General features: G+C 46.4%; 6 protein-coding genes across 9 annotated transcripts; all 6 read left to right on the forward strand.

The window, feature by feature from the left end:
* Positions 1–11,040: 11,040 nt before the first annotated feature.
* Positions 11,041–31,260, forward strand: LOC119199192 (collagen and calcium-binding EGF domain-containing protein 1-like). Of its 2 annotated transcripts, none has more exons than XM_037456779.2 (11): positions 11,041–11,466; positions 12,719–12,799; positions 26,938–26,990; positions 27,736–27,870; positions 28,039–28,176; positions 28,392–28,525; positions 28,611–28,725; positions 28,976–29,106; positions 29,465–29,500; positions 30,035–30,070; positions 30,320–31,260. In XM_037456779.2, exons 1-11 carry the CDS (start codon positions 11,354–11,356, stop codon positions 30,506–30,508), a joined length of 1,161 nt encoding a protein of 386 aa, XP_037312676.2. In that variant the 5' UTR covers positions 11,041–11,353; the 3' UTR covers positions 30,509–31,260. The 2 variants fall into 2 exon arrangements, with proteins under 2 accessions (XP_037312676.2, XP_062418053.1); XM_062562069.1 differs by having other exon boundaries at positions 30,392–31,260.
* A 23,188-nt stretch (positions 31,261–54,448) lies between these two features.
* Positions 54,449–57,433, forward strand: LOC119197131 (cytochrome P450 1A1). The gene is made up of 7 exons (XM_037453173.2): positions 54,449–54,545; positions 54,892–55,778; positions 55,874–56,000; positions 56,123–56,212; positions 56,328–56,451; positions 56,615–56,701; positions 56,803–57,433. The coding sequence occupies exons 2-7, from the start codon at positions 54,939–54,941 to the stop codon at positions 57,098–57,100; spliced, it is 1,566 nt and encodes a 521-aa protein (XP_037309070.1). The 5' UTR covers positions 54,449–54,545; positions 54,892–54,938; the 3' UTR covers positions 57,101–57,433.
* Positions 57,434–58,143: 710 nt separating this feature from the next.
* On the forward strand, positions 58,144–74,906 carry LOC119227811 (enhancer of mRNA-decapping protein 3-like). The gene is made up of 7 exons (XM_037486916.2): positions 58,144–58,231; positions 59,023–59,202; positions 59,522–59,715; positions 64,671–65,024; positions 70,138–70,291; positions 71,630–71,847; positions 72,110–74,906. The coding sequence occupies exons 2-7, from the start codon at positions 59,039–59,041 to the stop codon at positions 72,442–72,444; spliced, it is 1,419 nt and encodes a 472-aa protein (XP_037342813.2). The 5' UTR covers positions 58,144–58,231; positions 59,023–59,038; the 3' UTR covers positions 72,445–74,906.
* Positions 74,907–75,021: 115 nt separating this feature from the next.
* LOC119227818 (tyrosine-protein kinase CSK) lies at positions 75,022–101,111 on the forward strand. 3 transcript variants are annotated; one of them, XM_037486937.2, is made up of 13 exons: positions 75,022–75,269; positions 89,345–89,428; positions 91,707–91,820; positions 92,143–92,255; positions 94,975–95,194; positions 97,171–97,264; positions 97,598–97,663; positions 97,775–97,874; positions 97,959–98,049; positions 98,304–98,377; positions 99,015–99,210; positions 99,401–99,487; positions 99,728–101,111. In XM_037486937.2, the coding sequence occupies exons 2-13, from the start codon at positions 89,414–89,416 to the stop codon at positions 99,908–99,910; spliced, it is 1,353 nt and encodes a 450-aa protein (XP_037342834.1). In that variant the 5' UTR covers positions 75,022–75,269; positions 89,345–89,413; the 3' UTR covers positions 99,911–101,111. The 3 variants fall into 3 exon arrangements, with proteins under 3 accessions (XP_037342834.1, XP_037342850.1, XP_037342841.1); XM_037486953.2 differs by lacking the exon at positions 75,022–75,269 and adding an exon at positions 77,308–77,370; XM_037486944.2 differs by lacking the exon at positions 75,022–75,269 and adding an exon at positions 85,586–85,696.
* A 20,572-nt stretch (positions 101,112–121,683) lies between these two features.
* Positions 121,684–127,435, forward strand: cplx3b (complexin 3b). Its single transcript, XM_037455219.2, has 3 exons — positions 121,684–122,278; positions 124,986–125,073; positions 125,185–127,435. The coding sequence occupies exons 1-3, from the start codon at positions 122,121–122,123 to the stop codon at positions 125,407–125,409; spliced, it is 471 nt and encodes a 156-aa protein (XP_037311116.1). The 5' UTR covers positions 121,684–122,120; the 3' UTR covers positions 125,410–127,435.
* A 4,290-nt stretch (positions 127,436–131,725) lies between these two features.
* On the forward strand, positions 131,726–133,145 carry si:ch1073-459b3.2 (growth arrest-specific protein 1). The gene has a single exon (XM_037455206.2). The coding sequence runs from the start codon at positions 132,399–132,401 to the stop codon at positions 133,143–133,145; it is 747 nt and encodes a 248-aa protein (XP_037311103.1). The 5' UTR covers positions 131,726–132,398.
* Positions 133,146–135,798: the final 2,653 nt, after the last annotated feature.

Genomic DNA, 135,798 nt, shown 5'->3' on the forward strand with positions numbered 1-135,798 from the left:
GTGTTTTTGTAACGTCCCGCTCCCCATGCATCCATTTGTGGAGCAAATTAACTTCATAAATTACATTTTTTACTGTACAAAAAATAAAGTAATACTCTCCCAGCATTTTTATGGTTTTCTTTACACCCTACCTCTAAAAATCGTTAACACTCCCAGGGCTTGTATCTAAATAAATCGGACAGTAATGAATGGGTCCAATTTGTTCAACCATGGTAAGGAAGAGGCTGTATTTCCCCAAGATGTCTGGATTTAAACTATTTACAAACCTAACAACATGTTCAATCAGCTGGTGAAGTGAACGTTGCACCATCCTTTTTCAAAAAGTAGAAACACATGTGCGTTGGAATGGCAATTGCTTGTTTCCTCTTCTGCATCCTTTCACTTCATTTAATGTTCCTTAATGAAAATATAAAGTTTTAGAATCTTAAAAAACGATCAGGGTTTTAGTTCATCTGCCATTATTTTTCCCACACCGTTTACTTTAGACCAAATCTAATGAAAAGGAAAAAGCCCAAATGTGCTTGCAAGGCAGCAGGTGTTGAACTCCACACGGTAAACCCGTACACGCACATCTCCGCCACAACAAAGCGCCCCCGCTGTGCGTTCGGCGGGGCGCCGCGGTGCGAGACTGCAGCTGCAGGGGGAGAGCTACAATGGAGACGTGTTGACGACCGTGAGGCCCAAATACTCCAGAGCAGCTGGACTCAGTGTGCCTCTGGTTCTCCATGTCAACAACGGGAGACGCTAAGCCGAAACACACGCAAACTCTCCCCATTGTTGCCTTTGCCGACAGGCTCTTCTCCCCCGAACACGTTTGAACTCATGGCGGGTTTGAGGATGCTGTGATGGGACGCCATTTGTTTCATTCAACCATCATGTCTCATGGGCTGCAGTCTGGAGGGTTGGATTCTTTCTCTAACAGCAGTTTAATAACCAAATCCTGTTCCTCAAAGAATCCCACTTTTCCCAATGTCAGTGTTGAGTGAAGAAAAGCATGATGATTACACCGCCTTTCACAATATTTCTCCACCTTTTTTATCCCAACTGTTAGTTTTGCAACTAAAACATGTGCAGGTTAAAACGTTTAAAAGTGTATTATGACATTGGGTGATTACTTTTTATACATCTGAGGATACAAGACAAACACATGTTCAATAGACCAAAATTGGGGTTAAATGTCTTGTAATAGCAGTCTGTAAACTGTTGGCCTTCAGGCTGGCAAGCTCTATCTTATTGAGATGAGATGAGAAGTTACTGAATGCAATGTGCTAATCTTATACGTATATGTTTTATTTAAAATGACACATTTTTACCGATCATAGAACATAGAATCCCCAGGAAGCAACAGATCTAAGGAAGCAACGTTTGAACTGTGAAAGAAGAGACAAAGCAGAGCGAAAATGTCAAACACGGTCTCCATCAGCTGCTCTCAGAATGACACGCATTGACAGGGTTTAATCAGAGCAGCATGAGCCGATCACGCCACACCCAGGACTCTGTTAGCCTGCCAGGGGAAGTGTACGCCGGATGATTATGGTGTGACAACGATGTTGCGCCATCCATTTCAGGCTCAACATGTGACGGACAGACGTTGAAATGCTTTGAAAAAAGAATGAGAAGAAAAGCCTTTTGCGGTGTTTGATAGCTGGATTCAGGTCTGATTTAAATGATACGCTTCATGTTCAAATCAAAGTGATCACAATACGCTGTGAATTTGGGAGTCTTACGTTTATTGATGGTTGGTCCGGGACACACTGCCATGTCAGACACATGCAGGCTTAGGTTGGCATAGGTACAGTCAGAGTATAGCATGACGTAGGGTACCAGTGTACAGAAAGTAGCATTTAGGGCAGCCTATACGGTATCATTATGGTATTAATTGCATTGACCCCAAACAAGGGAGCTGAAATGAGTAATAAGCAAACTGGAGAGCTTCCATGTAAGAGGACGTTTGTGGTGACTTTGGAAGCAGCTGAGCCTGGGTCTTTGCTTAGATTTACTTCCCAAACACAACAGACCCACCGGGGAGTAACGGTTCTGTGACAGAACCAGGTGAACTGAGCCTGCCGGTGTGAGAACGGTGTTGGACATCGCAGTCAACACAGAATATCCTGAGATACAAACCAACTCAAAGCACTGCTTCCATTTCCAACATCCTGACTTTGGGTGTCATTGTCTCCCATTACCTCTAGATGGGACTGTCTCATTTTTATCAACTTTATATTTGTTTTTACGCTGGTCTTTTTTTCCACACACCTTGAAGATCAGTCCGGTTCGTGGTGTGACAAGGCCTGGAGGCCACTGATCGACAGGCCATGCCGTGGAAGGACACCCTGCGGGGCCCTTCATCACTGTGTAGCTACCACAGAGGCATCCAAGAGGGCACCTTTCCTGCGTTTTGTTCAAACACAGGGGAACCGAAGCTGCCCGCTGTCAGAATGAAACCTTCACCAATACACAAAGGTTTGGCCCCACTTGTCGCGTGTGTTTTCATTTCTCCTCTACATTAAGTGATATTTTAAAATGACTTTGGTTTCCTTCTTCAATACAGAGGAGGAGGTTTAAAAAGACAGTGGTATAGTGGGAGAGGAATCCACTGTACCCACTGTTCATTCAGTAAGCGATAGTCACCTCCTCCCCGACACTCCCTCCTCTGTTGTTGCTCATGATCGGCTGGTTTCCATTACTGTGATCAATGACTTTTAATTCATCCCTGCTTGCGCAGATCCTTGTTTGCTAATGACACAACTTCCTTGGTACTTGCATTTTTCCGGGTCTGACTACCTTCACAAACAGCAAATTTACAGGACACACTAAAGACCGCCGAATAATAAAACCAAACATTTACATGCAGCAATTAGAGGGCTAAACCTCATGAAGTTTGTCCCCATCTGCTCCTGTTTACTGGAACCTTTACAGTGGTAAAAATCACAACTTCCTACCCATTTCCAAACTGCCTGTTTTGTAGAATAAAGCCAACCTTGTTACGGACTGCAGAATTTATTTGTTGCCTGAAGTCCAATTTGTTCTTCATTTGTTTATATTGCATCTCACAAATGTAAGATGGGCCCTCGGTGCCTGTGAGGTTTGACCTGTAAGTCTGCGTGCAGGGACAAGAGCCCACTCCTCCTCGTAAAGGAAATTATGGAACAGGTTTTTTATTAAGGTCAGTGACCATGGGAACACTGCTGTTTTGTCTCATATTGTCAGCATGTGTATTCTGTTAGCAAAGAGAGTCCACGGAAATTGTAAAAAAACATAGTTTCCACCAAACATGGCTAAAGACATGTTCCAGTAATACTTATAACTGCTCATAAACAGAGGTAGTGTTTCTTTATAAACAAGCCAGGGAACCCATGTTGAATTTAATGTATGCGCCCTCAACTCGTGCCGCTACGTTAAGAGATTAAATAAAAGGTTTTATAATAGCTATTGCCAACTGTGATATTCCAAATCGTACCACACGGTTAACACAAACATCAAAAAAGATATTTTGTGCACACAAAATATGGTTTATACAAATCTTCAGGCACTTTTTAAAGATGACAACAAAGACCTAAAAGAACAGGATGAGGCAGAAGTGATCTACTGCTGATACGCTTCCATCTAAACACCAGGGCCTGACCGTGCAGGGCTGTATGGGGGAAAACTAAAAGCGTGAAGTGAATCCTGCCTTTGAGCCACTGGGAAGAAAATAAGAAGAAGAGTTCCATGCGAGTCGAAAGCTTCGCAGGGCAGATGAAACAAAAGCGTGAAGGATGCCCCTTACCTCAGGGTCAAAGCCCCACCCTCTTTTGTTTCTTATTGCTCCAAATCTTTAGCCTTCTACAGACTTTGTGGTTCCAAGTCTCACCTTGTCTTCTCTTATGATTTATTTTTCTATTTCTTGTGTCTTTGATCGAGTCTGACATACTTATTTAACCAGTACAGCAATTCAGATGGCCTTCTCTGTTGAAACGCTGTGCAATGATACTTTATATATATGTATATGTATATACACTACAGGTGTCTACAACCCATATTGTTCTTTCTCTGTTCCCTTCAAAGCCGCACACACACACACACTCACATGACTAACATTGTGTGGGAGCAAGACCTCACATACAGGGAACAAGATTTAGTGCGCAGCTCTAATTAGAAAATCCGTCGCCGGTATTCATCCCTTCGATCTGATTAGCTCGGAGTTCCGCGGAGGTTATCGGTGTCCAATCAATCAAAGTCCATTACCTTGGCTGAGTGGACAGTGAGCAGGACCTTCGCTTTGGCTCCGCGTGACGCAACTACAGAGGAAAACTGGCCCAATCAGGCCCCCTGACAAGGGTCCCCTCTGGAACGACCTCACCTCCAAAGTCAGTTAAGACATCAAGTATTTCTCTGGAGGGTTAATGGAACGATGCCTAATCCCATCCTTTGTTCTACCACCACCTCCGTGCGACTTACAGCGTGCAGGAATGTCGGGTTCGGTGCAGCCTGACTGCGCAGCCTGATTCACTGCGATGGTTTTCACATTATCTTTTACAGAGCTGTTTAATTCGCAGTTTCACAGAGGCGATTTACACATTTTCCCCATTCAGCGACCCCACTTTGCGCTGTCAGGGTGTAAATCCAAAGCCGCCCGGGAGACAAAAAGTTCCAACCACGCACACTATTTCACTGTCTCATATCTGACATCTGTCTGCATGTGGTCCTGTTTAGCTAAAGTGGTAGATCGGTGCCGGGAATAGGGCTCCGATTCACACTGTGACAATACATGCTGGAAATGGAACACGATCACACAGTATGTTACATTTGGTAATGGATTTTTGAAAGTCCTGTAGTGTTGAACCAGTCCCGGAAAGGAGGAAACCATTATGATTCTGATGGAGAAATAATCATTTCTCACCTCTATAGTTAGTGGGGGGAATCTCACAAAACTATTTGCGTAGAAAAGTGGTCAGAGACTCTTTTCCCTTACGGCCCTGTGATGCTGCTGATCCACAGGTCTGATCCACAGGACCGGCCCTGTGTGTGGAAAAAAAGAGAAAGGTCGGTCCTCTCCCACAGCTCGTTATCCCTCTGCTGTCCAAGGAGGTCACGGCCGCGTCGGAAGGCTTTCCAGACACCGCCTCTATTACACCGACCACTGAACACACACAAAGCGGGGCCCTGCTAATCCAGTGTCTTATTGATTATTATTATTATTGCTACTATCATCATTATTTAGAAATTCTTTTGCTTGGATCACCTTAAGAGCAGGAATGAACTGATTTAGCGTATTTCTAGTTTCAAATTGCAAGATTCCTGTTCACTATGCCAGCCCGTTGTGTAATAGCAGCTCACCTGTGATAACACAAAGACTCTGAGTGCTTCTGTAACTTGTCCCCAGAATCCAACTATCAGTTGTTGCTCTTGCTCCTCTTATAGGCTGCGTCATCCCGCCGCCATCTGCAGCGTAGCGCCAGCTTCAGCACATGGCTGCAGGGCGACATGTGCTGTGGTCTGAGTCATGCCAACGCTGGACTTTGATGCGAGCGCTTGTGTTTTCAGCTGCAAAATGAACTCCACCTTTTATAGCCTCAAAGTATAAATCATAGAAACCTGTGCAGGTACAGTACAGGTAGGACAAAATTCAAAGGGGGCAAAACAGCCGTGAAAACGTTTTCATTTTTCATTCCACAGATGAAGATGCTGTAACTGCAGAAACTCTCTTACTGTTGAACATCCTCATCTTTCATGTGCTAAACTATCCACCACCTTACCGTCCTCCAGGGTGGAGCCAACAGAGATAGTGAATCATCCTTGTTCCTTTTCGTGCACTTCTAAATGCACAAGCAGAAGGTCGATTTCTCCATGAGAGCTCATTGTGATTTATTCACTACCCCCTGCGTGCTCAGAGACCCAACTCTGCAGAAGGAGACGGGATTATATGACTCATAGTGCTTGATGCACTGCAAACAACATTGGTTACTTATTGATTTGATTAGTCTGAGAGTTAAAGAATTTGTTTACACGTGATTCCCATGTGTTTCACCTTCATTCAACATAGAAAACCTTCTGCAAAGACAGGTTGTAATAATGTTCATAATGTTTTCTAAAAGAGTTCTGGTTCTCAAACTGAATGTCAGATGTTGAACAGCAGTTTGAAGGAGGTAAGAAAAGAACTAAAAAAAACTACTTTCCATTGTGCTGCACCACATCAGTTTTTATAACAAGTGATGAACTCTTTTTTTTTCATAACAGATCCCTGTGGAGCAAAGAATCCAGGTCTGTGTTAGTGTGAGTATTGAGTGTGTAATAGATGACCTTGACCTCAACTCCTGCAGAAATGTCAGAATGAGACCCGATGAGGTCAGTTGGTTCTCTACTAAATCAGCGGCTTTCAGTTGTAAAACACCAAATTGTCCAAAATGATGTTGGAAAGAAACACACAAAAAAGCAAGCCAAGTATTTGGCCATGTATTAACTTTTGTCTCCGCTCAACATTTCAAACACCTAATAATTTGAGTTAAGCAATGCGCACGTCATACAAAAGAGGTTTTCCCTCCACATGATCACTTCTGACACTGATGGATCGCTTCTGTATCATTTGGCCCGAACAATCAGGTGTCTACTACGATAAGAGAGGTATGTAGAGCTCGTGTTTCCAAAACACGAGCTTCCTTGCAACAGAGCACAGGCACACATCTACATCTACCTCGAAAACATGGAAACTTTGGCCAACTTGGCTTCATACATGTTTTTGTCAGTTTTTATGGACAAACAGCGTAGGGTGCTTGTGCAGCTAATGACAGCAAAAAACCATTAGTTATGAATAAGTCAGGAAGATAGACATAGGTCAACGAGATATATTCGCCCTCTGAGTAAACTTGTAAAAACAAGTTATCTCTGTGACATAACATCATGATAATTGTGTTTATCAGGCAAGGGAGATTTACCATTGATGCAACCCGTATGAACAGAGACTGGGAAATGTTGTCCAATGTGCACATGGTGATGCAATGAAGGACAAAATGCATTGCCAAGAAGTAGAATTAGTCACAGTTTCTAACTCTTTTATTGTTTCTTGGTAAGTAAAATCACAAATATGTCTTTGATGTGCAGGTGTTTTACTGGGAAAATATCAATAAATGCCAGAAATTGGGAAAGTGAGTGCAGTATAGTATCTCATAACCTTGTGCTATATCTGAAGTGTACAAGACTTGCTTACACCAACATTTAAAATGACTGAAAGAAAGGATGTGTTGTTAGTTAGAGTCTACAAAGACCAGTTTTAAAAAGGAGAAAAACATAATACTTGAAGCTTATCAGAGACAAAGATTAAAACTGCAGTGTGTTAAAGGGGACCGCTGGATATGCTGGTGGGGGGAATACTTTGAGAGTTTCGTTGTGGAGGTCATGCAGTGGGGGAGATGGATTCATCACGTCCTTGAGCTGAGAGATTGTTGGATCGGGGCCTTGTTTGATGATCTAAACTTGCACCAAAACCAGCGTGTAGTCATCCGCTGACGTACTTGTGTGGGTCTGTGCTTTCAACTGATAACCAAGCGTTAATGCTTCTCAACCTCCTCCTTGTCTCCAATAAGAAAGAGTGGAGCTTCTTCACCCAGATGCAACAACAACAGCATCAGGAATCAAGAATCAGGAACATTGATGGTCAAAGTAAGTTAGACATGGCAGTTGGTGGACAGTCAGACAAGACAAATAACACAGTGCAGAAAAATATGGCATGCTCAATTTAGAATATAAATATACAGTATAATATAGAAGAATATACCTAAACTAGAGGAATATAAAATAAAAAAGAATAAAAGTAAAGTGCGCTTGAATCAAGTCAGTTATAGTAGACTGTTGGTTAACGAGTTGGTGTTCCACAACTCAAACTGTGTGGTATTATTTTGCCTTGTTTTAGTCCGTTGAATTGTGCTGGACCCGAGCCTTCAGACAGGGGAAGACTGAAGGTAATTTAAGACCGACTGGAATGAGATTTTCTTTTTTTGTTCTGAACTCCAAGTGTAAACCTAAAAAAATCTGATCTGATCTGATTAATGTGCATGAAAACATAAACTGCATATATACTGTATATACAGTATAAATTGGGTAGTTCAGTCAATTCTAAAAAGTAAATGCAATACAGTATACTCGCACTGGTTGAAGGTGATGAGCATTAAAGTGGTGCCCATTTTGGTGTGTGTTCATTTCAGTCTGAAATTCCATCTCCGTTGGGAAGTCCAGGATAAATATCTCAGCTTTTAGGTGTTCCACAATTTTTTTTATTTTATCCATGAATTAAAAATTGGTTGTGATGCAAAATGTGGGCCCAGCCTTGAATGAAAAACACATTTCTTCCTGCCTGCTTATGAGCGGATAGACAAACAGCAAATTAAAACCACGACCAAAGTAAACCAAGACAGGAGACTCTCCTTCGTGGGAACAGGAGAAACCTGTGGCCTGTGTGGTCGTAATAACGAAGCAGAGACGGACATTTCAACAGCTGCCTTTGCTGCGGTTCTTTTATAATGTCGCTTTATATGTTTTATGAATTTATTTGATTCTGGAGGGAATAGAGCCAAAGGAGACTATGCAGTTTAATTTGATGTGCCAGACAGAGTTACCGTGTGTGTGGTTGCATGTACACAGTATGTGTGTAAGTGAGTGCATGTGTATTTCTAACATGATTCATTTGTGGTGAATAAAACCATCTGTTTCCATTGAACGGTGGCCAAGAACCCCATGCACCGGGGGAATAGGCGGCGAGTACAGCGTTACCTAACATCGGCTGACCATCCGCTGACTAGCACGCTTTGCTTTTCAACTGAGGTGACTGTTGGTCAGATCGGATCTCGCAACACCAGAAAGGTCATGTCTTCTTCCGGGAAACCAAGTGTCCCTGAATCAGATGTCATATTCAGGGACACTTGGAAAAGTACTAATGTTACGTGTGATATTCAGATCATTTTTCACACTTTATTCCAAAGGAAAATTCATTGTCAATAAGAATTGTACGTGTCATACGTCACAAAAGTATATTACAGGATTACCGTAGTCTGATTTCTTTCTCATGTTATTATTTAAATTCATGTTTGTAACAAACTTTCTGCACGAGGAGGCCAAGAGGCACAGATTGTGTTGTGTTCCGAGCTTTTACTCAGTGATTCGGGCTGATGCTGGGAGACTGTCCCTGACCTCTCCCGACCCTGCTGATGGGTTCAAACACCGCCAAACACACTCAAAGGAGTTGCTTTCAGCTTAGGCTGATTATGCCTCTTTCCGGCACTGTTCCCTGAACTATTCCCCTCCCATTTACCCTACAGCGTCCCAACCACGCGCCGCCACAGTCATTCTGTGCTAACCATACATCAAGCTGAGGAATGGGAACATTGTTATCGGCAAAAACGCACAGTTACAGACCACATTCATCTGAAAGAAAGCGCAAATAGAAATAAACCCAAAAAACAGAGATAGCATGATTTCATTAATATTCTTAATATGGAGATGTTAATGTGTGTATTACAATTTATCGTAATAATGCAAAAATACTGCGGCTGTCAATAGATTAAAAGAAAACTAACTAATTAATCTAGATCAATCGCAAATAAACGTAAATGTTTTTCTTCTTAATACAAGATCTTATTAATTAACAAGGTATCCCGTTGAGAAAGTGTATTTTTTAGACACTGTTGTTTAATTATACTATCCTTTTCTCCATCAAAAGTGCATGAAAACACAGGAAATCATCTCAAATTTGGTTGGCTCTGAATTTGAAAACATGTGCCTTAACCGTTGGGTGCGTCTGGGATTACCACATCTTTCAGTACTTCCTGACGCTGTCCTGGGTCTTGTGGTTCCACAATAATTACACAAGTAGACCCGGGTCCAAGTCTTGTCTCATCTCACACCAGGTACTTGTTATTGCAACAGCTAGTTGTTTCCTGATTTTTGCAAAGATCTTGTCCGAAAAATATGAGAAGCATTTAGGAGATTAAAAAGACATTCTCACTGTGGCTCTGCGGATACTTGGAACAAGTCCTTTTTTCAGATCATAATTTTGCCGATGACACACACGTTTACACATCTGTATAAAACAATCAAAATTGCCGCAGATGGCCTCATTAAATGCACTGAAGAAATTCAACAGTGGATGGACCAAGTTACTGCTTTTTTAAAACTTGGATCATTGGATCATTTTCTGCCACATTCCCAGAGTTTGGCACTGGTGTGACTTTTGTGACAGTGCTTTTAGCTACTGGGCTGCACGTATATGGAACTTTGACCGTCTAAAGTTTTTCATTGTTAAAGTTTAATTTGCAATTGGATTTTCCTTAGTTTTTTACTGTTTGATTTTGAGTCAATTTTCAAAAGCCTTTTGCATTGAATGTGGTGATGATGTTTATCGTCACAAATTCTCTGTCTTATTACTTTTCTTCCTGCCTGTTTGTTCAATTGACTCTCCTGTCATTCCAGATCAGGTCCTCCACACCAGATCATCTCTGATTCCCTTCACCTGGTCCTCGTGCCTTCTCACCTGCAGCCCATTCCCCCATTAGTCGCTCACTATTTAGGTCCCTTCACTTTCACTTGCCCTCAGCCAGATTGTCTTGTGTGTCATTGCCAAGCGCTCCAGTGCAGCCCGAGTTGGTTCCTGATAAGTTCCCACCATGTCACATTTGTTTTCCGGTTGGTATGATCTCCCGGTTTGGACCCCGCCTGACTACGAGTTAAGAACTTTATTTGCGCTTTTGAGTTGTCCTTTTGAATCCAAGTACCTGTAATCCTTACGGTTGTCTTTTTGGCTATTAATGTTTACTTTTATTGCACGTTCGACATAGTAATCTGATTTATTTACAATCCAATAGTGCCCCGTGGGTCCAACTTCCTTGATGTTGTGAAACACAATTCTCAAACACGTTTCTTTCGTGAAATGTGCACTTTGGATGTTAATGGTTTTATTTGAAGCACTTTGAATTGCCTTGTGGTGGAAATGTGCAACACAAATAAAAATGCCTTGCTAATATTATGCAATGCGTCATCACCCACCCACCATCAGCACTGCGGGTGTTCTTAGTCTCTTCTCCAAAGGTAGGAATGTAAATCCAGAGGGATTAGTGAGGACACTCCAGGCTGTAAAGCCTTCATTTGCTCTCCAAGGGGTCTCTGCCTCAGTGCGTAAAGTCGGGAAGGGGCTCTGCAGCGCGCAGCACTTCTTATCCCACTGGCTCCATGCGCGTCACCTCTGCGGGGTACTGATCGAGGATTACGCATTATTTGATACCGCCACCCGCGCGCGCCACTGACAGATGAAAACATTGAGCGTTTTGCTTGTGTGAAGCCACGTTTTCCCTGGTACAGATCGCCCGTCCCCGAGCGCAGAGGGGACATGGGTCAACTTTATGGTGCGACTCTTTTACCATTTGGCGCTATCTGTGTTGCTTTCCTGTGGGAATCTGGTGCCAGCTCCATCAGGGCGACGCTTGCGGTCGACGCCTCGAGGTAAGCCTCGTGGACCTGATTAGAGGATCTTTGAAATATCTTTCTTTTCTGTGAATGGACGAGTAGGTGGTGATGATGAAGAGCCTCATGCACAATAAAGGTGTTCAGACATGCGATGGTTTATCCACACTGACGCAAAACTCGAACAAACTCCAGGAAAGGCATTTATTTGAACCTTTTCTTTAGCACGAACTACACGATTTGTTTACCGATGTGTTTTACTGAATAATTACGTTTTTGTTTCGACTTTTAATTTAAAATCTCCCCGTATATAATGGCTCCCTTGTCAGGTTAGTGCACAAAGCCAAACGCCACAATAGAGTTTAGTCTTTTTTATTGGGTTTTTTTGTTTACCACACACTGTGGGACCTGGACCTGGATGAGCCGCAGCAGCGCGTCTAATCTGATGTGATTTTCAGGGTAAATGCAACAAACGAAAAAAAAAAAGGTGGCAGAAGCCAACTCCAAATGGTTGGAAGCGGTCGTGGTGCACTGAGCCAAATGTTTCCTCTGCTAAGACAAACGTGACAGATGCGATGAAGGTGCCCCACACGGTGGGTCGGGAGGTGAAGAGAGGATGGGAGCGGAGCACGTGTAACCCCATATTGTGAGGTGGAGAGGAAATCTAGAACAAAGCTCCTTATAACCCGAGATAATAGGACAAAGGTTTTCCTTTTATTTGACATAAATATACATTTTGTCCACTTAGGCTGAAAGTAGAATGGTAAAGTACTGTGCTTGTGACCCTGTAGGTAAAAATGTATAAAATCGGACATCCTTGGTTTAAATGTTTTTCTTTTCATCTTTATACTCAGTGTGTTTTTAATGAACTGTCTAACAAGGATATCCCATAGAGGTTAGGCAAATGAAATAGGAAACGTATTAAAAAAAAGATGAATAAATACAATTTGATTTGTATATTATGATTACTATCAGAGGCAATGATTTATTCATTTGTGCTGTGTATCGGCATTAAATGTGGAATGTTCCAGAAAAGCGTTTGATGCGAATTGTGACCGACAACCTCTTTAGATCGCATTGTTCGATAATTCCTCCATTAATTTTTTATTCATGTATTTTGTTTAACTCTGTATTCATTTTAGAATTGATCCATTTCTTTCAAATGTATTTATACACCTACACGTTTAACGATGGGTGCGCCACAAGGTTCCCTGTTCACGTCCCTGGAGCTTTGTCACACGTCACTACTGGACAACCCTGTTAAAAAGTCAATGCGTCTTTCTTTCCTCAGGACGGAGTGTCCGGTTGATAAAATCGTGACCGTCCAGTATCCCTGTGTCAGAGCTGGAGGGAAGAACAGCACTTGTTTCAGGTAAGACTTGGATGGGTGACTTGGGAGGAGCATTCATTCAGAGACTGAATGATGACTGTAACCAACGGCAACAAGCCTTTAAGAAACCAAGATGACTTTCTGTTAGTTTGGTGAATATTCTGAAACAAAATAGAAACTTTTACTTTACGTGTCAAGTAGTTTTCCTCCACAAGTAAGGCCCTGTGACAGGAAAGCAGGATTTGATCTTGAACCCATCTTGGGTCCAGAGCTGAGCTTTATAGGAAAATATCCTTTGATATCATATGGCATGAGCATAAGTTGAAGGTAAAAAGTCAACTAAAACGACTTTTAGCTCATGATACCTCATACACACCGCAAGAAAGTCAACGTGAATTGCTCCTTTTGACATGTAGATAACTTTCCTCCAAAGCCAAACGGCGTAAGAAGATCCTGTAATCAATGAGCCACCGGTCCTGAGACCATCCCATCTGTGCACTGTCAAGGTTGGCCTGTGATGGGCCCTGAGTCCTGCTTGATTTGTGGCTCTAACGTGTGGTGCTGGAGGAGGAGGATTACATGAGGTTGTATTTTCCTTGCCATGCCTCCCGAGGCGGTTCAGCGCCGGCCCGGACCCAATGGATTGTGCAAACAGATTCATTGTGTGTGTGTGTACACAGATATCACTTTCATTTAATTTCAGCAGGAGTAGCATGTTGTTCAGACAGGACAGATGAAGCAGCCATTATGTATTTAGATTTTTTTTAGACTGGCTGAAAGTTTTTAGTTTGTCTGGATGGATTTTGTAGCTCTTACGGTTCTGTGTAACCCAAAACAAAAGTAACACACAGATTTTCTCAAAGCCCATCAGAGCCTGGAATGCTCTTCAGCACATTTTATACCCAGAAAGCTGTTTTGGATCACAAAAAGTAAATTAAATCAAACTATTGTTTCTTTGTGGGCGGGTTGGCGGATTGTATTTATTGTTTCACGGTCATTTAACAGACTATTTGGTACTTAAACATCATTTCTCCATGTCAAGATTCTTTAGTATTTCAGCGAGTCTGGATTTACTGTCAGGACTCGTGGAGTCACACTGCAGTTATTATCAGAATAGGCTTGAGAAAATGTGGCCGCAGCGTCTCCTTTGTCTGCACTGGTCCCTTGATGCGTGTTAATATACAAAGTAATGAAGGTCCTCCCTGGATTTCATTAAAGATTGTAAACTTGGGGTTTTAGTCTCCATCTCCTTTTTCAAGTCTTCAATACAGCATGAACTATTGGTAACTTATTAGAGTACATTTGAACATATAACTTTAGAGCGTATGCTTCAGATCATTGCTGCCTCGTGATTGTGACAACTACAGAAACTTCTCCGTGGGGGTGGACGTGTGTGCAGCTCCAACCACTCGTCTGAATATGGTCACTTATATCTGTAAAAAGAGAGTAACGGCCATAAAGTGCATCTCAAGACTCGAAGGCGGTAACCTACAAACAAACAGAGGCCTGACAGCGACTGTTCTTATACACTCTGTGTTGATAAAGGACATGCTCTGCTACGCTAATATTAACACACCGTTTACTGAGCTTCTTACACTTTTGGTGCGGTACTTTGGTTTTTTGGAAGAAGCGATACCACGACAGCTCCGCTCACAATGCAAGGCATGTTGAAAAATCCCAAACATGACGGGCCATCCGTGCCTGGTTACGGTTACTATGCTCTGAATGAACAATTGAGGTTTTTAAACTGTATTTGACCCCGACCTGGTCAGGCTAACCGTATAATCTCTTCCCACGGCTCTGACGTGCTGGACACTTTCCAATCATTTCTGGTTTTCTTCTCTTATTTCTCCACTCGCTCATTGTTAAATGATCTGGGAAAGGGAGACGTTTAGACCCTTTTAAATTGAAGATGGCATATTAACCATTTGGAAAAAGTCACACCCACTTAAAGAAAGCGGGCTGAGTTGCTATCAAAACAGTGAGCAAATTATAGCACTTAATGGTATTTATGTTACCACTTGACGTCACTTGGCATTACGATTGAACAAAAAGTGATTAGATAGAATAGATTTTTTTAAACCTGTGTCAGCGTGATGGTTTCTACAACATCCTCTTCTCCTTTGGTTAGTAAGACTGTTTGCTTGTTGCCCAAACTGTGAATGCAGTCTCTGTTTTGTGGGTTTTTGTCAGACGTAAATCGTCACGGCCCTCACCCTCTAAACAAAGACCTCGTGGCTCTCCTGCTCCTCCGCTGCGGCTTTTCTTACAGAAAACCAGCCTGATTTCTACATTTCTATTGTTCTGGCCGATTTGTGTTCTTATTGTGTCTGTCCCGGGGGTCGGAGGTTTCAGACCTTGCAATCCAAATATGCATCGTTCCTCAGATCCTGAGTGATCCGAGCTTGCATGTTTGTGAGTCCACATGAATTATGCCTGTAATGCAGTTACAGCCGGTTTACGGCGATGGGAGTTGATTGGCTGCTGCTTTTGGAGCCTTTTCTTGCTAAACACTCTCAGCTGTGGAGTCCAAATCTGACAGGTCTTCACTAAACTGTAAACCGTTCTTTAAGTTGATTGGCATGTTTTTCTGGTATACATGCCCTGCGGTGCTTGTTACTGCATTATACATGTATATCACCCATGATATCACTGTACTTTCCCTGCTAAAGTAAAGAATGATGATTAAAGTCTCAGAGACATGAGTGATTATTATTGCTTCCATTCTTTAATCTTATTTCGTTGTTACGATGATCCATCTTTCTCTGGGATCATATAGTTTTGTATTGCTTAGTACACTAGTTCATAAGCACAGGTTACGGGCAGCAGCATCTCACAGAGGGACGGGTATCTTATTACGTTCTTGACATTAGATGTGTCTCAAGTGTTCAAGGGCTCTTTTCACTTAATTTCAGAGATTAGTACATCTTCATCAGCATTATCCTCATTAGCGATGAAGAGCGTGAATGAGCCCGTTTCCTCTCGTTAGAGCTCCGCTGGTCCACTTGATAACGCCAGCTTTAAGACCCTTTTAGCCACAGCCAATTTCTGTCTGTGCTGTGCAGGGTTTGCCTCTGAGAACAGGTGATTGCGTGAGTGTTGAATCCAGGAAGGCCTCTCTGGCATCCACAGGCACCTCATATGGAGTGATGTGGCGCATGGAGTAGAGAGGGTGTGCCGGGAAACACAAGGTGGGCGGCTTGAACCCTGGCTGCTCCATGTTGAAGTGTCCTGAGCCAGACATCCAACCCCTAGCTGCTCCCTGGGCAAATGTAAAACCAAGGGTTCAAAATTCAATGTAAGTCGCTTTGGATAAAAGCCTCAGCCTGATGTAATATTTATATTTTGTCCACATGCGGTATGCTGTAGCCGCATTCCTTTTCTTCTACACTTTGTAGTTTCCATCCTTTTAAAACGACATGCGTGCATTCTGATTCCATGTTGTTTAAGTTTTGGACTATGGAATTTAAGACCTAATTCACAGTCGGATTACCCACGTTGGGGACAATATCAACATCTAAAGCTTTTATGGACTAGTCCAAACCCAGACATATGATGCCAAGTGAGCAGTGACTCAGTTCAGATCTTTGCTGGTTTTAGTTGTTGAACCGTCAGGGTTTGCGTGTTTTGCTAAGTGAACCACAGTATTTGTCTTTGTTCTGCTGAGGTTTTGGGTCAGACTTTGCTTTGCGTTTGTGCAATCTGTAGGACTTCCTGAAAGGGGTTACGGAAGGTTAGATATTTGCTGATCTCTACACATCAGTTGTTCTTACTTGAGAGCCAAAGGTCTCATTCTACGGGCCAGGCCAGCTCGTAGTCATTTGATTTGGTCTAGGACACAAAGGCCTGTCACGAGATGCCTTGGGAGTGGATGCCGGTGGTTTTGAAGGTCATGCCACAGTCTATGTTTATGGCATAATTGGAATATCCTGTCAAACAAAAGTTCAGCATGTAGCTTTTGTTGCCTTTGTTCTTTTGTTAAAGATCTTAACCCTAACCCTAAACTCTGAAAGTGGACTTCCTGAAAAGGTGAAAAGGAATTCTGCTCACCCCCCAAAGTTGCCCTGCGCCTCATACCAGAAACGTTACAATTGTCCATTATTGAGACGGCCTGGGGCTGACACAGGTCCATGCCTGGACTCTGTCTCCACTATAAAGCTCTCTTTCCCATTGGACTCAAGTTCTGTGTCTTGCTCTGCAGAGACAGAAGCCAGGCCTCCGTCTAGTGGCCTGAGTATTAACGCGGGAGTTTAGGTCAGGTTGAATGAAGAAAAACAACAAGTTGCGTACATGCTAAAGGTTATTGGTGAGTGCGTGTAATCACAGGGCTTTGATGGTGCTTTGAGCTTTATGCTAACCAGAGAAGGTCAGCAAGGGTAGTTTTGAGAAATCAACGCTAACCTTGACCTTGTCAAAAATGATCATGTCGGCTGCTTTAAGAGCAAAATAAATTCTGATGGGAAACACTTAAATGTGTCTTGAGTGGCTGTTAGCACCAGCATCCTCATGTCCCGCTTTCTCCGTTCCTGGTGTTTGATTGAAGTGTCTGGGGTGGGGTGGGGTGGGGTGGGTTGGATGAGGCCACAGGGGAGCATCTCGGGTGTCGCGGCTCCTCTTAAGGTTTCACAGTTGAAACAACACAGAGACGGGAGACGCATAGTCGGCTTGCAGGGTGAACGATGTGCCGACTCGATCCCGATTGAGCGCTTAACTCAACAATTTGCTGACTGGCTCGCTGGAACAACTGATTAACATATTGACAGCTGTTGGCTTGCCGATCCAAGCGTGTGTGTGGTGCCTTTTGTCTGGGATGCATGTGTGAGAGCGTGGTGGGACTGGACTTTGCTTCATGACTTCTCAAATAGAGGACTTGAGATAAACTGGCGTTATCTCGTGAGTCTTAAGCTCCCTCTCATCTCCTTTGTTTCCCCCTCTGGATTTATGGCGGTAGAATTGGCACTCGTCTCAACCCTGGAGCCCACATGGTCTCTGCACATGCTTGCAAAGCTGTACTAAAGCACACCCACCTCAATAGACGTACTTGAGAGACCCCGGTGTTAGCAGTAGTGATACATTGTTAAGTTGTAAAACGGCCCACTCAAAGCTGCACTCGTTCAGAACAAAGTGCACACTCCCACAAAAGAGCCAAAAGCAGTTGAGGAAAAGAGCCACAGCAGATTAGATATTAAAATTGAAGGCGCTGTACAGCCAACCAGACACTAACATGGCAGTTGTTGAGACTAACAAGACACACTCAAAGTAAACTCACAAAGAAGACATGAAATACTCAGTTAATGAGAGGGAAATGTCTTTCTTCATCGTGGAGGGGGCCATGCCATCATCATCTTAATAAATAACAGCGTAATTGGCAATAAACATTGATTTAAGCTACTAACAGCTTTGATACAAGGCCTCTGAGGAACATACGTGTGTAAATGCTGATGCAAGTTCGTTTGGTAGTAATCTGACACTTTAATGAGAGGAAACTGTTGGAACAGGAGGAGAGGTGGATGAAGGAAGAACTCTCTGAACACAGTCCAGATCCTCAGTTTCACTGCCCAGTTTGGAGTTTCTCTCAAGCGTTTGGTAACACTGAGTGATCTATAAAGATGGTTATCATTATTCAGAGCACAAAGCATTCGTTTACATGAAAACTGAAAATATCTTTGTTATGAGAACCTCTGGACCTATAAGAAATGTTGAATGGCCTTGTATTATTCACTTCTCCCACAGCAGTTTGAGTGTTATTGTCTCTCTAGATTTTATCAGAGTAAAAAGTACAAAAAGAAGATTCAGAGTTTGAGAGATCATTGTTTCTTTAAAGTGGGTTTCTATGGAGAAGCTAATATCACTAAATCTGATGTACTTGTGTTAGCAGTTATCCTGGGCAGTGCAAAATAGTTTCATTGAGCTTAAAGTTATCACTCTCATTTTTTGGGGGGGGAATCCTACCACTCACAAAGGGCCTAGTCGGCTGACACAAATCCACAAAAAAGGGCAAAGAAAACTCCTGGAAGGCGAACTGGAAGGTGGCAGATGTAGAAAATGGAGAGAGAGTAAAGGGGGGTTTTGTGCTTTGGAAGCAGAGGTATTTGTTTGATCCAAACAAAATAAAGTTGCACCCTGGCAGGCTGAGTGCACTCCTCAGTGGGGGATATGCCTGGAAAACCACGTAAAAGTCCTTAGAAAAAAGAAGAGGAACATTGGGAAATCTGAGCGCGGTTCGTTTTTCCCTCTTTTGTGGCTTCCCATTGAGATTTGACATGTGGTGAGATGCTGACTGAGGCTTCTCCTGACGAAGGCCAACTGCTCAGTAGACATTGACATAATCTCAAATTGACGCCCCTCCCTTGGGTTTCTTCTTAAATTTTCATCTTGATCCACCCTGCGTCTCTTTTTCTCTCTGCTGTCACTCTTTTATTCAGCTCTTTCCAGCTCCGACTTCCTCCCCCCCCCCCTCTATCTCTCCCACTCGCTCTGTGAGTCAGTCACACCAGACCTGGCATGGAGCCCACACTAACTGCACTCCCTAAATAAATATTTAATTTTTATGGGGGGGAAGCTTAGAGAGGCCGTCTGAAACGCCTGCCATTGGCCAGTCTGTGTGGACGATGCAAAGTCGCTTCATGGTGTACAAAACTCCCTCAGCCCCAATACCAGAAAGCTAGAGCCGGAGGGAATAACTTGACTTTTAAAGACTATAACTTGGGTTGTACACAGAGATGACGTGCAAAAGGTAGCCCTAAGCCAGGTTTACCCGATTCATTTGTTGGCAGGACCCTCGTCCCTGCGGTCTAGCGTCTGGCCTTGAGACCTTGAGATAGCTGCTCGTTCCTTGGGAACTAAAGGTTACCACTGATGTCCTTGTCTTGGCCAAATGTATCAACTGGGCGATATTTAAAGGCTGTAAATAATCGACAAAATGTTAAACCTGTTTAGAGCATATCTGTTTGCGTTGTTAAGTTTACAGTCACATGTCTTCATACAGGACAACCACGGGAGTGGTTTGTCTCGAGGACGCGGACGAGCAGGCCAGGACGCCGGTGATCACATGTCCTGTCCTGCAGGAGGAGAGTCACATCAGTCATTGGTTCCACCTGCTCTACCAGGGCCTGTTGGCTAAAACAGCTCAGTGAGGCACTGTTAACGGGTCGAGCCCTTCATTAGAAACATAATGATTTCCAGATGTGCACCGTAGGAGCAGGAGTACCTGTGCGTGGTGTTAGCTGCATAACGGTGTTAGCCCGGCTTCGCTACCCATTGAGTACCGAATGAAGACAGAACAGCCATTCAGGCTCCAGTTGGCGTGTAACATCAGTCACGATTAACGCTCCTCTGACTATCAGGTCAAAGGGGCGCGATTCTGCATTTTTGCTCACAGGATGTCTAGCTCATTGTCAAAGACAAACTGCGCCAGTGTTATTTTTCTTCAGTGAAGTGTGTTATCATGCTGCTCAGCTTGTCTATTTTCTCCCACTGTGTCTGAGAGACGTACGCAGAGAGAAATGAAGCAGAATGCATCACATCCTTCGAGTGTTATTCATCTGCATCTGGCTCTGGAGACCACAGAGCTGCTTTCTATAGCAGGTGATGAGAAGCAGACGTGTCTCCTCATGTTCTCTCCTCTGCGTGCCTGCGTGTTGCCGTGTGTCTTTCACTGTGCAGTGCAATCACCGGTCTGATGATGCTGCTGCTAGACAAATAAAACAACAGCCCACTTCACGGTCTTTGTGTCTCGCAAGTCCTGTGCAAGAGACGCGCTGCTCGTGCACGCCGTCACCGCTCAATGAAACTCGCACGCTCTTCAGTTCACCAGGAGCCCCAGTGGCTCGTTGTCCACTGATGGGATGGAAGCAGGAAAGTGGACAAACATTAAACAGGGGAAATTAGGTGCTGAAGCCCGTTATGTCAAACGGCAGGAAGCGTGTGAGTACAGAATGAAAGGAGGCGATTTGTTTTTTAGAGTTTGAAACGGGCAACAAGAACCAGATGCCTGTGTGTGTTTCGTTAGTCGCTGCATGTGTCCATGAGCGGCCTGTGAACATGTTTGTGCACGGGCGAATGTGCACGGGTTGTTTTACTTTTGTGGATGTCTGGGTCGAATATCACGGACATCGGATACTCCTCGCTGCGTTCGCGTACAGGTGTGTGTAAATATGAGATCATCCTTTAGGCTTGTAAACGTGCTCAGGAGGGCGCATGCAGGCTCACGAGTGGTATTAAGTTGGACGTTTGACAAACTGTAAACGTGTGTGTGTGTGTGTGTGTGTGTGTGTGTCATGAAGATATTGTGTGTCCTGGTGATTAAATTCCCTCCAGAAGAGCCACTGACCGCTCTGTCCTCCTCAGTCTGCCGCAGCATTGTAACACAAGCAGCTATTTCAGAGCCTTCAACTTAATGTTAAAACCCTTGTTGAAATATCTGCACTCAACGGATGGAAACAAAGACACATGAGGGCAACACACTCAGAACGAACGCGATCCGCTCACTGAGGCTGTTTGCGCTGCCTCCAGAAGTCCACCGGGGCACCCTGTCCAAACTATGGCTCTCTTTTCTCCCTTTGGAGATTTTTCTCTCTGTGTTGTTTGGACGGTGATCAACGAAGCCCGAGCTGTGGGAACGACCAGCTGTTCATTTCTCTCAAAGTTCGGAGTAGGGCGCCTGAGTTTTGCCGTTTAACTACTTCGAGAAGCCCTCAAACAGCGTCTTCGTTTTTACAAGGCCTTCCTGTTTTTAATGGCGGTACTGTCTTCATAGGGCTGCAGACCACAACAGCACCTCCCAAAACACTCCAGGCCTCCTCCATCTTTTCCTGATTAGTGTGCACCTGAGCAGCCCTCTGGACAAACACAATGGCTTTTACAATCTGCCCTAGATTAGCTCCTTTCACTTCCTTTACTGCTGCGCTGTCACTGTCAATACCTCGAACAAAACAACCAAACAAATCACCCGCCGCCAACTGATCACAGACTGGAACCAGGAAGTTAGTGGGCAAGCCGCAATTCCTGCTTGCTTGTAGTCATGTGTGGTGTCATCTATTAAAATTGAAAATGGAGAACAGAAGAGGTGCGGAGGGTAACAGCTGGGGAGTTACAGGAGAACCCCTGCAGCCCTCAACGTTGTAGCAGTCACAAGACAACTCAGAAGACTGAGGGCAGACGGATGGTTACGAGTGATCTGTCGCTAGCATGACCTCGATCCACCTCATCCATGACCTCGATCCACCTCATCCATGACCTCGATCCACCTCATCCATGACCTCGATCCACCTCATCCATGACCTCGATCCACCTCATCCATGACCTCGATCCACCTCATCCATGACCTCGATCCACCTCATCCATGACCTCGATCCACCTCATCCATGACCTCGATCCACCTCATCCATGACCTCGATCCACCTCATCCATGACCTCGATCCACCTCATCCACGACCTCGATCCACCTCATCTCATGGTGAAATATCTCCCACCTTGAAAGTTCTGACAGTTTAGGACCACTTTTTGGACAATAATCTGCATTAGTTGTTTGCACGGCAAATTACGAAATTACATTGGATAAAGTTGTTGAGAGATAGAAGCTGAGCTGAATGGTTCTCTAAAAAATATACTATGATCCTACAGCAGAGAAAGGTCAAAGGGTGTTTTAAAGAGGGGGTGAGGATGAGAGAGGGGCAGGAGACATGCTGGAAAGATGAGAGTGGGGAGAGGTGAGGCATAACAGAAGGGAGGAGGAGGAGGAGGAGGAGGAGCGCAGGTCAGCTTGTATTCTGGTGGAAGTGGTTCAGACCTCCAGGGCTCCCAGTCAAAGCTTCCTCTGTTAGACCTCAGTTCTTATGTTCCCCCTGAGGCCCGGGTCCTGGAAGTGGGCTGGCAGAGCAAATAAACACAGTCCAAGCTCGCCACGCTAACACCTTCACATATGTATACTCACAAGAGTTTAAAAAGAGCACACACACACACACACACACACGCACACGCACACGCAGGGTAATGCAGCTAAACACCAGCAAGAGAGCTGCGCATGCGAGTGAGACCTAAAAAAGTTGCATGAATCGAGGGATTGATATGATGATATGAAGGCTGGTTTTATTTCATTTGTGGAGAGGGAAAGAGGGATTTTTGGGGATAATAAGGATTTGAGGCAGATGGGTGAAAAAGTCAATTTTAGTTCAACACAAGAAAAGGGCTCTTGGATGAAAACACAAGAAGAAAGATGCCAGAAATGAGCGATACGGACTCTCAAAACAAATTAGAAAAAATAAAGAAAGATGTGGCAGCTCTCACAAAAAATATTTTGTATTGTTGATCACGTCATCACACTTATGCGAAATCCATCTACACGACCTCACACGGGACGCGGCCGGCCCACATTCTCAAGTGTGTGCGGCTGTGTGGGTTGCTGAGCAAATAAATCAATTACAGCACGGCTGATGAATACAGCATGCTGTAATCGCAACACGTATGAGCCACATCAGTTGGAGGCATCCATCAAACTGACGTGACGCACACACGCACACGCACACACACACACACACACACACACACACACGGCCTGGTCTCCTGTCCTGGCGTGTCAAGAGGCCATTGACCTCCACTGAGCTCCACTTCCTGTGTTCTTCCCAAGAGGGAAACTCTAAGTTGACAACAGCCTTCATCCCTGTCCTTCAACTGTCCTCCTCCTCCCCCATCAAGGTCCTCCTCCCTCATGTCTTACCCATTTACTCCCCCATTTTCTTAACATGCCTCCACAGATCATCCCCAGATCCAGGCGACACGTGGGGAGGGGATTTTTTTTAGCTTGTTATAATCTCCCTTACCTGCAACACTATGCTGTCACACAGTGACACACAAGGACACACCGTGACAGCATAGCTCCATGAAGGCGTCCACTGAGTCGAGTGTGGTTTTCTTCCTTGGGGTGATATGAATATCATGTCTGTAGAGAATTGCTACTCGCAAATGGAGAAATAAATCACACTACCGCTGGATGGGAACCAAAAAAGTGCACAAACACACTGGCGGGTGACCCCCTCGCTAAAGTACATCATCTTCATTGTAAAGTGATACAGGCCCCTCTGGATCATTTCTTTCTTTTTTTCGGTCCACTTCAGCAACAGCTGAGAGTGAGCCTGCCCTCACGGCACTGGAGCGGTTGGAGAAGGTTGGTAGCAGGATGCAGGCGGGGAGGAAAAGGGTTAGGATGCTTACGAATGGGATCACGTCAGTGTGACTTCCATCCTCAAGGAGCACGACCGGGCCCTCTCAGAGGCCTGAAGGTTTAATCTAGCTCACAAAAAATCAATTACTATATTTTTTCTGCTTTCCACAGATCCTTTCCCTTCTTTGGATCTGTATCAGAGCAGATCTGGGCATTCTTTCTTGGAATCGGTCTGAGCTATGTAATCTCCAGTCTACTTCCTGCTGTTTGTTTATTGTAATTTATTGCGTTCTCAGTACACAAGCTGTCAAAAACAGCAGCCTGCAGTCACAATTAGCGACCGGGTGTCAGTGAAAGCCAGCAGAGGCTTTCCACATCCCTTCCAAACCACCATCACTGTGTTTTCTTAATGAAGCTCATCAGCATAGAATTGTTTTTTTTTGTGAAAATGTGTTTCATATTAGCCACGCTTGCATAAACGTGCTTTGCTATTTCTTTAATGATGTGAAACAATTGGCTAATGGTTACGGTCGGAAAACATATTGTGCCCCATGTGCCATGTGGAAGTGTCCCTGAGCAAGACACCCGACCCCCTAACTGCTCCCCAGGCAAAATGTAACGCATGAGTTATGATGTAATGTAATGTAATGGAGATGAACAACTGTGACCTGGATGAAAGTCCTGTGGTAGTTTGACCCGTGCACTGACTCTCCAACCAGCCCAACAGGAACTTTCTTGCTTCATATTGTCGTTGTCACATTAACTTCTAACTTCCAATAGCAGTCGCTTTGTGTTTTTGTAACGCGTCGCTTCCTCAGCCCGGATACCGATCCACATTTAATGTGGTTTGAAGACGCGAACACGGCTCTGTTTAAGGCTTTGAGCTCTCCCTCCGATCTCAGCAAGCATGGAGAGGACAGGAAGAAAATATGCCTGAAATAAAGATGGTGAAGGCAGACACCTCATCTGGTTTCATGGACAGAGGGCAACACGAGGCCAACAACATGTCAGTCTGGAGACGAGAGACAGAGATTGTGACAGCAGCTCGCTGACCGGGGGGGGGTGCTCTGTGAAACAAGAGGCCTGAATATGAATCGACATGTTTTAAATCACAGAGTGGATGTCGTGAGAGACAAGTAAAGTGCACGGAGAGGACAGGAAACCAGGAGAGAAGGTTCTGTTAGCATCACGGACCGCTCTCTCTAACAAACTGACTGACGTTAGAAGGCTGTTCTCATTCACCAGATGGTTTCCCCTCCCTCACGCAGGCATGTGACCGCAGATTGATTCTTCTGGAAAGTGGGACACAGATATAAAAGCTTCAGAAATCTTTCTAATGTTTTATGCCAATTTTTAATTCCAAATACTATAATTTAATAGATATTAATAATAGACACACTTGTTTTCCAACCAGACCAACTTCTACACATGTACAAATAAGTATGACCTGTCTCTCTGATCAACATACTTAAAGAAGAACACACGGGTCACCTCTCCTTCCAGCCTCCCCTTCTTGACCAGAGGCCCCCCAGCTTCACTGTCCTGTCCATCACAATGACCCAGGAGGAGCGCTGCCGAGGCTGCTGCTGCATCGCTGACAGACGGCCCGTCAGCGTATTTGGGTGCTGGAGTGTGTAGTAGTGAGAGATCCGTCAGCTGCTCTGTGGACCTTTGGTGTCTGACCAATGGGCAACATTAAGTATTTATTAAGTTGTCTCCACCAGCTCTGTGCAGGCCTTCATTCATCCCAGCGCCGTCCTGTGGACGTCATGGCAACATGAAGAGTTCATTCAGGTTTTGAGGCTAGTTTTCTGACAAACACTCGTGTAAAAATGACGTGGAAATGCCCAATAAAAAAAGAGCATGGAATAAGTGTCGCTGGCAGCAGAAAAGCGCCTGAGTGTCAGCGATGGAGTCAGCGTTGTGTCCAGTTTCCTCAGCTGGTGTGCCAAGTACACCGTCCAAAGCTATAAAAATAGGCACGCAGGTTAAGAGTAAGGAGTGAGAGGAACCAGCAAGGCTGAAGCATCTGAATGCATCTCCCGTACAAGCAGAAAGTAGCTCTCTCAGCCGGACTAGACGCTAACCCCAGCCCTCTTTTTGATTGGATGCAATGTTTTCTCTTCAACCTGCACTTCCATCCATCTGCATGGACACCAATGTGGCTCATCTGATATGTGCGATCCTGGTTCTATGACACCAGGAAAACTGTTGTTTGGTGAAATGAAAAGCGAGGATTCTCATCTGCAACAAATGTTTAATTGAATCAATAAATCAGAACCCGCGATCAACTTTTTTCGACAAGGAGAGTGTCTGCATCAGCAAAAGCATTATCCCAACGGAGCTGACCGCGAGATGGATTAATTAAATGATTGACTGACTGAAGAAGTGACGTCTCCGCACACACTCTCCTTCCTCCACCTCGGCCCCGTGGCCGCCTGCATCCGTCCTCTCAGCACTCCCCACTGCAGGCTGCAGCCACTCTCATCTGGATCGCATCAGTTTAGGCCGAGCCCCGCCATTTTATAGGTTATTTTTCATTCAGGAGATGGGGGGAGTAGGGAAGGAGGTGGGGGGGGAGGGTGATTTAGGGTTACACTGCATGGAGGCTGGAGGAGAATAAGAGCAACTTGTTGTCTTGAGGGGGCCATGAATGAGGCAGCATGCTTTACTCCCCTCCAGTAACACAGAAGTCGTGCATTCTTCATCCTCTTCTCAAAGCGTCTGTGTGTGTGATGTTTGCTCCAAGTCCCTGAGCCATTTCCTCTCCGCTTCCCAACTGTAATGTCTGTAACATGTGGTGGATTGTTGTGGGATGGCCAAACACCATAAATCAATTTAGGGTAGAAATTGCACAATGCCGCAAGTCAATGCGTTCTGCATCTAAGGAATGCAAGATCACGTCTGTGTGAAGGAGTTTCACGTCTCAGCAAGTGCTTATAACCCTTCCCCATATGTCAATCTATGTGTTAAATGGTGATAGAATTGTAAACGTCTGATTTCTTCTTGTTTCTCTCAGGAGGAAATGCTGTGATGGATTTCGGTTTGTGATGGGCCAGTGCATACCTGAAAGTAGGTGAACCATACACACCAAATCCCATGTAAGGTCTCTGTTACAGCATAGTTTCTAGACACAGCCCAGCCTGCACATTCAGCCTCCAAACATGTTCACAGAAGCCTGAGCTTATCCAATGAAGAAAGTGCACACAGGGTTTGGCCCTTAGAAGTGACACATCTGCAATATTCAGTATGTCTAAGGTGAGCAGCAGGGACTGTGGAATACAGAGGAGGTGGAGTCACATGGGCCACTAGAGAGCACTGTTCCTCCATGAAGGAGGCCTTCAAATACACAAAAGCACCCACACTCTATTACACATGAGAAAGACACTCAAATGCGTATTTGTTGTTTTCTTGTGTCTCTGTGTTGTTCTTGTTGTTATGCATTTGGTCCTTTTGTGGTTTTATGTTTGCACTGTTTTTTTTTACCCCTTTTTTTTAATATCATCATGCTGTGTGGTTTTGTTGATCTTGTTTGTCTCTATTGTTCCTTCGTGGTGGTTCTGTCCCGTTCTACATACTTTCTTGTGGTCGGTTTGAGTCTCTCCCAGTGACATTGTGTTGGTGAAAGCCAGGGAAGCACATTATAGCTAAACATAGTGCTCTACCGTTAAATGTGGATCACATGCTGGCTTTCCACTATGTCTTGAGATTGATGTCCTGCTTTATATGTATATCTCTTGTAATGGACACTTGAACGTGACATTCTATGGCCGATGATCCCGATGACCTGCTCAGCTGAGTCCGTCTCTGTCTCCAGGTGTCGATGTGTGCGCAGCGTCGCCCTGCGAGCAGCAGTGCACTGATAACTTTGGCCGAGTGGTGTGCACGTGTTACCCCGGCTATCGCTTTGACCGAGATAGGCACCGCAACCACAAGTCTCCTTACTGTCTGGGTCAGTACGCTCCCTCCTCCCACTATCATGGCTGTGACTGTGTTTTGTCTCACTCTTTGACTGGAAAACAGTGCCCTCCTCCTGTTGCTGTGAGATGTGCTTGTTTAATGTACTTGAATTGTTCTCTCTTTGCCCCCCCCCCCTTGAAACCCTCACACACACACACAGACATTGATGAGTGTGAGCACCCAGGCAGCGGTGTGTGTGACCACGAGTGTGTGAACACAGTGGGCAGCTTCCTGTGCCGCTGTCACAGTGGCTACATACTGGCCCCCGACCAGCGCTCCTGCATCCCTGTACACAACTGTGAGTTCATGTGATTCACTTTAGTTTTACAGCATTTGGATTCAGTGGCTAAATAAACATTGTAGATAACAATACTGATGACGTGGCTGTGTGATTGTTGTCCCTTCTGCTTGTGATCCGGTGCCCTTTGGCCCCTTTGTTCAACCACCACAGCGCGACGCCTTTAGTGTAATGACAGAGGTCTGGTCACATGTTGACCCATGTCTGTGTTACAGTGAGTTCATCGGGGAAGTCAGACCCCCTGATGAGTGCTGGATCCTGCTCCTTCACCTGTGAGGACTTTATGAACATGAAAACCAGTCTGCTGCAGTTAAAGCTGAGGCTGGGCAACACTCAGTCACCCAACCAGGTAGCACATATACAATGCTCACATGAGGCTTCACTCCCCTTGCTCGCTGGCTGCCCTGCATTGTCTCCCCTCTTTGTGTTTTTAGGTACCTGACCTGGCCAACAGGAGTGATAAGCCATCTCTAGGGAGGACAGGAAAAAGTGCTGACAGCTCCTGTCTTCCTGGTCCACCCGGTCCCACGGGAGCTCCTGGGGTCCCAGGTAATGTAGATGTTTGTACTAAGACGAAAGAGTTTGAAGAGGCGGAGAAGAAATGAACTGCAAAAGTGCGAGGATCAAATAACATAACTGTTTACCATTAAGAAAGAAAACGTGAAAATCTGACGAATCAGAATCATCTTTATTGTGTGAGAACGTAAACGTGCATAGCCTACACATTCTCTCCCTCATGCTGAGAACCACCCAATTTTGAAGAGCTCTCTTTGTCGCCGTATCCATCTGTCGTCACCAGGACACCCAGGAGAACCAGGAAAAAGAGGGGACCCAGGGGACAGGGGCCCGCCTGGCTCCCGCGGTGACATGGGACCCATGGGTCCAGAGCCTGACCTGAAGCACGTGAAAAGAGGCCGCAGGGGGCCAGTGGTAAGGAAAACAGATAATGATGAAGGACGGGGGTTATCACATCGCTTTCTCAGTTCATTCCCCACTGAGGCCTCAGAACATCAGAAGAGCGTCTCACAACCTGGAGGTCACGTCCTCGGGGCGTCAGCGGGTCATACGAATGTGGGGCCCACAGGTGTTACGGGAACAGAGAGCACGTGAGGCGCCGCAGTTCTCACAAAGAAGGGAGGCAGTGTATTCATTTAACACCGGGTTCTTGGGGAGCAAATGGCTTTTTCTAATCTCTGAAGACCAATAAAGACGTGCTTTTAAGATGCTATAACTTAAAGTCATGTCGGGTTTGAGACTAACATCCCCATGTGTCTCATCCATCATACAGGGACCTACCGGGGCAACAGGAAGAGATGGATTAAAGGTAATTATTACATATATTTTCCTCAATTGTGCTTTCAATTATTTTGTACATCTTTCCATCCTATCATTGCCTTCTCCCGGAAACGTGTGGCGCGGATGCATCAACTGTCGCACCTCTTTTATGGGGGGCCGCGGAAACACCCCCACAAAGGATACACACCTGTGCATCCTTCTCCTGGAGGAGCATTTGTAGGAATTGACACATCTTTCAGGACAAGGCGCTGGGGTCGGTTTCCAGATCAAAGGCAGGAGGACGGAGGAGAGGAGGAGGCACGCAGCAGAGATATGAGAAGATTGCTGGTGTCCACGTGTATCTCTCTTTAAAGCCTTGAGACCCCTGTGCACTAAAGCAGCACATGTCAAGGAAAAAGGACATCAAGATATGAAATGCATTTATGACAGCTTTTCTTCTTTATGTATGTACATTCAAAGTGCTTACATTATGAATCTGTTTAGCCTGCTTGCCATTGAGCTGAATGGCGTCAGGACACCTCAGTTGTTATCTGGGTTCATTTGTGCTCTTTCTCGTCTGCAGGGAGACAGAGGAGCTCCGGGTCCCATTGGTCCTCCTGTAAGTCAATTTAGCTCTGCATGTGCAAGATGAATCTGTCATATGACAACGTTTTCATTGTAAAATTTTTGCTGCCAGAGCCGGGTTTTATATTTTTCTGGGTCAAGAACTTACATCTCATTGCGTAGTCGTGTTTGAAGTGGACGCTGTCATACGAGGAGTCCCGTACTGGCTACAGAGTTATCAGAGTCCCTGCTATCACATGCTATTGCATCCTTATCATTTCCTCACATGGTCCCCCGTCCCTAGGGACCGCCCGGCTCCTTCGACTTCCTCCTGCTGATGATGGCTGACATCCGCAACGACATCATCGAACTGCAGGAGAAGGTTTTCGGGGAGCGCCGGGGCCTCTCCCTGGACAGCCCTCCTCATGCCAGCGGAGAAAGGGATTTTGTGGAGTGGGGCTCAGGACAAGGAGATCTCCTGCTCGGCACCTGACACCCCCCCCCATTTCGGACAACCCCTTCACCCCCACCCACTGCAACACACTCCAAAGTCATGACTCTTTTGTTTCCACGTTGATAAAGGATGCTGGCGCTCAAGTAACCAACATGTCGATAGGCCTCAGCCACAGAACTGGGCCAGGATCCTCGGTTGCATTCTCGGCCCGGTGAAACGCAGAGATACGAGGATTATCAAAGATGGCGATCGGACGCTACGAAACGGACTGGCGGCGGCCTTTTCGTAGGCTGCAGTGTGAGTGATGTGTGTGCAGGGCATACGGGTCCGTGTTCATGCCTGAGCCCCAGAGGCCCGACCACTTCAGTGTGGACTGAGCGGGCCAGAAGCTCTGCTGCCTCCGACGCTTCGCCTGCAGGCCGTCGGTACGAAGACAGAGCCCCCCCCCCCCCCCCCCCCCCGCAGATGGGCGCAGTGTCCGGCCATCGGGTCTGAGCTCTGCTGCTCCTCCGTGTTCTCTGAGTCATCTTTAGAAGATAACTCATGCGAGTGTATCACGATCCCAGCCCTGCCCCGCTAGACAGAACCAAAATGTGTATTTTCTTAATTTTGCAATTAACTAGTATAAAATTGAATCAACAAATGATCAGGTGGGTTGACTGTATGGAGATAAAATATGGACTTTTTAAAATACAGATCATTACATTTCAAATACGGAATAAAGATGACATGTTCTGAGTAAGAATGGGAAAGAAAATACAAATCAATAAATAACAAAGATGGAGCCATAAACAAAATGGAGTCCTTTGATATTTCTGAGCATTTCTGCTTTCTGGCAAAAATAAGTCTGATTGTGTAAAAGTCTCTACCACGGCATTGTCTGGTTTTGTGTTTAGCCCTTGTTTTTTTACTTCATGGTAGCTAATTGTAAAATATTGGTCACATTGAATTGTCGTTAAATGTAACCCGCTCCAGCGTCACAGTTACTGTGGAGAGTGGGATCAATGGTCTCGTCCTGCAAAACACTGCACCACACCTTTAACTGTCACAGTGATTGTGAGGTTATAAATGCTGACTCAGCCCTGAATGATCCGTTGGAAATGCAGTACACTCCTATTTAACAGTGCTTAACATGGTCATTCCAGGCAGTTCTGAATTGCAGTCTCATATTGGAACCGTCCTACCCGACGTGACGCCTGTCCACCAGCAGGGTGGACTGCTGCTTAGTCACAGGCAATTGGTCTGGGAATTGGGCCTCACCGCTGCACTGCTCCACTGGGGCAACCAAAGCATTACATCACAATCCCATCCAAAGACACACAGGTTGTTATGCAAAATGTGTAAAACACACAAGTGTATGTGCAAGGCCCATGATCACCCCACCCCTCCTCCTCCTCCATTATCCTCAGCACTATTGAACTGTAGCGTGGCTGAGTGTCATTATGAAAGGTGTTAGTATCAGAGGTCAGAGGTCAGATGCAGCTGGAGGGATGATGATGATAATGATGATGGACTACAGGCTGTCAGAGAGGAGGCCTGTCTGGGCTCGTACATGCCACCAGGGAGAGGGCTGAAAAATATCACATGTCAAGTTCTCTGTTATATATAAATGGTAAATTTATCGCGGATGCGCAACCCCTCGTTTACATTTACATTTAACATTTCATTTCACATTTAACATTTAACATTTAAATTTAAATTAAATATTTATATTATTTAACAACTTACTGCCAAACATTATCCTTGGACGTACGACATTTTACAATGTGTGTGTGTGTGTGTGTGTGTGTGTGTGTGTGTGTCATTCGACAGGCCTGTCACCTAACAGCTCCGCCTTCTGCCGTGCGGTCAAACGCTCACAAGTGGAGTTGTTGCCGTGACAACCTGGAATCAGGACAAACAACATGAAACAATCTTAAGAACTGTGTCAGCGAGGGAAAGGCGAGGGTGAAAGAGATTATCTCATTTCTTTCACCGCTTGTCATGCGACGGGAGGCTCCCCTCTCGGCCTGTAGAGGGCAGCACAGGCGAGGTCAACAGAGTGCAAATGAGTTCACTTACTGTTCCACCTGCTACTTTCATCAATCCACCACCATTAAATCAGCAAAAGGAGAAAGAAAAAGTTAGGCAAACATTCAATTTAATAAATGTTATCATATCATCTGCTTATTAAAGTGAGTCATGTTTCGATCACTGCTGAGGGTTTTGAAATATACTCATATATGATATGTGTGACACAACCAATTTGCCCAGGGTTTTCATCCAGGCTGTTGGGGACGCATTCATTTTGACCACTGAGATGCAAGTTGTGTTATTTTTATCTGCCATCTTCAGATGAGAATACAGATACGGATTATATTTAGCCAGATGTTTCCTAGTATGAGAGGAATTTCTTTACTGGCACACTATGGCCATTCATGAACACAACTCATGCGTGACAGCACTGTCACGTTTAAGAGTCTGAGCCTCTGTGTGTGTGTGTGTGTGTGTGTGTGTGTGTGTGTGTGTGGGGCACGGAGTCTGTTTGTCTGGTTGTGGTTTAGAGAAGCACAATTATGCCGTATGAGTGTCTTGGGAAATGTAAATGTGTGTAGAAGTTAATGTGAATTATTGGAATCATTGTCTTCCCTTGTTTGCCAGGTTTGATCTTCTGCCTTCAGGGGGGTCGGGATGTTCTTGAACTCACTGTGCCCCAATTCACATGTTCACGGTGCCGAACCAATGCGCTTTTGCACATTTAAGAATGGTATACATCAGTATTTTGAAATACGATTCATGCAGTCCATGCAACAGTGGACTTCATTATAGTGAAGTGCTAAATTAATATCTAAAAACTACAAACATGCGTTTTACGGTGTGTCAAACCCCTAAAAGTAGAATTCATCAAATGGGACAAAATATTGACCACACTGATGATGGCTAACAAAGCTAAACACTCGCACGGACATTAGAGAGAAATTTAGGATATCATTTGAAGAAAAGAACGTTCACCCCTTCCTCCTTACTGCTTTTTTAAAATTTTGGCCATGAAATCATGTCAAATCTGCCGCCATCCCATGTGAGTGAGTGAGACTCCAATCTGTAAAGTATGAATAGTTTAGAACGCATGCAGGCCCCAGTAGCATATCAGTCATCTCCTTCTTTGATGGCACATACAAGTGTCCTAGATAAATCTCAGTGGCAGGGACAACATATTATACCTGGGTGACACCAAAAACTAGAGGTGAAAAACAAACGCTGCATCCAGAGAGAGCTGGACTCATCTAATCTGTCATCTAATCACCTGTCACCTAATAATTATTTTAGAGCCTTGAGATGTAACAACCAAGGGATGCAAAGCTGTAGTAGTATTTTTTGCCTCCGCATACTCGTCAGATTCTTTGCGTCCAGTCCGTTCGTGCCAATCTCCGGAATGCCTGCAGGGGTTTAATCAGATTTGGACTCAAGGATGAGCCTGGAATGAGAATGTTGTGGTCAAAGGTCAAAGGTTGTATTGACTCAAGAATAATTAAAATGCTACATTTTACAAATCACATAAAACGCATGTCTTATTTGACAAAACAATGAGGTGATGGGATTGAAACTGCAACTGGTGGTGGTTGGTAAAAACATTTAACTGTGAAGCGCTAATTGAATCGGACAAAGGAAAAAAAATGACAAAATGTGAATCCAACACGAGGGCTAATGCAGCTTCAAGTCTGCTGAGTTTCACAGATAAGCAGTTCTTACTGCATTATTCTTGCACTGCAAATATTACTCTCACAACTGTTACCATATGAGTTTCAGCTCTAGAGCTTGTTGTTTTTTATTTTAGTAAGAGGCACGTGGAGAGAACTCATGTCAGTTTCAATGGATTATGAAGTGTGAAAATCCTCTCAACCCGGGTTCGGAACAGCTTCAGTAGGAGACTTTGAATGAAACCCACAGGCACTGGATAAATTGTGGAGTCAGAAACGACACACAAATCTAACAGTTTACATAACCGGATTAAATGTGTCATCAAAAAGGCCAGCAGCTAAACCGCGGAAATTCCTGGTCATTATTCAGATGATTCCAGGGATCTGCAGCCATTGCAGGGGTTAGGTGGAGCACAAGTGTCCATCATAGCCGAGGTATGCAGCTGCATGGGGAAGAGGGAGCACACACACACACACACACACACACACACCACCTTACGTGCAGCACACCCGATCTCCCGCACGAAGGATGCACACATGCCACAGAACACCTGACAGGTGCAGGCGTGGTCTGCTGCGAGACACGCTATCTTGACACGCTAACTCATTCTTAAATGTGAGCTACGTGCCTGAGGCTCTGAGTGCTAAGCAGCCCAGTTTGTCTGTCTGAAGCCTGTTCCTCTTCCAGTCCTTGTCTCTGGGCACACCCTCTTCCGATTGTAGGTTGACTTCTGTCATGCTGCTCATAATGGAGCTGCTAAGAGGCCTGAGAATTGGAGTTTGTCTGCTTCAGTAATGGACTCATTAGCTCCGTCAAAAGCATGCCACCGAACCCATGTTCAGTCTGTGTTATCCGTGGTCATGCAGGTGTCTTTTTAGGAGGCTGGTTCAGAGACACTGATCCCTGGCATTACAACAGGGGTTTATGGATGGGTTTTTTTCCCCGCAGGAAGCTGTTTACACACTAATCGGTCATATTGTTGAAGTAAAGGCGCTTCGGTGCAGGTCCCTTTGAGCCACACATGCAAGATCAACCAGCTTGGTTTAGGCAATAAATCAATGGATAAAATACACAATGGTGATATGTTGAAATGCATTAAGCTGGGTCTGTAAAAGCACTTGATTTGCACGTAGTTTTGACAAACAGCAAAAACTCTGTTTTTTCCCCCCTTTATGTGACACACGCATGATCCGTTTGTCCACAGCCGTGTGTGTGTGTTGGCAGACGTTCTCCGGATACAATATCCCATCTGTCAAAAATGCATTTCAAAGAGTTGCCAAACACTTTTCTTTCCCTAGCTTGAGAGGAGAGTTGCACTTCATTGGCATTGTCATGGCGGACATGAATAGAAAAATCTGAGAGGGCGGATTAATGGCAACACTTTGTGTAAACTCCCTTGGCCTGAGGCACCTGGTCTCTATACACCTTGGCTTCCTCCGTCATTTACAAGCTGTTCGCATGCACGCAGCAGAGCCCAGAGCGTGAAAAACCAGATGAGCAAGTTCACAGCTCTTGGTCTTTTAGAGAGTACACCCCCCCAGCCCCCACCCCTCAAAAAAAACGTTGCCTCTGGTTGCAGGGTTGCCTCGCGTGAGGACAACAGCTTAATCTTTTTAGTCCTCCCGACCTCCTAACCTGGCCTGTGGCAGCGGCACTTTTACAACTTGTTTTTTTTCTTTTCACATGCTTAGAAGCATAGAAATTCTCGATGACAGGCCACTTAAACTCATGTGTACTGTCGGCCTCTGACCGACAGTTTAAGCATCTCGCCATGAAAGATTTATCTCTACTCAAAGAGGGGATTTCAGAAAATGGGTTTTATAATTGTAAAACTAATACAGATATTAACAGCATCTAAAAAGTAAGGGAGGTTGTTATAAAGTTGGTGATTATCTACCAGAAAAACTGCTGCCCTTATTAAAATGTGTATGTTAACAATGTAAGTACAATTGGGGAACACACAAATGATTTACCTGCTGACGGTTCCCCTCAGATCCAATTTTTTGTTGTTGTTGTTTTTCCCTCTGGAGTTGGTGGAGACCAAAACAGAGCGATGAGCAGAGTGTAACTTGGATTTATATTCATCAATTCATCAATGCGAATGCCTTTGTATCTGCTGGATGTGTAAATATGCTCTCAGGTCTGCTGCAGGAATCATGAGGGGATTTAATATCCGTTTACTGAGCTCTCCTCAGGCAAATCTGACTTTAGAAGCAGACCGTCCAATCAGTGCAGCGTGAGCATGTCTCTGATGGGAGTGATGCTACGCTTCATGTATGCACATGCTGCTTTTGTTGTTTGAACATAGTAGCAGAGAAAAGAGTTAAATTAGCCTCTATCTTGATAATAGGATCAAATGATGTCCCTTTTGGGACCCGCATGCCGTTGCTTATTTTGAAGCCCCTTCTACTCCAACAGGGGCTGCTTTTGTGGCCTTTGGGTCCAGGAAACACACCGACCAATGACATGCAATGCTTATAACATCACGTGATACTACAGCCAATAAAATATGTGTATTCAAATGAGCAATGCAGTTAATTTTTTGAACAAACAGGAGCAAGTCAGCCCTTTTTGGTGGACTTACTTTGGAGAATCTGGCATCCTGTGGCGCCATTTACTTATTCCAAATAAGCAGTCTGGACTTTAAGTATTTACACCACACTATCCGTCGCTTCCACTTGAAGTCAACATAACATCTGTTTTTCATGAAGCATGTGATGAACTGATTCATGTTTTGAAATTTAATTTGTTCTCACAGCAGCAAATCTTTGCAAAACATCGCTGTGTCACTCATCTCGTTGTCAGCATTTTACACACGCTCGTTTTATGATTTAAGAAAATAATAATATTGCTGCAATGACGTGTGTTCCTTGAGTCCTCACAACAATGCAAGTTGTAACACATCCTGTCAACGGTGTTTGGTTTTGCGATGGCAGTTAATCTAAGTGTTTGCTTCCCACTTAGCCTGTTATGTCAAACGGAGGACTTGTTAATGTTCTGGGGCCAAACCACAGCTGGGTGACTGTGACTGCATCCCAATCCGCCTGTGGCTCTCAAGTGGGCAAAGGATCTGCTGCAAGGCGCCTGCAGCGTTCAGGTTAACCTCCCCTGCATGCGCGGCCTCTTGTCACGCTGACACTTGCAAAGTACCACAAACTGTTGATTTTGGCCACCGCAATGTTCAGCTTTATCTGGCATGACAGCGGTTTCTGTGATAGTGGAATTTCCTAGTGGCCTGCTTTGGAAAGCAGGCTGATCATTTGATTGGGCCTCGGCAAAGCACATGCGCGGAAATCAGTAGCATTAACAAAGGTCTCGCTTAGACAGCAGCTGCCTGGAACTGGCTGCTGGCTGGAATTCTGGTGGCCTTTTATTGAACCGTTGTTTATCCAGCAGAAGGAGCTCATGGATTTAAACTGAAAAAAAAAATGATGATTGTGTTTCTCCTTACTTACTTTGCATGCTGTTCATGAAATAGGTTCTGATGCTTTCTTCAAAGTTACAATTGATGGATTATTTCAAAAAGTATAATTGACTTGGCTAAATGAAGACCTGCAATGGTGCCTTTTGACATTTGACATTTGAGGTCATTCTTCATATTAGTTTAGATTCAGGTCCATTATATTTGCATTATATGGTACTAATATGAACCCTTGTTGAGCGCTACTGACCCAGTTGAACAGGTAAAGGTTTAAATTGAGCACATTGTTTCTGACAGAATAGTGCATGTGTAATAGTGTGTTTTTCTTTCACAATGGTTTGCCAGTGAAAACCAACCTGCAGGGACTTGACATCTGCTTGATCCCAGCAATCCTTTAGTGGATCAATGGTTTTTCAATTTCCATAAAATATACATGACTGACACAATATTTATACTTTACACAATCATTTATTATATTAAACGATAACGATGCAACTTTCTCTTCATATCTGAAAACATAGGAAAACTTTTTATTATTTCACAATGTGTGGACTTGGAACAACACCAAATATGTCAAGTCTACTTTCCTCATGAGCCTCTAATAGAAATAGAAAATGGATTTGTGAGGGTTGGCTTTGGTTCAGCTGCAGTCTAAACATATTTGGCTTCGACAGGAATTGAAAGGTGCAGGTTCAGCGTCCTGACTTATTTTGGAAATTTTCATTTCAGGTGAACGCATGTGGTTGCTGCTGTGCAAGCACATAGCCAGGTACATGCACTGGAGGTGGGGAGAACAAGGCAGGAAACATTCCACTTCGAAAAAGGTGTGACACACAGTTAAAAAGGTGTTTTGATCAAAAGTCCATCACAAAAAATCCGGGAACACCGAGTGGCCTTGGTGGCGTTTCATCGCGTCTCTTTGATGGATTTGCCCCGAGGGAACTGTGGTATTTCCACAGCGCTTAGATCTATAAAACGTGACTTGTGTAACAAAATCAACTAAATGAAAGGAAATCTGTGCTGCTGCTCTATTGGATGTTAATGTTTTTTGCCGCAGCAAACACCAAAGAGGTTTTTTTTGGATGTTCCAACTGGGGACTTTTCTCTCTTTCAGTTTTCCTTCTCACGCAGAGAGAGAGCATGCTCATCCAGTTGATTAAAGTTAAGGTAACTACAGAGTAGTGCCTGCTGGGTCATGAGAGAGTGTTAATAAAACATGTTATTAACCCTGGAACTGCTGTCAATGGTATTTATGTTTTGTAGTGTCATTTACAATGACATATTTCTCTGTGAGTTATTCACACTTGTCTTTGCTGTTGACTAATACAGCCAATAGAACAGTAATACTTATACAAAGTAGTTTTGGGTGGAAGTGGCCAGTTGCGGAGTTTGGAAATTAGGCCCCCGTTTTTATTTTGTGTCACTTTTTCACCAGATGTTCATGAGGAATTATCCTTGAAAATGAAAAAGGGACCATACAAATATAATGGTGACGGGATGAGTGTTGTTATATCTTTGTAAATATGGAAAACACGCAGGTTGGACCCTGTGGTGTTTACTGCATTACGGGTTGCTGTATTCCATGTATCCCGAAAGTCGGGGCTTTGTTTACATTCTTGGGGTAAATTTGGGCATATTTACATTCGTCATATATACGGAGGGGAATTTTAAGGTGCAAGAGAGTTTCCTGTTTGGAGACATCCTGGTCTACATGTGAGCAGAGTAGTGTGGTTGGCATGGCAATCAGTATCCTCCATGGCATTCCTCGTTCATTAAAAGCAGCTCGTTGGAGTTTTGCCCAACAACAACTTGGCTTCCCTCACTGAGGCCTGTCAAGGCTCAAAGGCCGTTAGCTTTGGACCCATTCATTCCTCCTCCTTAAGGCCGTCACGAATATCTGCATGAGATTTGGAAAACAGAACTGTCAATCAATATTTCCCAGATTTAAATCCTAACACCTGGCTTTCACGTTTCATTTTTGCCACCTGATACAAAACAAACAGGACTTGATCACTGCCCCCGAATCTGCGGGAGACCACTGGGGGTGTTCAAATGTTCAAAACTTACCAAGTTTAAAGACAAGCCAGGCAAATAAATACAACAAAAAGGATCTTGTTGACACTTGCATATACATCATTTACATTTTTCTGGACGTCTCCTCAGTGTCTGAGTCTTGATTGCTCATAAACTCTTACAACCACAAGCCAATTCAACAATGTCCAGAGGACAGGAGGAGGATCTCAACGCTGATTGGCTTTCACAACACATCGCAGCTTCCTCATTTTCATCAGTTGCAAATGTGCAGCGCTGGAAAAAGCTTTGCATTTGGTCTCGATAGAAGATAAACATGATATGTCAAATTAAAAGTCAAATTTCAGCATCCGTTCTGCTGAACAACTTTTTAATAACTTTTGACTCCATTTCAATATACTTTATTTTCCTCTCATTACCATGTCAACCTGGATTCATGATGGTGGTACCACATGAATAGCAGACATTTCCTTCTGTCGGGTATCATTGTACTAAATCAAGCTTGCATGCTTCCATTTTCAAGAGTTTCCTCCTTGCTGCGACTTGTAATTCCGTCACTGGCAAAGAAAACGGCTTGTCCTCACTATGAAAAGGTCCTGAATGACAAAGATGGAGACAACACTTTGTCAATCAGCCGCCGTCATTCACAAAAAATGTTTCTTCATTCATCTGTTGCATGGGAGCGTCGCCAAGATTGTTACTAACAGCTATCAACTGTTTTTCTCTCATTCATTACATGCAATAATGTAGATGGTAGTGACAAATCAGGTAGGGGGGGGAGGGGGGGGGGGCAGGTTTACACAAGGACACAGCCAATGCCTGAGCTGAATGTATTGATGTGTGGATATACATAATATAACCCTATGAACACCGGGCAGCTGGTGCAAAGTCTTTGTTTGTGACTCACTTTGTGACTGCACGGGGTTTTCATCGATTTGAATTGAAACATTTATTTGTCTTCACTTTGATGACGGACATGGGGCCAAAGGGGTCTTCTTCACGAGGACGTTTGAACAATTGAATGACTCCTCGAATTCGGAGGCAATGTCTCGAAAACGCTGTGATACTGTTGAAAAACAGGAATGCGGCGTGGCATACTTGCACATTTCCTGACCTGCCTTTGTGCACGTACAAGAAATTGAGGCGTATTCTTGGCAAGGACATTGTTGGTGACACACCCGTGCATGCATGTCTTAATTCACTTCCTTTATGCACTGTGTACGTGCATCTTTTAAATTCCTGGTGTTACCATCATGAATATTCAGGTTTGATTCATCTGCAGATGTGGAAGTTTCAATACCTCCCAAGCTTTTTGTACATTCTTTATGTTGGGTGTAACCAAGATATAAAACTTAATAGGATAATTCAAGTTTATTAGAACCTGTGTTCTATTTTCCTATTTTTGGCCCATCTTCTGCTAATGTGCTCACCTAAATAATTTCTTGAGTTTGGGAAACATAGCAAAACAACTAACATCTTTTGAAAGGAATAGCTTAAACTTTGAAAGAAAATCCACTTTGCCGCATTCTCGGGATAGATCAAAAGACCAAAAACACTTGATGGCAGTATGCTAAATATCTCGTTAATATTGGCAGCTGGTTAGCTAGGCTTGACATTACCAAGACTGGTTTGAGGGAGACCATATGGCAAGTTAGGTTCTGAAAAGTAAAGCCAAATCAGAAGTGTCCCAAGCCTGAATCCAGGCAGTCAGCAGGAGACTCTTCCAGCTGCAAAAATAAGTCTGATTGCATGGAAGTCTATGAGGAGATGACCCTCCTCATCAGTTATCATTGTAATGCTAAGGCTTACCGCAACACTCTCATTGTTGTACAACGCCTAACTACGGAAAGCAGTACGTGGTGTCACAACACTTCATACAATAGGCTGTAGTGCATACTAATATGACTAGTAGTTGTTAGTTAAGTACACCCACGAAAACAAAGAAAATATTGTGCCAACGCATACAGTTGCATGATCGAATGGCTAAAATACCCAAGTGAAGAGGTCCAAGGTCAAGCTATCAGGACAAGCTAAGCGTATTGCACCGCATTGCACCTTCACTGACCTAACACAGACCCCCCCATCTCACAGAGCCCTTTTGCAGCCGCACTGCTGGATGCACAGATGCACAACTGACGATTTTCCTCGTAGGGTGTTTGGGAAGACGGCGTGAATATGCTCAGGGATTGGTACTCATTGTCTTATCCATCAGCTGAAATAGCCACGTTTCCTGCTGATGATGTCAGCGCGGCGACCGCCGCTGACTGTGCAACAAAAGGAAGGGTTTATTCAACACTTGAAAGGATACAACACAGCTGATACTGACTGACAGCTCTTTGCTATGGAAATGGTTGATATCATTTCAGGGTTTATTGCACTGACTGCTATTGATCTTTGGCCAATCCTAGAGATTAGATAGGCCCGCTTTAATCATACAAGTAGTAACCAGAATGATCTTAGCATTATCACGCAAAATGTATTAACAGCAAAGACACTCAATCCGACAAAGAAGAACCCCCGAAGCCAAGCGGCAAGCCGTTTCTTTTTTATTAATATAGGAAATCTGCCACAGTTATGATTGCTCATAATTTGGGAGCTGAGAACTGGCTTGAGATCAAATCAGGAAAAATGTCTCACCTGACAGGCAGGGTAATGGGCAGAGCTATGTGTGAGCTCATTTGACGTGACACGGCAGGGCAGACTGTGCAAACGCCGTGTCCTGTCCCCACCGCATGTAACACAATCAGCAACGTTCCCCCGTGAGATATTCTTCTCTTCCCACAATGCAAACAGATACCATCAAATGCTTTTCTTTTTGCATAAAGCCGAGCAGGGACGGTGTTACGTTTCTGTGAACATGTAAAGAAGAATGAGACGCGGTGCAGATGTGTTTTTGTTGTTGTTGTTGTTGTTGTGCTTTTTTTGTTTACGAGGCGCTCTCACGTCCCGGAGATGGCTGCATGTCGAGCAAGCGCTGCCCTGTAGGGACGTACATTTATTCCAGCCCGGTTACACCCATTGGCAACAAACGGGAGACTCCTCTGTCCTTTATTCTCCCACACAGACACATGCATGCACGCTCACGTCTGCCACTTGGACGCACACCTTCGACAGCGTTGCGACATGTGCGTGTGCGCGTGGCAGGTCCTTGGCATTGCTGGCTGTTGTCTCTCTTTAAGCGTTCTCCTGTCATGATCACCATCTTTAATCTCCCGCTGTGTGGTCCTGCGAGCTAACGAGCCGTTGGGTTACAGCCTTTTACGTATCGCACGTGGCGGCACGTCACACCGTAGCCGCTGCTTTTTGTTCACTCTTTTTGTTCCTGCATGGGTCACATTGCAATGTCTGTATGTATGCATGTAAGTGTGTGTCGTTGGCTGACTTAGCTTTTTGTGTTTTGCCAAAGAATGCCATAAAACTGCACCAATGCGGCGCATGGAATTCCTGTGCAAACCCAGCAGGCCGTGTGTTTCAGCCGCCGCACTTATCTTTTCATCTGTTGCCTCCTTGTCGCTGGCTGCGTTGCATGGGAGAGCATGTCGAGACACAGAGGGATCAGACGAGCGCTTCACAATGCGCCCCCCCCCCCCGGTACAACAGGAGGGCCGGTGGCTGTAATTTACACTGCTGTCCAGCGGCTGTCTTTAACCCGCCCCTGTTCTCCCACTGCGTGTGATGAATCCAGTGTGTGTGTGTGTGTGTGTGTGTGTCTGAGCCCTGGCATGCACAAATGATTAACTGGTGGCAAAGTACTGATTAAGGAGATAAACCTTGGAACACAATGGCCTCGGTGCAACACGTGTACCTGCACAACTGGAGCTTCCTCACGCAAGGGCATTATTCGTGTCTGCTTATCATCACAACACCCGCTGTTCCAGGGATTCTTGGACGCACATGACAGGGAAGGTGTAGTAATCTATTGTGAGTTTACAGATTAGCATGTGGAGTACATTGGCGTGATTGTTTATCTCTGAATTAGATGGTTATATGTTGATATAACCAATGTACAACAATGTACAACATTGGTTATATCAACATATAACCATCTAATTCAGAGATAAACAATCACACCAATGTGTGATTGTTTATCTCTGAATTAGATGGTTATATGTTGACTTGCAATAAAATTTATGGAAGGGAGTTTGGGTAAAATTGATAGAAAAGAAAAGATAAAAGCATTGAACGAGGCTGAAGAGGGCAGAGGGTCACGTGGAGGTCTCTGCAAAGGAATCACTTTTCTGCACTATGAGACTCTACACATACTGTCTAGATCAGGGGGTGGCCACACTTTTCAGGCTCGCGAGGCCAGTAAGTCGTAGTAGCAGTGACCAACGACAGCGCACATTGTTGGTCACTACCTGACTGGAGTCAAGCTGGGTCGCCTGGGGAATGAAATGAAATGCGTGGGTTAGTAGGCGAGGATCGCTAGTTTCGGTAGACTGCGCACGCGTGACGTGGCGTCATTTTATCGACTATTAATGCCTGTAATGCCTTTGCGACTGGTCGATGGCGATCGATCTATTGGGCATCCCTGGTCCACAAAAACCAAAAGTGCACTCTTGGTAGATTTGCAGCACATTCTTTTTCGGGGTCACACTGTATGCTGATATACACTCACCGGCCACTTTATTAGGTACACCAGTCCAACTGCTCGTTAACACTTAATTTCTAAGCAGCCAATCACATGGCGGCAACTCAGTGCATTCAGGCATGTAGACATTGTCAAGACAATCTCCTGCAGTTCAAAGCGAGCATCAGTATGGGGAAGAAAGGTGATTTGAGTGACTTTGAACGTGGCATGATTGTTGGTGCCAGAAGGGCTGGTCTGAGTATTTCAGAAACTGCTAATCTACTGGGATTTTCACGCACAACCATCTCTAGGGTTTACAGAGAATGGTCCGAAAAAGAAAAAACATCCAGTGAGCGGCAGTTCTGTGGGCGGAAATGCCTTGTTGATGCCAGAGGTCAGAGGAGAATGGCCAGACTGGTTCCAGCTGATAGAAGGGCAACAGTGACTCAAATAACCACCCGTTACAACCAAGGTGGGCATAAGAGCATCTCTGAACGCACAGTACGTCGAACTTTGAGGCAGATGGGCTACAGCAGCAGAAGACCACACCGGGTGCCACTCCTTTCAGCTAAGAACAGGAAACTGAGGCTACAATTTGCACAAGCTCATCGAAATTGGACAATAGAAGATTGGAAAAACGTTGCCTGGTCTGATGAGTCTCGATTTCTGCTGCGACATTCGGATGGTAGGGTCAGAATTTGGCGTCTACAACATGAAAGCATGGATCCATCCTGCCTTGTATCAACGGTTCAGGCTGGTGGTGGTGGTGTCATGGTGTGGGGAATATTTTCTTGGCACTCTTTGGGCCCCTTGGTACCAATTGAGCATCGTTGCAACGCCACAGCCTACCTGAGTATTGTTGCTGACCATGTCCATCCCTTTATGACCACAATGTACCCAACTTCTGATGGCTACTTTCAGCAGGATAAAGCGCCATGTCATAAAGCTGGAATCATCTCAGACTGGTTTCTTGAACATGACAATGAGTTCGCTGTACTCAAATGGCCTCCACAATCACCAGATCTCAATCCAATAGAGCATCTTTGGGATGTGGTGGAACGGGAGATTCGCATCATGGATGTGCAGCCGACAAATCTGCGGCAACTGTGTGATGCCATCATGTCAATATGGACCAAACTCCCTGAGGAATGCTTCCAGCACCTTGTTGAATCTATGCCACGAAGAATTGAGGCAGTTCTGAAGGCAAAAGGGGGTCCAACCCGTTACTAGCATGGGGTACCTAATAAAGTGGCCGGTGAGTATATTTAAGCACATGGCGTGACCCCTAAAATTGCATAGTGGAGATACAAAAACTGCAAAGTTGTACATGAATGAACGTTTTGTTGCGTCTTCATCAGCAGTTATTCAGACCCGCGATCACGGTAGGATGCTCCTTCCACAACTTTGTACTGGCATGATTTAAACAGGGGGTTTTCCTCATGCTTCAGTGCACAAGCTGTTTTCACTGTTCAGCGTACAGTTAGTTGTTCCCAACGTTTTCCTGGTTGAGAATTGAGAAAATGGGTGTTTTTTTGCGGAAACAGCCGGAATACCTCAACTGATCACCGGATGACGTGCTTGTTTTTTCTCTTCTTCCCACTTGCTGCTCCAGTAATTAGGCTTGAGGACGCATGGACAGCAGACAGTGATCAGAGACCTGGATAAACACGCTTCTTGATTGGTACACAGGAAAACCTGACTGTGTTGTCTAGTTTGGGTTTGTGGCCAAACTTTGGTCTCGTCAAGCTATTTGTATTGAAAGTAGTAAACCTGGGTCGGTCTGGGACAATCCCTCTCTTAAAAATCGACTGCATCAGCAAGTTTAACACATAAAAAAAACGTGGTTCAATTCAACAGCAGGAAATGGGAGCGGCATCCTCATAGTTCAGCCGATGGATGTACATTGTGTTTGAGTTTGACGAGGGACACTGGGCTGGAGACTGAGGGTTTGTGACCTGTCTCCTACCATCAACGTTGCTTCGCTGACCTGTGTCCACAGTTCACCTCCACTAAGTGCTGTAGCTTCCATCACTCGGAGATCTGGATCTCCCACCAGGGACTCACTTTAATCATTCAACTTTGAGGGGCTGATGATTGTAGAGGGACTTCCACTTATTCCCTAGAATGCTTTAAATCTAATAATGTTAATAACGGATTAATGAAGTGAGAAACGTGCATTACGACACGTCCAAACTTGTCCGTCAGCAGTTATAGCAACCAACAGACGCGCAGTTACCCCGTGCATGCACAACTGCACGGTTGGGATTTTTTTTTTTTAACAAAAATAGCGTGCTGTCTAAAAAAAAGGCCGATGATTGTTTTGATAGAAAAGGGTGACCGATACCTCCCTCAGCTCGTTCTGTACACAACCTCCCGACCCTTGGCTCTGTCCGAGCAAACACAGTCTGCACGCAATGCACAATGATTAACCCGCAGATCGTCTATTGGCGGAGGAATCCCTGCGTAAACGCAAAACAAGTGTTTCAAATGGGCGCGTTTTCCCGTTTACGACCTGCACACGTTTCCTTCTGTCGCTAATAAAACATTTTCTAACCTGAAATAAACCCACTCAAATATCCCTCGACCTGGAATTTTGCACTTGGATTTTTATGTGAAAACGTGATAGTTATTTTCGAGTCCCAAAAAATCATTTGAAGCCTACAGATGTAGGTAAAGGAGACGTTACCATAAGTAAAAACAGTCATTTTACAGCCAAGCCGGTCTACAGTAACTTATTTTACCAACACTGGCAACAATATCCACCGACTAATAATGATACTTAAATGAAACCACACAGGATTCTCATTGTTACCCCACTACAATCATTAAACATCTAACATGCTAACAACACAATAAATGACCTGATTAGATCAATTTGATTAACTATTGATTGGATTAAATTTCTCCATTGATGCCAATCCACTGTATACCGCGGCTCATTCCTTATGGTCCCCAGAAAAAGCGTCTGAGTGAGACCTCCTTGCTGATATCATTCTGGATATATCAGCTGGTTGACGGCCCCGCCGGTTTGCACGGAGAAGGTTACGGTCCGCGCACGAGCGTGTGCGTGTATGGGGGCAGAAGAGGTTAATTAATGTAATGCATGACTTGTTTTGCGTGACAAGCTTATCCATATCTTATTTCCCTTGAAAAAAGGGGATCGGCCTCCAGGGCAAATTCCACGAAGAAATACTCAAGAGTTAAGTAATGCCAACGCGATTGACATTGATTACAAATTTACATATGCTGGAAAGATTGTATTCTAAATAAATTACTTTTGCGTGATTCTTTTTAAGCTGCAATCACCATTGAGCCGCAGGGGCGCAGAATAAAGAAAACAGGCCTGGTCTGACAAATTAGTGCTTATGTGTCTTTCATCAACATCTCAATGTTGCAAGCGTTATCTCTGAAAGTTTCTTATTTTTAAATAAAACATCTGCCTGCTGCTGATAATAATGAAGAAAATAAAGGAATAAAGGACATGTCCAGACATCAAAATAAATGATTTTCAGAGCTGAAGAGTGCACGTTTTTTTTTTTTTGTCACTATTTATGAGATGTCTTTCCCATCTTATTCAACGTTAATTTCCAAAATATTGATTAGTGGAGCTTTAAATACTTCCCTGGGAGAAGGCTTCTTTTTTGTACTTCCATGGCGCCAGCATGATGCGCCACAGCCAGACATTTAATAAGGATCATGACCTCAATTCTCTCACTAACTCTCTGTCAGGCAGTGTGTGATGCTGCCTGCAGGAGAGTGGAATAAGCAACTTTTTAAAATCTATTAAAATCGGCCTCTTCCCCAGTGTGATATTATCTATCTTTGTTATGTTTGTTTATCTTTATTCAATTGTACAAATGAAACAATTCAAAATGATGATCAGCTATTCTGGTGATGAATGAGTTCATTGGAATTCAATAAATCTGTTTGGGAATAAAAGAATCTTGGGAAAACAACACTATACAAAAAACATGCAAAAAGCTATAATAGGAGATCTTTCTTTTTCTTCTTTTTTTTAATACGAGGTGGAAGGTGAGATGAGTGCTGCATTCCTTGGTTCCAGATAACTTTCTATATACCTTTACCTTCTTTTGCGTTTTATTCTACGTTCAGCTGAAATAATGCTTTTTGGTGACTGCTTTGATTCATCAGAAACCGAATAATCCCGTAGCGAGCCGCGCCATTCTGCTGCGTAAAGGAGCAAACCAGACATTCCCACACGCACAGGTCGCTGCTTCTCTTCCTTCGCGGGTCATGACTCCCCACGAACACGCAACCAACTTAACGGGACTTCCCATTATGACCTCGTCTTCCTTTGCCCTGCCCCTCACGCTCTCGGGTGTGACACCTTCGTGCTCCGCGCGAGAGGGAGAGGTGACAGAAAGATGGATGACCGAGATATATCCGCACGCAACTATTGTTATTGCCACGCAGTGTAAATACCGGCTTGAATGAGGACGAAGGACTGTGGGAGGAAGGGGGGGGACCATTTAGCTCGGTTACTAATCCTCCCCCACCCCCCACAGACACCCACACACGAACACGCGCGGGCTCCTTCTCTCCCTTCCATACTAACACACACACGCACGCACACACTTACGTCGTGGCGGTGTTGGTTGTGAGTGAAAAAAGGCCCATAAGCAGAAGTTTTGGTGCTGACCCGGTACCCACCAGGACCCCTGTCACTTGCGTCCTCTGTCCTAAGTGCAGCCGTTAGGATAAACCTTTATTGGACAAACCACTTTCTTATAATGTAAAAATTGTTGTTGTTGTTATTTATTTCTGGTATCGTAGAACATATAGAAAAGTAAAAAATATACATATTAATGTTTGATTATGTCGGTAATTTTTCAGAAACTTTTAAACGAGCCGTTGGTAATTCATATCCTTGCTTCAGTCTTAAACATTCTAAAGCTTTTCCAGGTTATTTCTGGCTGCTGTGGACGACACCAGTAAAAACGTTTAAACACTCTTAAAACATCTGGAATGTCTCCTTTGAAAGTGTATTGTTGTACCATTCAATATATTCTGCAGTGAATCTGTGAAAATGGAAGGTGTGTTTCCACGTTTCCGTATGAAAGTAGCACAGCTATGGGCCATATCACAGGGAAGCTCTTCCTTTTGCCACCAGCGTCCTCCTTGATGAACGCTGAGCTATGTAACCACTATAATCACATTCAGACTAATATGTAATACATGATTGTGAAAAGATAAGTGTCAAAAATAAATCTGCTCATTGTTAAATACTACGTCAAGTAACTTACGTTGCATTTTTAACACTTGGTGTTTACATTTGTTTCTCTTCCGTACAATTGACTCTGTGAGAGTTTGCAGTGATTTCGACTCTGCACTTCAACACTTGAGCCCGACACTGGAAAAAGAACTCTGAAAATTCTGCTGTGTTTCAACCAAGGAGACCTAGTGTTGTTTCACTGTCACATGGACTACTTTGACTACATCACAGCGTGTACTGGATGCCATCTTGTTGAGGTCAGGGCCATGTGTCCATAACTTAACTGGCCTTTGAAGCGCCTGGCGTGATCACGTACCTAAGCTCTGCTGTTCATTTCTTGTGGGGGCGATGCAGTGAGCGGGACACGCCGCGTAGGCTTGTGTTAGGTAACGGCCAACATTCATGTGGGGTGTCATGACCTGCCGTCCAAAATAATCCTATTATGGTTTGCCAGACCGGGCACATGCACACACGCAGGAGCCGGCTCACGTCCTCCTGGTCCATTGTTCTCTTTGACAGTGAAGCAACGGCGTCGCTTCATATCTGGTAGCATTTGAATTTAGAATTAACGTGGACTAGATGTGAAATGGTCTCTTTATTTAGTTTACTCCTTATGCTCAGAACGTACGTCCTTTGGCAGTGAGGGGCTCATGTGAGACGTTACTTTCTTGACCTGTCTGGCAAGAGTAATGTTGTACATTGGCAGAATTACAATTTGCAAGTTTAAATATTTGTTTGTTAATTCTGCGTTTAGTGTTAGCAGTGTCTACAAGGGTCTAATTATGATGGCTCCACATTGGACGTATAATAATCAAACATAACAAACAAAAACAGGACGTTAAAGACAATCATTACACATAGAGTTTGTGTAACTCAACCATGTGATGCTTGACGGATGAAAGGGAAAGTCCCATTTTGTCCTCCCGCTTCCTTGAAGCAGGCCGGGGTCAACGCTGCAAACTTTAAGGACAGGATCTCATAATTAACGAGGTTTCGTGTTAAGTATTATTTTTTAAATCTCAAATTTACTGTCTTGATGAGTATTTTGGGCGTTTTCGTTATTTAATGTCCTGCCTACAAATAAAAGGAATGAGCAAAGGTGAAGGCCGCGTGATACACTAGAAACGCAATATTTTGTGTCATCATTTTTGTTGATGACACAAAGTGTCGTTGAGGGTTTGTCACTTCGTGACTAGCCTGCACAGGCGCATTGGTTCAGTCAGCTCACGCTAAATCATGAAAACCAACACAAAGAAAAAAACGGCCTCTTGACAGCGGCGGTATGCAAAGACAGTCACACGATGAAACGGATGTACACACCTGCTCAGGAGGTGTGTGCGTGACAGCCGTTGCGTGAGTAGAAACTAACAACCCTCACATGTCATTACACCTGTTTTTATGTCCAAGAATTTAAAGGTACATGGCTGAGGGCAAAGCTTTTATCTTTTTCTTTTTTTTCTCTCTCCCCAGTTCCGTATAATAAGGGACGCGTTGGAAACTAACACCGCACCCCTCCAGCTCGGCCTTGGGGCTCGCCCTGTGCAGCCGCTGCTTTGGCTGAGGTCAGATCTGCACACAGCAGCAGTCGTCCCTTCCTGTAGCCTGTAATCTCCTTTAGGGACGGAGCAGATAACCTCACCCCCACGGAGTATCCCCACTGGCTCACATCCTACCGCCTCTGCTCTGCTCCTCCTCTTCTCTCCCGCTCCCCCTTCGGCTGCAGGAAGCGATGCTCAAGTGCCTTAAAAAAGTGTGAATTCGAAAAGGTAAAAAGTGCAGTTTTCAGCACCGCTGTGTGACATTCACAGTCGCCTCGTCTCCGGCTGGGATTGGCGTTCACCTGCTGGGATTTGACACATACAGCCTGAGGGCCCGCTGAGAATGCAGCCGGCCCTCACCTGCAGGCGGTTCCCCCCCTCGAGGCGCACGTTCATCTTTAATCAGGTTCACTTTCATCCCACAATTACACTCCCCACATCCCACAAGATTTCAAATGCTTTGACGTCCGCCGCGCTGTACTGATTCAACTTGTAGTAGTTCCCCCTGTTTTGATCAATGTAGCACTGCTGACATGGTTTCCTCTTTTAACTTAGAGCGACAGGATGTTCCAGGGGGCAGTCCCCAGCGTTGTGGCGCTCAGAAGCACACACACAGCACTGCTTGGGGTCTGTTGCAGCTGCAGAGGGTGCAGGGAGAAATACAGAGAAAAGCAATCAATCTGAAAGAATGAGATCTGTGCAATGTGTAGTATAGGATGCTGGCATTTCTCTCTAGTTGAGGTGTTCTAACAATGTTAATTCCTTTTTTGGTGTTTGTATAACTGTTTATGTAAGAGCCTGGAGAATTAAATCATCTGCTCAAATTTCCCATAGCCCAATCCAAAACATGCAGCGATGCCAGGCTTCTCGCTGGGACACGCTGCATGAGAAAGGGTGACGTACAGTTCGCCTCGTTCAATGATTGCTACTAGTTTTCATAAGTTGTTTTGCTGCTTGGTGGCTTCTCGCCATGTGCGGCAGCTCAGTCCGGCCCCACGCACGGCGTTGCATGACTGCAATGAATGAAGCCTGAGTGGCGGATTGCATGACTCCAAAGCCCCAAGACCCTCGCATTTACAGAAGCTATAGCGCGCAAATATGTGCACCTTCGTGTCCAAGCAAGGGGGGGGGAGAATGAGGGAGGGAAAAAAACAGAGAGAGAGAGAGAGAGTGGGGGGGGCGATTTGCGTCCTGCGCTCTTTGTTCTGCGAGTTTAAGACCCTTGTGTCTTTTCCTGAGGCTGCCGCCTTCGCGTGACTTGACCAAGCAGATTTAGGATTGTCCAGAAGACCGGGACCCTCCCCTCTGGACGCCGGCTCCGCTTCTCACGCAACCTGCAGCACCAGAGGCGCAGTCCCGCGGCGCACGGCGGAGAGTCCCCGGAGAGGCGACACACACACACACACGCACGCCCACGCTAACACACACACGCACGCACACGCAGTCCGGGCGGATCGGAACAGTGCCGAGCCGCGCAGATAAATACGCACACCAAACTCTTACCTGCTGGACTTTCCCCTCTATCCAATTACCTTCCCCGAATTTCCTATCTGCTTTTTTCACTCCGAGTTCAAACACGCGGCGGTCTTGTTGAGACTAATAATAAACCGTGATGTGCCGTGGAGAGTAGATGTTGTTACTTTATCATCAATACATTAAGCAATGGAGACGTGCGTAAGCACAATACACGAGAGGTAAAGTGCCCACACACGTATTAACCGTATTTTATTTATTTTCCATTTCGCTGTTATTTATGTGGATAACAGAATGTTTATTAAAATAACATTTGAAATGACAGAAGAACACTTCTCCGAAATAATAACTGACTTTTACACCATTCTATATTATCAAGTAAATGCTTAGGGCATCACATTGAAACTTCGTCTTTCGTTTGGAGCCACTCGCAATGAAAAAAATGAAAATGGAAACTATCCATTTTCATTTTTCTCATTGCGAGTGGCTCATTCCTTCATCCATTCATTGTGACTAAAAATAATTTCATAAAGAAATATCCGAAGAGTTAAACTGAAACTTTCAGATTCAAAATCTTCAGTAATTTGGTTTCTGAGGATAATAAGGATACAATAAAGTATTGTACTAGTTTTAGTTCAAATTCACTGAACTTAATGACTGAAAAGAGAACCCCAACATTAATAATAATCCACCGGGAGACATAAAGAAGAGATTCCTCCATGGGATAAAATATATTTAGCATTGAAATAAATCTTTTGAAAATCCTGCCAATGCATTTAGCAAATCTGCTAATATTGAACGTTGGTAAATATTAAGACAGTCACAAGTTTCAGAAGCTGCTGAAGCAGAAAACCCGAGGGTCAGTATTAAAAGAGCCGTTGCTCCATCGCCGAATGTCACCGACCACAGATGTTGGTTAAACACCTGTTGCGCAATGAGTCCCGACAGAATGCACGCACCACGGCTGGTACTGCAGACCTCATATAGCCCAAAACATTAAAAGTTTGATTAATTGAGTAAAGTTTTGCAAGCTCAGCGCACCTATTGAATGACGACATCATACTGTTTTTTGTTTTGTTGTTGTTGTTGCAAACAACCCACAAGTCACAGAGCTCCCTGCTTGCAGACAGAGGAATGGTATTGAACTCACCTACCCTTTGCACTCCAGCTGCACCCCCCCCACCCCCCCTACCCTCCCCACCCAGCCCCCCTCCCTCCCCACACCCACCCACCCACCCACCCCCATCCTCCACCTCCTCAAAGGGAAGGTGAGGGTTTGATCAGTGCGCTCTCACGCAACTGGTCAATCTTTAACTTAACAGGTAGCTGCACGCACGACATGGCATTTGACTGTTGTATCAGGACTTAGAGCCGCCTGGGTGGTAGCTGCATGCGCACGTTTCGCATAACTCTTATTCTCACGCACCAAACCTTCATTGTGTCACTAGGGGGGCAATTGGGACTGACTTTAGAAGTTAAAAAAGAAGAAATAGAAGGGGAAAAAATCCTGAAATTTACGGTGTAACTGCAGGCCATCTGTGATAGTTCTCAAATAGTTTGTCTTGCTCTCGGCCAATAAATTAAATATTCCCTCGACATTAAAGCTTTCCGGTTTAAAGTCGGTTTAAAATCTCAACGCGCATAGTTCATTTGTGTTAAATAGATCTCCGAGTTGATTCATTTGTTATTTGTATTGCCATGCACCATGCATCATCTGCTGGCACAGATGAGTAGATGCATTTCATATATGCATTATAACGTGCTCCTTATATTGTGAAACAATAAATAATAATACAACAACAACCTGAAAGCTTCATTCCACAATTGTAAAATATGCAATTACTGCAGGCACGCACACATAAACACACGCTCACACGCTCACATACACACGCACACACACCTTTTCTCAGTGCTAAACTTCATTCATGAGAAAGAGACGAGAGACGAGGGAGGGGTTATGGGGGGGGGGGGGGGATTACGTCACGAAGAGCAGCCAATGAAGTTGCGGTGCGCACTATAAGAGCACAAGCCCATTCTCTGTTTGGGAGACATTAAGAGAGTAAACTCCGGTATTAACTCAATACAAAGCTTTTTTTTCTACCAGAACTGCTGCTCTGTCGCCGGCATCTAAGGTAAGATTAATATATATGCAACTTAAAACACAGCATTGCCTCACAGCATGCAATGCTGTTAATAATTGTGCGTCTTTGCAGTTGCACCTTCCTATTCTTTCTTTTAAATCACTGTTGTCATAATGGGATCTACCCTGAGTCATAGTTTGGTGGTAGTAAAAAAGCACACTCCGTTGCACTTAGCATTCTGAAAAAGTTTTTTTGGTGCACAATTTAAACTTAAAGAGTAATTAATAACATACATGCAGTTTCTTTGCAATTCGTAGCGCATGCAGTCAACATGTTGCACAACACTTCTCCTCCTCCCTGCCACACTATTCTAATGCCACTCCTATTTAATTCCCAGGTTGTGCAGAAGCCATTTCAAATAACGAAAGAAAATCAGTTGTCATTATGGGGCTTATGGTGCTACCATTTGTTGGTCCGGTGTCGGTGTCTGAGGGCCTGTTTGCTGTGACAACGCTGTGTCTGGTCTACCTGATCTACAAGTTTTTCCACACCGAGATCCCCAAGGGGCTCCGCCGCCTGCCCGGGCCGAAGCCCCTGCCCATCATCGGGAACCTGCTGGAGCTGGGCAGCAGGCCCTACCTCAGCCTCACCGCCATGAGCAAGCGCTACGGCCACATCTTCCAGATCCAAATCGGCATGCGGCCCGTGGTGGTGCTCAGTGGCAATGACACGGTGCGCCAGGCCCTCGTCAAGCAAGGGGACGATTTCTCCGGCCGACCCGACCTGTACAGCTTCAGTTTCATCAACGACGGCAAGAGCCTGGCCTTCAGCACGGACAAGGCCGGCGTCTGGCGCGCCCGCCGGAAGCTGGCCTACAGCGCCCTGCGCTCCTTCTCCACCCTGGAGGGAACGACCCCCGAGTACTCGTGCATGCTGGAGGAGCACATCCTCAAGGAGGGCAAGTACCTGATCCAGCAGCTCAAAGACGTCATGGCGGCCGACGGCAGCTTCGACCCCTTCCGCCACATCGTGGTCTCCGTCGCCAACGTGATCTGCGGCATGTGCTTCGGCCGCCGCTACAGCCACGACGACCAGGAGCTGTTGAGCCTGGTGAACCTCAGCGACGAGTTCAGCCAGGTGGCGGGGAACGGCAACCCCGCGGACTTCATCCCGGCTCTCCGCTTCCTGCCCAACGCCTTGTTGGCAAAGTTTAAGGACATCAACGCACGCTTCAACATATTTGTTCAGAAGATCGTCAGCGAGCACTACGCCACCTATGACAAGGTGGGCGTCTCTTTCACGTTTTTGTCTCAAAGAACGACACACTGCTTCCTCCCTTTTCAATAGCTGAATATGAACGGGTGATCATCTTCTTTCAGGACCACATTCGTGACATCACCGACTCCCTGATCGATCACTGCGAGGACCGGAAGCTGGACGAGAACTCCAACGTGCAGATGTCAGACGAGAAGATTGTGGGAATTGTCAATGACCTGTTTGGAGCGGGTAGGTTGACTTTCTCTGCATGTTGAATGACCGGGTCAAGATAATACATTTAATTTAATAAATTGAGATAAATACATAAATAAGCAACTGCATAAATGAGTTTCCTCATGTTTCTCCTCCAGGTTTTGACACCATCAGCACTGCATTGTCTTGGTCAGTGATGTACATGGTGGCTCACCCGGAGATACAAGAGAGGCTTCATCAAGAGCTGAGTAAGTACAGTTATATTTTATACCAAACACTTCCTCAGGTATTCCACTTAAAGCTCAAAAGTGGAAACAGTAATGCAGGAATGCTCATTTCCGTCTGTTTTTGATCTTTCTCCAGAGGACAAAGTGGGTCTGGATCGCTTTCCCCTCCTCTCCGACAAACCCAACCTCCCCTTTCTGGAGGCCTTCATCCTGGAGTCCCTTCGCCATTCTTCATTCCTGCCCTTCACCATCCCTCATTGGTAAGGTCTACCTCCTTTTTAAGATACGAGTGTCACTGTGCTGGTGGAATTAAGTGTGTTGATGACATGCTAAACTCCCGGGACCAACCCCCCCCCCCCCGTGAACCTATATGTAAGCATGCGATTACGCAGCGGACTTACACTTTGCCTTTTGTCCTTTCAGCACCACAAAAGACACGTCTCTGAATGGCTACTTCATTCCCAAAGACACCTGCGTCTTCATCAATCAGTGGCAGGTCAACCAAGATCCGTAAGTTTCTTAATCAAAACAGATGAAGATGGCTGACTTAGCTGCCCCAGAATAAACAAGTTGTATTATATATAATTTCCTTCATCTCGTCCTCTTTTCAGCGAGCTGTGGAAAGACCCGTCCACCTTCAACCCGGACCGCTTCCTGAGTGCCGACGGCACCGAGGTCAACAAGATGAAGGGGGAGAGGGTGATGGCCTTCGGCATGGGCAAGCGTCGCTGCATTGGCGAGGTCATCGCACGGAACGAGTTGTACCTCTTCTTGGCGGTCATCGTCCAGAACCTGCACTTCCACGCGATACCCGGAGAGCCGCTGGACATGACCCCAGAATACGGCCTCACAATGAAGCACAAGCGCTGCCACCTGAGAGCGACGATGCGAGCCGGGAGTGAGGAGTGAAGCTATTTACAGAGTGTTTGACACAATAGGTGGTGTTGTGTTGACTCTTAACACTGTATGGAGAGTCTCTGTTTGGATATTGGTCAGGATGTTAGGCACCAGATGCTGAATTTGATCTACAGAGCTAAGGGCATTGAAGCAGGCGGTTGAATTTGCTTGTTGCAGATTGTCTGCGTTTGTGTGAACAAATCTTTGTCATGTTTATTTTGGTTCTTGAAGAGATATTCCTGCACACGGTGGGTGCTTCTCAGTGAAGTATAAGGAGATACCTGCTGTGTTTTAAAAGTAAAACTGCTCCCGTTAAGAAGGTGTAAAACGCTCTGAGACTAAGTAGTAACTCGAGTAGGTGATATAGTTTTGTACTTTGTATCTCTAAAGTATCAATGATTGTGTAGCATGTAAGGACATGTGGTCCTTCAATCGAAAACCCAAATAAACCATGTTGTAATGATCATCTTGGTCCTATTATTTGCTTGATTTAAAAATACATCATCTAAATATCCTCCATAGTAATGACATCTTAAACCAGTGTTTTCTCAAACGTTTTCTGTCGGGCCCCACTTTGGAGGAAGAAAAAGGTTTGGGCCCCACTTTTGCCCCAACAAAAATGTAACAAAATGGTCCATGCTGAATTTTTATTGAAATAACAACATTTTGTGACTCCATGTGTGCTTACTCTGAAAGAATCCCAGTGGTTTATTTATGAGGGTGGGATGTGACGTCTCCAAGTGTCTCTTTAATTTGTTTGGCTTCATGCTGTCTGCTGCAAGAGTTCTCAGACATACAGCACTCACGGGCCTCCTCATTCCCTTCCGTATTCGCTGTGAAACCCAGAGCAAGATAGTTAAAAAAAAAAAAATAGATAGATGGATGTATTTATTTATTTTTTTCCAATAAAAAAAATCTACATTTCCTCCAATACCTCCACAGTTTGAGAACCACTGTCTTGAACTTATCCATTTGTATGTGATGGCCACTGGTTTAAACTTCATAGAAAGAGAGCAATAAAATCACAACAAACCCGCGTGGGACACAAGGGAAGTGACGTCGCACATCAAACCGGAAAACGGAACAAACAAACCGTTGGAGCTTTGGCTTTCCTTGACGCCTCGCTACAGATTTATTGACAAGGTATAAGTGTCCGCTAACGACTGCACACACACGGGTTGAGTTTTCGAGAGGAGCAAACACTAGAGTCACGTGAACGACATTCAGCTTAAATACCAAGCGACCTGGAGCGGATGCTGGCGAAGCTAACCTTAGCTGCCCGGCTAGTTAGCTCAGCATAGTTGGAAATGTTTGCTTATTTCTCTGAACACTGCCCTCATATGGATGTTATTTGATGTCATTTCCCCATCCATGTTTTTTATAGGCAATTTTTATAGTCAACCTTTTTGAAATGATCGGTAACATTAAGCTGATATTCGCACAAAAAATATCGCTAACCGCACGTAAATTAAGTAACGTTATGCGCCGAGCACCCCGTAACAATACGCTGTCCAGTTAAGGTCAATAGTCATATTGAACCGGTTTGGTTACCATTTAGTCTTCTCTTAGCTAGTGGAAGTAACCACTAGTCATTTAGGTAATTAAGATTAGGTGCTGCGACGGTGTACCAGCAGCCCAGGCCACTGAATATGACGTCTATGTCTACAGTGGGAGACACGTGTCCATACATTTAGCAGCATACATTTCTAATGTAATTCATATGTGCTTTGTTTAGTGATTCATAGAAGGGAAGCCAGATGATCAAACCTTAAGATTTAAGAAATCCTCTGGTCCAATAAGTCCCAAGTTCCCAACAAAATTTCCCTCCAATTTTGAACATGCACCAAGTCTAAAATGCCCAAATCAGCCTCTAAAATGTCTGTGTTTTAAAACTGTCAGAAGTAACTCTTGTTGTTTATGTTTCTGAACCACAGGATCACAGCAAACAGAATGGCCACAGACTGGTTGGGTAGTGTTGTCTCCATAAACTGTGGGCTGACATTGGGAATCTATCAAGGAGAGGTTTCATCTGTCGATCACAGCTGCCAGACTATCTCCCTAAAGCAGCCCTATCACAACGGCGTCAGATGTCCTCTTCCCGAGGTCACTTTCAGGTAAGAGAGAAGAAGAATGCGCACACCTTTTCATCAACATAAAACACAGATATAGCCAATTCAACAAAGGAAATATTTGATAATTTTTTGGGGTAAAGTTCTTATTTTTATTCTTCCTTGAATGGAAAACAATCTGCTACATCTATATCACCATGTGTGTTTTGGTTCAGGTCCAGCACAAGATGCTGATTTAAATATTTTTTTGACGTGAACAGTCAGTCATCTTTTATTCTGCCTATAGTTAGATGGGTCTCGGGATGGAGGGCTAGAGTCAATCCCGGCTGTGAGTAATCTCAGTAATTTCTTTTGTCTTCTGTAGTGCCGTTGATATAAAGGAGTTGAAGTTCCTGGATATCCACAATACAGTCAACAAGCCCGGCACCGGTCAGGGAGCTGCAACAGAATCCAGCTTCAACGCATCAGCACGACGCGGTCAGAGTAACAAAGTTGCTCTGCCTCATGTGCCAAACAACTCCCAATCCACTACTGCACCAATCACCATCCTACGCAGAGGTAGGCATGCCTTTCACCTTTGGCATTAACTGTCTATGATGGAGAATAAAAGACATTGGAGTTTTTATGATGCTGAATAAGGAGTGAAAATTTCTAATGCTACATAAAGGAAATCCTCGTTTGTTGGTAATCCCTTTCATTCAAACCAGGACAATTGCATTTTTTGACATGTCGTGCGTAACTTTTGTTTTGGATTTCTAATGAATAATAGAGATTTAACGTTTGCTGACGGATAAGGGAATCAGATGTTGTCCTAAAGCCTGCGACACCCAACACTGCAGGTGCAAATTAGATCAAAGTAGAGGCGCAATTTAATACAATAACACAACACAAACTCTTTTAAAAGATGTTCCAAAATATGAACACAGTTTGATGCATTTTTTCCTAGGTTCGGTAAGCTCAGTTGACCATGTAGTGCATTTCCTAGTCATCAAATTACAGTATTATTGTTGAGAAGTGTTTAGCATGTCAGGAATGTAACCACATCGATGACCGAACGGCACTCGTCTGGTGAGGAACGTCGATATTGTTTATTGGTAGAAAAATGTGATGCACATGCAAGTGTCACAATTTCCACTAATTGTTTTAGAAATTCCGAAAAGTTGCATCTCTAGAAGGCCTGAAAATGCCAAGACACTCAATGTCGCATTTTTTGATTGTACAACAGACGTGTGATGTTCTCTTGTCCACAATGGGAAGGATGTTCTGGCATCCGATTTAGTGCGACAGTACCAGGATGTGGGTGAAAAATATGATATTCCCCTTGTTCATGGTAATGCAGGGACAATTTCATAGCATCAATAGATAAATCCTTTATTAGTCACCTTGGGATTGTCTGTGTTATAGTAATAAAAAGAAGCACCTGTTTAAAAACAGGGCCAAATAGGCTTGTAATACATATTCAAACACTGCAAAGGCCAAATTTAATAATTGGTCAGAATTATTGGTTGTGTTCAAATGATTGCGCATGGGAAATAGACGTGTGTGTGTGCAAGTGACTGGGAGCTGTGTTGGTGGTGAAGGTTGACAGCAGCAGGAGGGAATCCCTCCTTCACATTTTTATAACTTGCATGAAATGCGGTCACAATGCCTCAGTTTGTCCTGTAGTCCATATTAGGAAAATCGTAGTTTCACCAGGGCGGACCCATGTCAGTGACCAGTCGACCAGCGTCGCATCATCCCTGAACATAGCGGTGTTCTTTTCTTTAACCCTAATGAACTATCCTTCGCATCTTTCCTTGACAGAAGTTGAGGAGAAATGTCAGGATGTTTACTTTTGCTGCGCTATATCACATTAACTTACCATTTACCATTCCCTGGTTTGAACGTCTTTCCATGTTCTTGCCTCAGCAGACGAGGTATTGGTCAAAGCCGTAGCAAATGAATGAATTAGCTTAGTTGAGGGGGTGGCGGGGTCGTAGTCACTCTGGTGCTCTGTGCCCCATGCTTATACATGGACACATTCATGTCCGTGAGGAACTGCCGTGTGTAGATAAATAAATAATTTTAAAAAAATTTTTATTGCACCCTTTTCGGGGAGGGGGGTGTGCACATATGCAGACTTGTGGAGAGGGTTCACGCATCAAAGTAGCCATGGCAACAGGAAGGCCCAGCGATGTTGTGCCACACAGTGGCTCCGGCCACAACATTGTGCCAATGTGCAGCTTGTGTTATTGTTGATGTGGGGATGGTTGTGGTTTGTAGTGTTAATGAGCTTGTTTCTTTCAGCCATTAGTGGTAATAATGGTTAACTGTTCCACCTTTGGCAGATGTGTGTTATTCTAGTATGTAATACAAGTCATCGATAGGTGTTTTTGTCCCAATGACTCTAATTTTAAGGGTTAGAGACTGTATCATGTCATGCTTTTGGATTTTTTTTCTAAAATTTAATATAGTTTTGCTATTATTGCAGCAATTTGTTTTGCTTTAGTTTATGGAAATGAACCCTTTTTAATATCCAAAATGTGCATGGACAGCCTTAAAATAAACCATTAAATACAAATGGTGTGTCAATCACATATTCACACAGAAATGCACATCTGCATTCTCCCCGTCATTTGTACATTCGCGCAGTAACCATCCCTGATTGGCCGAAGCCTACAAACGCCACTTCCTCTTGTCAGCAGGAAGTCTGCTTGGACAGCTCCGTGGCCTCAGCCACGACCCGTTAGAGCCGGTTCACTTTCACACTCAGGATCGGCAAACAATGGAGGAGTCGGAGGTCAATAGCATTGGCTATCATAAGCGCTGCGTGGTCTTCTTCAGCCCGGGTTGTAAAAATGACCTCTGCCACGGCGCTTTTCCCGTGCATGGTAAACAAAGCTAGCACAAAAGGAAGTCAATCTTTTCTTATTAAATGGAACAGGTTGATAGCCACTCACTCTGTGCACTGATTCCTACACAGAAGCTTGAGCCTGGGACCTAACCCCGTCCTGCTCGGACTCCCCCACCCCTCCTAGGATTCCCATAGCGTGCTAAAGGCTTGTACCAAAGGCCCTCTTTACAATACGTGTGTGACTAAGATCAATAAACATTCTCTCCCCCTCCCTCCCTCCTTTCCCGGCGTGTGCTCCTAAAGAGGTTATGCAAAAGCCAGGCTTTCGTGCCTCTGTGCCCTCACGTCCTTTCTCTCTCTCTCTCCACGTCTACTCTCTTGTTCAGCACAGGAAACCCCCCTCCCCAACAGGAAGCCCTGTTCTCCCAGTGTGCTCGGAAGGCAAAAGGGGGAAAAAAATGCCACATCAATTGTGGAAGCACTGTTTACCTTTTTGTGTTTTTTTTTTTTCTTTCTCCATTTTAATCTCTAGCTCCCAGACGGGTGGCTGGGGAGCTAATGCCCAAATTGCATGGGACCAGAGTGCCGAGTGGCCTGGGCAGGGCCGGCCCTTTCACACGCAACGCCGTGCTCCCAAGAAGCCCCCCAGCCGCACACAAGGGAAAGCAGGGAGGGAGCGTTGCTTACACAAGATTGCAGATTCCTGGAATGGTTCTCTGAATATCTGCCGTTTATCTTTCTGGGAGAGTTGGGTGGGAATTCAGAGACCACTTTTGTGAATGATGGCGAGTGGAATTCCAATCAGACCCAACAGACCTCATTAAAAAGGACCGGACGACCCAAAACCAGCATTTTACCTTTCATATAGCGAGGGCATTTGTGGGTTGCAGATTTCCTATGAAGCGTTGTATGATATAAGCTTATTGGAAAGGTTGTCTCTGTGCAACCGTGTATTATTTTATCTTCATTTTCCCAGTATGATCACAGACCTCCACCATTGAGCGCAGAGTAGAACTGTCTGTGTGGGTTTGTGCGTTTCATGTTATTCCCAGAGGTCCCTTTGGTCTTGCATTTGGACGCATTTTCCCTCCTTCAGATCGTAGGTTTTGTTTGTATCCAAACCCAGATCGGCCGATTTCTTTTCTTGAGGCTTACTTTGATCCAGAGTGACCTCAGAGGACTCTTGAATAGTGCGTTTTCCCGTGGACCAGTTGGGAGATGACTTTAGAATGGTCTGATTTCCTCGTTTAATTCCTCGTCTCTGTGCCGTTTCAGCCTCCATCTCCGTGTGGAGTATTCCTGGCCGTGGACCTGTCTGCAACATTCACTCGCCATCCCTCCCTGCTTGTTATTCATTAGCCTGTTTGACTTGGAGCGCTGCCCGCTCATTCAGATTTTGCGTTTCGTGACATGACAAAACACTTCCTTGTAAATAAAGACGTCGTCGGCGTGCGCTAATGGCGCGGCCGCCGGCTTTCGGGCCCCCGCTCACACACAAAACCCCCCCCCCCATCGGTGCTGCCTGTTGAAGGCGGTTGAGCGGCCTCATTGTGATCTCGAGGCGGGTGTCGCGGTACGGCGGCGGGTGCCTTGGTAGTGATACCGGTGTGCTGTGACGGCGCCTCCCAGGATCTTGCGTGAGAGAGTCCAAAGTAGCTCAGCTGTCACAGTGACAGTAGCGTGAGACTCAGCCTCTTGTCTCCCGGTTAGCGTGAGAGCGCAGCGTGGTTAGTGTTGAAGGCCAGGTTTTTCCAGTTTTTCTTTCTTTTCTTTTTTTTTTTTTTTTGTCCTCTGTTCATTTAGTTTTTTTAGTTTTGTTTTGTTTGCACATACACGTATGTAAACTTTATTGAATACCGCTCGGTCGGCCGTTGTGTGTGTTTGTGTGCGCTGCTTGTTTTGTTTTCGGCGAGGCTAAAATAACCAAGCGTCGCAGCGACGGTAAAACAAAAGGAGCCACTCGCAATCAAGTGCTGAGTGCAGGAACGTTTGACTGCTCATAGATCATGCTTTGGCTTTCAGATGGAAGCCAGAATAGGGCCTCGTTAGCCAAGAGCCGTGTCACACTTTCTGAGACCCCCAGTTCATTAGCTATTAACCATCTTTACTGTTGTCGAGGCCTTCTCAACTTTTTTTCCATTATAACAGCAGTTGATAAACGGTTTAAAGCTTTACGCTGCCATTAACACATTTTGACTGTTTGTAATTTGATTAAAATGAAACTTCTATCAAGACAAATTTTATATTTTACTGTATTTCTATTAAGTTCATACACCATAATAATTAACTGCTGCAATATTGTCATAAGGTGCCAAAAAGTCTCTGCGAAATCAGTGCAAATCATTACCATTATATCAGCAGGTCAACCTTAGACTTCAGGTATTGCTGATATCCCAGATAAACCAGAATTCATTAGTTGAATTCAATTAGCATTTTCACTTTTATGTTGGTTCATTGTAGGTCAACATTACGTCCAGTCATTTTAAAATGGTAAAATATGAAAGTAAAAGTAAAATATATGGTAAAATATCTTCACTCCTCTACGAAGTTAAATTAATCTGACTTATTAGAAGAATATAAAGTCTCTGCATTGATGAAGTTGTAAAGCTGGGTCGGTGTGCGTGTTTATGACTTTGTCTTTTTTTTAATGTCTTTTGGCCTCCCTCCATAACGCCTCCAGCCCCCGCCGCTTCATCTAACAGCAGAGGGGCCACGCAGGCCACGCAAAAGAAGAGCGGCGCGAGGAACGGCGGTCCGGCGAGGACGAGGGACGACGAGTGCTTCGGAGCCGGGACGGACGAGAACATGGACGCCGACTTCGACTTTGAGGGCAACCTGGCTCTGTTCGACAAAGCCGCCGTCTTCTCCCAGATGGGCGGCGCCGGCAGCCACAGCGGCCGGGCGCAGCATCACGGCGCGCCGGGCGATCCGAGGCCTGCGTCCTATCGCCACGACGAGAATATCCTGGAGGCCAAGCCGGTCGTATACCGCCAGATCACGGTGCCCCAGCCCGGGGGCCAAGAGTTCTGCACCGGTGAGAACAAACCGCGCGCCCTCACACACGGGTACTCGTGAGTGTTTTGTTATGTTGTGATGTGACCCATGCACGCTAGTCTGGGGAAAAATAATCTACCCGATATGTTACATATTCCTTATTGTAAGCAACCGCCTTGAAGCTTATTCAGAGTTAATCACATGTACACACTTTTCAGAGTTCAGGACTCACTGGGACACCAGGAAAAATCAGCTTTAACTCCTGTTTGCATAACGTTTGCAATATAATACAGTGTCCGTATTTTTTACAGGCTTTTGTCATTTAATGATACATCTTTAGCCACATTTTGTCATTATACCAATGGAATTGGTGAATTGAGTGCTACAGACAGGGTGGTAAAGTAAAAAAGTACTGAGATATCGATAATAATAATAATAATAAAATTCAACCACATCAACAACCTGCTTTTGTTGACTTAATGGGTGAAAAGAAATCTGTTGAAAACCAAGGTGTGTGTGCCGAGAAGAGATTGTCCTGGGCGTATTTGTACGCATGATATGAGGAAAGAAAGTTAGCGAGTCCTCGCTGTGCACAGCGCCTTTATCAGCGTGATGACTGAACGCGGCTCTGCAAGGACTGCTTGGTTTTTCCAGCGTTTTTAATCTTGGACAAACACCGTTTGAGTGAAAAGCTGGAGCCGTGCTTCCAGCCTTCAGCACAATGCTGTGCAGCAGCGCTCACAGCGGAATGTGCTGCAGCATCTCATTCTGCTGAGCACAATGAGGAAAAACAACATGCACCGCAGGGGGGGGGGGCAGATAAAAGGTTGCGCTGGCTGGAATCGCAAACCCTCCTGGACACTGGTGATCGTGGCTTTTGTGTCCCCCCCCCCCCCTTGTAATCGCTCCACACAGAGGCTGAACCCGTCATTCTTCACAGCTCGGCTTACTTTAGGAACCTTAGCGTTACATAACTGTTGAATACAAACATTAGCTAGTGGCACGCTGGGACAGGCCCCGCCGTCACTCTGCAGCCACGTCGGGGTGTGTCGCCACTAGAGGGTTCAAACTCCACCCGCTTCTGGTCCCAAGACCAGACAAGACAAGGTCCTGCGGACGGTGCTCACGTCCTCACCCAAAGGTGAACGTGCGGGGCCTCACCTGTCCTCACCGATATGACTGGGACACGGCTCGTGACACGGAGGGACTCGGCAGGGACCTGCTCCCTTTGACTCTTTTTGTTACCGTGCAGGCCGATCTGCTTCCCAGGGCTGTCATTATAATCCGCGTCCTCTCCGCCCTGTAATTAGCGCGCCGCCGCACAGCCTTACATAAACAGCACCTAAGGAAGCAGGAACCAACCGCAGCGCTCCTGACCCGGAATCTATGCCAGTAAACGGACGGCAACGTCGCCATGAGAACGGAGACGGGATGTCTAAGCGCCGGCCAGGGTGCGAGCGTTGCCGTAACGCGTTTGACGGGGCTTTCTATACACCGCTGTTAATCGGGCAAAGCTCCTGCAGTCCGTGCAAAGTTTAGATCGTCTATTGTCTCGCGCGTCCTGCGGTGTGATTGACTCCAGCTGTGCGACGCACACATGCCAGGCCGCAGCACAAATTGCAATCAAGCCAACTGTCGACTGGTTATCTTTTCTCCGTTTGTTTATGTACATACGCCATATCACTTTTGGAGAAACCAGGATGAAAGAGAGATGTGTGTGTGTGTGTGTGTGATCCCAACATATTTGAACCCAGGTGACCCCGTGACCTTGGGATTTATGTGAACATCCTGCGTGTGCAGTGACCTACTCGTGACAAACTGCACGCTGTCGAGTAATGACGAGGAAATGGTGGCGATGTGATGCGTCTTAGCTCTCTGATCTTCCCTAAACGCTGAGTCTGAACCCTCGGGGACTTAGCTGAGGTCACCTGCTAAATGGTTCAGTATGACAAACATGTCACATGTTTAACCCTCAGATTTGAACTTCTTTCCGGCTCTTTCCTAAGTAGATGAGAGCTCATTTTATTTAATGCTTTACAGTTTTTCATTAAAACTAATATTTGAGTAAATCAGTAAATATCGTTGGATTACATGTCATGTTTTCCATATTTTAATCCTTAATGTTTTAAATGAATACATTTTAAAATGCCCTGGCACATGTGGGGCGTCCTTAGTTTACCTTTTTTTACGTCTCCATGCTTTACTTCGTTTTTAGCGTTGCATTGCCTTGTGGGTAATTCCCGAAGGGAAAAGTCAGCATCCAATGCTGACGCGCAAAGGGTCCATTATTGGCTGCCAGAGAGCACCAAACCCTCCGCAGTGGGTCAGAACAAATCCCTCACTGAGTCCGTAAGGGAGGAGAGCGGCGTTGGGCCCTTTTTATATCTACAGTCGTATGCAAAAGTTTCCTGATATAATTTAGAAATTCTTGTGCATTCAGATTGGGAAGTTCTTTGTCATATAAATAATACTTCATGGACTCTGATATTTTAGCTGTGAAATAAGGTTTATTTGATAAACAGAAAATATGCCATATGCTAACAGAAATAGAAAGACACCCCAGCAGAAGAATCTTGGTTGTTCCTCTGCATAAATGCCTCAGTGGATTCGGAGCAAGGTTTTGGGTCGTTGTCCTGCTGAAGCGCCGCTATAACCTCAACTTTGTTACGGATTCTTGAACATTATTGTCAAGAACACCGCGTTCCCAGAAATGATTTTTCTAAGATAGCTGTGTTCTTTGGCTTCCATGCGTAACGCGTAACGCCTATCTTTGTCTCACTAAGCGAGCTTGTTTGTGGCGTGTGTGCAGAAAAGGCTTCTTCTGCATCCCTCTCCCGTACAGCTGTTTGCTTTGCAATGTGCGCTGAGTGGTGGAGCAACGCACACTTCCACCATCTGCAGGGAGATGGCATGCAGGTCTTTGGAGGTGGCCTGAGGGTTGTCCTCTCTTCGGGTTAGGGTTAGACGTGTGCCTGCTGCCTTCCATCTCTTAAGTCCTTCCCCTAAACGTTACTGCTGAACAGATCATTTGATAGATGTTTGGATGCCCTCCTTTTGCCACTGTTCAATGGAGAAGCAAAGCTTGGCCACCTTAAATACCTTCTCTAATTATTGGATGCACCTTTCTAAGAAATTGAAGGCTAATTACGGGTTGCAGTTTATCAGCATTGAAAAGTATTCAGATCAACAAAATGGTAAGGGTGGCCAGACATTTGCACAACTTATTTTTCACATTTGATTTCATTTCACACAACGAAATACTTCAATGTTTTTTTGGTGAAGACCGAGTAAATGATCATGCAGCTTCAGAGGGCTGCCCGAACTTTTGCATGTGACTGTGCTTTACCTGATGCAGGCCTCTTTAATTCAGGAGATTCTTCGATGGCCTCTGAGTCAAAAGTTTCTGGCCTCATGATTTGTAACTGTTGACGTTATATTTGGGAGGCTTTTAACCATTTGGATACGACCAAAAAGTACATCCACTTCATCAAATATGAACAACCCTAACCCCACAGAGAAAAGGATGTTTATTTTTTAAATCAACATTTCTATGTATGTGCCACGGTGCAGTGAGACCAAGATGAGTTTTCATAGTTGTAAGTAAGTTTTTACTCGAGCTGAAGACAAATCTAAGGAGCCTTACCTTTGCCTTCAATATATGACCAAAATTGGGAAGAAAATGAAAATGAATCTCGGATGAACGCATTAAGCTGCTTCCCCGTGGCCCTTGTCTTGCTACCTCCTCAGAGCGGGTCAACGCACTTCAAGGAAGGGAACAGCCTCGTCTAACCCCCCCCCCCCCCCATCCCCCTCCTCCCGAACGTGGATGCGTCCTCAGTCACACCAGGCCCGCATCCAGCCGCCATGTGTTGCTTTCAGTCCCGTCAGTTCCCTTGTCATCGTTGAAGGATTGCTTCCAGCTCAGTTTATTTTACCGTAGAGGCTACCCGGTTCAGCTAGTTGAGTTTTTGTTTTTACCCCACATCAAGAGAGAGAGAGAGAGAGAGAGAGAGAGAGAGAGTGTGCGTGCGTGAGTAAGAACAAGGAAGCAGTGCATGTTTTTAGGGCATATGGTAGCTGCAACTTCAGCAAGAGTTGTTAAGAGGCTCACCTGGTGGGTGGAGTGAACAACTCCCACTTCTCCTGAGCTCTGCACTCCAGGCAGCGGTTTGCATCACAAGAGGCACTTGGATCGTCGAAACCGAAAGCAGAGCATCAGACTCTCTGATCCACCCAGATGTGCCCAGCTCTTCTGAATGATAGACCCCACCTGATCTTACGTTGGAGGCGGACGGAAGAGTTTATGCAAATACTCTGGCACGTGAAACAAGGCCACCAAAAAAACATGCTCTAATCTCTAATGTTTCCTAAGGGAAAGCAAAACGAAGAGGTGGTTGAATGCAACACATCAACACGAACAACGTCGGTCTGAGTTTGGACCCTAATGTGAAAAATTGCTGTAGTGGCCGACTCGCCACCGAGAAGAGTTTTGTGTGTTCATTGAAATGAACGTTTTTTGGTTGTAATTTGGTTTGCTTTGGAAAAAAAATATATATATTTTAACTTTATTTAATAGTTACCACATTGTTATCACCATGCCTGCCCCGTGTTTAGCCCTCCCCAATCTCTCACCATGAGCTGCTGGGTTACAGGTGCAGGTGTGCATGTATGTAGGTATATACACACACACACACACACACACACACACAAGGTTTTTGATGTGCTCTGCTGTCACGCCAGCCTGCCGCGTGTTTTGGCTTACGTGGGGGGTCCGTCCCCGGGCTCAGGGCTGCTGATGGGTCGGACACTGCGGGGACGGTACGTGTGAACTCTGAGGGATCCGGAGGGGGGGGGGGGGGGGGGGGGGAGTGGGAGTGGGCGCCTCCCTCCACCCGCCTCGCGTTTTTCATGTTTGGAAAAATGGGTGCCAGTCTTCCCTTTGTTGGAACAGACGGCTGCAAAAAAACAGGAGACGAAATGGAGAGTATTCCGTACCGGGAACAGTATGGGGTCATGAGGAGTATACAGAGTGACATTTATCTTTAAAAAAGGGTTGAAGTACAAATAAATGTTGATTCTCCCAGAGGAATACCTCTAGGTCCACTGGAAGCTGTTTTCATCACATGGACACGCTCTCCGTCTCCCCTCTGCAGATTCGGGCCTGGTGGTCCCCAGCGTCCCGTACGAGCTTCACAAGCGTCTGCTGGCGGCGGCGGAGCGATGGGGCCTGTCCCTCGAGCGCCGGCTGGAGACCACCGGCGTCTGCTCCAGTCAGATGGCTCTCACTCTGCTGGGCGGACCAAACCGGTGAGAAACGTCACCGCAGTGCCAATAAAGCCAGTCGCCGGCTCATTAGGAGGCGGATGTGCCACTAGTCCTTTGCAACCCGTTTGGTTCCAGTTTGCTTGGCGACAGTCTTTTTTTCTTTTTTTTTTACCATGTCTCTACATTTGTTACATGCTGGTAAACTAGACCCCTCCCCTCCGAGCTCACTTTCTTAGATCAGCAGCACAGACTGAAGCAGCCCTGTTGGTCACTGCTTACCTCCACAGAGTGTTTGGCTCCGGTTCTTTCATTCAGCAGCAATCCGTGACTTCTGTGTCTCACAGTTGAAATACTCAAATAAATATTTTCTTGTATGTATTTGTAAAACAAATGTTTTGAGCTTTTTTTCTTAATTTTCAGGAGCAACCTTGACCCTGTTCAAATTAAGAAAGATGACCTCAGTGTTTTATTTGTATTTGTTTGACCCACTTTGAGAAAAATGACAAAGCACAGCAATCCACTTTGTGATAAGCCATATTAATTATGAGAAGAGCAAATCCCTGTCTAAACGAATGTTCCTGCCATCACCATATCACCTCCCTTCATCTGGAACAAGTAAACTATATATTTTAAAGAGACTTATAACGCCATGGAAAAGTATTTTCCCCCTTCCTGCTTTCTTATTTTTCTGCATATTTGTCACACATAAATGTTTCAGATTATATGCCAAAGATAGCCCGGCATTCAGAGGTGGTTGTGGGTCATTGTCCTACTGAACTCTTGACCTGGACGTCACAAACTGATGACTTGACATTCTGGTAGAGAGAAGAATTCTTGGTTCCATCAATTATGGCAAGTAATTGCCATGTTTTCTTGGGTCATGACCTCTGACCTTAACTGGGGGCCAATGAGGCCTGCAAGAATAATATAAAAATGTGTTTAAGCATCCTAAACATTTAAGTGCCAAATATAAGTCTCCAAATAATGATATAAGCAAATAATATATATAAATATTTTAATCTTTTAATTTCCTCTCTTGAGATAGCCAATATACATTTTGCTTTGTTTTTGATGTTAATGTTTTTCAGACTTTTTTTGAGAGGGCGGGGGGGATATTTTAGTAGTTTGAAGCAAACATGTACGTCGCCTCTTAAGCTACCTGTAGTTGGATCGTATCACATGCATCTCATAAAGTGATGCCAACCTGGTATGACTTGACTTTGCATGCTGGTTCTGAATAGAGCGACAAAGTCAATAAACATGGCTTATGTGGTTCTTGGCATGTTTGGATAGGATCCACTTTGTGCGCTCCCACCGGGGAACACTACACGGGATGTCTTCCATCCCGCAATAACGTCCTCAACTCTTGAATGTCCTCAGACTCACCCCCAAAAACGTCCACCAGAAGCCCACCGTGGTCCTCCTGTGTGGGCCCCACATCCAGGGGGCGCAGGGCGTCAGCTGCGCCAGACACTTGGCCAACCACGGAGTCGAGGTCATCCTGTTCCTGCCCAACTTCGTCAAGATGCAGGAGTCGGTGACCAGCGAGGTCCAGCTCTACAGCGGGACCGGCAGCAAGCAGGTGGCCAGCGTCAAAGGTAGCACACGGCAGCAGGGAGTGGGGGGGGGGGGGGGGGGGTTTGGTGAAGGGCCCGCGGAGTCTGTGACACAGATTTGAGGAACGCGATGCAGAGCACGGACAGACGTTGCCCTCTAGTGGAGCTGACGATCATTTCTGACTCATGACTTGACGTAGATGGTTAAAGAGCGGGGCCCGGTTTCAGTTAATACACGGATCCCTTCTCTCTCTCAGGCTGCTTTTGCTTCACCAACATCACGTCTCGTTCTTTTTCGCTCCAGACCTGCCGACGAGCCCCGTCGACCTGGTCATCAACTGCCTGGACTGCCACGAGAACCCCCTGCTGAGGGAGCAGTCGTGGTACCAGTCCGCCGCCGACTGGGCCAACCAGAACCGGGCCCCCGTCCTGAGCATCGATCCCATGGTCGGCAGTCAGCATCGCAGTGTTGAGGCGAAGTGGATCCTCTCCTTGGGCCTTCCCCTGCCGCTGGCTGAGACGGACAGCAGGGTCTACCTCTGTGACATTGGCATCCCTAAAATGGTTTTCCAGGAAGTGGGAATCCGCTACCACTCACCGTTTGGATGCAAATTCGTCATTCCCCTGCACACGCCGTAAAAGAGAAGCCACGGACTTTGAGTTGAGTTACAATAGGAGGGAACGGCCCACTATCCTTTCACGTTTGTATGTGGCGATAGCTGAAGAGCAGCAGCATGACCTCAAGGGTACTTTGGCACAAAGGGCATACAACTCCCTGACACGTCTGAAAGTATATGATGTTTTTTTTTCTTTCCTTGCTGCCCCTCTGAAAACCCCCGAGGGTGGATGCGGGGGGGGGTGAGGGGGGGCTGTCAGCACTTGTTGCGTGCGACACCTCTTGTTTTTGCGAGGGAAAGGTTTCCTGTTCTTTGGCGTGTTTTGATAAGGCCTCTGGATGACGACGTCGCTGGGCACCATGAGCCTGACCTCTGATCACGTGACCAGGAGGAGCAGCACACACACACACTTCCTGCTTCCTCCTCCAGATTGCATGTAGTGGCTGTAGCATTTTTCACTGATCATGGGTTGTTACACTGAATATATGTTTCTAGTATTTTTATTTATTTTTGGAATACATCTCAGGAACAATGTATAAAAAATGTAAAAAAATATCTTTGATTAAGATTACATCCAATAGCATACGCATTGATGTCGGGCAAGTTCTCAACCACTGAAAATGAAAAGTAGCTGCTGGAACTTCTGAGGATTGATTTTCTGTATTTGTGAAGTCTTGCAGATTATACAGGATTTCAAAGCACACATTCCAAGCACCAGGAACATCTTGGGCCAGGTTAATCTCCAGGGATTATAGCCAGTTTGGTTTAGTCAAACCTAATTATCAGTTTCCATTTTGACACCTCAGATTCAGCCACCTCGGGTGAAGTATCCATTCCTTTTGGCTGGTCACCATAGCGATTTTCTGTCAAATCTTCTGATTAGCAAACTGCCCACTTTACAAGTACAACAACAACCTGCTTTTTAGACTGGCAGCTACGCACTTTGTAGATTGAGCTAGTCATTGTGTTATTACTTCAAGTTCAAACCCAAGTGTCAAAACACTAGCTTTAAGTAATGAACGTCCTTTTGCACTTAACTAACTTGTACACTTTGGATTTGATGAATCGTTTATTGCATTTCAGTCATCTCTGAATTGAATGTGATTGAGGACTGATGCATTTTGATTAAAGCATTTTGAGTTGCAGCTCTGTCAGGAAAACGGCAAGAATCCCATATTCTGGAGAATCCGTCTCAACTGACCGATGTGGGACCTTAACCAAACCACTTTAAGCTTAATCTGTTGGTGGAATAGTGGTCTAAATCAAATCTCCACTCAGGGAAACATGAGCTGTTTAAGACACTTCTGTCTCTTTCTCTCCGCGTTTTCACAGCCACGTTGTTTCATCTCAGTTACAGCAAAGACTAATTGAAACGCTTAATCATTCGATTGGGGTTAAGAAATCATGTTTGAACCAAAAAACATTCCTTGTTTTCATTGGGAAGGATCTGGAGTTGAATTATTGTGAGGGCTGGGGTCAGGGGGACCGTACATTTCAATGCAAAGTAATGGGAATTTAGCGCTGATAGGTTTGTATCTCACGTTTTTCAGAAGTATAGTTAACTTTGCAAACTCTTTGTACTGGAGGTTTTTGACTGATGTATTGCCAGCCGGCTTTGTTTCTGACGAAGCCGTATGTACGTCTTGTGAAGATCGCCATCTAAAAAACGTGTTTATAATGTTTCTTTAGGTATACATGTGAAACCTGATCTTCTGACAAGATGCAGAAGCAAAGGGTAGGTGCTCCTTTATGCAAATGAAAAATAAAAACCTTGCAACCGCATGAAATTGTGAGAACTTGTTATTTTTACTGCCCCTTCGACATTCATTTCTCAGTGTAACACCACTGTAGACTTAAACTATACTTTTGAAGGGTGGTCATGGAGTAAAGTTTTACTTTTGGGGATTTGGATGTTTAGAATACAAACTATGATCCGTTTATATGAATTAAATTACCCAGCAAAGGTAGAATTAGCGTTTTAACCTGCTGCAACATTCAAATGCTAGTCACACGTATGCATCAATGACCGCTATTTGCACTGAAAGGGTCCATTCTGCATACTTATCTACACCATTCAATAATATTGTAACAATGTTTGTAGTTTTCTGGAAATGTCATTTTCTTACTTGCAGCAATTGTAATAGACCTCAGATGTTAAGACTCGTCCAATCAGGTCACGCACAGGTGCTTTCTAATCAGCTTAACGATTGCTCTGATGTATTTGAGTGTCCTAGTAAGTTAAGACAGTGAGCCAGGAAGCAGGACCAAGACGTGATCCCTGGGTCTCTCAGTATATGTGTATCTTTTTTTAATGAGTTACAGGATAGAAACGCTGTGTTTTGTAACTGGAGCTCATTATACTGTTACTACACGGCTCTTTTTAGATGAAAGGAGAAATCTTAACACCAACAACAACCTGTGTTGGAGTCCAGTTTGAGCCACAGGCCCAGCCACGGTCATGTGATCCCACATTCCACGCAGGCAGGCGGACGGGCAGCTCCGTCTCAGAGCAGAAGACATGTCATGTCACCCTTTGGCCACGCGGCTGCGCTAGCACACCGCTCGCCCGCTCCGTGGCTCCGCGACCCCTTCGCGCATGCGCGCTCGAGCCCATTTCCTCCAGCAGCAGGCCTCTGAGACACACGCGAAAAAAACACACACACACACACACACTCACACAAATGCAGAGTCCGGGGCAAACGTCAGAGCAAAGCTAGGTCTGGAATTGTCGAAACTAAACGCTGCTAAACCTGGATGCCCCGTCCCCGACCGCAGGAGTCCTCCTGATGGGCCTTCATCGCTGATTGCAGCTACATCTGGTCGACACCACGGCGGAGTGTTTTCGGGGTGAGTTGCCCTCAGCGCAGCCTCTGGTTGTCTCGTTGTGTTGCTGCTGTTGCTGTTGCTGCCCGGGTTGTTGCTCGGGAGGCTTTGGTGAAGAAAAAAAAAACACGCCAGCGCACAGGGGAGATCCGTTATTGGGGCTGTGTATTTAACTGTGGGTCACTTTACGTTCACCCAGGGGGGGGGTTTGACATGTTGTGATCCGTGGTTATATCTACTGGGGAACGCTAGCGTTAGCTGCTAGTTAACGTACCGCGAAACGTCACGACACCCATTATCGGACACTGCTCATGCTAGGTCGGGTCCTCCGTGTGGCTGACACAATGCATTCATCGGGGTTCACAGAGCAATGGACACTAAATAACAGGTTATTTAGATAACTGTTTTAAGGGGGTGTTTTCCTTCACGTTACCTACCAACGTGGTGTTTTTGGGGTTGGGGGGGCTTTGCAAAAAAAAAAACCTCCTAGTCACCCACCCTCATCGTTTCTGTTTCCATAGTCGGACGCTGTGGTCGTGGCGACGGTTTTGTGGTTTTGTCTTTTGTCGTTTCGCTGTATCTTCTGTCTACAAACACGTGTTGGCACGCTGTGGTCCATCGCTGTAGACGTGGTGCTACAGGGGGGTGCGTCGTGTGATGGATGGGGGTACAAAGTGACCGGTCCAGGACTGTTGGTGTATCGTCGAAACAAAAACTTTCCTTAGTGTATCAACGCTGCCATTTATTGCCAAAGTATGTTCTACATACAACGGATTTGGTGCAGAGCATTGGGCAATAAGACAATACCGTGTTGTTATTGTTTTAACCGATTACCTGTTGTAATAGTCAGACAATAGGTCATTACAACAGGCTCAAGCATACACTGTGATTGTGGAGAAGTGTTTCATCAGAATGTATTATAACTGCAGGCAATAAATCAGTTCCTGATGATCGTACTGTTTACCTCTAAAGACTTCCCATCTTGTAATGCTCAACGGCACTTCAGCAATGCTCAGATTAATATTGACAATGTAAAACTGCGGTTTTAGCTTTTAAATAAATCTGACCGGCCTTGTTTGTCAGCAGACTGAAATGTTCATGCCTTTGCGAGCTGTGTCATGACTGACCGTCCGTGGTAGATCTCCACTGTGCAGCCTCTTGTTATCTGACCCGTCACACCTCAAAATCTAAAATGTCATCTCTCCAGATCACGTTGCCTGTTTTTTGATACCTGTTGTTTAGGCTGACGAGCAGTTGGACCTCGCAGTGTAAACTGGATGTAGACATTAAGCACCTTTTTTAGTTTGTTTTCTTTGTTATCTGCACAAATGCAATCATTTTCTATCTAACTGCCTAAATTTTAAACTGATTAAGAAACAGCAGGCTCGAGCAGGTTGGATTTCCGAGACAAAGTAATGATGTGAATTTGATGCCCACGTGTCTTAACTGTTGCCGTGATGAGAACAGTGAGTGAGTGAATGAAGCAGCATGTTAAAATCTTGATGGCGAGGTTGGTCAGAGGGGCGGGGCAGGAGTCTGCATGAATGCCTCCTTTTTAAAATACAACGGTGCAGCTCTGCCATCTGTTACGTCGGGGCTCATCCTGTAAAGTGGCTTTGCCCACAGTACGTTCTTCTCCTTGTCAAAAGCTCTCTCCCCCCCCTCTCTGTGAGAGACTGATGGCTTGGTCGGAGGATCTAATCGACGTGCAGCTTGACGAGCACTGGAGGTGACGGGACTTGTCCACCGGCTATGTCTGCTCCGTCCTTTACAGCTCTTGGAGTGATGGGCACGAGGGGCAGTAAACCGCCGCTGTCTTGCAGATCCTAAAAGCTGCGACGGGGGCCCGCGCCGCGTCGCTGTCTCGAGTTAAGCTGAGAGCCCTGTCTCATGCGCTCTCAGCGGGGAAGCAATGGCCCCTCTGTCTGTACACAGACCGTCTCGTTGCACATTTGAAGTCCGTCCAAGGCCCTGCTGACCTCGACACAATGACCGCGTTTAGTCCGCCCCCCCTCGATGTCCGCTGTCTCTTTAATCAGCAAGTGCAATAACAGAGAGGGGGGTTTATAGCGGAGACGGCGGTGCAGAGCTCAACAGTGTGCAGGACATCCCAGATGGTTGCACGGTAGGTCACTCTGCGTTCTGCATAATCAACCCGAGGGACGCTTGCATTTCTGCAGCCCCTGAGTGGCGTGTTGCCCGTGCATGCGTCTGTCGTACCGTACGTATGATGAGCTCTGTTGTGTCTGATGCTGTTTGGTGGGCACCCCCAAGCTCTGCAGGGTTGTAGCAAACGTTGTCATGGCCCACTTGGGACCTATGAAGAAAAGTGAAACTGGGTCCAGGTCGGCACCTCTCCTACGCTGCTTCCTCTCTTCAAAGAGGTGTGTCACCAACAGGACGGCCTTTTTTTCACTGTGAAGCGATTTATACAAGACACATATTTATTTAGTTATTAACTTTCTGTTAGGGATGCTATTACTGATTAACTGACTTAACAAATGCAGATCAATACCAAGATGAATCAATACGTTGTTTGGTATTTTGTTCAGCATTGAAACTGCAAAAATATTCAATTTACTGTCAGTGACAGCTGATTAACAAGAGAACCTGCTGGTTTACAGTTCTTTAGCTTAGAAAATGAATCCATTATTAAAGAAGTTGTAGTTGTTCTGCAGGTAATTAGTTTTTGGTTTTATCGTGTTATACAAGCATCGTCATTGTAGATTTGGTCAGTTATGGTTACTTGTTATTTGGTTTTATATTGGTTCATTGGTGATAATAATGCAGACAATGCAATATTTTGGTGTGTATCTTGTGGTTAATGCTCTTTGCAGTGTTCATGTGTTGCTACAGTGGTGTTAAAAGGTTTTGGTACTCGGTACATCAGAGGAACATTTGATCCCCATATATTTCTCTAAAACCAGTGTTTTTGTGGTAGTCCCATGAAGGAGGTAGATGTAACCTCTAAGGAGCCAGACAACCCCCCCCTCCCCCAGTCGTTCCTGTAACCTGCAGCTCAAGGGTTTTAATAGACCATTGTGAGGAGTTTTCAGCAGAGACGTCTGATGGTCCATAACTGGAACCTGGTCATTGGTGTCTGTAAACCTGCCCAAGTCTGCACTCTATTTGTTGTTGTTGTTGTTGTGCAAGACACGATTAGAACAAGCCTTTCCTGACGGCATCATCACTGAATCTAATGAGACAACCCAGGAAAGCACTTAAACAATGACGGGGTGTTGTTTTCGTAGGTATGCGATACAGCCACATTGTGTTCTGAAAGGGGAAAGACTTGTGCTCCTCCAAAACAAACTAATCCGTTGATGAAGTTAAAATCGATGTCTCACACAAGCCAGGAATCGTACCTCTACGTTGTCTGAGCGTTCCGATGGCAACGTGCCGCTGTGATCCATCGCTAGCTGTAGTTTAGTTGGATCAGGGCCTCGCTGGCTGTAGTCATTGTGTGAAAGAAGGCTGATGACCAAGGCTGTGCTCTCCTCAAGCTTCCAACTCCAGTCTGTTTCTTATTGTTTTGAATAAGACCAAAAGGCCGACATTGTGAAGTCATTGTTTTCAGGCATTCGTTGGACATGTTGACTCACACTGCAGCCGGAGATGATTGACATTCCTGCACGCGGCGTGTATGAAAGCAGCTCGCTCTGTGTTTTAATCAACGTTGGCGATTGGGAGCCATGTTGCATTTCAACAGAGCTGCTTTAGGTCAACTTTGGAGTTTCCAAGGAAGGATGTGTCTATCGCAGCAAAGTTTAATTAAGTGGATCAGCCCCAAATAGACATCACCACCTGGTCTATTATCCCATAAACTGTTACTAACAGGAGTGTTTCTGTTTCTGTGTGTGGGGGGGACAAACGTACGATGGAGATGTGTCCCATGCCATGATTTCCAAACAGGAAGTAGACCGGGTCCTTTCTCTGCTAGTGCAGTCAGTAAGTTGTTGTGTACGTAGTAAAACTCTGCTGCCATCATTGGGAACGCCCCAGGACAGATCTGCAGAATGATCGCTAATGACGATGAATCCCGTCCGACTGGGGGAGGTTTCAGTGCTTCCCGTTTCCTTCGGAGTCGCGTTTGAAGTGCACCGCCCGGCGCCGTTTCACAAAAATCCGTTTCCGCTCTAATGATGTCACCGAGACGCCCCCTGAATTGGGTCTCTAGTCTTAATGCACTATTTTCTATGAAAGGAAGCTCATTGGTTGGGTGTTCTCTGCGTAGAAATTCCCCTCAAGCTGTTTTTAATAAAGAAATATGTTTTTATCTTTTCCTGGGGTTAATTGATCAGTCTAGCTCGGCGATGCTTACATCTGGGAATATTTCTGATCCAACAGCTGAGAAGGGAAAGTTTTTATCATACACTCAAATCCCATTAAGATCTTTTTTTTTTTCCCCATCTCAAGCTGGCACCATGCTGTCCAGTATGTAATTTGATTATTTGTTTGGATCCTCATTATGACTCACCGAGGCCGCTGCATAACACTCCACATGTGGGCTATTGCCTTTTCGTTAAAGTGTAAGCTCGTCTTGCTCATTGGCTTCGCGTCTCCTGTCATCTTTACATCCAGGATCTCCTCACTGCTGCCTGGTTAGCTGGACTACATGAGGGACGTACTGCAGTAGCAGATACGGATAGCGGTTCAGTTGTCGTCCACTTTACTTTGTCCTTGGGCGAGGTGATGCTTGTTGGGGTGCTGCTTCCATGGAGTTGAGTGTCGGAGTCAAACCCCACTAAAGAGAGCTCTGGGAAATCTATGAAATATCCACAGGTTACATTGGGAGGAGAGTCCTGCCGGTCCCAGTGAGAGGACACGGGGCTACTACTTAGTCCCACAGCGCCGCCATCTACAGGGGCTGGTTCTGCCTGAGTGGAAACGCTCCGTCGTGATTCTTCATCATCCTCGTTGCATTGTCCTCCTCACAGCGTCCTCCTGCTACTGGTGTGAACACACGCAGAATTCGGGGCATCCAAACACACACCTTCTAAAGTTATTCTGCTGGGTTCTTTCTACATGACGCTGTTGAGTGGAGGCTTTCTGCTGTGGGTTTTTGTTTTTTGGGGCGTATCAGCTGGTGTGTTGTGTTGTCCTGCCAGACAGTGGAGCCTGGTGATGGTTGGTTCGTTTTGTGTTTGTTTTTCTTGAAGTTCTGTCTTGTAGCCGGTGATGAGAGTAAGCGTTGCTTTGTGTGTGTTACTTGTTGGTGCAGTGTGGCTCATACTGGGACACGCTGGATGTACTGTAGGTTGAAGGCTCATCACACGCCGCGACGCTTCCTTTCTGCCCCCCCCCATCCACGGTGAGGCCGACACGCGGCCGGACCGTCACCAGTCTGTGTGCGATGTGCTGTCAAAGCAGCGTTGATCTGGTTTACATCCGTCAGGCAATTAGGGTACGTTTCCTCACTAAGTCTATGAAAAGAAGCTAATGACCTAGTTAACATGGTCTCCAGGGCCGTGCTATTGTAGCTGAAGAATTGGTGATTATCATCTGGTTATTCTGCTTTTTCCCAGGCAGTTTTTGTCTTTATCACTTTCATCTAAAAAAACAAACATAATCTGGGGAACTAAATCCCTTCGTATTTCCCTCCCAGTTTTTTGACATTTTCAGCCGCAGATGAACATGATCTTCCATTAGCGTTGATTGAACGGCCATAAATCCACCGTGATTCATCCTCGACTCTGAGGATGGTGACGTGACTGCATTATGGAAGTAAATCTGTGTCATCAGGTGATTGAATTTCTAGCACTGAATATTTATGCATTGAAATTATGTATCTGAATGTTTTTCAGCGTTAAAATACTGCAAAAAATTCAACCACAACATCCGGGACCTCAAGGAAGAGCAATCGATTCTAGATTCAACATCAGGAGCCTGAGTCAATCAAAAGGAGCGAGCATCCAAAACACCTTCGGCTTCGGATTGTAACCATGTCCAATAATAACGGGGCTTTAATTCTTCTTCATGTCATCAGTGTGGTTTGTGTCTGTAAGATTCCGTAATAGACAGCTGACATTTGTACATTAACAGACTGTATTGGACATGAACTAAGAAGTTAAACCAGAGCGTACAGCCACTCACAATACGCCTCTTCTTCTAGTTTTTAATTCATTTAATGATGCTGAGATCCTTGGACAAGCTGTTAGGAGTGATTGGCAGGTGCGTGGATGTGCTTCTGATGTTGCACGGCGTATCGATACTAAACAATACTTGTATGTTGAAAACAATGCGATTTAGCTTTTTTTGGGTATGGTCACTTCCTTAAAACAGCGCATGATCACAGCGCGCTCACTGCTCCGCCCCCGTCACGCTGCCTGCACGTATTGGCGGCGAGGAGGCGGGGCTGCCCACCTCGCACAAAGCGCGTGGTTGCCGGGGAGACGTGGCCTCACGTGGCCAAGCTCATTCCGACAGTTTTCACCTCGTTGGGGAAAAAGAAAAATGTACTTTGGAAACTTTACATAGCATCATAGCATCGATTATACACGGCTATCACGTCGTTTTCATTAGAGCCTTGCGGTATCAAAGTCATCGTTTTGGTATTGGGACTACCCTAATGTATGCAGGAGTGTGTAACATCTGTGAACATGCACACACACACACACACGTGCTTGCGGGTGGGGCTACGTGGGCCGGCCTGCCCCGCTGTGAGGAGCGCCCGCACACTGTGCACCAATGGGAATGAATAATTCAAAGGGCAGGCAAAGCTGGGCGGGGCCTCTATTATTCATGGGTGGCACCGGAGCCGACAGATGACTGCTGTTTAATATTAAGTAACGGCGGACACAGTCCTCTGCCGAGAAAGCAGGCCGTCTTCCACGTCCCCACGTCGGTCTTTCTCCTCTCTCTGGGTTGTCCACTCTGCTGATGGCTGTCCTCTCCATCTGCGTCCATCATCTCTCTGTCTGGGTCATCTCTCCTTTTCTCCTATTCGCTCCGAGTTCAGAGTCCACGCCTGAGAAAGTCAATTAGGCTCAAACGCTTTCTTTAAAAGGCAAAACACTCGACTGTTAAAGAGTCCAGTTTTGGATCAGAGAATGTTCTGTAACCGAAGAATAAACAGATCTTCAGCTGGGCCTGAAATGCAGCTTAAAACTTTTACCACGTTTTCTGCCAATGCTGCCAAATGTAAAGTAATTTTGGGGAGCAGAAACACTTTTCCAGGGCCCAAGATGTCTACTCTTGTGTCGAGTGTGACTACGTCGTGTTTTTCCTGGTGTCTTCTTCGTAGAGGCTGCACCCACTCTGTATACTCTCAATTTCTCCGTTTGTAAATCTTCAGTTTCCAGGTAACCTTTTTATAATTCTTTTTTTTTTCTTTCTATTTTCTTTTTCTTTTTTGCTGTCTCCATTTTCTCCCTCTTTAGTCCTTCGAGTCTGGTTTTTCCTCCACGGTGCCAGTGCCCTGAATGCTTCTTTTTATTGGAAGAGATCTGAGCTCCAGTCACTGCTAATGCTGCTGCCACATTGAACCGGCACCCCGCTGTGGCTGCTGCTAATCACGTTCTTTGTCTCCATCCTCGTGCTTCACCGCCCCCCCCCCCCCCCCCTGCACCCGGTCTTCTTCGCTCATTCTCTCTCCCCTCCTGGGATGTTTGATGCAACTCGTGTGTGTTTGAGAGACGGCATTTATTAAACCATGGCTGAAGAATGCATTTAGCATATGTGTGCAAGCAGCAGCATATATTAATATATTATGCCAGAGGATGTGGGTGTTTATTGGGTTTGTGTGGCGGCTGGTGGATTGATTCAAAAGGTAACAACTATTATTACTTTGCAGTTAAATATTTAACATTTATTTAACAGTTTTTATATATGCTTTAAAATCTGATTTGGATAATACATTGTTCCACTGAATAGTTCATTTTTGCAAGGTAATATCAGACTTGAATACAAACTCTTCAAGATATCGCCTGCTTAAGTCTGAGAATCAACAGTGATGATGACATTGTCATGTCGAGGCTTTTGACGGGGATCATGGGAAATGTACTGTGTTCCTTTAAGTACCCCAATTATGTGTTAGGGTATTTGGTTGAGCTTTAGTTTAGCTGATTAAATAATGGTTAATTTCTATAACGCAGCGTTTAAACCACAGTGCAACACCCAACGTGGTCCAGATACAGGTTGAGGGGGGGGGGGGTTAGGAGGAAAAGCGCTATGAGCCGTGTCTCCATAGTGTACGCCGTGATAAAGCGCCTTCTGCCTTCCTCCGCCTGGATGAATGTGGAGAGGATATAAATAGCCGGGCCCAGTCGAGTGTGTGCTGACACTGGAACCGCAGCGCGTGGAGCTCAAACAATGGGCCGCCGCCGCTACCCTTCGTCCCCGCCGCTTTCACCGCTCCACGGGGGGGGGGAATGGGAGGGAAATCTCGTCCCTTTCTTTCTTCCACTTCCTGCCTCCCTGCTTTTGTAGTCAGTCACCGGCGGTGCCCCGTCACTGGTTGCATCAGAGAGGCAGACGGGGCTGGCAGTCCTCCCCACCTCGCTTCAATACGGATTGGGGGGGGGGGGGATTAGACACACAAATCCCTCCGTTACCCTGCCACAAAGAAAGAGGGTGATTTCCCCCTCCCACCCTCCTCCGTTCAGGCATCCAGCAGGCCACCTCTGTGCTCTTCTGCTGGTACCACTGTTTGCATGCGTGTGGTGAGGAGCCGCTGTGTCTTATTACCGCCCCTTAAAGTCAGTAAAGTGACCTGGTGTTAAGTGTGCGCTGGAGGTTGTTAGTTCAAACCTCTGAGCCATCTGGTGAGTCTGTGTGGAGGACATGTCTCTTAATCCTGCTTTTCATGCTCCTCCTAGGTCGATTAACAGCTAGATACCCTCGAGCAAGGCACTTATCTCTAATCCCTGGGGTGCAGCTGCTGGTGGATGCTAGAGGCCTTTGGATGTGCTGGCCGGCGTTTTCTTTTAGACGTTTAATAAACGCTCCAAAGACCACAGCAACCTCAACTGTGCATTCGGCCCTTTCGTTCTTTTGGCGGCGGCTAAGCCAAAGAGAAGAAGAAGAAGAGGAGGGGGGCGGAGTTCCTGTGGGACATTAAAAAGCACCACAGCAGTACAGAAATAATTCCCAAAAAAAAAAGGAAGATGCACTAGGTTGTAATCGAGGAGGCCTTCTTGTGGAATACGTAACATGATCTAGACATGGAGCCAAGCCACGCATCAGTCCAAATGAGACGAGCCAAACATCAGTAAAGACCTTCACGTGACCTTGAACTACACATTTAGCTCGCCGCTTCCTCATGTTTTTCTCATTCACTTCTTTGTTTAGTTTTCCCTCCTTTGGCAGCCGGCCCGTCCCCCCGCGGTGGTGAAGCGGGTCGTTGTCTGCGTGTGCCACTTATCGTTAGACTTTCCGTTGGTAACTTCCTGCCTTTCCTCTGATTGGACCATGTGTCCCACTGGACTCGCATGGCTCCTGGAGGCCGGGGCTTACAGTTGGAGCAGCTGCTTGGTCGAGTATACGGAGGGTTTATCCTGTAATTCTGCTTCTGTTCACTACATCTTGTCTCTGTAAACGTGAAACCGTGACGAGCACTAAAACCCACTTTCATCCACTTCACCCTATTTGCATATTTCCCGACCAGGGGCCCGTTTGCTCACTGACTGTAAGCGTGTCTGATTAATTAGCGGCTGCAGACAGGCCTGCTGTAAAGCACTTTGCATACGTGTGATCCAGCCACCAGTCATTTGTTGTTGACTCCTCCTTCAGCACCGTGAGCCTTTTTTTTTTTTTGGTTTATGCCGTCTTTGCATACCCAGCAGGTCAAATATCCATACCCTACCCCCCCCTTCACCATTATTTTGCTTGCGCTACACTCTACATTATAAACTCTGTCCATCTTTGCTGAGCCTGGACGAGGTTCAATGCACAAAGCTGCACTGTTCCTAAGAGGCTGCGCTTTAATTTAAATATAAAACATTTTGATGGGATATGATTAGATTGTATATTAATCTAATCCTAGCGTATGCAAAGATGAAACCCCGAACTGCATGCTGGGTACAGCTCGCCCGCCAACAAGGAGAAACACCGTTGCTACATTAAAAAATGGAAAATAGCATTGAGTGATGAACAGCTGGCCTTTTCAGCCTGTGGTTTCAAATGAGTACGTAAACGTAGTTTACAAGTCAAACTTCAGCTTTAGGCAGCAGAATCGGGCCTAGACAAGGCAACAGAACCAGTTTAGGTAAAAAGGTCCTGAATGCCATTTTAAAGCAGTTGGGACACAAACACCGGCCTTTGAAGGACCTGTGTCTCGTTTGGTCCTTCCACCTGATGCCCAGTGGTCTTTCTCTCTGTCCAATACTGCGTCCTCTTTGTCAGCCCAGCTGCAGGTTCCTGATTGTACTTGGAGACACTCAGTCACTGGTCTGCACATGAACAGATGCTGAGCTGTGCAGCTGCACCTGAGGTTGGCTCCGCCTCCTGCACAGGTAGACCTCAAGCACCTGCCCTTTGCGCTGGATGAGAAAAGTGCCCCTTCATTCATCAATATTTAAGAATAAAAATGCCTGTCATTAATTCCCCCCAAATGTGTTTTGATATCTGATGGGGCATTTATTTGAGTTCTTCCCCCTCCTCTTAGCGCTCATGCAGTGCTGAACAGCTTCAGCATCGGACATGCACGTAGTTAATAAACGGTGTTTGAAGTCCCCCAACGTTGTTTTAACCACATTAGTGCCGTTGGAAACGTGACGTCGCAAGTGGTCCGACGTTTCCTAAAAAAAAATAAACACTTTCTAAGCCTTGTCCAGCTGTTGCCATGTTTATTGAAAAATTAATTAAATTAGTTACTGAAATGAAAGGTAGGTCTTAAGTTGAGCTACATGAGTCTGGTGTACAACAGGACACTGTTTAGCTGAAGAGGGCATTAAGGTGGACGTCATGAGCGATGTGAATGAATGAGATCTTGCTGCGACGTATTCAGACGCACAAATGAATCTCTAATCAGGCCCAAACTTTTGGTGCTAAGCCAACAACCGTGATGTTTCCAATGCTGTTTGTCTGTTGCATAGCAACACCCACACATGCAGGGGTTATTTTTTCTGAAATGCGATGCTCAACGGATTGTGGCTACAATTATTTCCTTCTATTAACTTATAATTTATAGTAAGTTCAGGCCTAAAAACACCCACAAACTTATTGATGATACCGCCTTATTGCTCAAGTACAACATGGCCTTGTTTTGTCTGTTGCTTTGCCTGTTATTCATTTTGAGTTAGTTTGTAAACAAAAATGAATATGTAAGGTGAAAATATCCTGTGTTTTGTATTTAATTATTTTTAATTTCATTTCATGAAAAATAAATAATTCTGGGTTCCCTTCCCCCCAGAATGTCTGTGCACGTGCCTGCTTTACTTACTGTTACAGTCAGGAAATGTCATCTCATTTTCAAAAAACAATCCTGACATGACATGGGAGGTTTGGTTGGACCAAATAAGGCCTTAAACCCGTTGCCGTGGTGAGCACAGTGTTCTCTCTGCAGAGCGCTTGTGTTGCTCAACTTGACTAACCGGACCTGGAATTCGATGGGAATGTGGTTCGCTGCTTGTTTTCTCACATTTTTCATTGAAAGGTGTCCTTCAAGTTGGAAAGGAGCGGTTGGTGTCAAATGGCGGCTCGGTAAATAGAGTGCACAGTGGATGACCTTGTGATTTAAAGGTCAACTTGTATAAGCTCCGGTAGACGCTGTGTTGGCAGCACCCTGATCTGCACCAGACTTCCTGTTTAGGAATCTGACATCACTGGTCTCCGTTAAACGGGCCTTGGTGGGGGATTAATGTCTTATTCATGCAGTAAAAGCTGACTGAGCCACACTCGCATGGCGCCTTTCCTCGTTGTGCTTCTTTCGCATGACCATCAGCTAATAATAAGAGCAAATGGTTTCCTCTATAGCAGAAATGTGGAGAATCGACGCTCATCAGATCAGGCAGGACGGAATATAATATAACGAGCAAAGACTTGAAATAACCGCACAAACTACCTTTGAAAGGAAAAGCAACTGTAGTTTTCAGCAGGAATCTGTTCTTCACTGCTTTTCCCGCGAGGTGGAAGACGCAGAGTAGATTTGTTTCCCGACCCCTTTGGGGAGTCCACAGCGGGGCCCGGGCGGCTGCCTCCGGTGGGGGTTTGAGTTGAACAGAGCAGCGTGTAGCTCCAGGAGTCTCCATGCTCGAGTGAAACAGAAACAAAACATTGCTTTATTCTCACAAGTATAATGAATATGCAGATATTTGCCCTGTGAGGCGCAGCCCAGTGAAATATTAATACGGCGTAACGAGGTGATTATTGGATGCAACAATACCCCTCAGTCATTCTTATCGCCTCTCCTCTGGATTCCTCAAAGCGCCTCCTGTGCAGCAGAAGTGGAGCACAAAGACCCAGATGGACATTTTAAGTAGAACTCCAACACAAGCGACACGCAGGACGCAAACGTTAAATGATGTTCCAGCAGCGCAGCCCTCTGCAAAGCACTACAAGAGGGCTGCCGTCACATCCTGCGTGTTGCCATGGCGCTGTCAACAGCCGCTCCTGGTGCACAGTGGGAAGTGGAGGAAAGGTTGGCGTCGGGCGCTCAGCTGGTCCTCGATGACGTGTGGGGAATGAACGCTGAAATCCACCCTTCTCTCCAACTTGGGCAACAAATGAAACGTAAGCAGCTGCAGGACAATGTTGGCCAAAGGGACTTGGTATTAAATCGTCGTGGCTGGACAGAACCTGGCAACGAAACCGCCCCCACACACACACACACACACACACCTTTTCTAACTGTTGACATTCTTTTTGTTGGTGCAGTGGGGCTGTTGGTCTTAAGACATACGCCACGCAAATATGCAGCTGGGGTGGTGTTACCCAACACGGCAGCACAATCTCTACGCCTTCTTTCTCGCCATCAAGCACAGATGGCACCGCGATGCGTTGTGCTCTCAGCACGGCCGGCATTGTTCGCGAGAAGCGGACACGGCGGCGTCGCCCCACAGTCCGGCCCAAAGCCGATTTTTAGAATCGAAACAGAACCCTTTCCACTCGCAGCACTTACTGAGCTCCACTCGAGCAGCGGGATGCTGTTGAAGAGCTCGCAGGCTTTCCTCGGCCCTGAAGAGAGATAAGAATAGATCCCTTTCTGTGCTATTGGCTCGTGGCGTGTTTGCGGGCCAGCAGCGCTGCTCTCAAAGCTTAAAGTCAGAGAGAAACGAAGCGGGTGCCCCGTGGGCGCAGCAGAGCGGAGCAGCTCCGGCCTTGGATATATTCGGCTCCGTCCTGCAGCGGGGTGCAATTAGGCCGCTTCCTGTGTGAACGCGGGACGCGGCAGCACGGTGAAGCGCGCTCTCGCGGGTGCGTCTGGACGAGATGCGTCATTTTCGTGGCTCTTAAACCGCCACCGAGGCTTTGCATGCGGGAAAAACGACTGGCTGGCTGGACTAAATCAAAGTGAATGATGTGGGCATCTGCCTGGGAACTTCAAACAGGAGGGGAGGTGTTTAAAGAGTTCTTCTTTTTTGGTCTCAATCGTTGAGGTATGAATTATGCTCAAGTTGTTGTGGAGTGGGCCCTAGAAGCCCCTCTCCCTCTGGACGAGTGGAGGCTCCTCCCCACCTAGAACAAAGCGCTGGAAAATATGCGTCAGCCCCTTCCTCCCTCTCACTCGCCTCACCCCCCCCCCCCCCCCCCCCGCTTCTCAACTTCCTGTTCCCTCGGCTGGTTGGATGTGAGAAGCTTTGAATGGAAGCAGTGTGCTGCGGGAGGCCATTTTCTGTTAATGTTCCACCTTTTAAACGGTTTATCTAGCAACAAAGTTCTGTGTGCTGCCAAGATGGAAGCGGACTGACTCCAGTACTGTGAATCCATACGGCAAAACATCTGTACACTTAGGGCTCGTTTCATGCTTTTTGTACCACCAGTAACTTTTGTTATGCTAGTGGTGATTCGACAAGAATACAGTTTGCTTTGGTTTTAACTTGTCCATGAGCGACATGTTAAATCTCTGTTCCGAGGCCGCGAGACATGGTACCTCTTGTATTTGTCTCAAATAAAGCGATTGATCGCATTTGTAATGATTTTCTACGTTTCTTTTGTTGCAGCTCTGATGGTACCAGCTGAACAGTGACCGCTACCTGCCCGAGGACACCTGCTGCCAACCGCCCCTCATCATGTCTGGGATGCACGTAAGTGAATCTCTTCTTCCCCCACAAAAACCTGCTCTGCATTACATCCGCCTACACACGTCCCAGCAAGGGGAAGTTGGACGTTAAAGGTTAAACCATCGCTGCAACAACTGATCATTGTCTGTACCAATTGATCTGCAGATCCTCCTTGTGGGTGAATAAAGTCTATAAGATGCCGTTAAAAAAAAAACATTCAATATGACGTCTCTAAAAGACTTGTTTTGCTGAGCCAGCATGTAGAAATCCAATTGTCAGATCATTGTTGAATAAACCTCGCTCATTTAATTAGTTAATGGGTTTTCAGCACTGTGGCTGGATTTCTGCTCTTTTTACATTTCCAGAAGACACTGGTCACTACGGAGACCCAGATGGAGATGTTATGTATAGTTATTATCCAAAACGTTGGGGTCACACGGGCCGACCAGGATTAGCCATCCGTCACGCGAGTCAGCTTCACTGAGGCAACTTGACTCCATAAAGCGAGCACGCACGTACACTGACGTGAGCGTGAGGTGCAGACAGGAGCCCATATCCTCAGCCATGCGTGAGGGCCCAAAGCTGGTGAGCACGCGTCCATCAAAGGGCCCGGCTCAGCTTTTAGTGCTCTCACACATTACCTGACCGTCACAGTGGTTTAACTAATGTTTCACAAGGGCTAACTAACCAATAGCTTTCCCTCCTGCCACCGGCTGTCCTTATTGTTCCCGGTATTTTGCTGATTAGGTTTTGCAACCAGTAATAATTGATGTTGTAATGCTACAAGCCGTAATCATATCAGATTATTCAGCCTATTTGAGCCCCGTAGCCTGACCGAAAAGCTCAGAGCACCATTAATGCACCACGGATCCAGTGCCACGGTGGCTCGAGACTGATGGCGGGTTTGTAGAACTATGCACACAGTTTCATATGAGTAGATATGTAGTAAGAAAAGAAAAGGGACTCCGGTCGCACAGCAAGGACCTCGCATCCACCTGCTGCTTTGTACTCTGGCTCCTTTCATTTCGTCCTCTGCACCGCGGTTATGTTTCTGATGACGGCGCGGGCTGTGCACGCCGTCCTCATCCCGGCTGCCGCTTCCTTTTGTGTTTGGAGGAGTACGGCTGCCACGCTTCCATTATTCAGACAGACGGACGATGAGCACAGCTGGCCTTTCAAGGCGGGTTCAGAGAGAGGAAATTCGGAGGAAGCGGCTGTGATGTGGCGACTTTGTTTAAGACGAGCCGGAGACTGTCCCTCACATACGCCACGGATCATCCTCTGCTTCAGAAGCAACACACTGCAAACCCACACAGGGCTTTTTAAAACGATTATTTATCTGACCTCTGTTCCCCTGTGGTGGGCTGTTGAGCCCAACATCACCAACCATGAAGTTCAGTGTATTTAGCCCACAGCAATAACGAGAGAGCTAGCAAAAGAAATGAAGAGCAGACGGGCAGCCACCAAGCAAACGGAGATACCTGTAAGATGTTCCTTCTAGAAACTGCTTCACTTGGACCAGGAAGCTGAAACGCGTCGCTACGTACCTGAGGACGGTTCCAAGGCAGAGTGCAGTATCTTAAAGGGTTCGAGTGTGTTCAATCAAAGTGATTCCACGTTCACCACCTACTCTGATTTATGGCGTTTGAGTTCAAATGCAGCGTCATTTACTAAATTAACATCATTCTGTATTGGAGAAGATTTAAAACTAGAGATTGGAACCATGAATTAATGTTAAAAATGTTCAACTGCGAATGAGTCATTTCTCCATAGACCTTCAAATGGCCGTTAAAGTGCCCTTCTGCACTGGTTTCACTTAACAGGTTGCTGCCTGATGTTCCTTAGGTTTTCTTTGGGTGGTTTCAGCTTATTATTTCCACAGTAAAGGCTTCACAACCAGTCGACTGGTTTCACTTTTTCCTGCAGCATAAAACTTTTCTTTCCCCTTCTTTGTCTAAACTCAATTTCCTCCCTTGTTCCTCCGTTCTGCAGAGCAGTGCCGCCTCCTCAACCTTTTGCTAAGCTTCACACAAGCCCCTCGGGGTATATTCACCGCTCTAATCCGTGAAGTGGGTGGCGTTAACATGCATACGCACAGATATGGATTATCGCTGAGGATCCGTGAGAGCACTCAATATCTTTTTGAGATTGGAGACGTTTTGAAAATGGAAGCAGAAGTTTGTGCTGATACACAACACAACAAGCCTCAATCCATTTTTTCTTCCTGCAATTAAGTAGAAATGCTGGTGCTTTGTGTTAAAAATGTCCTAATGTTGGTTCCTTCCTGTCTCGTGTGTGGTAGGCACCATGGTCGACTGGCACAGAGTGTGTAGCCAAGTACAACTTCCAGACCGCCACCGAACAGGACCTGCCCTTCTGTAAAGGAGATTTACTGACCATCATCGGAGTCACCAGGGTGTGTGTGTGTGTGTGTGTGTGTGCACGCATATAAATACATAGTCTATGTGCCGTGGGTGGAACACGTTTAATGTTTCATGGACTTCTTTTTAATCTACGCATCATGTTGTACCAGAATATAGAACTATATGGCACGTGACGTCTCATTGACACGACTCCCGTCCTAACTGGAACCAGATTTAAACCATTACTGGAGTTCAGAGGGGCGTGAGCCCCTTTTAATGCTCGTCGCCCACAGGAAGACTTCCAGCTCTCCTCAGTTATCATCACCAGCACTGATGCTGCGTTGTCCCTCGTGTGTCCTCGTGTGTCCCACTCAGGATCCCAACTGGTACAGAGCGAGGAACACGGTGGGCAGAGAGGGCACCATCCCGGCCAACTATGTGCAGAAACGGGAGGGAGTCAAGTCGGGAGGGAAGCTCAGTCTTATGCCGTAAGTAGCAGGGGGTCGCTGGGTCTGTCACTCAACATGGTTTTTAATGTTTCTTCTTCTGATTTATACAGCGTGTTGTGTTTGTTTGCTTGTTGAAACCGTGACCCCTGACCCCCACTGACTGCCACATTGTGAGTGATCAAGTCATCGCATCCTCCCGTTCACTTCAGCTCCCTCGCAGCATGGTGAAAATGTAGCGGTGATCTTTCCAAAGGGAGTCAAAAGCATCAAAGGATGGATAGTCTTTCGCTTCGTACTGCGTGTCTCCGATTGTCGGCGACAGCATTTTGATCTTTGAAACAACAGCGATCTTAAAAACAAAAAACAAAAAGAAGACAAAAGACGGAAACGTAACAAAAGTCACATGCAAATGACGAGAGACAGGAAGGCCGAGAGCATCCGGGATGCAGCGGTATCCTCACACATCTATGATGTCATTTGAAAGCTGCCAAGCGTTTGTTGTAGTAGTTAAACTTCACAGGCTAAGAGGAGTTTTTAGTGAAGAGGAAGTGTGGGATTATAAGAGGAGAGCCACTCTCGCTGAGAAGAGTTCCCCCACGAGACGTGCTCCACCATCAACTGTGTTCATCATAACAATAGTGGGGCTTTATGTGGATATGGCTCTTACAAGGAATACAGCACAATAAACGTTCTAAAAGCACTCCAGTGAAGACCGCTAAGTTGAGAAGTGACATCTTGTACACAATTCAACATTCGGTTTGCAGAATGCACATGTACAGCAATATATTGATACATAGAAAACTTTAAATGAATAACAGCAGTGATAATAAGATGGGAAAAGACTACATCAACAATGATAATTGATAAAAACCAATATTGTTATTGGCTTTACTCTGAGCTGTCCTGTGTGACTCGGCAGACCCATCCATCACTGCCACTCTAGCATCCTACTGGAAGGAAACATTTAAGTGGTCTTTTGACCCTCACTGTCACCTGCCGCTGGAAGCTTTAACCTCTCCCTCCACTCGCCGCCTGTCTGCACCAGTTTTCAACGTGGTCCCGGGGGGGGGGGGGGGGGGGGTCATCCAGCTCGGCCCCGCTGCTGCGTGTGTGGTCTGAAGAGCTAACTTTAAGTTAGTGATTCCTGCGGTCTAGTCTGGACTAGTCCCCTCTTAAGCAGTTTGCACAGTTCTACCCGATGACCTCACGTCCTTTACTGCCGCCCCGTAACCCTCTGGGACTCTTTGGTTTTTGGTTATGAATCCCTAACAGATGTCTGGGACCTCTCCTTCCCTTCACTGTTACATAAGGGTTCAGCTGCGGGTCCTCTTGTCCCCATTTGCGCACTGATTGATTCCCACCAATGGATGCAGTCCTCTCCCCGCTGCCGTTGGCCTCCCAGCAGCTGGTTCTCTCTGCTGCCCCCGTGAGGCAGACATTATGACGTGCAGCTCCCTCCAAAGGGACCCTCTGCTTTCAGCCCTGCTGCTCTCCTTCCCCGTCGTTTACCGCATGCTTTGAGCCCTAATTTTAGTATGACTTAATGTGCGACAACCGCGGCTGCCATGGACAGAGCAGCTAAGGGCGTGTTCACCAAACTGTGTGTGTGTGTGTGTGTGTGTGTGTGTGTGTGTGTGTGTGTGTGTGTGTGTGTGTGTGTGTGTGTGTGTGTGTGTGTGTGTGTGTGTGTGTGTGTGTGTGTGTGTGTGTGTGTGTGTGTGTGTGTGTCCTGGCCACGCCGGGGCCACGCTTGCCGCGACCCGCTCCCGGATTAGCGGGAGTTAAAGGAGGCCGCTGTCCATCGCAGGAGCCGCCGGCACTGATCTAATCAACTCACCCCGCACTGAGCCTCACGCTTAGTGAGGAGGAGGAGGAGGAGGAGGAGGAGGAGGGAGTGACCGAGGATGCCTCGGGAAAACCAGGCTAAATCAATTAGAGCCGTTGATTGCCACTACTTCAAGATCCACGGCGGGCCGGGAGGCTCCGTAGGTCGACACAAGCGTTTCACTTGGGAAATGACATGAATCGATTGTGTGCGTTTGTGTAGGACTCGTTTCCATTTCCTTGGGAAGTCAGTCATTACGTCATAACAGTCATTACACTTGAGCATTTTGCAGATCACAGGTTACAAGTCAGTAGATTAATATCAAATATATTTTATAAAATATTTCCATATTGGTAATGAGCAGCAAAAGACCAAATGCTGGTTCTGATCAGGTTTTGGGAGTTTCCCCATACGCGTTACACATGACACCCAACTGGGTCGAAATGAAAGCCTGCCAAGTTACTGATTCACGTAAACAACCAAATTCCCAATATGATCAGAACCAGGCACGTGAGGGCCCTCCCTGTTCACCGATTGGTGGAGATATCCACAGGACGTGTGGTGGGGGTGAAGCAGCAGCTTCATTGCCTCTCAGTGAAGAAATCGTGGTCCTTTTGTCCCCTCGGGGTCCCCCTGAGGTCAGCCAGGAGCTGGTGACTTGGCTCTGCCTCCTGTCCAACTGCCTCGTCTGAGGCTGCACTTCACTTCCTGTTGTTTTGGTCCAGGCACTTTCTCACTGACTCCCCCTGGTCCGCCCAGTAGAGGAGGTGGTTATTTACTGATGAGTCGGGCTGCGTGTCGCAGTGCGTGGCGGCGGGTAGTAGCGCTGACCCCGAGCTGATGAGGATTTCAGTTGTGGTGGCGCGTGGATGAGGTTCGCCTCTTTAATGGTCTGCGATTGTTAACCCTCTGCACACGTTCCCGCCCTCGCAGCTGGTTCCACGGGAAGATCACTCGGGAGCAGGCCGAGCGGCTCCTCTACCCCCCGGAGACGGGCTTGTTCCTGGTGAGGGAGAGCACCAACTACCCCGGCGATTACACGCTGTGCGTCAGCTGCGACGGCAAAGTGGAGCACTACCGCATCATCTACCACAACGGCAAGCTCACCATCGACGAGGAGGAGTACTTCGAGAACCTCATGCAGCTGGTTGAGGTGAGGTGGTGGCCATCTCCCCCTTGGTACCAATGTTGGGCTGGTGAAAAGACCATTGGCTTTTTCAGGCTTGATAATGATGAGAGCTGAGTCATCAAAGTCTTTTTTCTGTTGACTCAAAGGGTTTAGGCTGTAGATTGTTGGTTGGATAATGAAGAATGAAGACCTCACATCAGACAAGCGATGTGCATTAAGAGAAAGATCTTTAAACCAAATGACTGATCAAGATAATAAACTGCAGAGTCATTCATTAGTTGAAGCCCCGGGAGGCTGCATTGATTTTTCTGTAAATCACGTCCACTGTGTGTTTTGTTCTCCCTTTGTTTTAAGTAATATTCATGTTTATTGCTACTTGGATCACCACTGTTGAAGCGACCCAGGTCTGTTTTATGAGTCTGTAAATAAGTCATCACGTACAATTAAGATTTAGAATCCAGCTTGAGATGACATAGTTAAACGATGGTAAAAAGATACCTTTGCTATACGCTCACACCGAGTGGACCCGTGGATGGTTTACGTTCTTCAAAAAGCCATCACACTTTTAAGTGGACCTCATCTCGTTGCCTCGCTGGCTGCTGGAAGTGGACTCAAGGAATGTGGCAGCTGGCACCGAGACCATCTACGTCCCCGCTGCATTCTCTATCCACAATCTTCTCTCTCTCTCTCTCTCTCGTTCACACCCTCCAGGCGGGCTTCTGCCTTCCTCAACGTCCCTGGTGTATGCCTGGCATATTGCTTCCTCTCTTTGTTATCCACCTCACCCCCTCTCTTTACCATTGCCTGTCCTCTCTCTCTTTCCCCATCTTTATCTCCTCCCCTGTCTGCATTCCCCTGTGCCTCTCCTCTTCCCTCCATAGGAGGCAGTGAGAGGATGCTTTGCATTCTTGTGTGTTTATCTGGCGCTCTCTCATTGGCCTGTGACAGCAGACTTCGCATAGATCTACAAACACACACGCACATGCTGACACACCCCGGGCTTCCTCCCTGTCAATCACAGCCGCCCCAGTGTCATTATGTGTCACAGGAATGCAACATTCCTGCATGGAGTGAGACAGAGATGGCTCAGTGTGCTATTTTTAAAGGGCATAATAGCACAGTGAAAGGTTTTTTTTCGAGCTACAATCCTCATCTAGGGTTTTTACACCCTTAGGGTTTAATCAGATTGTAGGATTGTGATTTTTAGCACAATTGTGTGCAGAAATAATTATTTTCTTGCCTTAGATATCTGGATTTTCAGAAATTATTACAACATCCAGATTTGTCTAAAAGTGTTGAATCTACATTTTGTGATTTGGTGTATATTTGTGTTGTTGTTTTTGGACATATGTGGCCACACGTGAGTCTCCTTCACCATGCTGCCCCCTGGTGGTCGCCTCGGCCACTTGCACTCGGTGGTGGATTCGTCACGCTGCTGTTATGTAACGTTAGCACAGACCTTTTGTTCTCTTGCTGTGATTGATTAGCCGGAGGGGCGGTCACACACAGGTTTGATGAGCCATGTTCGTTAGGAAGACATTTATCCATGAATGGTTGAATTGGGTTTCAGTGCTCTGCGTTCATTCCACTTATGATTGGGGATGAGACGGGTGTCAGACAGAACCTAAGTACTATCATTACGCCATCAAAGACTAATAATTGGAGGAGTACAGCGCTGAAACAAGCGATAATTCTAATCATGGCCGTTTCATCATGTCTGTTGTCAGAAAATCTCTCAACTCTTGGTGTGATATGATAAATGTTTTCTTCTGCTGTCTCTGTCTCGTTATCCTTTACGCATTTAGTCGACTTAGTCTTCGCACTCAAATTCAATCTTTCTTCATCAGTCCTTGATCGTTCAATAGGTCAAAGTGAGAATAAACTATTGCCGTATAACTGCAGCCTTATTCATAAAAAAGGCAGACCATGTAAGCTTTTATGGAAATGACAACCTGGAAAATGTCCTTGACATGAATAACTTGTCTCTTGTCTGTCCTCAGCACTACACCAAAGACGCCGATGGCCTTTGCACCCGGCTCATCAAACCCAAGCTGATGGAGGGAACGGTGGCAGCACAGGACGAGTTCTCCAGGAGTAAGGACCCGCTGAGCTCATTAAACGCCTCCCCGCAGACATTGTTGTGTTTACGTTACTGTCACGGTAACCTCACGAGGGGCCTAATGGCGTTCATCAACACAGGGGTAATTAATCCTAGTGCCTCCGGGGGCCAGTGCTGGGATCCGACCGCCCCCCCCCCCAAGGTCGAGCCCAGTCTTCCTCTGGCCTTTCTTCGTCCCTCGTCGTGTTCACATCTTTGCGAACTGTTGAGAAGCCGTCGTCATGGATGAATTCATCCGTTTCTCTGGGTGTCTCAGAGTAATGTTGTTGTCCATGAAGCGCGTTAACCCTCATCTGTCCTCTCGGCAGGCGGCTGGGCCTTGAACAGGAAGGAGCTGAAACTCCTGCACAGCATTGGCAAAGGGGAGTTTGGAGGTGGGGAGCATTTCTGCATCCTCTTGTCTCATACACCTGAGGCCGAGGTCGCCTCTCCAGCTGTACTCAAACGCTCATCCCCCCCCCCCCCCCGTCTTGTGTCCTCGTCAGATGTGATGGTGGGAGACTACAGAGGGAACAAGGTGGCGGTCAAGTGCATCAAAAATGACGCCACGGCGCAGGCTTTCATCGCCGAGGCCTCCGTCATGACGTGAGATCCCTTGAAATTCAATAAATACCGTGATGCAGTTGATCCCAGAGGTAACGAATCCCACTCTCATGTCTCTGCTCTCAGGCAACTGAGGCACAACAACCTGGTGCAGCTGCTCGGGGTGATCGTGGAGGAGAGGGGCAGCCTCTACATCGTCACAGAGTACATGGCCAAGGTTTGTTGCACAAATGCTTGTTGTGAAACGTGTGAAAACGTATGCATGTGGTTTGCTTAACCCCCCCCATCGGAGTTACTCAGTGGATCCTTTGACACTGGAAGGAGCCGCTGCTCCCGGTCACTGTGCAGACTGGAGCGTGGTGGCCTTCTGATCTTACGCGCCGCCAAAAGTGTGTAACCTAGAATAGAGATAACCACGCTATTGCCTATTATTAAGACTGAATGGCCCCTCCCCCTCTCCACTGCACACAGGGCAGCCTGGTGGACTACCTGCGCTCCCGAGGACGGACCGTGCTCGGCGGAGACTGCTTACTCAAGTTCTCGCTGTGAGTCCTCTTCAACTCTCTGAGTACATGTGCACGACACACAAACGTTTAATCAGCGCGAAGGGGAAGGGGGGGCGGGGGGGCGGGGGGGGTCGAGAGCTAAACGGCTGCTCTTTAGCTGTCTGGATCTGAATGGAGCTTCAAGAGAACGTTGTCACGCTCGTGGAACTGGCAGCCATGAAAGGAGCCTTTGTTGGGTCTTTGCCTTCGGTGAGTGGCTGATTCATCCACGACTCAAGTGCCTCAAAGTCTTCATTTATCTCCATTTATCCAGCCGCTTTGAATTCAACAGCCATTTAGCCGGCGCAGTTACCCGGCGCGGCGCTAGATGACTGCAAGTATTTCATGATTCATTTCCAGCGTGCGCCATGTGTCCCCTGAATGAGTCCTTGTCAGGCGTGCGAGGGATCAGACGTTCACGCCGTGCACATGAAGTGAGAAGAAACGGGGGAAATCACTCTGCAGTATTTACCGATTGAGCCGGATTTATTTTTGTATCCTCCACCGCTGCAACAATTAGATTTGATGGGCATTTGTCATCGGAAGCGTCTGGCAAGGCCCCAGAAATGTCCCCGGAGATAAAGGCAGAGCGTGCACACCTGTGGGCCCGCCCTCATGTCCCGCTGTGTCTGCGCAGGGACGTGTGCGAAGCCATGGAGTACCTGGAGGCCAACAACTTCGTGCACAGGGACTTGGCGGCCCGCAACGTGCTGGTGTCCGACGACAACATCGCCAAGGTCAGCGACTTCGGCCTCACCAAGGAGGCGTCGTCCATACAGGACACGGGCAAGCTGCCCGTCAAGTGGACCTCGCCCGAGGCCATAAGGGAGAAGGTGAGCGGCTATGAGGGGGCGGGGCTAACTGGCCCCTGGGTTTACTCACTAGTTCAGCAGTTCACGTTCTCCCCGTCATCATTCAAATCTGCAAACTGCACATGCTCCTTAGAGCCTGCAACTTTTAGTTGTTTGTTTCATGGCTGCATGAGTTCAGCTTCTCCCCTCATTCTCTTTGTTTGTCCTGCAGAGGTTTTCCACAAAGTCAGACGTCTGGAGTTACGGAATCCTCCTCTGGGAGATCTACTCCTTCGGGCGCGTGCCTTACCCTCGGATCGTAAGTACCTGAACACCGCGTGGGCGTGACCGAGGTCCACCGGGCCCCAGCGGAGGGCAGGCGTGTGCGCGCGTGTGATTTGTGAAGTGACCTCGATGTGCCACGATGTGTGCGTTATTTGAGTTGCTTTCACGTTTAGTCATTTAAGAAATAACCTTTTGGTGGGGACATCAGGACGCAGCTGCTACCGCCGCAACATGCTCACTCCTCTCTCTCTCGCTCTCTCTCTCTCGCTCTCAGCCCCTGAAAGAGGTGGTGCCCCGGGTGGAGAAGGGATACAAGATGGACGCCCCGGACGGCTGCCCCCCCGTGGTGTACGACCTGATGAAGCAGTGCTGGACCCTGGACTCTGTCGTGCGGCCCTCCTTCCGCATGCTGAGGGAGAAGCTGCAGCATATCAGAGCCAAGGAGCTCTACCTGTGAAGAGGAGGCACGGGGGGGGGAGGAGGGGGGTGAGACACGGTAGTGCTAGGAGGTGGAGGAGGAAGAAGAAGAGGGACCACAGCATCTTCCTCCTGCCCAGCCCACAGACCTGTGGGACTACCGTACTGTGCCTCCCCCCCCGCCCCTCCACCTTTGACCCTAGGCCGCCCCCTGCCTTCACACGAGGACGTTTTTTTTCAGTTTGTGTCGTAAAGCTTTTGCCGGACAGTTTCTCGTCCTCTCGACGGGCCACCGCTCTCTCCTCTCTCCACCCCCCCCCCCCCCGATGCTCTCTCCCCTCCTCTGGTCCAAGTCCCTCCTCCACCTGGAAGATCCCCTTTTAGTTGCTGTTCTTTTGTTTCTCCCCCACCCTCCACCTCCAACTCTTCCACCTCCTCCTCTCCTGAACATGGCATTTAGAGGGGAGGCTTGTTTGTCAGGTGCCGCCCCCCCCCCCCCCTCCTCCGCCACACCATCATTCCTGGATCTCTGCATCGCCTTGTTGCTCTGCATGGATTCAGCTCAGCTCTCTCGTCATTCCACCCCCCCCCCCCCCCCCCCCGGCGTGGTGTCAGGCGTGGGGCCTTCGCTCTGTGCTAAAGTGCCTCCAGACTTCCCTTCCAGCTCGTCTTTCAACTGGACTGTTGTAGTTCCATTTTTTTATTTGTATTGCTTTTTTTAAGAGATGTTTTTTAATGCTTTCATTTTTTTCAGGGAGGTTATCAAGCCGTTTTAAATATTAGTGCCATCTCCTGCACCTCCATGGTAGCCCCACAAGAAGGGGATGATTCTTTTTTGTACCACGTGTCCAGGATGAGAATTATGGGGCCACTATCATGTTTGTCCTCTAACCACCTGGTGGGGGGGGGGGCAGGGCAATAACGGGAGACGGGCGGCGAGGCGGTTCACAAACATGGTGGATTCATCATACGTGAGCTTGTTTTTTATATCAAAATATATTTAAAGGAGTCTAAGAAAAAAAAAACGAACAAGGAAGAAACTGACTAGTGTGGAGAATAACAAATAAAATAAGAAACGGAGGACTTTCAGAAGCCAGGAGTCACTCGGCTTTGGGGACCTTCAGGGTCGGGGTGGTGCATGCTGTGTGTGAGAGGCCTTGGGTTCAACTGTCAGTGCTTTCAATGTTCAGTGTTTTATTATGCTATCATGATTATGAATAAATCATTCCATCTGAAACACAGCGTGGAAGCACCGTGTGTTTGGCTTAGTAGAACACGTCGAACTACAGCATGAAATTCAAATGTAGAGACATATTTTAGATTAGCGTTAATATACTGAAGCGCCTGGCCTGTGAAAGGTGGGTGGGTCCCGAGACAAAGCGCCTGTGAACTGATGTGTCTCGCAAAAAGGCCCCCACCTCTTCACCAGCTATAAATAAAGTGCCACAAACAGGTGGTGTCAGCGGAGGCCTAAAGGTGTGAAGGAGTGTCGCTGTGTTGTCAGCTGGGTTCAACTGTGCCCCCCCCCCCCTCCCCCCTCCCCCCAGCGATGAGCACCAGGCTGCTGGGCTTGTCTCCAGCTTCTGCTCCTTCAAACGCTCACCTTGTATCTTCTCCAGCTGCTCCGAACGAAGGGTTTGGGGGGGCGACGCCACGTGATTCCCATGAGTGTCGGGGACGGGGACGCCAACAAGTGGGCGCTTACGTAAGCGAGGCGGTTTGTGCTCGAGGTTAAGACTGTGCCGCTGTCAGGACGCATCACGGCAGCACGAGACGGGCCCCCGCCCCCCCCCTCCTCTGCTCTCGGTTTGTCTCTGGCTGAGGAATGACAAAGGATTGTTCGCCGGTTCGGGGACATGTTTGTATGTCTCTTTGCCTCCAGACGTCACCGCTTTCTGCAGCTCGTTGTCTTAATGTTGGATTAAACCACAGTTAGCATGGCTGCTCTTTATGTCCTTACTAAGTCAGTCAGTTTGTCTGAAACTTGTGACACAACTACATCCCAGTACAAAACACATTTGTCACTTACACAACTTTCGGGTGTGTTGTCTGCAGAACTTGCGGTCGCTTTGCTAACCAGCAGGGGGCGACTCCTCCGGGTAGTAACACGGCAGATTGTATAGAAGTCTATAAGAAAATAAATACTATAAACTACTAACTCTGTTTATGAGCTCCGAATACTTGGGTTTATGGTCTTGATGTCTCGTTTCATGTTTTATATACACTTGGTAAATTGTGATCCAATTAGAGACCGACCATAAAGTGGACTTTGGGTTTACAGTGATTGACAGGTCGCTGCCGCTATCAAAACCTGTGCGGTTATAAACCAGGGGGTGACGTCCCAATGATGACAACATGAGGAATTGGATCATATTTTTAATTCAAATGGAATTCGGCTCTCGCCTTATTGGACAATGAGGTGCGGTGGTGGTTCACCAGAAGGGGGCGGGGCCTTCCCTCTGCACCCTGATGACGTGATGAGTCGCCGTGTAATGAGACGGGAGATATCGCTCACTGAGTGACACAAAAGCCAATCCGAATGCGTCCGGTTCATCGCACCCTAAGGGGACTGACCTCTATGACCCTTCCTCATTATATTGCACCTTGACCTTTGACCCTCTTGTTCATATACCCGCTGCTTAGATGCTGATAAGCTGGTTCACGTGCCTCTAAAAACGACTGGATGCATCAGGACATTTTGGTACTATTTGAATTCTGTATGTTGTAGCGCACTGAATGCGATGCCAGTACGAGTTTTGGAACTCCCACAATATGAAGGGGTCCTACTGAAGGGGTCAGAGGTCCCAGGGGAGATTCAATCTGGCCTGTATCCCTTGTTCATGGACATTTATGGTACAGTGGTACCATGATGCATGTAAAAATGCGAAGCCGGGCTTGAGTCTGCTCTGTGACGAGCGCTTGTGGTGACGGGACAGCTCTCGCGTCAAGAAGCCTCAGCCGTCCGTTCCGTCTTAAGCGGACCTGACAAGCGCTCCGAGTCGGCACAAGCAGGAGGCCGCATGCGCTAATCAGCTTTCGATAAGTTATGGATCTGTGTGACAGAGCACAGAAATTAGCCCTTGAATTTTAATCAGATTACGCTAAAACCATTTTTTTTCCTGTGGGGCTGAGGGACAAGTCCGAGGAAGATGCTGAGGGCGGCATGTGTTTTTTTTGGGGGGGGGGGGGGGGGTTTGGAAGGTGGAGAGTGCATTGTTGCACTGGCCCCGGACGGATTGACATGCATGACAGAACGAGGGGGGGGGGGGGGGGGGTGTGGGTCACCACATGGCAGATCTTTCCAAGACACATGACTCACCGGGAAGTCGTACATGTTCTGCACGCCATCCTCAGATATTCCCCCGGTGCTGATTTTATTTTCATCCTTCCCCCCCCCCCCTCCTACAAGCATCATAAGTGCCTTTTTATTTGCTCTGTAGAAGTCTGTCGCACTGAAGCTGCTAGATGTTAAAGAAACTGTATCCGAGGCCCCTTTAGTGCGTGGTGACAGAAGGGAGTCGACGTGTGTGAATGCAACGTTCACACCCATGTGATCAAATGATAACGTGGCAAACACTGATCACAGATTTTCCCTCTGCTCCTCGACAGGTTCATGCCTGAAAGTAAAGCGGCTCATGCTAAGCTAAGCTAACCGTGGTTTGTTCTCGGCAAAAACACAATGTTTTACCGAAGAAAGTTCCTGTAAAAGGCAACAAGGCAAAAGTGCTTCAGATAACCCCATTAAAAACATCCAAACATAAAGCTAGGAGATTTATAAGCAAATTATGAACATTGATTTTAAAGAAAAACAGTTATAGATTTTTAAAAAGTCAAGGTTAAGAAACTACAAAATATATAGTATATTACTAAATGTAAAGTATATTACCGAAATTTGGGGTTGGTGGCGGTTCATGAGGTATTAGTCCTCTTTGTTTGACAGGAAGCCGGTGAACTGGAGCGATGTGACCCTCTTTCCTCGTGAGGACTCACACTGCAGCGTTTTTCACTAGTTGAGTTCTGAAGATAAATGCAGATTTTTCCAAATATACGTTCTCTAATCCTTGATATGTAGGCGTTCAGTACTGTGCTGTTTTGATGGAAGTATTTTAAATAGTGTACCTTTTGGAAAAACTGCCTTTTCCATTCTATTACTTAAAGGAAGGTTTGGTGTTGGCCTATATTTTTATTGTTGCGGCATCTAAATGAACCTTTTTAGGAGAGGATTAGTGACTTCTAGGGCTTGTGGGAAGACGCCTGAGAGGAGGGATGTCTTTATAAAATACTTTTTGGGGGGAAAAGAGTGAAAGAATTTCCAAGCAGCAGCAGGGGGACGACTTTGAGATGTTGTGTGACGTCTTCTAGTGTTTGAACCGGACCCAGAATCCATCAATTCTTAACCCTAATCAGCTGACATTTTGCAGCGCCATTAGACTGCAGTGGGTGCGGGAGTCCAGGTTGCCCGTGGTTACTGCCACTGAGCGGCTTGTTAGTGCAGCGGCGTCTCCATGTCCTGCCGGTTTCAGAGACGAGGAGCGGGGGCCACGAGGCTGACAGGAGGAGGAAGTGATATTGACGTTATCAGGCCAGTGTGCAGTCGGCTGTGTCCGATGTGCACACGTCCTCGGTGACGGGTCCTTTCACACGGACGCATCACATGCCTTTTCCTGCTTTGGGCTCGCCAAACACGGCCTAAAAATATGCAGTTTCCTGTTGCAATTAGCGAATATATTTAGAGACGTTTGGGTTTTTTTGTGTGATGTCAGCCTTTCACACACGAGTGCCACTTTTTTTCATTCAGGCCCTTGTTGCTGAGTCTCAGCAGTTCGTAGCTTTGGAGGCTGAATCCCTCGCTTTTTACCCTGTGAAGTATTCAGTGTGTTCTATTTTCCTCTGATGCTGCATCACGTTGACGTCTTAACGTCACGGAGTTCTGATTCCCAGCTGCACCGAGAGCTCGGTGCCGTTTTGTGTGTCTTGACTACGGGGGGGCATGATTCATCAGCACGCCGACGATCCAGAAGCTTAAAGAGCAAAGCGTGCGCGACCTCAAAGTCCCAGCCAGAGAGTCATCGTGACTCCGAGTCAGACGCAGGCATAATGAGCTCATGGTTTATTTATTTAGACTTATTTTATTTTTGGAAATATCTGTTTTGCATTTGGTACGTAGTGTGCGGCACAAACACATTTAGAATTGAATCCCTCAAAGGGTTGGTTCATACATCTTGAAACAGATCCATACCTGCAGTGAAAATGTTTTTTTGGGGTTATTTTATTTGTTAGAAAACTTGTCTTAGAGCCCCCAAACCGTCAAATAAAGACTATACTGACATTTTCCTGAGATGTTTCCTTGCTGATGCAGTGGAGACATGGTGACAAACTGAAAAACACAAACTGCTGAAGCATAAATTTCTATATTAGCTTTGGTTAAATTAAGGTTTTCTTGCGCCGGAGAAAGATCCTTGAATACGTTCCCCATCTTTAATTCCGGGAAGGGCGTCTCTCTCAGCCTGAACAAATGCAACAACAGACGTTGAAGGTAGCACGTGGGTGTGAATGTCCTTAGAAGAACCCCTCGCTCCTCAGGATCCCGGTGCAGAGCTTTCATCTCGGTTTGGTCCTCTAGTGAAACGAGCAAGAGGACGCTAGCTTTTAGAAGTGATGAAACTGATGTCAGGATGTCATGAGAGAATTCCAACAAAATATCCAAAATGTTATACAATATTATCAAAGCGAAATGCTAACGTCAGCATGACAAAATGCTTACAATAGCAATGTGTCACCAGGATCGAGACCTCGTCAAGTCCCGGGCAGGAGAGTTGGTCTACAGCAAGAACTGAAGCAAACTAGCACTTAATCAATGAAACACATTTAGCAGACTATTGGTTTAAAGAAAAGATACTCAGTCCGATTTCAGGCCGCCTGGATGTCTGAAAGCCAAGGTGAGATAGCGCTGGTGGCACAGGAGAAAAAAGGTCCAAGTTCCACCTATTCATCCTCTGGGGACAATGAATGTCTATCCAGCAATAATTTAAAGAGATTTCCGGTTGCAACCAACAAACTGACATTAGCACCCACTGAGGCAGCAGCACAGCAAGGCCAGCTGCTGCCAGTCTGTCCTTCAACTGCATATTGAATCAATCCAGTTTCTAGGTTCTAGGTCCTAACAGTTGTCCTGCTGCCAATCAAAGGCCGAGCCGTGAGCCACGCAGGGCATCTTGTGTGAGAGGGTCTCGTCTGTCGTAGCGCCTCCCTCCGAGAGCTGGCTCGGGCTCGTAGGACGAGCCTCGTCCACTGAGCTGCCCGTGATGTAACGCCGGCCTGCTGTCTGAACCTCCTCTTTAAATAAGCCAATAGTTGCCCTGCAGCGTTGGCCGACATGTTCGTTTGACTTTGAGAAATATCAAGGTTCCGGCGAGTTGCAGAGAACATGTTTTCCGCGCCGCTTGTCAGGGTGAATTTGCATTTTGCTCCTGACATTTCACCTCCGCCTGCCCCGGGCCCCCCGGTAGGCTGGCTGCCGGCGGGCGGGAGGGAGGGAGGGAGGGAGGGAACCGTGCCAGCACACATCCCAAAGAGGGGAGGGTGACGGGCCCCGCGGGCCCCTGGAAGTCATCGCTGTGATGCCGCTTCACTCCACTGGTAGCTTCTCCAACTTCACGTGTAAACGGTACAAGAGAGAAACCAGGAACCTCTTTAACATTAAACTAGAGACAAAGCACTAAATCACAAACCAGTGAAGGATGTAGAATCACCAAAAAAAAAAAAATACTTGAGGTGCTATATTCAAAATTCCGTTTCCGCATTGCTGAGCCAGCCTGTGTGCCCCACTAAGCTAATGGCCACAGCACTCTATGCCTGAGGTTGTTACAGCATCTTGGTGTGATGCACTCTGGGAGCACGCTGACCTTGTGACTCACTGAACCCAACTAGTGACGCGCAGCAAACAGGAAATCCGCTAGGGTTGTGCAAACAGCTCTTGGTTTTAATTGAAGCCCCTATTTGGGTTTATTTAGACGACAGACCTCCAGAGAGGGGCCCGCCTCCCACCGGACCCCGATCACAGCAGGCCAGTCGCCTTATCATTTAAAGGGGGCTGTCTACCCTGACTGGGGATGAACAGTTGTATAGAAATAGGCCGACGCCTCATTCTAAAGCCCCTCACTGACATCATCTTTCAGGGTTTCTGGGTTTTGTTCAAATCCTTTTTATAGCCATTTGGAGACGCTGGTGCGCAAAGTTTTTTTTTTTTTTTTCAGCCTGACGGAGTCCGATGGGGCCGGGCCTGGCGGATGATGTGAGGGACGATGAATCCCTCGCTGTGTGAGTCACTGCAGAGCGTCTGACACCAACGACTCGTCGAGCTCGCTGTCATTCAGAAGTAGGTGTTTTGTCGTCACTTTTTTGATAGCAGCAGCAGGCGGGGGACACAACCTTCATTTCATCGTGGGAGTACGAATTAAAACCAAATCACAGCAACCCGGCGTCCACAGAGAGCCACAGCGTCCACGCTGACATGCATCGCAAAGATGTAATGATTGACTGAGGAGAAGAACATCTTCTTTTGCAAGAAAACAACGTTCAGTCTCTCGATTCTCCCCCCCCCCTCACTAATGAGGCGACGTAGAGAACATCCACCGAGGACGGACTGTAAACGGTTGTGACACACGAGCAACCGCAGCCAACCGCGAGTAATGTTAAGGTTCACAAAATGCCTCCGAGACCATAAATACAACCGTCAAAGGCTTGTCACAACTGGACGTTCACAGATATATTCTGGGTTTTTTTTTTTTTTTCATGGCAGCGGGGGTGTTGGTAATTTTGAGGCCTGGCCTTGGGGTCTGAGCGCACACATCAACTCACTCCTGCAGCCACGTGAATGAACATTTTGTCTGGGATGCCGGATTAAGGCGGGTGCATGACAATAATCCCTGAGATTTCTCCTTAAAGGTTTTCTAGAAGGGGCCCCACTGTCTCTGGGAGCAGCCACATTCCCTCTGCCCGCCACGTGGCCCCTGCGCCCCCATGGACACACACACACACACACACACACACACACACACACACTCGTACACTGTCTTTGCTCCTTGCAGCCTGGCACGGTTGGCAGACACAGATGAGGGCTGAAAGCCTGCGGGGGGGGTGCGGTGGGGGGGGAGAAAGGGAAACACAGGAGCTAACGACTGCAGCCAGGAGTCAGCCGATCCACGGAGAAGACCACCGCGGCTCCGTGGAAAAGGGAAGAACTAAAAAGAGAGGCAGACATGAATGGCTTCCAGAGTATAGGGACATGGGCTTTGTCTGGGCTAAATATACCAGGGGAGCATTACGCCACATACACAGGCATGAGTGTGTGATGTAACAGCCGTTATTCACCGTGGGCAGGAATGACTCGGAGCCCGTTCAAGTTAATTATGTTGATGCATCACAGCCGTTCACATGTGAACAGACATGTATGATCACATAGCCGCAGCAAAGCAAGCTGTTAGCGAGCGCGCACACACACACACACACACACACCTGTTCTCTTTTTGCCAAACAGAAGGCTCAATACAGTAGGATATGGTTGTTTTTCCCCCCATGAAAGCCCGTGTTGATGTTGATATGGATACCACCGGGTGTCAGGAGGGAAACTGGGTGGCGCTTGAGCCTTTTCTTTTGTTTCACTTTGCCCCTCGCAACGTTTAATGTATTCCTGTGGCTGATCTGCGTGGGAAGGGGCATGATTGGATGATTATTTTATTTTTTTAAACAAGCTATTCAAAATCCTGTTGTTGATCTGTGTGGATGTTGCATAACAGCTATCGTCATTGCTCTGTGAAATATAATGATTGTGATAACTCACTGTTAATATTGTTGAGCATTCCCATCCTTACTATTGTCAACCATAACGGGGATTTTTACCTGCTGGGAGGCTGAACTTAAACAGCATTGGTCTCCCGTATTGATTCAATTACTTGTTTGCAGAGAGGATTTAGACATGAATCAACATTTCTGTATTAATGCCAGTCATGGACTTCCATTCGAGGTGCATTAATGGCTACCGTGATGGTACCCATTGGGTTGTGGACACTAAATAGGAGCTTTTTAGAGAACCCAATGTCTATAATAACTTGAATGAGCAGAAAACTAATTGTGAAAAGCGTTGAAGTTGCAAAAGGAACACACTGAAAAGGTTCCTGTTCCTTTAGGCAAGTTGTAGAGTGAACAAGATGCAATAAACCTTTAGTTAAACTGGCAAACCTTTTATTATTTAAATATTTAGCGCAGGCTGCGATATAGTGGCTAGCAACATGCACAACAAAGAGGAGGCCGGGTTTGATTGCAGTTCTTAAGACCCTGAAGAGGATAAGCGGTTAAAGATAATGGATGGATCCAGCCCCCATGTTTTTAACTGAACCTGTCAGAACGCAGAGCTGATTCAACTCCTCCCAACAGTTTTATCAAGTCTGTGAGCAAGCAGCAGCAGGAGGAGGAGACTTTGTTGTGTTATTATGTCCAGTGGCAGCAGATGACTTTGCCTCTTGAAATTTGCATCTTTTAAATATGTTGCTCCTCATATTGAGCACAGGCCGCCTAAATATAGCACTGCATTTCTGATGACTTTGTGGAACTGCTGCCCGTCATCTGCATTGACTTTGACCGCACAGCTGGAGCTCATTCAACAACCTTGTTGGAATTTACCAAGATTTCTTATGATGCCTTTGCCCCCAATGAGGAAAGGGTAGGAGCATCAAATCCCAATGAAACTGCTATTAGATTTTGTTGAATCAAAAACAAAGAGTCAACTCGATAGGTGCAGATGGATTATCTCCAGTTCATCCACAACGTTTCAGCTCTTCAGTATCTTATTCAAAAACTAAAATGAAATGATAAATACTTGGCTCCTCCTCCTGCGAGATGACGTTGATTGGTTGACGTTGATTGGTTGAGTGGTCCGGATTGGCCGCCATCTGACCTCTGGTTCAGCTGAAAGCGGTGACCTCGTAAGACGTAAGAATGACACGTGACCTTTTGTTGTTCGTGTGGGCCCGAGGCCTTTTGTGCTCTGCGATGGATCACTCCCGCCACCACGCCGACTGTCAGCAGTCAGGAGATCATTCGTGTTCAGCTGGCTCCCTTAATTAACTGCATATTATGTCACACGGACATTAAAATCCCAGAATGGGATCAAATGGACCAGGGTGACAAGGGTGTCGCTCCCTTCTCAGATTTGCGCCAGCGGCGTGTTCAGCCCCCTTCGGCCTTTGCTTGAATATTTCCGCTGAGGCTCAACTTCAGAGGCTCGTCTCCTGCCTTGGTCCAAACTGGATTACTCATCAGCCCCCCCCCCCCCCCCCCCCCCCCCCCACACACACACACACACACACACACACACAGAGACGTGGGCAGCGGCGTCGTGCATGACTCACATGGGGCCTTGTTCCTTTTCACTCTGCGGTGGCTGGGAGCGATGGGAGCGATGGGAGCGGTGAGGCCGCAGTGAAACCAACTTGGCGGGAGGATGCAGGATGTGCGTGGCACCTGAACGCCTCCTGATGGGAGGTGTTACCTCTTTATTGACATCTGATTACACTCATTCACTTCAAACAAATGGTTCCATTGTATAATGATTTTCACTTTTTTCAGGACATTAGCACTCACTTTGGCAATGAGGGATAACGAGTTGAATGTTCAGGTCGAGAGGGATGTTGCTACAAGGAGAGAGAGCTTCCATCATCTTTAATAACGGGTGACTAGACCCTACCGTTGATCACGTTGCACTGCATGGCTCTGTTGCCACATGCTCCTATTTCTGTTGCCCTGAAACACAGAAAATACATTCACAACTAATATACCTAAACAGAAATATGACACACAACAAGGCATTTTATTGCAATGTTTACGTCATGGTCTTCGTGATTACAGATGAACGCATTTAGAGGCGCCTGTCTCATTCTGGCGTTCATGTGTAACTGCTGTGTTTTCCTGTGACCAGTCACCCAGGTGTGCGGTGTTGGGCGGGTCGCGTGGTCGGCGGGGACAGGCCGGGAGCGACACTGTGCCCTGGCTGCGAGGGGAAACGCCTACGTGCAGCCGGCTACGTCACGTGGCGAGAAGGCCATCTCCTAGGCAAAGGTCTGTGACGCTCAGGAATGCTCACGTCTTCAGGCAGCCTGTCACATAAATCCCACATCCTGATGGCTGCAGACTTTTCAGACGTCACCGGCCAAGTTCAGGAGCTCGCCTGAACTTCACCTTGGGCTGTGACGCTCTGATTGAGTTAATAGAATTTTGCAGAGTGAAAGGTCTGAGACCAAGGGAAGAGGGAGGAGAGGAAGGGAGCGTTATTGCTCCAGCAGGGATGAAGATGATGAGTTTGCCTTTGGGGCAAGGACTTGATTCAGTAGAGCATATGAGCCATTTTCAGTCGGTTTCATCAGAGCAGGCCTCGTGTTGTCTGGGTTGGGTGGAAGTGCGTGCGGCAGAGACGTTTGCCTCCTTGTGCTCCGCTGGGCGAGTGACTGGAGAAACCGGGCTCAAATGTGAGAAGAAAGGGTGAGTACTAGTAGGTCAGTATTATCATCTGTAGCCAAACATCTACGGAGAGAGGTAGTTCGTCCTTCTCCAGAGTCAGGCTGACATTTCTGCTCATTGTCAGGAAACAGTGCAGCATTTAGGTATTGTTGGATTAGAATGCTAACGCTGCTAGCTAGCTGGTTAGCAATCTAATCCTATCTTGCACATACAAATTAAAGACAAATGTCAAATTAGAGACCTCTTGTCCATCAGTGCAAGGTGAAGAGGAAGCCGACGCGTTCGTCCTTCGGTCTACAACCAGTTCTGGGTCAGAGGTTGGTTGTTTGTTCCGTGCAGTCGTCCCAGAACCTGAGCAGGCAGAGGAACAGAGGAAGTGACAGGATGAGGACGAGCCCCACCTCCACCCATCCCCGCTGCACGTGCACACAAACACACAGTGACTCATACTCCCTCCTCACATGGGAAACAACACGGCCTGTCCCAAAGTCACTGTGTGTGTGTGTGTGTGTGCGTGTGTGTGTGTGATATTTTGGTGTCTACAGATTTAAGGCCTCTACGAATAACTGAGCTTCAGAGGCAGTGATGTGCAAGGGCCAAGATCAGAGCACGGAGGAGTTTGTGCCGAGCTGCGTCTCTGACTAGATCAGCTGTTTATGTTTCGTGAGAGTAGAGGGCGCGGATGATCTTGGTTGCAGAATATGTCACACTTTTGGCATATGAAAAATGAAAGCGATAAGCGTGTTGATAAATGCATTTATTTTAACACCATGAAGTCTTGCATGTCACTGAAAATACTCCACGAGTTTGAGTTAAATCACACAATATGCATGATGCTGCTAATAAGCTCTGAGATGCGCCATTTGCATGATTGGAAACAAATGTTGGACGCCTACTAATAGCGCATGAGAATGCTCCCTTTTCCGGTCTGTCTCGATCCACGCTGCATCGTGTTTGTGGCGGTGGAGCAGATTGGTCGTGTCCCCTGAGACGGCTTTAAATTTCTGTGCTCAAAACCTTCCAGTGGACGGACAGACGGGGAGGCTGCATGCAAAGGCGAGCGAACGCGCAGTCACCCATTGTTGCCAAGGATATTTTGCCGGGAGTTTGTTCAGTGGGGCAGACAGAAGCCTCACGTGGCACCCCGTTGCAAAGAAAGGCCCAAAGAAATTCCCCAAAGCCTGATATCTTTTATTATATCATCTGTGGGAGTGGGTGCTGAACACCCACCAATGCTGTGTTTATTTGAATGTAAATAGAAGCCGAGCTCTGCTGTAACTCAAACGCATGTGACTGTGCTGGGAAGCGTCATCGTTGCAGTGACAGAAGTGTGTGTGTGTGTGTGTGTGTGTGTGTGTGTGTGTGTGTGTGTGTGTGTGTGTGTGTGTGTGTGTGTGTGTGTGTGTGTGTGTGTGTGTGTGTGTGTGTGTGTGTGTGTGTGTGAGAGAGAGCATGAGCGCGCATGTGCTTGCATTGTTTTTAGTGGAGCATGTTCTAGACTTGGGGTCATAACTTCTGTCATGACTTCTCGCTGTGCTGTTGGGGGAGGGGAGTTATGTAAGCAGGAGAAAGGGATGCATGTTATTGGCATAGCTGCGAGAGAGCGAGAGAGCAAGATGGAGAGATGGAGAAATGAAGCTGTTACACACAAGAAACAGATGGAGTGTGGTGCTTCAGGCAGACCTCAGGAGTCACGGCAAGATGAGAGACTTTGAAAAGATTGGGCATGGGAAATGTGAAATATATATCATATAGTATGTAATTAATCCATTGAGAATGGCATTGAACAAACTGTTCAAGACTCCTAACTGAATAAGAACAAATGTGAAGCTGAAAAAAAAATCCTTATCATAATTGAAAAAAGAAACATGGTTTTGGTATGAGGAAAATGGTACTGCAAAAAGCGCCAACTTGTTTGCGGGGAATGTGGTTACAACAACCTTAAAATGTTTTACGTTTTGTAGTTCCACATTGAAAATGACCAAAGTACCACGGACTTTAGCCCTTCTGCTTATTGTCTTCAGTTGGCTTCTGTCCAGGGTGCCGGTGCTCTATGTAGCGTTATATCTCTGACAAAAACAGGAAACACTCTGTGGGCCCCAGCATGGGGGCTAGCATTAGTTGCTAATGTTAGCCTATATTTTGCTGACTCCGTTGCTAACGTTAGCTCTTCAGTAGCGTAGGCAGTGTGCTTACCTGACAGCCACTTCTACGGCTGTTGTGTCTATTTGGGGCCACAGATGTGAAAGATTGAATGAGGATCCTTCTAATAGCAAAACTGAAACCAGTTGAAACCAAAATCTCACAAGCACGGGATTATCCCCCTCCCACTGACCTTCACCCCACCCTCCAGCCATCCCAGCAGCCATTTCTCTCCATCCTTCTCTCACTGCTACCTGGCCTACTTTTATTTCATCTTCTTCTCCTCCGCTTAGCCTTCCACCGCCTCTATTCCACCAAGGAGGATTTTACAGTTTTCGCCTGTCCAGGGGGACACATGGGGTGGTGGTGGGGAGGGAGGGAAGGAAGGAGAGCTGGGGTTGAGGGAGGAGGTTGACAGAGGATATAGAGGGTTAAAGGGACGACACCTTTTCCTTACACACCAATACCTTTCATTTGTGTCACTACATTTTACTTACCTTTCCTTTTACCAGTTTAACCACAATTAAATTCCGATAAAAATCCCAAACAAACCGCTTGACATTGAGCGCCATGATGACATCACAGGATGCCTGGCTGTGTGCAGCGACTAAGCCCACACTCTGAAGCCCCGCCGGCTACAGGCATGGCAATAAGAGCTGCAAAATGCTTAAACAGTTTTTAAACCCACCGGAGCTACTTACACTAATACATGTTCATGCGTTTAAAGCGCACAGAATTGGAGCACGCTAATATTAGTGCTAGTCTGCACATGCATGGAGATAGGAGCTGCATTCCATGTATGCGTGCAGGAAGTGTTGCCTTCTGGGTAAAAAGTAAATGTGAAAATCATTCCATGCCCTTGTGGGAGCTTTGTCGTTTTGACGGATGGAAAGATTCAACTCAATATTGTCAAAAATATCACAGTATGCTGTGACTTCAGGAATTCCACTACTTGGAAAGACCTAACTGCAGGTAATTAGGGGGCGACTGGAGATCAGGGTCGCACTTCAATCCTCTGATTGGCGGTGTGATCCCGGCTGTGCCCATGTCAACGTGTCTTCGGGTGTTGTACTGATGGAGGGGTGGGGACTTCACGCTAGCTGTCATTAGTTAATGAATGGAGGAATAATGATATTTAGTGTCAGTGCTTCTGCCATTTCAGTGATGAGGGATGCAATTTTAGATGCAGCTGTTCTGCATGTTTCTCACCATTTTTTTTAACTTCTCACTCAATTCCACAACCTGTTAAGCCAATTCCTTGGACATTGTGTCTTTCATCTTTCTCACTCTTGATCCACGCATTTCTCTGTGAATCTGTCTCTGAGTGAGTCTTCTCTTTTCACACTTCCAACCACAGCAATTTGTCATTTGATTCCCTGTTGTGGTTCTTTTTGCCAGTTAAGGACTGCATGCTTCCATACTACATACAGATCCAATTTCTTGCATCGCAAACATTTTTTTTTAGAGCAAAACAAAAACTCTCAATGAAAATGTATATCTATTTATTTATCTGTCCATGTATTATCTATGTATTTATTCATCCATCTAATGTAACGTCTGGAAACGGGAGGAAATGGCCACACTGACTCTCACAAGCCATATGGAGGTTAGTATTTTGTCAAACTATTTTAAATGCAGCAGCACTTTATTTTTCTTTTGATATTGATAGTGTCGTAGAGTCTTCTATTAAAGAACGACATGAAGGGCTGCTGTGTTGACATGAAGCCCCACTCTCAGTGGGTTGGACGCACCTGAGGCATGTCCACGTTATCTGAGGTTAGCTACGCATCTATGACAGTCTAAATAAAGCTTTTGGGCCTGGTTCTCTCTGACCGAGGCACTATTGTCCACACTAATCAGCTTTGGAGGATTGGGACGCTACAGGTAACTTACCTGTGCCCAAACCAAATCTGCAGGAGATACTGTTTGTACTACACACATAGCACAATAACAAAGAAATGCAATTTAATGTGAGCTATTCATTCATTTGCTATATGTCTCCAACCTAAATTAATACATATTAATATTAGATCGTTAGACTCTACACCCATGTACGAGGCAATTGCTATAATCATAATGAATGTGTTTGGTCTCAGGTCCTGCAGGCAGAACACGATGAGGAACCTGACGGTGCTGATCCACAGCCTGGGTCACTGTAGCTTGTCAGCTGAAGGTCCTGCTGCAGAGCCATGGATTCCTCTTTCTCTGCATCTGCATCACTGATGAGGTCATAGACTTTGAGGTAGTTGCTGAAGCATGGACATGTGACGTCCAATCGCTCTGTCAACCAAGCGCACCACATCCAAGTATTCCAGAGTGAAGAACACTCGCCCGTAACCAGATAACTTTCTAAAAGACTCAACAAAACGGATATGGTTCAATAAAGGCACAATTACATAACAGTTGCATAATGGCACTGCTGCCATCAAGGTAAAAACCAGACTAATGACATATTTAACTGGCTCATTGACATGAGTGCATGCCATGAGGGCGTTTCAGTTTGCACTGAGGATCTCTCCATCACCTCATTCTGCCTCTGACTTTGTTCCTCAGGTTCTTCAGGCGTGGTCCTTGAAATCAGGGACAGGAGATGTTGTGCATGCTGGCTGCTCTCAAAACTGTTTTATTGTTTGCATAATAAAGATACAAATATGCCATCATAAACTAGGGCACATAAGAAGAAATGTATACAACAGTTTAAGAAAGACAGGCTCATTGTCTTTTGGTTCAAATCTTCGTGGTACAAGTTGAGTGCGCCGGCGAAGCGAATAAATGAGGCGGCTGGCGGGGGTCCAATCGGGGAGGAACTGTCCTTCAGCTCGAAGGGGAGGGAGCGCAGGGCGGCCTCATCACGCCTCTCACAAAGTGATCTGAGAGAAGATAAAATAGTGGTGATCCTACTACTGTTTTATTTCCCCTTCAGCTGTGCATGTTTTTAATGATACACCATATTAAGGCTTTTTATGACATGCTGTATCATTTTTATACCCTTTCATGACTTTGCGATGACATTTTTATTCTGTTTTTTGTGTCTGTCGTATGTACAAATGTGTAGTATTTTCTTAAATAGACTGCTACTCATCATAGTAATACATTTCAAAAGATATTTGAAAAGCAGGAGAAAATCTCCTGACATTAGTAGCTTTAAAGGGTTAATACGCCCACATAAGCCAAAATGAAAACACTAACGCTGTGAATCAACAGATATGTCTTTAATAGCTTATTAAATGGCTCCGTCATCACCCCGATGCAACACAGGTGATTAGAATCTGGTTTGATCTGCTCTGAAACATTTAGTTTGTTATCCACAGACGTCCCTGTCAGCTACTTTCCACCAAAGAGACAGAGTGCTCTGGTGGTTCAGCCATATATCCGTTGTGGGAATACAATGTCATTAAATCTGCTGTGTGTGTGTGTACACTAACCAGGTTTCAGAGCCAGTTTTATTGCACCTTCAAATGTCAAGTTCAAAAGTTGAAAGAGCCCTCGCTCCGCCGCGGGGCCACAGTATGGAGCCCGGCCGGGGAGCTGCTGATGTTTGCTGGGGCGGACAGTTGCCATGCCGGCATGCGGCGTAGGTCAACACCTCCCAGACAGCCCGCAGGACGTCACAGCACCGCCGCGGGGGGACTCGCTTCCCGCCGTATGGCGCCGAGCAGCCGCAGCGACCCCGGCTGTCCGTTCCATCTCCGTTCGAGGGGCCCCACGCGGCGGGGAAACGAATGTCATCAAAGTCTCCGCCCATCCACACGTCCTCAGATGCTTTGTCTCAAATTTGGTCGTCAAGTGCACACATCACTTTTCACTTCTAATGGGATTAGCGTGATGATTTTTTTTTTATCTCACGAACGAGTGGGTTGGAGAGAGGGGGTGAGGGGGGGGGCTGTGCTCGCAATCTGCTTTTCTTAAAACAGACATTGTGACTTGCTAATGGCGTCATCGTCTCTGCAAATTAAAAAAGGGAGGAAACCAGCCTCCCTGAATGTGCTTATTGTTTACTGCAGGGCACATTTGTTTTAATGGGTATAATCCAGCGGCTGGTGGGGCCAACCAATCAGATTCAATCAGTTACAGCAAACATCTCAGATTCAATGCAAAAAGAAGGTATCAATCACGCATTATTACTTTGCTGTTAAATATTTGTTCTTCCAGTTATTTCAACAGTGTAACATAATACAGACATTCATACAATCGAGTACATTAATTATATCTATATTAGGGCTGTCGATAGATTAAAAAAAATAAACTAATGTGAGTGGTTCTTTTGGGCCTGGCCCGAGCCCAGTTGGGACATGCAGACAGGCAGGATGTGCAGGAAAAGCATATATTTTGCGCAGATATATTTGACAAATATTACTGTGTATATTCCATATTTTAAAAACACAAATACATATTGATTATTTGTAAAAAAAAAAAAAAAACTTTGTGTGTGTGTGTGTGTGTGTGTGTGTGTGTGAGAGAGAGAAAGCGAGAGAATATGTGATGGTGTACATAAGCCCATCACTCCCAATCCCACACAGGCTCCTAATCCCAGAAGATGAAAAGAAACACTAGAAGTGTGACTGGGCGGCAGCCAGCGTAGTGCTTGACTCGCGCTGTGATTCCTCCTCCTGCCTCGCAACACACCACACAGTATGTCTTACTCCCGTAACCTTTGGATTCAAACATTACCTCCTTTATTAAAATGCTAAATTTCCCCCCAAACCACCAAGCATGCACAATCTGTTATTTTTCATCATCGTTACACATCGGTGTTTTTTTCAACCGACCAGAGAAACCTTAAAAAAAAAATGCTTTTGCAGGCAAATCACAGATGTTTACCATAAGGGAAAGTAATATGTCAGGTTTGTGTCCAGCCCTGCAGTGCTGTGTGTGGGATTTGCATTAAAATGACTTTATGTATGCATAACATATGCATCTTTATTGTCACAGTAGCACAGGCAGTACAACCAAGCATAAGCAGGAGCCAAGGTGCATTGACATGTGCCTATTTAGGAATCAGGTACGGTGGATAATTTATTGGACCAGATGCTCATGTTACTGCCACAAGCAAATGTTTATGGGAAGTGTAGAAGCCTGGAGTTTGTGATTCTGGCCCTCGCAATCATGTTTTTTATGGCAATGGGGTCCCCACGTTGAGCAAAAAAAAAAAAAGATTAGAATTTCTTTTAATCATGCATAAACAATACATTTTAAATACATAAAAATGCATTTTTACAAATAGTCCATATGTGTCTTCCTGTTTTTGAAACATGGAATATACCCAGTATTATTTGTAAATTAAGATATCTGGGCAAAATATATGCTTTTCCTGCATGGACTCTCCGCATGTCTCAGCTGGGCTCGGGCCGGGTCCCTAAAGAAGCAGTTAGCCAGTCACTGATGAAGTTAATGAGTAACAGGAGTATTTTTGCGTCCTAAAGGCTTGCCCTTCGTCGCCTTGCGTTGCGCTCTCGGCAGGGCGGCATGCCGTTCAACACCATAACAAGAGCGACCAGTGTCCTTCCAAGAAGACCCGACCCGAGCTCCGTACGAGAGCTTTGCTGGAGAAACTAGATGTGAAACAGCTGGACCCAGATCAGCGTGACCTCACAATCAGACAACGGACCGCCGTGAAAGGGACACCTGGGATGTTTAGCTAGCTAGTTAGCTACGTGCTAACGGCATATATTCGCGCGCATGACGTCGCTGTGTTAAAGTCAACATCGCTACCCAGCTGCGACGCACACAGGACAGCAGAAGTTGTGTATTGAGTTGATCTTTCCTCTTCAACACACTGGTTTTCATAGACTTCTACACTGTAGACTTCTTTTAGGAATCAGAGGTGTCGCCCCCTGATGGCCAGTAGACAGAATGCAGGTTTATGCCACTTCCTCATTGCCTTGAGAGTTGAAGAACAATTTGACTCATTGCAAAAGAGACCACATGAGACTGAGAAGACGGTCTTGTTTCAGTATACAATATTGCTAATAAATAATCAATTATGTTAACATTTGTGTTCAGAAAGTGCGTTTTCACACCACCAAATTGTGTGACGGTTCGCTGGTCGGGGCAGCGCTCCCACGGTACCCCATGTACTCATGTTGGTTTGTGTTTCGACCCATCGCAGTGGTCATTGCCGCTTAAGGTCATGAATCCACTGAGCCCTCTGACAGGCGACACCATCCTCTCTGAGGCCAAAACATCGTCATTACGCAAATGCATGGATTTCACCGTGCGTGCGTGCTTGTGAGAGAGCGACTCATAAACTTCAAACCTGCTGCTGCAGCACCTGTAGTCAGGCTCAGTGATAATCCGTGAAGGAAAAAATAGAAGATGAATATATGCATGAGACCTGCTCCGTGGGGAGGGTGACAGATCAGATCAGAACGTGTGTAAATCAAAAGCAAAAAAGGGTATAATTAGATAATTAGTTGAAACATGCTGGTTAGGCAAATTCTTTCACTTTAGTATGGATCTCATTCATCACGTTACATTTCCAGCTAATCAGCGGATGGCAGCTTTGATGTGTAGTCTGTGAGCGCTTCAATTCCTACGTAACGAGTCCTCTCCAAGACAGAAGGAAACAGAAATGATTCGTACATTTGGGTTTTCGGGTACGAGTCGTTGGATCACGTGGCCTATATAGGCTCATTACTACTGAGGCTATGCAGGTCATGTGAAAAAGGATCTAAAGACTTGTACCCGGCAGATGATCAAATCATTGAACGAAACGTTGATCCAAAGACACGGTCGGGAGGTAAACGATTAGTTCTGCCGGGTACGAGTCTTTGGACCATTTTTCACGTGACCTGCATAGGCTCAGAAGAGGAAACAGGTTCACTTTTGCGTGACTACAGGGGTGCAAACTCGTCACCTTTTGCAAAATTCAGTTTTTGATCCAAAATAGGTCATTTGTTTGATTCATGTAGATCTGCAATAATGTTGGGTCCTTTCCGCAGATCGCCCAGGCTATAGGTGCTCTTTGGGCCCCCGTTAGCGCGGGGTCTGATGGGCAGCTGACCAAGGGAATCCGACCCGTTGCATTGCGAGGGCGGGTGTTGACGCGATGTGATTACTGCCCAGTGCTCTGAATGTCAAAGTGAAGAAATACAATAAACTGGCTTAATTTCGTATTTCCCTTTCTCTTGTTCAGAAAAGGATCAAAGACAACTAAAAGGGGTTGTGAAGGTAGTTTTTTCAGTATTTGGGAGTAGTATAATTAAATGCTAGTGTGACAATAAATTACCATTTCAAATCATCAAAACTGTCATGACTACCCCCCCCCCCCCTCCCCCATTGAAATGAAAGAATGACTCGAAAAAAGATTTGTTCATTTTACTGAACGAGATTCAAAGAACCGAGTCAGTAAAATGATCCGGACTTCCCATCGCTACAGGTACGAGCTTACAGTGTCCTCTCAAGCCCAAAGCCCCCCACTGAGATGGGGGCGGGGGATCAGATCAGGACTCCAAAGTTGTTGACTTGTTCCCTTTTCACACTTTGGGTGTCAAGAATTGCAGAAAGAAAGAGAGTGATTTAAAATATTCACACAAATGTAGGTCATATTTTGTCAGACTTCTTGAACATGATCACTGCGTCACGTGGTGCTGCCCAGAACCACCCAGTATTTTTAAAGAAATAATAAATCATCTGCTCCTCATAGATGTTGAACTATTTGCCCCCCTCAATGCATAGAAAGAAACCATAAGACCCTAATATCATGCGCTCACTTGTGGGTACCACAGATGCATGAGTCACCACAGGAGTAATATGGTGATGCAAGTTGAGGCACATTTTCTAATTTTAGGATGTTGGCTGCGGCAGGGGGTGAGGAATATTTACTACATTAGATGCGCATCGGAGGGCGGGGTGCTGTTGCATGCTCTCTTAATTCAGAACAAGCTCATCTTGTAGGCAAAGCCCTGCTAGTAAAGACTCATCATCTCTGAGTGATTAGACCCACAAACCAAACGCATGCCAGTGGCTCAATACACAACCATTGGACTCACTTGCAATTAGAAAAGCTGTTGACATCGCAGATGACCCTGAGAGGGACACGGGCACCAAAACAGCCGGGAGAAACCAGAGTCACGTGCCCCCCTCCCGGTCCTTCCGCGCGCCCTCCATCATCATTTAATGTCAGACGGCGAATCACGGGAGCAGCTCCGTTGCGCGCCACGAGAGCGCGCAAAAACAAACACACACACACACACACACGTAGTCCGGCGGTGCGTGGGTTGGGCGGGGAGAGTGGCGGCGGCGGACAGAGTCACCGGATTGGTAGAGTTCAGCGCCAAACTGACTCATAACCAGGCGCGCGCTCTCTCCCATCTCTTCGCGGCGCGGAGCTGTCCATAATCCAGTGGTGCTGAAACTCGCGAGCGCCATCTAAGACTCACCCCCCCACCCCCCATCACGGTTTGATCGCACCCATCGAGCCGCTTTCTCGTCGTCTTCTTGTTTTTATCTGTGAAAGTTACACGCGCTTCTGTTTTAGCGTCACTTGGCGGATTTTCATCCGCGGTCCGCTCTACCCGCGGAGCGCATCGCCTTCAACTTCTCGGCCGATCCCACCCCAAAAGAATTAAGTAGAATCTCCGAGGGGCGCAACCATGGCTTTCATGGTGAAACACGTGGTGGGGGGGCAGCTGAAGAACCTGACGGGCGGACTGACGGAGGAGAAACCCGAAGCGGAGAAGACGGACGCCGCCGCAAAGGGGATGACTCAAGAGGAATTCGAACAGTACCAGCAACAGTTAGAGGAGGAGAAGTAAGCCACTGACTTTGACTGGCTTTTTGTGTTTTATGAAGTCATGATAAAACGAAAGTATGTGTGTGTTTGTGAGAGAGAGCGGTGGCATGTTTAAAGTCCGTGTGTGTGTGTGTGTGTGTGTGTGTGTGTGTGTGTGTGCGCTCCCAGTGCGCCGCTTGCGCGTTGTTTTTTTTCATTTTACGCATCAATGCAAAAACACGAGAGCTCCACGCACAGCTGCTCCTCTCGCCCAGGGACTCTCCGTCTCTGAGCGCCAGCTAATTGTGTGGCATAGTTTGTTTTTTAAATATTTTCTATTTTTTTTTTGAATGTGGGATTCCTGGAATCATTAGTCCATGGCTGTCTACGGGGATTCATGCCTGGGGCAAAACTGTGCATGTAACTGAATAATGAGCCAGATTGTTTGTTAAATAAAGTGGGGTGTAGTAATAATGCTATATGTCATCAGGCGGCAGACAACTAACAGTATAAACCAATAGTTTTTTGTTTATCATTCGACTTTCATCATTCAGAATCACTATTCCAAATGGTTGCATTTCTTACATTATATAAAAGACGATGCGTTGAATTTAAAACGCTAAACATATGGCTAATTATAGATAATCAAATATATAAATCTTTGCTGTGTGCCTCACCTGCAGCTGTGAGTTTGCATGCTAATTTGGCCTGATTTGCATAGCTGTCATGGTGTTTCATCTCCTCGGGCGCACAGGGTGGACAATGTGAAGTACAAGGTCATCCTGCAAGAGTTGACCCAGCAGACAGCATCACGCTATTGATTAGCGTGATGCTTCCCTTGGAGCAGGCGTCGCATATCAGGCCATATCCTGTTCATAGAATAAGCTGCATAGATCAATGATGTGGAATAAAGAAGAAAAAAAAAACGGTGTGTAATTCCGGTTCAAATGTCTTTAGCTGTGACACAAATTGTGGTCGTCCTAACGTAGCATGTTCTCCGCTGAGAGGAGCCTACGTTACAGGGACGCAATGAACCTCAATCCACGGCTCCTTCCCATCGACACAAACTACCATGTAGCCCTTTTGAGTGAAGCTAAGTCCCCAACGTGCCATTAACACTCAGCTCGGCCCCCGGAGCTCTACAGGAGGCCGTGGCGAGAAGCCCCCCTGTAGAGCTCTCTGCTGTCATGTCACCTTTAGTGGGTGAGTGATTAGTTTGAGGTGCTAAACTAGATCTTAGATCACCCGGAAGCCCACATTTCGCTGATTTAAAGCGGATTGAGATCGTGGCGGGGGAGGGGGCTCTTTACCCTGGCGTGTCACATAGACATTCCATCAACCTCAGCAACCCGGGGGCCGCAGTGACAACCCTGGTCATCCGGCGCCCTTGAGAGGGGGGGGGGGAGGCACAGAGCTCTACTCATTGGCTGCGACAAGCGCAGCCCGGGATCCCGTTTCAGGCCTCCCCCCCCCCCCCGCTCATGTTAAACCAAAGTGAACTCGCTCAGACAGTGGCACGAAACGCTGCATCTCCAGATAGAACGACCTTCCTCCTGACACATCGGATGCAAACGTTTCTTAAAAACCATGCCCCGGGCCCTCCAGCGCCAAACTCACCCCCCTCGCCTTTAGATGGCGCCGCTGATACACGTGCAATGCCACGATTTTCCTTTTGAACAATACGATGTGCTTATTTAGTAACAAGCACCTTCACGGATTTGCATGTGAAATGCGGCCTTTAGTCACCGTATCCGTGTTTGGCCCTCGGGGGGCCGGACAAGCAAGTTAGCTCAGCACCGTGTCACTTTGTTGACTCCGGATTTTGAGAAGCATTCCAGCACATTTACCAATCTACAATGACACTGGAGCCATAAATAATCCAGGGAAAGAGTGTGGAGAGCATTACAGCTCAGAGTCTGCCCTCTGCTGGAGGCTCACATGATGTCAGCCGGGCGGTGTGCAAAAAGGCCACCAGGCCGATAGAGGAATATTGGACATCACACAACACTCCGTTTTCTCCAGGACAGATGTCTGCATTAATAAAGAGCTGTGGAGAGTCATCTTTCACTTCTTGGATGGTCGTTACCTTAAACTGTTCTTGTGTGGGTTTCCATGCCAGATGGTCAAACATTATATTACATCACTTTCATTTAGCTGACGCTTTTATCCAAAGCGACTTACATTGCATTATAACCAATGCACTACATTTTTGCTTGGGGAACAATTAGGGGTTAGGTGTCCTGCTCAGGGACACTTCAACATGGCACATGGACCCGCTTGATGGCCGGGATTCGAACCACCAACCTCCCAGCACACTACTCCATGCGCCACCATAATTTTCCCAAAAACGTCCTTCGAGCCGGAGTTTAACCAGCGACTTAAGGATACTAGCACATTGAATATCAGCCTACATTTCTCCACTCTACCAACTGAGCTATGGGAGGGTACTGACGTTTGACATTGGAGCTTCAGAGAGGAGGACATAGAGATGCTAAGCTCCATGGAGTCCAAATCCAGCAGAGGCCTCGTGATGTTCTTAAAGCAGAGGTGCACAGCAGTAGTGACCCGTCGATGGCCCCCGTTTGGTTATTGCAGTAAGCGGCGCTTTTCTGCAGGATCCCACTGTGACAGCACGGACATTCCTTCGCTGGATTGGTTTGGCACCTGAGTTGTTTAACTTTGCATGTTCAGCATCACTCTAGGACAATTTCGGGGCCATTACTATACTGTTGCTCCTCTCTTGCAGACAAGAACGAGAAGCAGATTTTGCCCAGAAGAAAGCGGAGAGAGCTACCGTTAGAAGCCACTTCCGGGACAAGTACAGACTACCAAAGGTAAACGACTCAGCTGGTCCTCTCAGCCGTGTACTGTACATGCCTCCAAAGTACAACAGGATCAAAACAGTGTTTTGTTCTTGTCCTTTTTACCCCCCCCCCGCCCTCCAGAACGAGCTGGACGAGACCCAGATCCAGCAGGCGGGGGACGACGTGGTGCTGCCCACGGAGCTGGCCAAGATGATCGCTGAGGACAACCAGGAGGAGACGCACAAGCAGTCGGTGCTGGGCCAGCTCACCAACATCCAGAACGTGGACATGGACCAGCTGAAGGACAAAGCCCAGGCAACGCTGGAAGACCTCAAAAAGCAGACGGAGAACTGCAGCCTCATGTGATGCGTCCCGACTCTCAAATCCCAGCCGGATTAGAGTTTTAGTTGGGCAAATATTTTTCAAAGGCAGAGCTGCTCTGGAGGTGGACGCGTCCTTATTGCTTTAAGGGGAGTGTCAGTCGGCAGAGCCACATAATAACAGTGTTTTATAGACGGAGGCCCTGGAGAAGAGGAAGGGGTTTGTCTCCTGTTGACCTTCACACATCCTCAAAGAAACCAATGTCATCTGAATTCTTCTCAAAATTAGCCCACACACACTTTTAGAGATTTATTTGGCTCTTCCCGTTGACATTTAACCGACGAGATTAATTCTGCCTTTTCGAGCAACTCCTCCTCTGAGAAATATGAATCCATTAAATCCTTTGCTCCCATCATTCCCTAACCTTCCCCTCGCTCTTCGTACGTCACGGGGCCGGTGATCACACATTGGGATTCTGCAGCAGAGTTTTCAGGTGTGTGTGTGTGTGTGACGCACACTCGCGTGAGGAGGCCATATATGTGTTGTGTTGAATTGAATTTGGGGTAAAGTCATTTAGGAGCATAAAGTGAGGCTGTTTTTTGTCACAAGTAGCTTACTGATGTTGGCCCCCTGGGGCCCCCGATTAAAGCCCCCTGCGAGCTGAATTAATCGTAATAGTAATATTTTCTGAGCCATAGAGTATGCTTAATTTAAGCTTTTTTTTTTACTTTAGCGTGTCTTGGACGTTGGTGCAATTTTCTCCGACATCTATAAGCTACTTTTTTTACGAGAACGGCCTTCTGATTTATTTGCAGTTGATTTTTCTTACTTTTATGAAGAGCAGGAAATAATTAATGAGCAATCAGGAACTGTGTGCTGCATTTTGGATGTTGTATTTGAATTCGCAGTTACAATACTGAATTTAGAATCAGCTACAAAGGGAGTATATCTGTGTTTGTGCTTCATCCAAAAGTTAAAGGAACAGTTCGCCTAAAATTCAAAATCACATATTTAGTATGTTTTTGCCACCTCGAGCGCCACAGGCCATGGCAGTCAAAGTGTGCATTTTTGATATTCGGGTGAACTGTCCTTTTAAAAAAAAAAGAGGGGAGGGGGGGGGGGATAAGCTGTTTAGATGTGTAAAGCTTTAGAAGTCGTATGCCAAAGCCTGCTTTGAAAATACTTTGACTAACATGAAAGAAAATGGCCCCTAATATGTCAAACGTGTGTAACTGTGGCGTGAGTATAAATCCACATACAAGTATCCATGTAGTGTGAGACGTAAAAGGTATCCGCTCTGCGCCGTGTTGACCTTTTGACCCCATTCCCCCGTCCGTGTCCCAGTGGTGCCGTATTGTGTGCTGGTGGATTCGTGTTGTTTAGCCAATGTGACGCGTCCAGTGGTGTCTTCTGTAACTCGGTATTCTGTCTTTGTTGGTTTCTAGCCAAACGTGAGCCAATCAAAGAGGGGGGGGGGGGGGGGGGGTGTTGATGTTGTGCTACAGCCACGTAAGCTACATTTTTGACCGTGTTTGATTTTTAATGTAGCCGTGGTGACGGTGGCAATGCCAGCTTCGATGTAGGTTGTACGAATTTTGCATCTTAAGAGGGATATTTTTAATTTAAAGGAATTATGGGAAACAAAAGATTGTTTCCCTGCTGCCGGCGCTACACTTCTGCTGAGGCCCATCATTTCAGCACCGCGGTGAGACATAAACAATATATTCGTAACATTTCAATAAAATAGGGCGGTGGAATAATTGCAATAACTTCCTTTTATAATCGAGCTACTAGAATCGTGAGACTAATATCGATAGGTGGAACAGAAGCCATAGAGAAAACAGTTTTGCTTTGTGTGTGTGTGTGTGACTTGAAATAATAATTCAATAATAATAATAATTATATACAAATGTTATTTTCTGTGTGTTGTCATCCTGTGGAAATGTTATTTCTTTTCAGGAAATGTCTGCCACGACACGCAGTTTCCTCTCGTTGTTTCATTCTGTCCCTGAAAGCATTTCAGTCGTTTGCTTTTGGTTTAACTGCAATAAACCGATTTTTGGAATTATGAGTTTCATGTGATTCTTCCCCACACAGGAATGGGACTGTGTGTGTGTGGGGGGGGGGGGGGTGGGGGGGGGGGCACAGTCTTGATATTTGTAGCAACCAGAACACCAGGTGGAGACAAAATACACAACTACAGAAGCTCTAAAAAGGGGGCTGACTGATTACTTCTTCCACTGTAACTGAAATGTAAGCAATGGGATGTTACAATTAAAAGATGTTTGTAGGTGGAAGATGGCTCATAAATGTAAATTTCATAGGCATAGCGTTAGCTAACTTGACACCAATGCTAACACGCTAGCACCTTCAAGTGGTTTACCAAAAGGAAAAGAAAAACCCAACAGCACCACATTGACATTAACATCCTTATAATTAGGGCCGGGACTCGATTAAAAATATTAATCTAATTAATTCGAGGCTTTCATGAACGCTAGTTGGTGCTCCAGTATAATCGGTCCTCCGAAACTCATCCAGTGAGAAACGTTCTGCTGTGCAAAAAATAAGTGTAAAAATGCCTAAAAAATGTTTAATGTGTTATTTTTTGTGTAATTAATTAATCTTAATTCACATTGTAATTAATTAATCGTAATTAACGCGCTAAAGTCCCGGCCCTAATTTTAAATTAAACAAACAGTGACACTGTGAATCATCGTGAGTTCTGGTGTCTCTAGTGGAATCAAAGCTGACCTTCCTGATCCACATTTGGGATTTGATTCTCTCTCCTCAAGGTGCCGTGTGTCAAACGTGTTTATTTCTTCCGGGATTTATTCTCCACTCAGCTGAGGAGGACCCTCAGACTGGTTTAGCTCCATAGGGGAGTCGGTATGGATCCTCTCAATTCACACGCGGGCATCAGCACACATGTCGAAAAAAGTGAAATAAGGATCACAGCATAAAAGTAGTGAAATCAACTAGGGCTTTATTAGAAATGCCATTATATGACTTTACTTGACCTGCAATTCTATTATAACGGTATGGAACGGTTGTGGATTCTAGCCTGAGAATCTATGAGAATTGAGGTTGGATTCAAAAGCATCAACAGGTGTGTGGTGGAACAGTGCAGGGAGATAGCAGGAAGGCTGAAGTGTGGAGGATCCTCAGTTCAAACCTGCTCTCTCAGAAGGAGGGTTTGGTTGCAGTCAGGGCTTCAAACTGTAAACAGTTTTGAGGTTTAGTAAACAATCCCAAGGTCTAATATGAGAAACGGACACAATGAGCCATGTGCTTGAATAGCTCAAGGGAACAACTGAAGGGCTGCAGGCTCCAACCTGGTGTGTGAGGTTAGGGGTTCTTTGCCCTTCATGCAGACATCACTTCTGCTTTGAAAGAGTTTTGAGGTTTGAGTAGCAGTCTCAAGGTTAAATACGAGAAACAAAATTATATGGTGCATGGTGAGGTAGTGCAGCACAAGAGCTGAGGAGCTACTGTCCTCTTGGGTTTGAGCCTTTGGCTTTACTTCAGGTTTGAGTAGCAATCTCAAGGTTAAATACAACAAACAAAGGGTTGGTTAGTGTGTGGTGAAGTAGCACAGTGGAAGAGCTGCTGCCACAAGCCTGCACTGCATTTGAAGGTTGTCGGTTCGAGCCCAGTCTTCGGTTTGAGCCTTTGGCTTTACTTCAGGTTTGAGTAGCAATCTCAAGGTTAAATACAACAAACAAAGGGCTGGTCAGTGTGTGGTGAATTAGCACTGCGGAAGACCTGCTGCCACAAGCCTGCACTGCATTTGAAGGTTGTGGGATTGAGCCCAGTCTTGGGTTTGAGCCTTTGGCTTTACTTCAGGTTTGAGTAGCAATCTCAAGGTTAAATACAACAAACAAAGGGTTGGTTAGTGTGTGGTGAAGTAGCACAGTGGAAGAGCTGCTGACATAAGCCCCTGCACTGCGCACTTGAAGGTTGTGGGTTCAAGCCCAGTTGTGGAAATAGCATTTAAAAGAGTTTTAAAGTTTAACTCACATGCTCAAGGTTAAATAGGAGAATCAAAGTTGCCAAAATGTGACCAGGACTGGTAGTGTAGGGGTGCAAGCTAGAGCCCAGAAGCCTCTGTACGCACCGCCAGTGGGTTCAAATCCCGCTCCTGCCAAGTCTTGAGCACACTACCGCGGAGGTAGTAGTGGGGGCATTGTCCCCACTGGTTGTTTCAGAGAAGTGTACCCTGGGGGTTATGCAGAAACACAAGGTGCGTTCAGTTGAGTTATGATGGCATTGTCAAGAATGATGAAGAATCTTTTGAATGTTGATGAATTGACTTGATGTTAATTGCTTTGCTTTTAGCACTTATTAGCCATGCTACGTAGCCTATAGGGTTCCACCTTTTTGACGGGAGAGAAGGCCGGATGAGTCAGTAAAGATGAGCAGATGTGTCTCATTCAGTGGTCACACTGACATGAAACTTATTACAACCTCTGAGGGCATTTTTCAAGACAATCACATGTTAGTCTACTTCAGGGCATCCTGTGGACAACCTTAAACTGACAGTCTGGCACAGGGTGTAGATTTGTTTACCCTTTTTAGTGCATCCACCCTCCAATTCTCTGTTACATTCAAATTCAACTCACTTGTGCCTTTACCAATGCAGGAAGGATGAATAGCATGGTTGATCCTCCAAGATGCACCAATCCGTCTCTGGGGCAATATCCCATTATGATTTTTTATAAATGTCAGTTACCCAAAACTAAAAAAGGATTTAGGAAGAGCCACCAAGTCCCTTGAGGGTTGAACCCAGATAAGGTTTAAAGTACAGAAACTTGGGGCATTTGGCATTAGTGACAGGGACGTGTAGGTTGCTCCATCTAAGATCATTCCAGTCATGTCATGGGAAAAAATTATTGTGAAAAAAGTCCAAATATGTAGGGTCAATAAGCAAAGATTTTTTTTAAATAATAGGTACAAAATTATTATAAAAAAATATATGTACGGTCAATATATATAAAATATATATTATTAGGGCCGGGACTCGATTAAAAATATTAATCTAATTAATTAGAGGCTTTGTAATTAATTAATAAAAATTAATCGCATTTTAATTGCATAAATATTTGACCTGAGAACAGTGAGAAGTAATTTTTTTCACATGGATTTTTATTGTTGTTCAAGCAATTCCAGCAGACAAGTGTAGAAATAGCATATTTAGAAATATAGGCTACCTGGATTTCTGAAAGTACTATAGGTAAGTAGACGTTCTGTAAACTAGGTTTTTTTAAGTAGACCAATACTTTCAAGTACATTCAGAACATTGGTTATTTTTTCAGACGTGGACTTAGTTACCCTGGTCCTTAAACCAGTCATCTGGTGCAGTGTGGGTTGGGTGTGGGTCCTTGTACGTCCACGCTAGCTGCTAATTGTTTAGTTTTGTAATTAATTAATCGTAATTAACGCGCTAAAGTCCCGGCCCTACTTATAATATGACCTAGGAGTCCCGTGGCCCTGAGGAGATGAAATGAGGCTACTTCCTGTTGACCGTGTGACCTCTGATGTCCAACAAAGAGGGTGAAATGTAGCTGGGTAACGAGACTGAGTGAACCCCCCCCCCCCCCGGCACAACCATGTCTGATGAGAACATATATGTGTGTGTGTCTAAACTGTACATAGAATCACACAATAAGTCAAATAAAAAAATAATTTGCAAAGAGTGTAATCCCCACAGGGTCCAGGTTCAGTGGAGATCCCTGAAGAAGTAAATCCAGTTAGTTACCATCAGAATGGCCGGGAGCCTGAGAGCTGTTTGGTAGTTCTCAAGTGCGCTGTGTAAGGGGGCTCGCTGTAAAATACATGGAGGCCAGAGCCCCTCTCCATTGATGGGCCTCGGTGCAGGACAATCTGCAGGCCGGGGCGGGGGGGGGGGGGGTGCAGTGGATGTTGCATGGCCAAGCTCACACAATTGAGGTGAAACGGTCCAGAAAATACCATTCTCACCCTCCATTCTCTCTATCAATCGAGTGCAGAATGAGATGCATAGTGTGTGTGTGGGGGGGGGGGGGGGGGGGGACAATTAGCGGGTGAAGTGAAACCTCTCAACGGCGAAGCAGTTTGTGGCAAATTTTTTTGTGGGTTGTTGTTTTCTTTTGCAGTGAAGTAGCATTTGAGTTCTTGCAAAAAATGTTGCCCCCCCCCCCCCCCTCGTTTCAATAGTGTTATTGCTACAGGAGAAGGGACCACACGGGTCCGGGGGTTTCATGCAAGTCAAAACATTGGTTCCATCTCTTCGCGGAGGACCGACTAACGGGCCCCACGGCGGACTCCTCTTTGGACCAATCGGTGGCCACGGTTTAAACGGGAGAGAGAGAGAGAGAGAGAGAGGGGGGAGGGAGGGAGTCTTTCTTTTAGCAGAAGGAGGGGTGTTTTTTTGGGGAGGGGGAATGCTCGGTGGACCGTGAAGCGTTGCAGCGAGAAGAGGGACAAAGACACACGTATTGCGGGACAGACGGAAACCTGACAAAAAAAAACTAAAATAGAAAGAACAACAACAAGCAAAAAAGGACATCGACGGAGTCCCGTGGAAGGCGGCGGAGCTGCGGGGGCGGAGGGGGGGGGGAAGAAATGGCCAGACACATGAGTGTTGTTCCACAAGCAGAGTCGCGGAGGCTGTCTGCGGTTTAGAGAGCGTTGCGGTGACTTCGGAGAGGGAGATCTGCGCCGCGCACAGGGACCCGGCCGAAGCCGCTAAGTGCTGGACAATGGTCGCCAACTTTTGAACAAACTTTCCCGGAATTACATTTTTTCTTCTTCTTTTTTTCCCCTCTGTCGCAGCAGCGCACTGTGATTTCCACTTGAGTCAGATCGTGACTTCCCTCGCTGCAGAGAGGAGGCAAAACGCATCGAAAGTTTCAGGAGAACATTTATAACGGACCGCGTGCGTCCTTTCTCCACGCGTCGCATGGGCGGAGGACCTCAGAGCTCCGGTCCGGATTGTCCCCGATACTAATGTGCTGGTGGAGAACGTGCAAGTAGCCGAGCTACAACACCGGCCAAGCATGCGATGCTGGTGCGGCGCCCTGGCACTTCTCCCCTGGGTGCTGGTGGCCCTGGACGCTCAGCTCATCTGCTGGCAGGCGCTCCTGCGGTGCCACGAGGAGCCCCAGTGCGAGCTCGCGTACGGCCAGTACCTGGCGGCCTGTGAGGGGAACATCAGGGGGACGAGGAGGCAGTGTCCCAGCCACTGCATCAACGCGCTGATCCGGCTCAATCACACCCGCGGCGGGCCGGACCTGGAGACCTGCGACTGCGCGCGGGACCAGGAGTGCCTCGGCGCGAAGCGCGCCGTGGAGCCGTGCCTCCCGCGCCGGCACCCGAGCGACGCCGGCGGGATCGGCTGCATGGAGGCTCGGCAGCGCTGCGAGGAGGACGTCGACTGCCACGCCTCCCTGGCGGCCTACATGTCGTACTGCGGGCAGCTGTTCAACGGGCGGAAGTGCTCGTCCAAGTGCAAGGCCACCATCCAGCAGATGCTGTTCATCCCGAACGGCGCGCTGCTCAACCGCTGCGTGTGCGACGGCGTGGAGAGGCCCTTCTGCGAGGTGGTGAAGGAGAACATGAGCAAGCTGTGCGCCATAGGGGACCGCACGGCCATTTCAGACCAGCCGGATGTGGATGACCTGTATGAGGATGAGGACTATGACCCTAAAAGTGAGAGAGAGGAGGAGTTTTGCTCCTCTGCTTCCCAGAGGTCACCCGGCAGCGTGGCGCTCCTGTTTCTTCCTCTGGCGCGGATATTGTTCTGAGACAATACGACACTTTGGGGATTTATGAAGAGACCCCAGGTCTGCTGGAGAGGGGCAGAGTGGGGGGGGGGGGGGCTATTTACTTCACCCTCAAGGCCTCCCTAACATCCCTTTTCGGGGCGACAGTGGTGATGTGTGACATGTGTGTTTTCCTCTGTGTACAATGTGCAGAGGGATTGGTCAGCAAACGTTCTGGCTCGCTGGGTGAAACGGCTTCTTCTTGTTGGTGTCGTGGTCAAAGTCCGTTTGGCAGGAAGCGGCACCAGGTTCGAGGAAGTGAAGTGAAGTGAGTGCCTTTGAGCAGCTTCCTGTTTGTTTGGGTTGGTTTCAATGGTACTTGGGAGTGTGGCTTCATTAAGACCTTGGACAAACATTAGACCCGTCCCGGGTCTGTGTTTGCTCTGCTCTCCATTACAGGGGGGGGGGGGGGGGGGGGTCGGCATTGTCGCAGCGACCGCACTTCAAATATTTGTAGGAGCAGCAGTCAAAGGCCGAGGCGCGACGAGGGTTGTGGGATCAAGTACCTAAGTTAACGCCCCCCCCCCCCATCCCCTCAACGTGAGATTGTTTTATTGAACTTCCTGAGACAGCCAGCCACCCCTCTCCCTTCTCGCCACCCCCTGCCCCCTTTCACGCCTTCAAACACCCCCCCTCCTCCTCCTACTACTATACGCCAGGAGAAAGCTGTCTGCTGCCAGAGCCAAAAGGTCAACGCATCACACGTGCTGCTGATGTTACCTGAAGTCCAGCTAAGGGATTCGAACCAGCAGCCCGTCACTTATGGCCTTCTTTTGTTTCGCTTTCAGACGATTAGCCAACAAAGGGAACGTTTTTGTTAGTAACGGTCGCTTGTAACCGAGCGACCAGCTTGTGTCTTAGGCCACTTGAAATTGTGTCTCTGTCACGACGTCCCAAGAATGTTGCTAAATGTTAAATTATGGGGCTAGATCATGAATGTGTACTTGTTTCACAGTTGTATGCAGTAAAGTAAGCCAACGCGGTCACCTGTGCACCAACGTAGCTCCACAGGTTGCTTTTTTTTTTAAAAGCCGTATTTTAGGCCCTTTAGCTTTTTTCCACCTTATGTAACGCAGTACATACTTCACAGCAGTGTCTTCCATGTGAGAAGGTCGAGTTTTACAATAAAGTCTTTATGAACTGAAGCGTGTTGTGATTTGATTCGTCCACAGAAAGAGGTACAAAGATCAGCTGGAGTGCGCTAATACTACTTCACCATATTGTACGACTTTGGACCACTTTGTAAAGTGTGATATCTGAAACCCTCCAAAGCAGAAGACACGACCCGCAAATGTCTCTAAAGCAGAAGTTACAGTCTGGAAAAGGTTTTCTCAAGTGGGCCCAGAACGCGGCCACATCTCCCCGTCTGATATTTAAGGGATTAGGTCGGCGTAACTGAAACCCACTGAGGAATTTAAGAGGTCCAGCTTCCTCCTCATTGAAGCAAAAAGCACAATTCTGGGTAAACCACTATCATTTCTTGAGGATAAAGGCAGACTGAGGGTCAATTAAAGTTGAGCCAATTCAGTCGGTGTGTCCGCAGGACTTTTATTCCTGACCCAAACCTGTCGTGAACCAACTGTTCCACAGCAAACGGCCATTTGCTGCTTGTTCAACCCATGCTTTGGTATTTACAAGTCATTAACAAATTGTAAAAAGAAGAAAAAGAAAAGTCATTTAGGTGTTGGGTGAACCTCCGCTCTACAAATGCCACTTTGGTCACATCCAAAAGTGGAGATTTAAGAGTAAATCATTGGCGAAGTGAGAGAGAATAGACCCACATGTGACTTGGCTTACAGGTGCCAAACGTCAACATCTTTGACTTCCGCACAGCTCGTCCTGCCCCCGAACCACAGGAAGCCCTCAGAGCCCCCGGCCCCCCAAACGGTGTCATGGAGAGCAGCGAGGCAGAGAAAGACAGAGCACAGAGACTCCGTCCTCTTCAGCACCAATCGCTCTTAAGCATTGCCATGCCTCTTTAGAGCCCTCCAACATAATCACCCTCCCCTCCCCATTCCAACCCCCCCGATTCTGGGAGCAAAATCAAAACAAACACAGAGCAGAGAAGCCTGGGGGAGTTGAATGTGTGGAGGAAACGGGGGGGGGGGGGCACAGAGGCAGCACTGTGCTGGAGCCCATTTTCTAAATTATCTTTATTCAACGTGTCTCTAACAAACTCCCCCCCCCCCCCCACCACTATACAGTCTTGCTCCAAAGTGGGGGTGACCCGGGGATTTGGGAGGCTTTTGCACCCCCTCCCTCCCCAAAAGGTACAATGTCCCATTCATAAGGGCCGCAGCGAGCAGCTGACCCGCACTCGGTGCCGGAGTCAAGAGCGCCCTGCCCCCCCCCGCAGGTGTAGAACACAGGGAGTCCTCTTTGCGGGGGCACTGTCCCGCTGACGGGTAGCCAGAGAGCGACAGGCGCAGAGAGGGGGCCGGGAGGGGGGGGGGCGCAATCAGTCGTGTTGATGGAGCTGGTGCAAAACGGAGGCCCGTTGCAACCACGATGCCGTAGGTTGTGGTCATGGAGAGGAGACTTGGGGAGAGGGGGTTTAGGGGGGGAGGGGGGGGCGTGCTTGTACGTCCCTCGTGGGTTGTATTACTGTAGAAGGAATTGGCAGGACTCCCGGGGA

This window comes from Pungitius pungitius, chromosome 4 (assembly GCF_949316345.1).
Source record: "Pungitius pungitius chromosome 4, fPunPun2.1, whole genome shotgun sequence".
Taxonomy (NCBI): Eukaryota; Metazoa; Chordata; class Actinopteri; order Perciformes; family Gasterosteidae; genus Pungitius; species Pungitius pungitius.

What these genes read in the sequence shown, in the direction of transcription:
- LOC119199192 (XM_037456779.2), top strand. Translation starts at nt 11,354, where the DNA reads ATGGGTCAACTTTATGGTGCGACTCTTTTACCATTTGGCGCTATCTGT. An exon ending in AAGAACAGCACTTGTTTCAG is followed by an intron (nt 12,800 to 26,937) that starts GTAAGACTTGGA and finishes TGTTTCTCTCAG; the next exon opens with GAGGAAATGCTGTGATGGAT. An exon ending in GAGGCCGCAGGGGGCCAGTG is followed by an intron (nt 29,107 to 29,464) that starts GTAAGGAAAACA and finishes TCCATCATACAG; the next exon opens with GGACCTACCGGGGCAACAGG.
- LOC119197131 (XM_037453173.2), top strand. Translation starts at nt 54,939, where the DNA reads ATGGGGCTTATGGTGCTACCATTTGTTGGTCCGGTGTCGGTGTCTGAG. An exon ending in CAATGACCTGTTTGGAGCGG is followed by an intron (nt 56,001 to 56,122) that starts GTAGGTTGACTT and finishes TTTCTCCTCCAG; the next exon opens with GTTTTGACACCATCAGCACT. An exon ending in GAGGCTTCATCAAGAGCTGA is followed by an intron (nt 56,213 to 56,327) that starts GTAAGTACAGTT and finishes ATCTTTCTCCAG; the next exon opens with AGGACAAAGTGGGTCTGGAT.
- LOC119227811 (XM_037486916.2), top strand. Translation starts at nt 59,039, where the DNA reads ATGGCCACAGACTGGTTGGGTAGTGTTGTCTCCATAAACTGTGGGCTG. An exon ending in GGGCCAAGAGTTCTGCACCG is followed by an intron (nt 65,025 to 70,137) that starts GTGAGAACAAAC and finishes TCCCCTCTGCAG; the next exon opens with ATTCGGGCCTGGTGGTCCCC. An exon ending in CTGCTGGGCGGACCAAACCG is followed by an intron (nt 70,292 to 71,629) that starts GTGAGAAACGTC and finishes GAATGTCCTCAG; the next exon opens with ACTCACCCCCAAAAACGTCC.
- LOC119227818 (XM_037486937.2), top strand. An exon ending in GGGAAGCTCAGTCTTATGCC is followed by an intron (nt 92,256 to 94,974) that starts GTAAGTAGCAGG and finishes CCGCCCTCGCAG; the next exon opens with CTGGTTCCACGGGAAGATCA. An exon ending in GCCGAGGCCTCCGTCATGAC is followed by an intron (nt 97,875 to 97,958) that starts GTGAGATCCCTT and finishes CTCTGCTCTCAG; the next exon opens with GCAACTGAGGCACAACAACC.
- cplx3b (XM_037455219.2), top strand. Translation starts at nt 122,121, where the DNA reads ATGGCTTTCATGGTGAAACACGTGGTGGGGGGGCAGCTGAAGAACCTG. An exon ending in CAACAGTTAGAGGAGGAGAA is followed by an intron (nt 122,279 to 124,985) that starts GTAAGCCACTGA and finishes CCTCTCTTGCAG; the next exon opens with ACAAGAACGAGAAGCAGATT. An exon ending in ACAAGTACAGACTACCAAAG is followed by an intron (nt 125,074 to 125,184) that starts GTAAACGACTCA and finishes CCCGCCCTCCAG; the next exon opens with AACGAGCTGGACGAGACCCA.
- si:ch1073-459b3.2 (XM_037455206.2), top strand. Translation starts at nt 132,399, where the DNA reads ATGCGATGCTGGTGCGGCGCCCTGGCACTTCTCCCCTGGGTGCTGGTG.